The sequence below is a fragment of the Adiantum capillus-veneris genome, chromosome 13, assembly GCF_014529385.1.
Source record: "Adiantum capillus-veneris isolate H3 chromosome 13, ASM1452938v2, whole genome shotgun sequence".
Lineage (NCBI taxonomy): Eukaryota > Viridiplantae > Streptophyta > Polypodiopsida > Polypodiales > Pteridaceae > Adiantum > Adiantum capillus-veneris.
This window is the reverse complement of record NC_140943.1, coordinates 885,992-1,017,153: the sequence shown is the minus strand read 5'-3', so window position 1 is coordinate 1,017,153 and position 131,162 is coordinate 885,992. Positions and strand designations below refer to the sequence as shown.

Genomic DNA, 131,162 nt, shown 5'->3' with positions numbered 1-131,162 from the left:
GACAAGGGACCGGTGTGGAAGCATACATGATGATGTCCCCTTGCTCCATCACCACTGCGAATTTGCCATAGGAGACCTTGTTGAAGGAAACACAGAGTTCTCTTGAAGGCTGTATTTGTTCTCTAGCCAAAAGCCAACCAAGCACACAGCTGTTCCCACAGTACAAGGAGGTCACCTTCTACCACCTTAACACACATACATTAGAAAATTAAACACAAGGAGAGTTCTAGTCAAGGACTCGAGGGAAAGGCCTCGTTAATCTTCGTAGTGCTTTGGCCGTATATCAAATCCCTTTGAAGGCATATGGCACTGCCTTGGTTGACATGTATGTCTGAAATGTCGTCTCTTGAAATGCATCGATTGCGAGATATGCCCAACAAGGAATGGGCCACAAAGATCTGGCTCATTGGTTTTAGGATGCAAAGTGAGGGCACTTCTCGCACTACGTAGGAGTCCAATACGTCTATGATGTAGAAAATAAAGTTAGATCCGCTTCTCTTTAAGTTTAATCTATATCCTGTATCTTTTATATTTGTCTTAACGTTTCAATTGCACAAGCACGACTTCAACTCGTCAACACTACAAGGTTCGTTATCTGTATCTAGCTTCCCATGACTATGCGTTTGCTTGGCGCAACACATAAACGCTACGGGGCAGGGCACGGCTTCCGTTTCTTATAATTTTGGAGAGACCACAGTGCCAACTCTCCACCATACTTTTGTATGGCACCTCTGCATGACGTGCACTATATACTTTGCAATTTTAGTCTGTGACGTTTCATTGCAAGACGATATGTTTAACTATTCACATTGCTTTTTTGTAGCTCGACTCAAACATTGTTCGCCGGCTAGCACAATTGGATGACATTCGTACAGGATTATCAGGTCGGTAGTGTAGTTCATTTTTTATAGTCTATTAATTGACTATGCTTGATTGAGAATAAGATGGGTATCTCAAAGATGGTTCCACAATTTAGAGACTAAATGGTCAATATTACTAGGTTGAATGGTACAATCTACAAATAACTACCAAAGTAGGTTAAGTTGAAACCCTTTTGCTAGATTCAATTACCCTCTTTAGTAGCTCTTTGTCGTATGCGACAAAACTAGCTTCTTTCCAATGCTCATCAAGTCCCAAGTTAAGCTATTATTGGTGCCTATCAATAGGTTCTACTCATTTTCTCGTGTGACCACAACAAAACCCAAGGCGAAAACAATGACAACCAAGTAACCAGCTGCGCTCTAAGATCAAGCAAGACTAGTTTTCTTTTCGATCGCAGTAAGGTACCAAGGCTGCTTAGAGGACTCCCCCATAAATGGGCTTCCCATGTGGTAGCTTCGGTAGGCCACCCCCCACATAACCTTTTGACTGCCTCTACTAAGTGCCTTTAAATCAACATGTAAAAGTGCCTATAAGAGCTGCATAGCTACTGCAAGCTAGCGCAGCGTCAACTTGTTAATGAGAGGTTTATGGGGTGCGCAAAGTTATATAGCAGGTGCATCTTCCAGAATAGGACCCTCCATAGTGTAGGGCCTATGGGTTCTTACACAACGCGCCAATTTGAAATGTATACTCGCCCAAAATATGGTAGCCCATTTGAGAATGGGAGACGAGGGATCCTGGAGACAGTTCACACTTTGCCACTTCAAGGAAACGTAAAAGCAAACGATGTAGCAAGCTCCCATTGGTGGAGAAGAAAAGGCTTCCCTTCCACCAAATTTGGCCACCCTTAGCATCTGGTCCAAAACACTAGCGGATATAGTGTCGACCTAGCTACCAACAAAGATGTGGCATGCGAGTTAGTTTGGCAATGTGTAATACAAATCATTGCCCAATGCTAGAGTGGAGAAGCAGAATGGTGGGCAGTAAATTGATGTGTAACTAGCATAAATCCCACTAATTCATTAATGAAGCATGATATAGCCAACAGGATCTTACAAAATCCCTCACCATCTTTAATGAAGCGTGACTATGGGATCAATGGATGGCAATTGGGGCCTAATCTTTAGACACCTATGATCAGTAGGATAGGTCTATGTTTGCTTTCTTGGTGTGAGTTTAATTTTGCATGAGGAGCTTACTTTTAAAACTTATATATTATAATGGTAACTTTTTTTTAAAAGGAAATAGTGTGAAATATTCTCTCCAAAGGTTTCTAAGGTTTTAGCATAAGGGCAACAAAGATCGAGCAACATGTTAGGAGATATGACGTAGCTAAGTAGATAATTGAGTAGATTACTTAATGGAGAGAGATAATTTTCACACACAAAAGATTATAGAGTAGAGAGAAAGAGAGAGTACACACGATATACGTGGTTCACCCAATGTGGGCTACATCCACGGGAAAGCAGCCACTCAATGGCTTTAGTACTTCAAACAAGAAGTAGGTTACAAAGGGATTATACCCTTAATAGAGCTCTCGCCTTGCTTCACTCTCACCACCTCACACCCACCTTGTTGCATCAACTTCACACTATGTAATGTGTGAGAAATGGCCTCCTTTTATAGGCCAAAAGGGTTGCCCTCTCTCATGAGAGGCAGCCATGTGTAGCCGCCCTTGTGTAGATAAGTCCAAATCGGACCCTCCAATCCGCCCATGTGTGGCCGCCCTTGGGAAGACAAGTCCGCTTTTGAATTCGGCCACCGATCATTGACTTCCGAACAAACCGGCCATTGACTACCGGCCACCGACAAACCGGCCAACTGACCGACCACTTTCCGACCGCGCTGGCCATTGACCACCGACCAACCGACTGGTCGTTTTCCGACCACTTTCCGGCCACCATCCGGCGATAATATTCCAACGATTTTTGGTTTCTAGCGATAGATTTTTATTTCCGGCAAGTGATTTTTCTTCACGCACGATGGCTTCTCCTCATAATGGGGCCCTTACAAATGTGCGTTTTTACCACAAAAAATTACAAGGGCTAAATTAGGCTCCATACTTAACACAACACGGAGACGGAGGCCTAGGGCCTCACTAGAGGGGGAGGAAGAGAAGCATGGTGCAAGCACGAATGAAGAAGATGGAGGAGAAAAAGGCAACCCTGCCATCAACACATGATAGTAGAGGCGATAGCTTCATTTTGCATGCAAGATTTCCAAGCAAGGGAGGTTGCACACGTACTTCCAGCCTACAGCCACGCTTTCAATGCACCAACTTAGCCTCATCCATCGGCGCATGTCCCCACGATCCAATCTCAACTCGACGTCTCCTCTTTCCCTTTCTTTCCCCCACCGTTTAGACCCCTCCTCAATCTAGCCTCTTGTTATCCCATCGTGGATGCAACTTGTTGTTGGCCTTTCATGATGTGTGTGTGTGTGTGTGTGTGTGTGTATTCATGCAAAAAGAGATTTTCCAAACGACAAAGTGAAAGAGAGGTAACGGCCAACAACTACCTAGTGTGGACCATGCAGGCAAGCACACACACACACACGCACACACAGAGAGAACCTCGTTAGATTCTCGACTTTCAATAAATTTCACAATTGTGTATACATACTTATTGGCTTTAGGGACAAGAAACCCCACACGGGGATGTGGTTATAGCCTGCCAACTCATATGTCAACCTCCTTGACCTTTTGGTACCTCATAGGGTAGTTTCCTTGGGCTGAAGGCTAAGTTTCAAGGCTAACTAAAGCGTGTGTTGTGTTGGGTTCCATGCCCAACTTTGGTTCAGTGGTATCAGCCCGTGGGAACATCTCCAAAAGGCATGCAGTTAGCTAAGTTAGTTTGCATCGAAGGTTTACTCTATATATATATATATATATATATATGCAAATCTTATTTAATCAAGAATCAAGTGTGCTTTGTCTTCTCTCTCTCTCTCTCTCTCTCTCTCTCTCTCTCTCTCTGTCTCTCTCTCTCTGTCTCTCTCTCTCTCTTTGTGCTACAAACGGAGGCGCAGTGGCCCTGCAAAATACCAAAATAACATGTTGCAATCCATGAATAGTACAAATCTGCATACTTGGCACATCCCATAGCACATATGCAACGTCGTACGCGAGCAAAGAGAGATCGAGAGCGGGAGAGAGAGAAAGAAAGCATGCAAGCGCACCTCCTAGAGTGGAGTGCTACGCGGGCATGATGAGAGAGGAGAGAGGAGAGAGGAGAGGAGAGAAGAACAACGCAAACACTAGGTGCAATCTCCCCCCGTGCAAGAGTGACCATTTCCCTCTTGCACGTATTTGATTTATAGATTTCTTGAATGGTCAAAGTGAGTACTGGCCGGCCAGACATAAATAGCCAAAGCTCATAAAAGAGCACTTGAATAATCAAATATACCTAAAATATATATCCGTTCACATAGGCCTAGCTCAGTCAAGCCTTTTCCACTTGTGTGCTGTAGTAATTACCAATATATTAATTCCATTACATACCTCTCCGTTGGAAAGCAACTGTCCTCAGTTGCAAAGTATGAATCTGCAAACGATACTTGTCAAAAACAGTGATTAGTATCCTGTGTCAAAATATCACATAATAAAAGAAAAATTTATTGAACTAAACAACATTACTTATGCATGCCGTCATCCACATACTACCTATTCTAGTGTACCATACCACTATAATAAGCAGTATATGTCATACCCTTATGATATTGGTTACACTCATCATGCAAGAAATCGATTCTGATCAATCTGAAGTTCAAATCCATAAACATTGTCGCGATCATTGTATACCAATTTCAAATCCAAATCCAAATATAACTCCAAATCTAAATCACTTTTATTTTGTACCCGCATAACAAAATCATACGAGTTATAGTGCTGGCAAGCCACTACAACATGATTTTGTGATTGATGTGCCTAAATCGATGAATCTACACCAATAAGACGTGCTGCCTAAATCAACGAATCTGCACTAATGCTACCTAAACCGACATATCTACATTTAGTATTGTCTAAAATAGTGAATCTACAGTTTCTTGGTGTGCTGCCTAAATTAGCATACTTGGCACATCCCACAACACATATGCAACACCGTACACGAGCAAAGAGAGACCCAAAGGGGGAGAGAAAGAAAGAAAGCGTACAGACATACCTCCTAGAGCGGAGTGCTACGCGGATACGGCGAGAGAGGAGAGGAGAGGAGAGAAGAACAACGCAAACACTGGGTGCAATCTCCCCCCGTGCAAAAGTGACCAATTTCCTCTTGCACGTATTTGATTTATAGATTTCTTGAATGGTCAAAGTGAGTACAGAGTGGCCGGCCAGACATAAATGGCCAAAGCTCATAAAGAGCACTTGAATAATCAAATATACATAAAATATATATCCGTTCACATAGGCCTAGCTCGGGCTTTGATACCACTGCTACAAACATATCCATGAACAACACAAATCTACATGCTTGGCACATCCAATAGCACATATGGAACGCCGTACGCGAGCAGAGAGAGACAGAGAGTGGGAGAGAGAGAAAGTGTGCAGGTGCACCTCCTATAGCAAAGTGCTACGCGGGCAAGCGAGGAGAGAGGAGAGGAGAGAAGAACAACACAAACACTGGTTGCAATCTCCCCCCCATGCAAGAGTGACCATTTTCCTCTTACACGTATTTGATTTATAGATTTCTTGAATGGTCAACGTGAGTACAACTGGCCAGCTAGACATAAATGGCCAAAGCTCATAAAAGAGCACTTGAATAATCAAATATACATAAAATATATATCCGTTCACATAGGCCTAGCTCGGTCAAGCCTTTTCCACATGGCAGTTACAGTAATTACCAAAATATGAATTCCATTACTCTCTCTCTCTCTCTCTCGTTCAATCTTTGATGCTCGCTTCCTCTCTTGCCATGGCTCCTACGCACCTACACGACACCAACATGTTGCATTCAACATTTCTATATGGAAAGGCTTCCAAAGGCACCGCTTGTAGAGGGCCATCGTCAATTGGCTCAATGGTCTCCTTTTAACTTGAAGACTCTAACAAAATTGAGACTTGCAATTAATCTGATACATGTTGCCAACTCAAGAAATTTATTGACGATAATGATATTCAAGACAAGCAAAAAGAACATTTACACATAGTAGAGGGCCGGATTTCATGAGCCTGCCACCCCCCCTCCCTTAAAAGGACTTTCCATCATGAATAGAAAAATTAAAACCATGTGTAAAAATAAACCATGAATCTGTCGAGCTCTTGGGTAATTACCATGCTTCGAAAAGACTTAGAACTTCACAAAAAGCGAAATTAGAAGCTCTATTTTGCCCAATCTTTTCCTGAAATATATAGTAGCTATGGACTTTTTTGTGGGAGAGAGAGAGAGAGAGAGAAGAGTGAGCTTAATGAGAGGGAGAAGCCTTGCTTTGTAGGTTGCGGTTAGCATCCTATGCAATACTAATTTGCGCTTTTCGCCCTCTTTCGCTCCTCTGTCAAAAATTGTTCAGCATGGAAGTTATAGATCTCACCACTTTTAGTCCGCAATGCAGGTGTTTTTAGAGATGGGTTCTTTGTCGTGAGATCATTTGAAAATAGTATCACTAGGTTAGCATTTTTATGGTCTAGTAACTTGTGTGTAGCGGAAAATAACATAGAAATAGTGAGCATTTCATTAACACTAGGTCGGTAACCTAACAGGACATAAAAGTGTCCTTTCAGGGTTTTGAAAAAAACCTCCAAAACCATAGTAGATCCACTCATTTTGTAAAATCCTTTCATGAGGTTATAGTTCAAGGCCTACTAAACATGGAAAAAATAAGAAACTTGTAAAATTTCTCATCTTTTGGTCACACCAAGCCTCCAAAGTTGATGGACCAATGAATTTTCATCAAAACAGTCATTTCTTACGTTTTGTTGCATAAAAATAAGATTAGGGATTTTTGTAGGACTTGAGATAAATTCCCTAGTTAACTTCAATGGGTTGGTGATGAGAACATATGATTGCTTCTTACTCACTATTTTTTGTTTTTCCAAAATAAATAGGTACAAAAAAGTTGAATTTTTACCATTCTGCAAACCTATCATCAAAGTTTCTATAGCCACGTTCAATACAAATAATATATGCATGTTTTCTTAGTTCCCTATTGTCCTTTATGTTCATAAGGAGACATGGAGCATGTCAAAAGAATAATACATCTCTTACCAAGGGGAATCTTGGGGACAAAGATGAAGTGTTAAATACAGCAAACATGAAAAAACTGGGTTGAACATTATGAGTTGTAGAATCCCATAGAAACTATTCAATATCTAGCCAAATTTGATCCTTATGACTAGATATGGTTACTACCTACAAAATGCATGTAGTTGTCACAAGAAACTAACAATATTGAAAAAGCTCTACTTGATATACTAGAATGTTATTAGGTGCCCCAAAACTCAAGGAATGTTAGCTTTATGTTACGATATGCGACATAGAAAATCAAAAATGAATTTGGATATCATGAAATCCACCAAAAAAATCATAGAAGAGCTAAAATTGGCTAAAAAACAGGATTCGACAATTTTTGTAATTTGGTCATAACTTACAACTTTAATATTTATTTCTCCCTAGAAGCATTAGGACATGTTGAGGACTACTAAAGATAGTTCTCTAGCAGTATAGACCTCACAAACATGAATTCTAGAGTGGTATAGTTGCAAAAAGTTGAAAAAAGCCAAAAACAGGACCCGTTTTTTCACACAGTTTAGGTTGTGAAATGTTGTGCAAGGACAATGTTAAAGATGGAATTGATATTCCAAAAAAATGTCGAGTTTTTTTCGGCTCATGAGACAACTTTCTAGATAGATAGAAGCTCAAAATCCATTTTGAAACTCTTGACATAATTCAAGGAAAATGGTCACTTCACAGGACATAAAAGTGTCCCATTACCAACCTAGTGTTAAGGATAGATTCCTAATGAGCATAGCAAGAGTGCTTGGATGGAGAGAGCAACAAAATCATAACACCTAGTTAGATAGGCATGAACAATACTTCTAAAAGAGAGAGAAATTAAGCTATTGAAAACAGTTGAGGACCAGATTTACATGGAGCCGGTCCCCCCTCCAGAAGGCTTTGTATTATAGGTTTCCCCCATCAAGGGAGACATTTTACAATACAATACTTTGTGTTCCTTCAATTACTTACTACTGCAATGAAGATGGAAGCTTCAAGCACCGAGCTTACACTTGAAAACACAACATCAATTCCCTCACGGTCTCAGACCCAAGACCTCACACACCTTCGAAGATAGTGAGAGCTTGCAGGGTATGAGAGTAGATCTAGAGGAAGAAGGAGTATTCTTACGAGAAAGAAGTATGTCTCCTCACATAATTACTCATAAAAGCTTAGCATAGCTTAGTAATCAGCATGGTAGAGGAGATGAGCATGCATTGGAGCTTGGCTCATGGTTGGATTTGCATCACAAAGCCAAGAGTTGTTGGTGTAGGCCTCCCTTTTCACAAGCTTGGAGTAGATGATGAGATTTCCATTGAAGCTTGGAGAAGGGAATGGAGTTCTTAATCCACACATGAGTTGTGCGAGTGTGTGTCCAATTGTGTTAGGCAAAAGTGAGGCTTCTCTCTCTTCTTGGGCGACCCCTTCTCCAATTTACTCTTGCTAGCATCCTATTGGCCGTTGAAAAGCTTAGCCAATAGCATTTGAGAGGCCAAGTCAAGAGCCTTCTGACAAGTGTCCAACCCTTCCACTTTTGTAAAAGCTCAGATAATTAATTTACTTATCTAAATTATTATTGGACCTTTTAGTCTTCTACCAATAGGAATTAAGCAAATTCATAGACAGTTTAACTCTCATTGGATCTTTTGATTGTCCAATAGTCTTTTAGGGAGATTAATTCTCATTGCTTCTTTTATCAAGAATTTCTAAAATAAGAAATTGAATTTACACTAGCTCAATCCTCAATGGTCCACCTCTTTGTCCATCCAATAGGATTCAGGCAAAATTGGGGTTTTGTTGCATGCTTGACATGTGTCCTATTTGCTTTGAGGTGTAAAGGTAAGCTTGTGTGTGTGTGTGTGTGTTTTGTCTCATTTCAGCTCGCCCACTCCCTTGTCTTCTTGTTGTAGCCACTGTTGACTTGAACATTCAGCATTTTAGTCACTAAGAGCAGTTCCCATGGCCTAGAACTTTTCGAGTAAAAATTTGGAACTTTAGTCTTTGGAAGTCTTCAATGGAGTTAGACCCAAGGGTCTTTTAAACTCCACTGATGCACTTTGCTCTTAAGCATACCATCCCCATCTAGATCCATATTTCCCCTCCTTTGGATCCCCTGTTGAGACCGGTCTAGCAGCCTTTCCATATCTAGCCTTTGCTCCCCTTGGTATCTCCCCATATTAAATGATTAGTTTAATATGAGAAAATCGTTTGGGAAAGTAGATATTAGGTTTTTATGACATTACCTCTCTCTTGATTTCATAGTCGTCCTTGACTATGAGGTAGAGACGATAAAGCCTAGTCATTAGTATGTTTGCTAGCGGCTAGAGGATCCCTATTTTACCCTATGACATCGTCCCTGAATGGATGACTAGTCCATTTGGTCTTGAGAGCGTTAGCTGCCGCAAGCATGTCTGCGCATTAGTCCTATCAATCTTCCATAGTAGAGTGACAAGCTCTATGTGGTGTTTGGAAGACGTTGTCTCCACAAACTTGATCCTAAGCATGCATACTTCTTAACATTTGTGCACAATAAAGAAAAAGAGAGTCTTATAAGACAAAAACTTTATTCATTTAAACATTTTTTCATTTGATTAGTCTAGGGAATTATTGTAAGCATTGATAGTTTTTAGGTTATCCTTCAATTGTATGCCTTGCATCCATCTAGCATCTTCAAAAGGATAGTTCTTAAACTTAACAAGATACCGTCGGATAATCTTACTGCCTCTCAATACCTTTTCTTCATGTCAGAGAATGGTCTCGGGTTGCAGCACCTCTTCTTAGTCCTCGATCTCCGGTGGGTCTTCAATAGTTGATTCTTGAGGTGGCTCTCCTTTGTAAGGCTTTAGAAGGCTCACATGGAAAGCATTGTGTATGAGCCAATGACTGGGAAACTTGAGTTGATAGGCCATCTCATTGATTGGTTTAAGAATCTGGAAGGGACCATATTACCTTTTTGCTAACTTAGCATGGTGCTTTTGGTGTCCCATAGGATTCTGTCCTGTTGTGTGCCTTACTCGAGCCTTGGGAAATTTAAGGAAGATCCAATCATTTTGTTTAAAGGCTTGAGCCCTTCTGTGCTTATTAGCAGCAACTTTTTGCCTTTGCTGTGAGATAGAGGTAGCAGCCTTACTGTTTTGAAAAGATTCTTGTAGGTCTCAGCTATACTCATCTGCAGAGCAAAGATCTTCCCGTGTATCTTAAGTAGCAAGGGACCTTTTTATCTTCCCTCTATCACCTCAAAAGGTGTTTTTCTCATAGAAGTATGTACAATGTTATTGTAAGCATAGTCCACTAAGGATAAGTACTTCTCCCATTGGGACCTTTGATCCACTTCCGTTACATAGGCTTTAGTAGATCTAGAATTGTTAGGTTAGCTATTTCACTTTGGCCATCCGTTTGCGTTAATCGACAAGTCAGACAGTTGAGTCAATACTGGGCAAATAGGAGGCTTGGGGAGTGCCCAACGTTCCCTATCGCTTGGTGTTACCCTTGGTGTTAAAGTCATTACAAGAGGCAGTTGAGTCAATACTGGGCGAATAGGAGGCTTGCGGACTGCCCAACGCTCCCTATCGCTTGGTGCTAACCTTGGTGTCAAAGACATTACATGCGACAGTGAAGTCAACACCAAGCAAATAGGAGGCTTGGTAATTGCCCAACGCCCCCTATCGCTTGGTGTTGACCTTGGCAAATAGGCGTCGGCCCAGTAAACATCCACGGACATTACATTGTTTTGAGTCAGGGACCAGGCTTGTCGGTCCAATAGGAAAAGGGTAAGAGTGATCGCTGATGAGAGGTGCACTCTAACTGGAACATTCAAGGTTAGTTGGCTAAGCATGGGCGCCCAAGTTTGAATGGGCGAGCTCATATAAAAGTCACCTAAACCTAAAAATCACGAATTCTCTCATTTGTGCAATTAAAGAGTGCTCTTGTTCCATCTCCATCTTCTTCTTCATCTCCTTGTGTGTGTGTGTGTGTGTGTGTGTGTGTGTGTGTGTGTGTGAGGGAGAGAGAGAGAGATCGAGCATTGTGACGGCACGGCGGCGGCGAGGCGGTTGATCACGGTACGGCGATAGCTCCCTCTTCTTTGCAGTGAGGAATCCTCCACGTAGGCGAGCGTATGGCGGTGAGTGACAAACCCTTGCTCTCTTGAGCTTGCTAGATTAGTCTGGTTGTGTGCTTGCAACCATTTGTGGCTCGCACACAATGTACGAAAAGTCCCCTTGCTTTGACACGTGCGTTTGATGCGCACATTTTTAGCGCCGTTGCTGGGGAAATGCCCTGCACTAAGCTCGAATAACACTGTATGCTGGTTTGTGGTGCAATTTGAGAAGTAGGAAAGGTAGAGAAAAAAGGTATATGGTTGTTGAGAAGGATTTGTAAACTTTGTTCTTGCAGTGTACTTTTTTCTTAGTAAGGTGTTGAAAGGTATTGTTTTCTGTTGATAAGGTGTTAGAATTAAGGTAGTAGATCTATAATGTTAGCTCTATAAGGTACAATAAGTAGACATGTTAGTTAATTAGTTGTTGTAGTACTCTGTTAATGTGTAATAGTAGCTCTGTTAGTTGCAAGTAGGTAGGTTAGGTGTGTGTGTGTGCTCGTGCGCGCGGCACAGTTGGAGCGACCTTATCCCAATAAAATGAATAAATAAATAAAATTTAAAATATAATTTTTTTAAAGGTAGCACCGGGATTGGAACCATTCCTCGGGCCCAAGATCAAGCCCACGCTCAGGCTCAGGTCTCAATCACCCTTTAGAATTACTTATTTTAGCCTCACGCCTAAGTAAAAATCCACCCTTTTGAGGACCAATAGAGCTTCGGATAACCGAACGCTATGTTGTAAAGCACACCATGATCCCCTGAAGGATACGCTCGTTTTGAGCTATAGCACGCTCTAATCCAAAAACCGATCGTAAAAAGACATTAAAAAACATCAAAAAACAAGTGAAAACGGGATGCAAAATGTCCAAAAAATCAAACGGTTAACCTTCGAGGGTATTCACCGACGCCTGTAGGATGCCAAAGGCACATGCATCTGCGCTCTGGTCGTGTGCTAGAGGTTGAGCAACTAGCGAGGACTTTGACTTACGCGGGTTCTCAATATCCACCTACCTTAGGTTTCGGGCCCTCGGCGGGGACCCAAGGTAGTACAACCCAAGACCCAAACTTAGCGGCTAGTGACTCTTCCTTTGACTACGACGCCATGGAGGGTTACCCAATGCCTAATCTCGATAGCTCAAGCCAAGACATGCATGCCATGGGCCCACGGTCCGGGCCGAGCATGCTTAACTGCTTGAAGGAAACCTTTAGTAGAGCCACTCGCTCCGAACATGGAGCTAACGATGTAAATGAGGGGGTGGGGAAGTAAATTCGCCATTCATGACCAACGTAGACCCCATGCTCTTAGAGTGTGCACGTGAATACTCCATTCCCTGCAGCCCCTTGACTCTTCAGAGTTATTCCCCTCCGAGGTTATATTACATGATGGGAGAAGCCTTGCCGAAGTGCAAGAGGTTGAGCGATATATCATTGCGGCTAGGGAAAAGGAAATCGAGAGCCTACGCAAGGCGGAGCAACGAAGAGAGTTAAAAGCAAAAGCCCCTATGTCAGTATCCTTGCTAGGACAGCAATCGAGTGCTCTAGAATTAGCGACCACTAAGGGTCAACCCATAGAGAGACACATTGCATCTAGTTCAAAGGACGCCCCTAGCACCTCAATCCTACATGGAGCGTTCCTAAATGAGAACTAGGAGTACGAACTACAAAGGGAAACTCTAACCGACCTATACATAGGTCACACCTATCACGTGGGTTGGTTAGATGTCCTACAATCCACAACGGGTGCTACTAGTGTAAAGGATCAACAACAAAGAGTTTGTGAGGTCATCCATAGGGTTGTTGAGCTAGAGAGACAGAACAAGGGGATCCACATGCCTTCAACGGGTCTCATGAGATTCTTGGATATAGGGAAGGCTAAACAACCAACCGTATCGCAAATGGAGACTCCCTCTGTAAGTCCGATGGATACTCCATATCTTGTTTCGCCAAGGGTCTCAATGCAATCTGAGCCCACAAGTGATAGCTTTACCTTTTCGAGTCTAGCTCATCTTTCCCTTGATAACACCACGGCTATCATGCCTACCCCAATGAGCATGCCAAGAAATACACCATGGACCTCATTTGTTAGTAAAGCACCGCTACATGGTAGCTCAATGCCTGCAACAGTACCTACAAGTGTGTACCAATCGTATACACCTATAGGTCCCCGTACTCGTGTAGTTCCTACCCCTCCCATTGTTTCAACACCCTATGCTCCACAACCACAACACCCAAGCCCTTTTTTCAATGGGACCATACCGGCTAGCATTAGCATGTCACATCCGACGTTTGCTATTCCTAGGGCCACACATATGAACTTTGGGCCGCCACATGGCATAACACCATACCAAATGTGGAACCCAAGGGCTTCCTATGCGCCAAGTCCAATGCCAATACCTACTTCACATGTAGTCTTTAGAGCGCCTTTACCCACGGTGCCTACTCACTTAGGTGACTTAACAACATTTGCTCAAGCTATCGGTCGATCTATTGCTAAGAATATGCGTAACACGCCTGATAGAGAACCTAGAAGTAAGGCAATGCAAATAGCTAAGCTCACATGAAAATTTAGTGGAGATGGGGATGTGAGAAAGCATATCGAAGTGTTTGAACAAATATGCGATTCTCTAGGAGAACACAATGACTTACATAAGAGTAATGCTTTAAGCCTAACTTTAAGTGGGAAGGTTGGGGATTGGTATAGAATCCTAAGGGTGGAAGAAAAAACGGTTTACCCTACTCTTAGGAGACTATTCTTGAAAAAATACATACGAGAGGGAGTGCTTTGGGGTGTAGCCTCTCAGCTCCAGGAAGCCCAACGAGAGGAAGGAGAGTTGGTGAGAGACTTTATTAGTCGCTTGAAGCATTTGAATTCTTGTTGTAATCCAAATGAGCGCTTCAATAATAATCAATTGCTTGATAGATTCATTAGGGGATTACGACATGAGGATATCTACAATGGCCTAGACATTAGAGGTATCACCACTTGGGAAGTAGTCACCACCAATGCAATCTAATCGGAGGATAATTTAATGATTCAAGAAGAAAGAGTGTCTGTTGAGCCTAAATCTACTAGCTCACAATCATTGGGGCATCATCCAATGACCCTAAAGCCTATTGCTAAGGAGTCAAAGATATCTGAGATGACTTTAGCAGATCTCACCAAGGCCATTCAAGAGAGTCTTAGAGACAATCATACTCTGCAAAACAATCATATGTATCCAAGAAGGGAGAAACAATGGTGCTCAATATGCTATGGTCCACATAGTCCCAGTGAATGCCCTACTTTTAGAGTAAAATTCAATGGGAATTGCAATGCTTGTGGGAGGTATGGTCATCAAGCTAAAGATTGCATAGTATTTAAGCGCGATGGCCAATAGACCAACATTAGCATGGACACACACCTCGAGTGCCTACATTGATGCCGGCCCTACCTCTTTAACAAACGTCACAACACATGGTCCCTAGGGCCCAAAATGTTGTTCAAACAACACCCTTACCACCTCCAGTGCTACGACCACAACCACCACATTCGAGAATCACATCTGTGAATTAAGTGGATTGTGAGTCATCTATTGCTTGTTTGGAAGGCTGTGAGTAAGATATCGACCCTAATATTGCCTATGGGATTGATGCGCTTGAAGAAAATCCACAATACTACATGGAGGACTATTGGGGACAAGTCAAACCTGTCTATGAAGTAGCTGCTCTTGCTGCAAGAGGGCAAAATATCAATTACACTGCCAAGAGACCACCTCTTCAATGCTATGAGCGTGGAGGTCCACATCGTGTGACCGAGTGTCCTATTAGGCTACAAAAGAGCACAACACTAATGCAAACCAATCAAGCGAGCACGTCTACAATGCCGATACTCATGTGTAATCAATGTGGCATAGATCATTTGATTGCCCAATGTCCGAATAATCCAAATGCATCGAAGATCACGCCATTAAACTTGATTGAGGTTACCGAGGAGCCATCACAAAGTACACATGTGTTACCAATAAACATACTCATGCGATCGATGCTGAAAAAAAAAAAATCTTGAAGAAACAGACACGGCATCAATTGCCCAATCTCAAAAAAAGAAGAAACCACGAAGGAAGAGATCGCAAAAAGCAGCGAAGCTAAACCCCAGTTCAAAGACCAACATAGGGATTGGTGATGACCGCGTATATATGAACAACACTAAAGAGGATTCTGATTCAGGTGAAACCATGGAGACCAAAACGACCACTAAGAAAGAAACCAACAAGGAAGATTGTCATGAGCCACAATGGCCAGGATCCAAGAAGAAGATAGGAACTTATCCAAACCCTACAGAGGAGATCGAGCGAGTCAATCAATTAAGGAGTTTGGTAGAAGATACCCAAAGGGATCTAGAACCAGCACCTAGGCGATCCAGATTACAGACACATTGTTCCCTACACAACAATAACCTCACAAAGTCCATAGACCCCTATCCATACCTAGTGTTATCCAAGAAGAAAGTGACTTAAAGTCATGGGAAAGTGGGCGTACTCACTTCTTGTTGGAAAGAATGTTTACAGAGGGACTACCTGACCCTATCGAAGAAATGGAGATCCCATCTTCCCCACGTCAAGGGACTGAAGCCCAAAAGGTGCCGTTAAATATTGTCAAACTGATGGATTTCATGGCTTCAGAAGTCAGGACGACCATCATGTCCAAACTATATGGAAACCTTGAGCTATTCTTAGCTCTTCGAGCTTTCCTCAATGGAGAACTGAAGGGTGGGCTATCACAATTTGCACAGATGGATGGAGCTAGGGAGATGCCAATAGAGGAGGAACACTTAGATCCACAACCCAACCTAGATGAGAACCCTATTGTAGAAATACCTGTTAACAAGTTAGGACAATACTGAAGGGGATCGGGGAGCACCACAGACGGAGAGTGAGAGAGAGAGAAGGAGAGACACACACGATGTGGGTGGGGAGACTCAAAGAGTGAGAAAACCCCTATACACTTATGCTATGTATAAGGTATACAAGTCAGTGGGCGCCTAGACTCTGAGTGGCCGGGCAAGGCACACGCGCCTATACCCCAACAACCTCCCACGTAAAGGCGACTGTGCCTTTAAGCAAGAGAACCTAGTCTAAAGACTACAAAAGGCGAGAGAAAACCGCTCTCAACCGATGCCCAATGGCTGGCTATGATCGTGTGCATCGGGCTGTCCTGCTCTCGTGTAAGTCCATACACCACCAGACGTACCGCACACGTACTGCAAGTATGTACGCAATACGTGCATATCTCCCTCGTGCACTATGCCATCATCAGTCAACAAACGACTGACAACCCCAACTGCAAATGCTCCCACTGCAGTTGCGATATCCGGTCTCAAGATCAACATCTCATACATGAGACCACCGAATGCCGATGCAATGCTAGCGGGCCCTGCTAGCTCTACGGAGCATGCATCAACATATATAACCTTGGCAATAGGCATCTCTGACTGACAAGGCGTGTCAGCCACATGCATCTCCTGACTGTCCACAAAAGATGCATCAACCTGTCATGCAACCTCAGAGCAAACCAGCTGCTCTAGATGTCTGCTGGAAGACATATCCTGCACAACTATATCCCCATGCTCACTGTCGAGCATAGAAAGGAATGACTGCATAATTGCTGACATCTCAACCTCCTCTGCAATCATCCACTGCAAACATGACCACTCAATCTGTTGTGACTCACTAGAGCTCTCATGTTCTAACTCCATATGCATAGACTCTTGCACAACGTCCTCTTGTCGTGACTCACTAGAGCAAGACCGCTCTACCTGTCTATCCTACATAGAAGTATCTCGCACAACTGACTCTCTGCTTTGCTCAGTCACTAGCAAAGCATGCATGTTTGACTCTGTCACCTCTCTGTGTGACTGCTCAAGTCGTGCCCCAACTGTGTGCACAACGAGCTCACTAGTCTACACTCCATGCAAAGTACCTTGCAACCCATGAGCAAAAGAGACTCACCTGCTCTCTCGCTCTCTACCTGGCTGCGTGATCACAGAGACAACACCGTCTCTCCCGTGATCCACATGCAATGGGTAACCTGTACCACTCCTGACACCTCTCGCAATCACTAGCGAACCCAAATGCATCACAAAATCTCGCTCTCGTTGCGAAATCTGACATCCACTATCCCGTATCTGTCTGACTGAGATCAAATCCCGTCTCAGATCTGGCACATAACGCACATGACGCAGGGTAAATCTCATACCACTTGGCAAGGACAAACATACGTCTCTTGTACCCTCAATGTCATACACAACACCATCAGCCATGTGCACACAACCAAGTCTCCCACTAGAAAACGTGCTAAACCACTCATGATGCCACATGACATGGAAAGTAGCATCTGAATCTAGTAACCAATGTGAAGACAATGTGCAATCCGATATGCAATCCGTAGACATAAGATCGTCTGAAGGCAAGCTAGATGTAAATGTGACATCGCCGTCACAAGCATACTCAGTAACCACCGTACTGATCTCACTAGCATCTGTCATGCCCAAATCTGCATCACGCATCTGTCGCCTCCGTTGTCTCGAACGCCTGAAACATCGACGCCTAATCTGCCCTCTATGTCCACAATGCCAACATGTCAAGTCTCTATGCCGTTGAGACTTGCGTGTGGGACCAATCTCTCCCATGGACATAGAAGTGGGACTAGACTCCCCTGTAGACATGGATGTCGCGTACATAGCATGTAAACTCTGCCATAAAGCATGAGTTGTAGTCTCCCTCGATACCTGCCAGTCAACAGACTCAACCAGATGCAAATGAATCGTAGACATGGCTAACTCATCAAGATCCTGCCAATCATCATCACGCATAGACTTGGGCTTCGCCGATAAACCACGCAAGGGTTTATCCTGCCCCAAATCCGTCAATGCAACAAGCATATGCTCCTTCCAAGCAACAAAATCTGCACCATCAAACTGTGTCAGACCATAACGTTGGAAGTCAAATGAAAAATCAGCCATAATGCTCGCAAAAGAGCAACCAACAATGAGTAGCAAATGTCAACCAAATCAGCCCTAAACTGGCTCGAATCGCATCAACAAAAGTCTGCAAATATGGTTGTAAAATATGGCTGCAAATCAGCCCCAAAATTCAGCTCTTAAACAGCTGCATAAACAAGTCACAAACGTGTCCCAGATCAGCCATACATGGACACCTACAAAGAGGAAACAATGGCTGAAAATTCAGCGCCCAAATAAGACCTCAAACCTGCCTGTAAACTTGTAAACCTGTAGCTGAAACCTGTTGAAAAACCTCAAGCCATTAGTGCTCGAATCTGGCTACCTAGCTCGTAGCCACACAAGCATACATCACAATATTCACTCCTGTGAGTGTGCCAAGATAATTGTACGCCTGTCAAACCCGTGAGCTAATCACCAAGCCCACACTGTGCAGTATCGATGCATACACACGCAAAAATCTCCCACCTGCAGAGAACACCGCACGCAAATGCTGAGTGCAACCCACAATCTCTACCTAGATCGCATAAATGATACGCATAAAACTCATGGGAAAATTTCGCCAGAGTTTTGACGCACAATGGCTATTAACACAAAATAACCAGTGTCCTACAAGCTCAATACAATGAGCAATCAATGCGCATCAAACTACACTCCACATACATGCATAAGCTCTGCAAACCTGTGTCCAACAAATGCTCACAAAGAGTACCACAGGTGATCATACATGTCATCCATAACCAGCCTCTGCACTTGCTCACAAGATCTACTGCTCACCACATAAGCATGCATAGAGCATTACCCACTCAAACTCCATGTATGCAAGCCACAACACTGCAGAAGAACCACTCAACTGCAACTGGCAACACCTGTGGGAGTACTAGACTCAACCTGTACCTGGGAGTCAAACTCGATCTTGTAACACCTCATATGTGCCTGCTACTTGCACTCCGAATCAGAAAACAATTCCTTCTACAAAGTCGTAGAGTTCAAAGCTAGCTCCGTTTTGAACTAAAAAGTTTTGGAATCGGAGCTCTGTAGCTCAAGTTATGAGCAAAACAGTAGACTTTTTTCTAACCCGGAAACAACTGGGTCACTTTAGGGTTATGACTTCAGAAATGCCATTACTTTTTAGAGCCCATAGGACATAGCCCTTGTTTGTTTAAACTAATGATCTAAAGAAAATATATCTCTGGCGTGCCTAGCGTGATTACATTCCCTGTCTTCATTACACCATGAAGGTGGCCTCTCCTGTTTTGCTGCTGATCTCCCCACTCACGGGAATTTGCGTGCCGATTAGTGCTACCACACACACTCACACTCTTCAGGATGGCGGGCCGGCTCACTCATGGCTCCCGCTCTGAGGACTGGCAATCCCTGCTCCTTCCACTATTTAAACAGGTGAGGACGCATCTCTGCCCCTCACTTAGCCAGTATTGTTTTGTTGTGTTTTTTCTTAGAAGACTGACTGCTTGCTTCACAAAAGGAGCTATGGAGCTCACTACTTAGGTGTCTCACGTTTTTTTCTACCCTTGCTTGCCTCGTTATTGGATTGTGTTGAAATTTTCTTGCTGCTGTTCTACATTGAGCATTCAATTGTTAATTGGCATAGTAAGGTAAGTGGTTAATGTTTGTCGGAGCATAGCATGATGGAGGTGTATACCTTGCTTAAAATGCCTTGCCTCATGCGTATATTGCGTAAACATATTATGGCAGGATGGGTTTGTTTACGGCTGTCGTTTAAAGTGTCTTGGTTGTCACGCTATGCGCAACAGGAGTTTATATTACTCTTATGAATGATAGGTGGTCTTGGTATTACAGTGGTACCTTGGAATTTCTGTTGGCTTTTTTCGTTTGCAGACTATGTCAGTTCATGGTGTCACACTATGAGCAGCAAGTGTTAATACTACCCCTATGATGGATAGGTGGTCTTGGTATTACTATGGTACCTTGGAAATTCTTAGCTTCTGTAGGGTTTTTTCGGTTGCAGACCGTGTCGGTTCATACCGTCTTATTGGTTTTTGTAATAAAAGGGTGTAAAATGGGGGTGATCTTGGCAATTTTGACATTGAAAGCATCGGGAATATGGGCATCTGAGTCGGATCTATGGTTTTTTACTACTGTTGCCATGTGATTGGAAAATCCCACCGCTCTGGTGCACTATTTTGGAAGTTAAGTATACGGCCTTTTTTTGCTTGACATTTGTATAGTGAACGTCCGATCTGGGCTTAGAAAGAGAAACAACTCGAATGTGTATTATATCCTACAAATGGTACTGAAGTTGGCACGACTGTGTTTCTTACTGGTTGTCGCTTCTGCTATCTATTTAAAACCTCTATAAGTGCGGCATATGGAATTCTTTTGGGAAAAGAAACCTTATACCCTTTTTGACCATTGAACAAGGTAAGTTGGCTACTCTTTCTAAACATTGGCACGAATTTAGTTTCGTGGCATTCATAAGACCTGATATGTACTATGTTGGTCTTTTTTGAGACAAGGTAATACGATATTTGCATTCACTTACTACTTTTAGACGGGTTATGCCACTACCTTTTTGGCTAGCTATGAAATTGTGATGTTTTTTTTGGAAGTAGTGAACTCCATCTTTTGAAGAAACAAAAAAACAGTATCAGTTCTTTTCTTAGAACTTACTTGTTATAAATTACTTAGGCTTAGTTGCTGGTAAAACCTCATTAATCCAACAGAGTATGACTCAAGTATTTTGCTTCTTGAAGGGATATACCACTTGTGGTGTAAAAAGAGGGTGATCTAATACTTGGATTAGAAGAGATTTTGGTTCTCTCTTACTAGAAAACACTGTGATAATATATATAATTGATTTACTTTGGACTTAGCTTGTAAAAGGTAATTTTTTTTAAAGGATGGACATGGATAACAACTGGTATAGTCCATTAATACCTGTAAGACACATCCAAGCTAACTGGATTGTTGTCTTGTTTGGATGGATGCAAATAAGGACTCTATCTTATCTTGGAGTTATTTTGATTTTGGCAAGCTATTTCACTTTGGATGGGACACTCACTTATGACTTGGGAAGTTCCTTTACTATCTGCATACTGAAAGGGGATCTCTTTCCTACAAACATTGTACTTAAATGATTCTAATACTGAGTTGTTTTTGTACTTATCTATTCCTTTTTCCATTGTCAGCTGTCTTATGGATGTAAAAATTCAATTATGTCTTATTATCTAAGATTTAATAGCTACACACACACACACACACACACACACACACACACACACGATCGTAAGAGTTTGTTCGTGTAGAAGTGTGCATGTGTTCTCTACAAGGGATTCAAGTCTCGTGAGCTTCATGGCCAACAATTATAGCTCTCATAGCTCATTCCTTCACGAGCTTCATCGCCATCACTCTCACACATGTGCACTTGCATGCATTTCTTAACCATTGTCTTGATCTGTTTTGCCAAACAGCAATTCATTGTGGATACAGGTAACAAAGTTATTTTTCAGGCAATGGCAGTTTAAAGACCACATATGAGCCCATGTTCTTGTGTGAACACACATCCTCAGGACCATGTGAAGGTATAATGATGCTGCTTCTCCAATAATCAATTCATTTTGCATAGAGGAATCCTTTGAAGTTTGACCGCTTGGGCATGCTTCAACGTAAAGCTATTTCGATACAAAACAGCAGTGTTCCCGCCATTGCCCATTCTGTCGCGAAGATGCCCAACTACAGAGTTGCAGGTATCGATGTCGCGTTTCCTTTCTCCGCTTATGACTGTCAGCTGGTCTACATGGAACGCGTGATTCAAGCGCTGCAGCAGGTAAGCTCTGACACACACAGAGAGAGAGAGAGAGAGAGAGAGAGAGAGAGAGAGAGAGAGAGAGAGAGATCTTATTCGCGTCATAGGCGTGCGCTTGTGTATACACTCTCTCATGTTAAACTCCGTGGGTTTTCCTCTGTCTGAGGTTCCTACCGATACAGAATTTACTAAAAGGCGTCCGCTTTCTGTTGTCTTTGCTCATGTGGCCACGCTTATGGTATCGAGCAGGGTAAAAATGCTCTTCTGGAGAGTCCTACCGGTACAGGCAAGACCTTGTGCCTTCTATGTGCAACGTTAGCTTGGAGAGAGAGCTTGGAGCCTAGTTTACCCAAGGGAACTGAAGGTTCAAATCTATCTCAAGAAATACACAAGCGAAGGCTTCCCATCATACTCTACTCATCACGAACTCATAGCCAGCTTCAGCAAGTCATTCGGGAGTTGAAATCCACTGCTTACAGGTTTGTTTCTGAGCTTTTCTTTTCTGCTTTATGAAATATATTTATCCCAGATAAAATGGTGTTGGTTGTCAATCCTTCAAAAGTTAAACTTGCTTATTTATCATTTTATGTTTTTGCATGTTGCAGACCAAAAATGGTAGTTTTAGGGTCCAGGGAGCAAATGTGCATACATTCTGATGTCAAGCAGTTGCGTGGGCGCGGTCAAAATCAGGCTTGCAGAGCGTTGTGCAAGTCACGAGCTTGCCATCATCAAAATAGGGTTGCTGGTATGATTGAACTTGCGTAACAATCCAGTCTATTTTAAAATTAGCGAGGTAAATTGTATTGAAGAAGTTTGGAGGTCTTCATATCGAAGGATAAGATTATTGGTAGTAATCTTGCATTGAAATTTACATTTTGGTCTCATGGGATTGGGTCTTTGCAACTTTGAAGCAGTGGAAAACATCAGTATCTATGTAGATGTATGCTTATGGTTAGGTGTGTGAGTTTGGGGTGTGTTTATGGGACCTACGTAGATAGTCCTGCACCCAACAATGGGCTCTGATTGCATCTAGGTACTTGAATTATTCTTTGTAGCGATTACTGACATTCTATGATTAGGTGTGTGGGTTTGGGGTGTCTATATGTGACCAATGCAGATAGTCCTACACCCGTGACCCATCAATGGGCATCCATGGAGTTGTACCTTCTTTGTAGCCATTATTGGCATTCTTTGTGTGTATATTTTTATATTTAGTGCAACTTGTCTTAAAGTTGTGTCTTCCTTCTAAGATGAATTTGGGCATGTTAGATTTGTTTACATTTATACAATTAACTTCTCAATAGTAATGCAGGGTTCATATAGTAAAGATTTTATTTGAGTTGTGTGTCAAGGGGTTCACCTTATAATCCCTCTCTACGTTGGGTTTTAGGTTGCCGGATTACTTAGAGGATCTCTTTGTTAGTTACTTAGCTGTATTGATTTGGTCATTAAACCCCGAAGATTAAAGCATTCATTGGACACCACCAAAATAAAAGCACACTCTACCAAAGAAGGTGCAAGAAAGTAGCTTATCACTTGGCTCGTTAAGTGCGAAGAAGCTTTGTAAAATCAAAGATGAACTCATGTGTGAGAAAGTGCATGTAATGATTAAGGAAGCCTTATGAGGGAGGAGATTGAGAGAGATGCATGTGGAGATGGAAGCTCCCAAGAATGATGTGTGGGCACTCATGAGCAAGAACTTGCAAAAAGAAATGCTTGATGAATTTTGAGCGAGGTTGCTCTTGGATGAGGCTCAGCCTAAGGGCATGGCTCAGCAAAAGCCCTCCCCTCCCCCCCCCCCCCCCCCCCCCCCCCCCCCCCCCCCCCCCCCCAAAAAAAAAAAAAAAAACGTTGTCCAATGTGATACCCAAAAAGAATGCCTAGTGTTAGAAGAAAAAGCTACCCTTGGTTTTTATAAATCGCATGCCTTAGCTCGTTCATTAAAATGCATTGTTTTTAAAAAAATCAGCAGTGCGGGTATATCAAAACGTAGCATAGCGTTCACTAAAATTTTGGGTTGGATGAGTGCCACCGGCTGAGCGCCACGCAGGAATCAGGAGTGGGAGGAGTCACCAGGCTGATGTTATTGGGCTTTGACACTGTCACGTGCACATGGCTCTGTATGCCACATGGACAATCGATTTCCAGAGCCAATTTACACATCTTTTCCTCTCTCACTCTCTCTCTACAGGGAAAGTAAAATGTAAGGTGCAACGGATGTGAATGTTGAACTTTGCTCAAGATGAGTGCTCCTAACTGTGCTCAAGGGTTCCTTTTATTTATGGAAGGGAGAGCCTTCCGTTCCTTTAGTGAGAGAGTGCAAATGATCACAAACAAGTGGTAAACACTGTGAATGAAGGTGTTGAGACTGAGAGATAGAGAGAGAAGAATACGACACCAGAATGTTGTCAAACCCTCCTCCAAAGGCCCCACTCTCTATGGCGAGAGCGGTCTACTATTGATTGCACAAATCTCTACAATGCAATGGACTTGTCGACAATGTTGACGGCGACGAGACGGGCTGAAAATTGAGAACGCTAATGGTTTAAATCTACAAATCTTTTATTTGCTAAATTTTGACTCTATGTTGGTGACGACGGCGATGACGACGACACACTGAAAACGCAAATGCTGAAATCTGCGAATAGCGGGCTGAATTTGCAAATGTTGGCTGATCTGACCGTGCGGCGAGCATCTGTTGCGGGAAGGTGAGATCTGCGAGGTTTGGGGGTTGTGGTATGGAGACTAATTGCTGAAAATGCAAAACGTTGGTGCAATGATGCTGAATTGTCGCCGGAAATTGCAAATGCCAGGGCTGGTCTGTTGTTCCCAAAAACGCTAGGGCTGAAAATGTATCTGTTGTAGAAAACGCTAGGAGATCTGCTGTCGCCAGGCTGATCTGCAAGTTGCAAACGCTAGGGCTGATTTGCACTTGAAGAAGAACGCTAGTCCTTGGTGGCTGAAAACGCTAGGTTGCCTGCCGGGGGGTCTTGTTGAGAAGGTGCACTGTCAGACTTGTGGTCTCTGTTGCCTCTTCTGCCAGAAAGTGCTAGTGCTAGCTTTTTATATATAGATCCTTAGCCACATTGCCTTACCCAGTTTCCCAACAAAGTCACTTATTAATTATAAATGAAAAATGGCTAAACTAGGGAAAATAGGTTCTGTGCACTGTAAAATGCTCTTGATGGAATTTGATGGTAATGCTGATGATCATGCTGTGTGCAACCAGAGGATATGCATCAGTGCCTGGACATGCACGGTCTGCGAACAATCTCACCAAAGTGCCAGAACACTTCCTAAGCTTAGCTAACTGAACCCTTGTCATGAAGTAGCTTGTCCACATGCACATAGGGTTAGATGTGTACGTGACATAAAAGGAACCATCATTCAAGCTAAAAGCAATCACTAACGCAAGGAAAAGAAGTAAATGATTTGTGCTAGTGTAAAACCTAGATCTTCACCATTCCAATGCCACTGCATGTGATAGACACCATGTCAGATTGGAGAGAGAGAGAGAGAGAGAGAGAGAGAGAGAGAGAGAGAGAGAGAGAGAGAGAGAGAGTCACAAAGTGATGACGTGGCATGACCATCTGGAAGAGAAATGGCCGTGGACAAGAGAAATTGAACGGACTAACTTGAAGAACTTATGAAGCACCGGCCGTGGGGCTCGAAACTCTAAAAGACAGAAGCTTGAACTCTAGCGGCCACACGTGAAACGTGCTGACTGCTAACCTGGTAGGGTTGGACAGACAGTCGACGTGGCAGACTGTACAAAATTTTGAAAATCACGTTGTTGTGCTTACGTGGCAGGTTGTACCGATTTTCGTAAATTACGTTGGTAGTTTTTGCAGATTGTAGCGCTAGCTTTTTGGGTTTAGTTCTTTTGAACTGATTGCTTATGGGGCTTTGCTTTTGGGCATCCTTTGTAAGTTTAGAAGAGCCCTTGGGCCTCTCACTTTGCAGAGCATCTGGACGCAGAGTAAGAGAGCAGAGGACCCTCGGGAGTTGTACCTTGATGTGATCAATAATAAAGAAATACCGAAAGGGGTGTCAATCTTTGAGGCCAGTGCTTCTGGGCACGGAACTTTGCCGTGCCATACCGTGTTGACTCTCTCTCTCGCTATTAAAGTTCAGTGGTTTTGAAGTTTCTGTTCGTATGTTGCTATTGATTTGTCGCTTGGAGTGTCCAAGCCTCACACACACAAATAGAGAGAGAGAGAGAGAGAGAGAGAGAGAGAGAGAGAGAGAGAGAGAGAGAGTGAAATGAAATGTTATATTAAACGTCTTCAAAAGGCCAAATGACCTATGAGACCAAACTGATATAATCTTGGTGGATCTAATCCAATGTCTGGGTACAAAAATAAAAATGAAGTAAAGGTGAGACAAATCATCATCATCATCAATGCCCAAGGATGCCCAACATCGGGTGTTGTTCGAGAAAGTATTGCATTCGTCGCTGAAGAGCTTTGTCAATGTTTGCCTCTGTAAATAGTCGTACTGGGCGTCTCCCATGTCGTGCTAGAATAGTCGCGATCTTGTGCTGGAGCCTCCGTCGATGTCGTCGTCCTCGTAGACGTGGGCGTTCTAGCTCTCCCGAGCTCAATGGCTCTGTCGGTTGTAGGTTGGCCTCTCGGCCCTCCAAGTACAAGCCTGAATCGTCTGCAAACTCTGCATCTAGAAGCTCCTCTCCCCTTATGGGCAGTTGTAAGCCTCACAGTCTCACCTCCTGTGAAGTCAAAAATTTGCTCATCGCCTCAGTGTAGAAGAGAAACAGGAAGGGGGCAATAGGGCATCCCTATCTAACGGATCGCGTGATCAAAAAACGCTCCCCTCTTCCCCCTGTCAAAAGCACTTGACTGTGAGCCCGCCTGTAAAGAGTTGACACCCCTCGGATCCAAGCATCTGAGAACCCCCATCGAAGAAGAGTGCCGTTCAAGAAATCCCAATCCACTCTGACGTACGCCTTCTCAAAGGCGAGAAGCAATACACCAAGTCCTCTCCCCTGAGACGAGCAAGGCCGTCGCCTCCGAGAAAGTGAAGATGTGGTCAAGGATGCTACGCTCCTTGCAAAAACCTGTTTGCGTCCCATGTATGATGCTCTCTAGCAGTGGCTGAATTCTCAGACTCAGAGCCTTCGCTAAAATTTTGTAGGCTGAGTTGAGAATGGTAATGGGTTGCCACTTCCGAATCTTGCCGAGCGATCCTCCCTCCTTAGGGATAAGAAAGATCGATCCGTCGCTCAGACTGTTAGGCATCTCACCAATGTGAATGTACTGATAAGCGCTACATATATCTAGACCAAGCACCTCCCCGTACTCCAAGAAGAAACTCGGAGTCAAGCCTTCTCCCTTGGGCAATTGCCGCGTGGTAGTGCCCTAGAGCCTCGTGAATCTCCTTTGGCTGGAGGGGCAGCTCAAGCCTCTGGTGCATCTCCTTAGTGACCAAACAGAGCATCTATGCCCACATCTACTCTTTGCTATAGAGCAGACATGCTTGCAGCAGCTATGTCTCCCAAGCACCAAATGGAATAGTTATCCATCTTGGAAAGATGTTGTAGGGTAAAAAGGGATCCTCTACCCGCTAAGTAAAATTGACTAATGACTAAGGCTTTATCTCTTCTACCTCATAGTCGAGGATGACTATGATTTCAAGAGAGAGGTAATGTCATAAAATCTAATATCTAATATCTAACTAGCCCAAATGATTCTCATATTAAACCGATCACTTAATGTGGGAGAATAAACGGGAACAAGGGTTAAGATATAGACATGTACTTATAGATCTATCTCAACACGGGGCAAATGGTAAAGGGGCCCAAATGAGAGATGGTCTATCAAAGAGCAAGGCTAACCAATGGAGCATAAGACCTTAGGGTTAGCTTCATTGAAGACCTCCAATAATGTGTGTAAAAGTCCTTTGACCTTAGGTAAGCTAGGGCTGACCTTGAGGCGCGGGAACCCGACCCAACCCGAGGTGCTTGTCCTGCTTGATGACTAAGGTGCTTGAGATGCTTGAGGTGCTTAATTATTGAGATGCTTGAGGTGCTTGACATGTTTGAGATGCTAGGGTTGCACTTGATGTGCTTGACATGCTTGAGATGCTAGGGTTGCACTTGAGGTGAGAACCTAGCCCAAGCTTAAAGTGCTTAACGGCCAAGCTTGTGGTGGGAACTGGATCTATGTATGAGGGGCTTGAGGTGTCAAAAAGTCAAATACTCAATCCCTACAAGGAGGGGGTGAGCCCTACATGAGGGGGGATGAGAGAGAACACCCACACACACACAAGGCATGCATGGTACAAAGAAAGCAAAAGAGACACTCGTCAAGTTTCTCCTCATGTTGCCCTCATGGTGTGCCTGAAGCCTATTGGTTTGTTACCCAAGGGGTCCAATGATAATTTAGGATATTTAATTAGTGGATTTTGCATTTATCAAGTCCTCTCTCTCAAAGGGGAAAGGGGGACACTTGTCTCAAGGCTACCCTTGCTGCTTGTAATGTGTCCTGCTTGTGATTGGCTAGGCCTGGAGGGGTCCAATGAGCTTCAAGCATGAGCTACAAGGGGGGGTCGACCCAAGCAAGCTAGGGGGTTGCTTAGGGGGTATACTCACCCACACACACTCACAAACACTCTCATTGTGTGCTATGCAAAGTGCAAGAGCTCCCTCTCCTTCTCTAAGAAAGTAGAGGTTGAGAGCCTACACCAACACTCTTGGATATGGAGTGCAAATCCAACCAAGAGCCATGCTTCAATGCTTAAGCTTGCCATCTCCTTCTACTTCATTACTATGCTATTATGTATGCTAGCAACAAGAGTTATGATAAGTGAGGAACTAATTCTTTCTCCTACCAAATGTTTCTTCTTCCTCTTCCCTACCCTCATTCCCTGCTAGCTCTCTCCACCTTCGAAGGTGTTTGAGGTCTTGGGACTGAGGCTTGGGATAGTTAAAGCTTTCTTCAAGTTTGTGTTATGTTTGTGATGCATGAAGCTTTCCATCTTCATTGCATCACCTAGGTCACAAGGAACACAAAGATTGTATTGTAACAAGTCTCTCTTAATGGGAGAAATCATAATGCAAATGCCTATTGGAGGGGGGACCGGCTCCACATAAATCCGGTCCTCAACTGTTGTCATGTTCTCTAAATTATCTCTCTCTTGCAAAAGTATTGTTCATGCCAAGTTAACTAATTGCTATGATTATGTTGCTATCTTCAATTATGTTCACCCGCTATGCTCACAAAGGCATTTCTCAAAACTACTCATTAATTTCCGCTACTCTCAAATTAAATAGGCCAATTCTATTACACTGGTATCAAAGCATTTGGTTTCTCTTTTCTTGCTTAACAAGAGAGGTTCTTAAGTAGGCTATAAATGGTTGATGTTGTTAATTATATTAGGGTAAGTGGAACTGGGATCTATAATCGGTTTTGTGGAGCCCACTATGTGGGGGATGGTGCACACCTCGGGAGCTTTGGACTTAATAATGGAGTCTTTTTAGACTTGCCTACGGCTTTACCATTATTGAGCCATAAGAAGTCCGAAAGGAGCTAGCCCTTGGCAACTCTGCTATGTTAGACCTTCTCCTTTACTCTCTATAATTAACCACTTCGAGCCGTGGGTGTAGATACTTAAGAGTCGATTTTCAAAGGCTAAGAGGAGTGGCAAGTAAGGTTTTGAATTGCCAAAGTATACACTAAGTACATACATAAATTTTGTTAACATGGCTGACAATGTAGCGCGGATAATGTGTCGTGCTCTCTACAGTGTGGGTGCCTCTCAGTGCAGTGTGCGTGACAATCTCACTCAAACAAATGGAAACTCTCTCAAACAGAATGAAACACAGAAACAATGGATAACAACAGAGACACAACAGTGGACCAGAACATGTGGACTCGACTAGCTCAAAGAACTATGTACAGACTCTAGCGTGGTAGCACACTCAGCTCCAGCCCAGGACTCACAGGTACAAATGGGGTGTCGAGGCTCAGATGTGCAGGGATGGTGAAGCATTGCTCTGTGTAAGACTCCTCTCCTAGAGGATGACCCGACCATCTATAAAAGATGATGATAATGACCCAACGGCTACTACTCATAGATATAATCATAAAGAGCCACCAACGGCTCATAAATGTCAGCCAGCTAAGTGTGACCTGGCCACATGTCCACTAGGCCACCATCCGTATCCCTGCTACGTCACTGTCCAGTGTCCGTCCAATGTGAACAGACAAGACCAACTGTACTAACTGTAACTGTGTCCTGTGAAAGTGACATTGTAGCTTGCTACAGGTTGCCCACCACAAGACTGGTCACCGTCTCGGTGAGCGAAAACTGAATGAAACTGCAAAAGTAACTATATGTACAATGAAAGGTGGAGCAAGAGCACAGTCCTGTTACCCAAGGGAAAGTGTCGTCGCCACTGCTGCTCCAGAAGTATCCGGATCGGGAGGAGCCATCAGATCGGTTGTGTAACGATGCGGTTGCTGGACTGTGCTCTGCATAACCTGACTTCCTGTGGTTGTAGCAGCCATCTACTGCACAGCGGATGGAAGCACCTGCCTTGAAGTGAACTCCGGATGCCTAGTAACACAACCATGGCGGTGTGCACCAGCAACACCGTCACAGCAAGGAACACTCTGGCTTTGCATGTGTGGCATGTGGACCTGTGATCCCTGCTGAGTAAAGTACTTGAACTGGGGCTGTGGGTAGTGTCGCATGAACTATTGAGAGGGCTGAGAGGGACGTGCTGGGTAGTGTCCTATGAACTGTTGAGAGGGACCTGCTGGGTAGTGTCCTATGAACTGCTGAGAGGGACATGCTGGTGTTGCAAAGCCTGCTGGATTCTGGACTTGTATCCCTGGCCCAGTCCATCCATATCCCACAGGAGCCTGGGTAGGCCTGTTACCATACATAAGCATTTCTTGAAATCCCTGCACTTGTGCTTTTAGGTCATCAATAATCCTTGACTTTATCTTCAATGCTTGCTGTAGTGCAAAAATCGTTGCATCTCGATCTGCGATGGCACTCTCGGCAACTCGCAGAGATCCCTCCATAGCTGCGTATGTGGCAGAGTGATGCTGGTGGGTTGCAGCTAGCTGCTCCGCGCCTAGCTCGATGGTGGCAATAGCAGCTCTGGAGTCCTGAAGTAACTTCTTTGAAAGCTGAAACAGAGAAGTGGAGTCGGTCCTACCTGAAGATCCCTTAGATGCATCTGATGCTGGAGGGCGCACATGTGGCACAGCCGGCGAGCTAGAAGTAGGTACAGTTGGTGTAGTAGGTGCCTCGGAGATTGTTGTTGTAGGTGGAGCGAGAGATATGTTGACCGGTGTATGAGTGAAGATGGGAGAAGAAGGAAGAGGATCCTGTATGGGTGAAGTGACCATCCTGTCCTGAGGAGCGACAATAGACACTGGTGTCGGCACAGCAGAACTAGGGGTAGAAGTAGACGTGTGACGCTGAAGATGTACCCTAGTTTGCTGGCTCTCAAAAACTGGCAAGGAGAGTAGAGACTTCACTGTATCCTTCACCACTTTCGTCTTGATCTTCTTTTTCTTGGTGACTGTGGGGTCAACCTGCATGCTCACGGTTTTCCTTTTTCCTTTTGAGGTTCCCTGCTCCTCATCCACTTCATTTATGTTAATAGGTATGTTTATGACCCATGCTAAGAGAGGTGCCGCAAAACATTTAAAACTTAACTGCACAGACTGCACTTGGGTCCGAAATCTTTTAGCCCTAGTCTGCAAAGAGCTGAAGAGAATCTGGTGGAATCCACAAGGGATAGTGTAGATTAAACAGTATAGCCCGTCGCAGTGGGAGAATGTAGTGAGAAGATCAGTTTTTTTCCTTGTCTTCTTTGGCATCTCGAGCCAGAAAGTAATACCTGAAGATTGCAAGAAGCCGTCTGTTTCGCTCATAATCCGGGTGATCCGAACTCAATAGCTCTTGACATGCTTGAATTGTCGCATCCTTGGACAACAAAGAGAAAGTGCGAGTAGTAGACTTCACAGCTGGAAAGTTAAGTCTTTCAACAGTTGATGTATCAGCTCTGCTGGAACCGTATCAGGTAAATCTGCATCAGCCAATGCTGTGAGGCCCAGAGTCCGTAGCTGAGCAATCGAAAGTACCTCACTGAGAGATGGTCGAGGTTGGTGCATATGAAAATTTAATGAGAATGCTGTGTGATTTTTCGAAGAAGCAGGCCTCTTGATTTCATGAGTGATGATTGGCTGCTTTTCTTTCTTCTGAGCCACTTTTGAATGTTCCTCCTGATCACTGGAAGCGCCCGACTCGGAATTTACATCTGAATCATCAGATGCTGCTGAGTCTGCTTTGTAGCTCTCATCACTTGGGTCACTAGAGGTAAAGTCATCTATGCCATGGCTGCTGCTTGCAGATACTTCCTCTGCTTCGCTCTCTGATTCTGCAACCTGAGCTTTCCTCTTCTTCAACTCTACCTTTCTCTTGCTACTTCCTTCTGGTTGTTTCTCCTGTTGCTTGCTACCTCCTGCCATCGTGAGGTCGGGTGGATGACAAACAGTGAGCAGTTGAGTAGACCAAGTGATGGAAAAGCACCACGATCAGACAGATGCAGACCAAGGCGGAGTATAGAAACAATTTGGAATTTGGCTAGTCAGCCTCTGGACATAAGGGGAGCTGGTGCGATTTATTGTGGGGCTGGGCGAAGAAGTTAGGGCTGAGGCGAGTAAGTTAGGATAGGGGCGAAATTAATAAGCTTGGGCGAATTTGTGGCATGGCGAATGTTCTTGGGCTGGGGCGACTGCAGAGGAACTGGGTAGGGCGAATTCAAAGCTCTGGGTAGGGGCGAATCCAATAGGGCAGGGGCGAGAGTGGGTGGGTAGAGGGTAGGGGTGAGGGGTTGCTGAGAGGGTAGGGGCGAGAGTGGGAGGGTAGAAGGTAGGGGCGAGGGGAACTGGGTAGGGGCGAAAGTAGTGCAATTGGGTAGGGGGAATTGAATAGGGCTGGGGCGGATCCAAAATAAGCTGGGGCGAATTATGAAGGATGGGCGAATTTTACAAGGGGCCGAGGCGAATCCAATATAGGCAGGGGCGAATCCAGGCAGAGGAGGGCGAATTCTTGCAGCCGGTAGCTATGAAAAGGGACGAATTGGGAGGGAAGGGGATATTGGGAGGCAGAGGGCTAATTAGGAGGGTAGGACCTGAGGGCGAATTTGGGAGGCATAGGGGGCGAAATGGGCAGGGCCGAATTGGGATGGGAGAGGGACGAATTGGGAAATATGGGAGGGGTTCTAATTGGTAGGAGAAGGCAGGGGCGAATTTCTGGAAGGGGCTAATTCAGCCTGGGCGAATTTGGGAGGGAAGGGAGCTGGATTTGGAGAGAGCAGAGGAGGGCGAATTTAAGAGATAGGGGAGGGAGACTAATTGGACAAATGGGATGATTGGCAGCCAATGCAAAAGACTAAAATTTGAGCTGTGCCCCTCCGGTGAGGATACCATACATCACTTTACACACCTTGCAGAGAGGCATACAACAAGGAGTTTACCGTTGCTTGATACAAGCATGTCCTTGAATTTTGCCCATTGTGACCACAGTGGGAACAATGCTCAGCCATTTTCGAAGAAGGCCAAGCAAGGCCAAGGCTAAGAACTTACTTACCAAATCTTTACTGACAAGCTACTTATATGTGGCAGACCTTGAGAGGAGGTAGTAACCTTAAAGAAAAGATCACCAAAGAGACTAGGAGCTTAACTGGAAATACCTTAGTGCAAATGTCAGATAACACTGATGATAGAACAATTAGAGAAAGAGTGATTGAATTGTAAGAAGTTGAAGACAATGCCCAATTACCGAGACTGAGTGGGAAATGATACTTCAGACTGAAAGATGGAAACTTCTACAAACCTAGTAGAGATTGAGACATAACAGAACCTCCCGTTCTGGTGGTGGAAAGGTAGTTGGGATGAGAGAGATGGGATATTTGAACCAACATATGGCGAAATGTTGCAGATTGCTTACTCAGAGTAATAGCACTTGATTCTGGAGCCATTTACCAGAGGCAGTGGGACACCTTCTAGAGTGACTAATTGGACTGTCCCCTGTGGTAAAATCTCTTCCACCATGAAGGGCCCTTGCCAAGCTGGAACCAGCTTCTTTGCTTTTTTCAAATATTTTGCTTGATAGAGTAGCACCAGTGTGCCTTGCGTTATTTTTGGCTTTCTGAGGTGGCGATCATGCTACGCTTTGCGACGAAGTTTCTCCGCTTGTAGAGCATGAGAAGCTAAAAGGCGACTTTCATCCAATAAGGTAAGACGGGATATAGAAGCAGCTTCCATGCCCCAACTTGCACGCAGACTGCCCACCCTAGGGGATCTGGAGTTGAACTCAAATGGAGCTATGGCTTCCAAACCGAAAGCGAGTTGAAAAGGCGTGTGAATTGTTGTTGCTTTGAAAGATGTGCGGTATGCCCAAAGAGTACCGTGCACAGCCTGAGCCCACGATGCTGGATGGAGATGACATGCTTTCCGCTAGAGGGCGATGAGAACCTTGTTGGTGCTCTCGGCCTGCCCATTGGCCAGCAAAAGTGAGATCATGTCATTGACAAAATGACTGTCCCTATCACTGGTGATCTCTAAGGGACATCCAAATCTGCATAAAATATTTTCATATAAAAGTTTGGCTACTGTATTGCCTGTGCAATCTACTGTCGCTAGTACCTCCGCCCATTTTGTTGCATAGTCTGTAGCCACTAGCAAATATTTGCGATTACCTGGTTGAGCCGGGGGATATATTGGACCCACAAAGTCCAAGCCCCATCTCTCAAAAGGTAGCCATGCCATTGAGACCTGCAGAGGACGGTTGGATTGCTTACTTGGCTTCGGCCCACAGCGTTGGCACACATAACAAACCTTAGAATATGCTGTTGCATCCTTAAAAACGTAGGGCCACCATAGACCACTCTGTAGAATCTTTTGGGCGGTGATGTGACTAGGGTAATGGCCACTAGTGGGACCACTGTGGGCATCCTCGAGAATATGCTCCACCTCATGAGGCAAGACACAACGCTTCAGAACACCATCTGGTCCCGATTTGTAGAGCTGGCCCCCAATCAGAGTGAAAGGCCTGGACTTTAACAGCAATCTCCTCTTCTGCAGTGGAGATGCCTTCTCTGGGTACAACCCAGTAGATACAAAATGTAAGACCTCCCCGTACCATTCCGGTGTTGTATCGATTTTAAAAAGACTGCTATTTGGAAAGTCGTCCGCAATCCCGGTAGCTTCTTCACCTGTGTGAATGCGAGAGAGGTGGTTAGCCATGACATGATGCTTACCAAAACGGAGTACCACTTCAAAATCAAACTCTTGGAATAGGAGGAGCCATCGCCATACGCGACCTGCGACCTGTGGCTTATTAAGTAGATAGCGCAAGGCATGGTGATCATTAATAATTGTGAAGTGGACCCCTAGCAAATAGTGACGAAATTTTTGTAGAGCATACACTATAGCCAAACCTTCCCTCTCTGTGGTGCTATAGTTGCGCTCTGCTTTGGTGAGCAGGCGACTTGCATAATGTACAGGGCGATCCAAGTTGAACTCTTTGCTAGGTTGAGTCAACACAACACCCACCGCCAGCAGACTGGCATCTGTATGCACATGAAAAGGTAGGGCCCAATCCGGGGCAACTAGAATAGGCGCTTCAGTGAGGCGTTTTTTGAGGTATGCAAATGCTTCGGCCTCAGGTGTCGACCACTGGAAGGGAACAACAGCACTGGTGAGCCGGGTCAATGGTTGAGCCACCTGTGCATACATACGTATAAACCTGCGATGATAGCTGGTGTGGCCCACAAAGCTCTGAACACCTTTGGGATTTATGGGAGGAGGTAACTTCAAGATGGCCACTATCTTCTCTAGGTTAGGTGCTAAACCTTGAGCAGACACCACATGGCCCAACAGTGTGCCCTCTGTGACCAAAAAATGACACTTGTTCTGATTGAGCTTCAAACATGCCTCTCTGCACCTGAGGAAGAGTGCAGAGAGCTGAGCAAGATGCTCCTTTAAATTTTCTACTGGGGTCGAACATTGAGCACCCGAGAAGGTGGAAAAGTCGTCCATGAATATGCGAAGGTGATCAGTAAGCAGAGGACAAAAGATGAGATATACTATGCGATTGAAAGAAGGCGGTGCATTTTTAAGCCCAAAAGACGTTTTAGTGTAGATGAAAATACCCCAGGGAGTCACAAAAGCTGTTTTGGTTTGGTCGTCAGGATGTATTCCTAACTGATTGTAGCCGTTGAACCCGTCCATAAAACTATACAGTACATGGCCAGCGACATCTTCGAGGACTCTCTCAGTGAAAGGTGTCGGAAATCTTTATTCAGAGCCCGGTAGTTGACGCAAACTCGAATTTTGTTGGACTGCTTCTTTGGGGCAATAACCATAGGGGACAACCATTCTGAGTGCTCTACTGGTACAATAATACCTGCTTCTTGCATTTTAACAACTCGATTTTGACTGCTTCTGCATACTTGGAATTCGGTTTGTAAGCCAGTCCTCTGACCGGCTTAGCCCCCTCCACCAGAGGAATTGTGTGGACTGCTAGCTCTGTTGGGATTCCTTCCAAATCGTGGTAAGACCAGGCAAACACATCCTTGAAAGAGCGCACGAAAGAGATTACTAGGTCGAGTAGAGCGGGGTGTAACAAACTGCTGACGTGTCGACCTATTGAAAAACGGAGGTACCGGTCGAGGGGCCTAAACCCTAAAAGGAACAAGCAACAGAAGAAGTGTCACAAAGTGATGACGTGGTTGATCGAGAGCAGAAACCCTAGCCCTAATTTTTGCCAAAAACCCTAACTGCAAAAACCCTAACCCTAACCCTAACCCTAAGGACAGATTTCTACGTTTTGCGACGTGGCAGGCTGTACGGATTTCCATGATTTATGTTGGCAGCTTTTTGGCTTTGCTTTTGAACGAGAAGCTTTTGAGTTTTAAAGGCTTTTACTATAACTGCTTTTCGGGCCAAGGGCCTTTAAATATGAGGCTAGGGCTCATTCTCTGGCATGCTTCAGTACGAAGGTGCAGAGTCTGGAGTACCGGCTTGTACTGTGTTGATGCAATATAAAGAAATACCGAAAGGGGTGCCAAGGTTTGGGGCCAATACTCTCTGGGGTGGAATTCCGCCACTCAGTGTCGCGTGTCGTCTCTCGTTCCATTTCAGTTCAGTTGTTATTTGAAGTGCTTAAAGTTGTTCAGTCTGTTCTTTTCTATTGGCACGTGGTGCCCGCCTTGTGACAATGGTATCAGAGCATCAGGCGTGTGCTTTTCTAAAAGCATACTGGTCCCACAAAAGAGCAGACAGAGCTATTGAATTTGATTCGAGGTATCTTCGCCCTCCAACTCAGACCAATCAGCCACCCCCACCCTTACTTCATCGCGCATCGGGCGCGCTCCCGTCTTCACCGCAGTGTCTTAGAGGGCATAAGCCAATTCAGATCACTTGCAAGAGGAGGATCCAGATCTGTTTCAAGTCACTGTTTTTTCAGAAGCAGTGTCATGCAGATGTTGATGTTCACAGCTACCAAGCAGCATACTCCAAGTACTTGGCAAGCTTTCAAGAAATTTTTTGCCCGAAGTTATATGGTTTCTGACATCTTCCTTCGGAGTGCAACTTCTGGCAGAGTGGGGTATCTTGAAATGCTTGCCATGGAAACCCAAGCAGATTATAAATTGAAATTTCTCGACATCTCTCAGTAGATGTCTCTTCATGAGCAGATGACCTTGGAGGTTCAGTGTGATTGCTATCTCTTGGAACTACCATCGCCGCCAAAGAAACACTGTCTGTCCAAGAGCTGATGGACCATGTTGTGCTCGGCTACGACCTCATGGAAGGAACCTAACCCTAATTTTTGGTGCAGGTTTCAAGATGGAAAGTCAGTCGACTTTTCGAGCTCGATTGATGTCGAGATTGCTTTTTAAGTTTAAGTTCTGTTTGATCTTGTTTGGTGATCCTGTTTGGAATTTGTTTGAAATGGATGATATCTGTTTTGAACCTGTTTTGGTGCCGATTTGAATTGTTCGACTCTGGTTTGATATTGGTTTCAATGATTGGTGATTTTACTCCCGGGTGGAGAAGTGAGAAATACTGTTTTGGTATTGTTTGAACCTCGGAACGATGCAGGCCGATGCCTGGGGAGCGTTTTGTTGTATGTTTGAAAACCTCCGAACGACGCAGGCCAATGCCTGGGGAGCGTTTGGTTGTATGCTTGTAAAATAATTGTTGGTGTGACTCCCGGCCCGGACTTGGATGGTTATGCGGGAGGAGTATTAAGAAGTCTGAGTAGTGGTTACTCTCAGCACCTCCAAACGACGCAGGCTGCGGTCTAGGGGGCGTTTGGTTGTAAAAGGCCTCTATATCTCTCGGCCCGGACCTTTCTAGGTTATGCGGGAGGAGTGATGAGGGAGTCGTTGAATATCTCCCGGCCCGGACCTTGTTAGGTTATGCGGGAGGAGTGTTCATCGACGGCTTTATGTTTCTATGTCCTGTAACATGCATATGTGAGCATTTGTGTTGCATTGTGATGTGCCAACCACTGAATATTCCTAATTGGATGAGATTGCCTTGGTATGTAATTTTAGTGCATCAAGACACTCGAGGAAGATCAGTACGGTCTAGGTGTGATGGCTAATTTTACTACGTCGGAATATCAAGAGTTCCGATCTGGACGAAAGGAGAAGCTAACTCCTTGATCAAAACAGCCGATAGGAGCAGCTAACTCCTTGATCAAAAGAGCAGAAAGGAGAAGCTAACTCCTTAATAAAAAGAGCAAATTGATTGTCCCTCGGAATGACCCTCGAAAATTTTTGAACTAACTTGAGAAACCCTAACCCTAATTTTTGCCAAAATCCCTAATTGCAAAAACCCTAACCCTAACCCTAAGGACAGATTTCTGCGTTTTGCGACGTGGCAGGCTGTACGGATTTCCATGATTTACGCTGGCAGCTTTTTGGCTTTGCTTTTGAACCAGAAGCTTTTGAGTTTTAAAGGTTTTTTACTATAACTGCTTTTCAAGCCAAGGGCCTTTAAATATGAGGCTAGGGCTCATTCTCTGGCATGCTTCAGTACGAAGGTGCAGAGTCTGGAGTACCGGCTTGTACTGTGTTGATGCAATATAAAGAAATACCGAAAGGGGCGCCAAGGTTTGGGGCCAATACTCTCTGGGGTGGAATTTCGCCACTCCGTGTCGCGTGTCGTCTCTCTCTCCATTTCAGTTCAGTTGTTATTTGAAGTGCTTAAAGTTGTTCAGTCTGTTCTTTTCTATTGGCACGTGGTGCCCGCCTTGTGACACGGGGTGATCCCATAACCAAGTGGCTAACAAGATGGGCTGATGGTTGTCAGGGCCGCCTAGGTTGACCTCTCTGACTGGGTCAGGCGGTGCAGTGGGCGAGGTTGCGTGAGGGAGAGAAGACCATGCCACCTCTGTTAGCTTCTGGACATTATGAGGTGGCGTCTGATCAATGTTGAAATCAGCATACTCTTCCTGCAACCATCCTGATGGAAGCTCTGCAAATGGTAAATCCTCAGATACCTCAAAGTGCTCCGGCATGCGTGGAGAGTCAGATGGAGTAGAGGCTAAGGAAGGAGCTTGGGTGTTGGCTAACTCTTGCAAGGGAGACTTTTCCCCCTTCTATGGTGGGTTATAGGCTCACCCAGGCTGACGGTTTCCATCAAGGGACCCTCTGAAGGATGGGCACCAGAGACCGGTCCACTTGGTTCTGGCTCACTTGGCTGACTGGGATTACTGGCTTCAGGTGTAGCTTCAGGTGTAGGATCAGAGGGAGAGGGTGAATCTGTTGGCAAAGGTTGAAGAGAGACTACATAGCATCGCATCGAAGAGGTAGCTTCTAACCACTGCAGTAAGTCTTCATCGGACCCATTAGGAGGGACAGGCTCCTCCAAGTCAGGGTTGGACTCTACTGACAAAGAGCTATGCTAAACGACCGGATCCATACCTCCTTCGAGACGAATTTTTTGCATTGGAGAGCCAGGAGTATGTATCCACATGGCGTCGTTTCCCCAGTCGTGAAGTGCTTTCGTATGTCGCAACCATGGCCCACCAATCAGCAAGGGATAACCTCCCTCTACCTGGGGAAGATTAACTACCACAAAATCCAAGTTAAAAGTGAAATCTTGTACCTTCAGAGGCACCTTGTCGACTATGCCCACTGGGTAGATTGTTCTCTGATCGGCCAATGTAAGAGTGAAAGGAGCAAGTCGGGTAGGCTGTAGACCTAAGGCCATCATAGTGAATTCGGGCATCTAATTGATTCCAGATCCACCATCAACGATGACGTCGGATAGCTGGTGCCCAAGAATAGATACAGTGAGACGAGGACTTTTATAATTGGTTAGGGGAGCAGTTGGATAGGAAATCAAATAAGACTTTGAGGGCTGTACAGGGAGGTGCCCGCCACTAGGCACAGCCCCCGGGTACAGAGACTGAATGACTGACAGGGTGTCACTTCTGAGTGTTGCGTCGAGCCTTAGCATGTCGTATAGTGACACCTGTTGAAAAGTATTTTTCAAGATGGCTTCTGTTGTGGGCTTGGCGCCTTCGAATTGGGCTCCCTTTGGGACCTTAATCTGTTCCAAGTCAGCCACTGCTTCCAAGAAGGCTCCATCAATGTCAGATAACAGGGAAGTTGGTTTGCTCTGAGCAATTTTGAAGGACTCGTCCTCTGGGTGAGGTAGACCAGATTGAGGAAGTGGGAACTGGCGAGGTTGACCTATGAGCAGACTGAGACCAAGAACTGCTCTTTGAGCCCGAGTAAGGACACGAGCAGGCTTCTCCACTTGCAGTGGCTTAACCACATGAGTAGCAGGTGATGGTTGAGGCACGGTGTTCACAGTAATCAAGTTTATCTTCGGGAAGGTGAATTCTTGCTGGTTCTGAGTTGAGCTTGAAGACGTGGATGCCCTTTGCGTGGGACAATCCTTACTGTAGTGATACTTCGAATCAGGGCAATGACGACAAGGAGGGGACCCCTCAGGTAAAGGACACTTGCTCTGATAATGCCCATATTCTCCGCATTTGTAGCAGAGTACGGGCCGATTGGAAGGACGAAACGGGGGACGAGGTGGTTGCTGCATGGAGTTGGAGGCTGAAGTGTAGAAGCTTTGAGGGGTCGAGGTGGCATTAGCATTATAAAAACTTTGAGTCGGGAAAGTACTTGACATACCTTGGACAACAGGGGTATTGAGCAAAGGTGGCATGTAGTTGGGATGGCGGTAGTGGGAAACCATGTTGGATGCTGTTGCTAACCCCTGTTGGAGAGTAGGACCAAGACTTTGCTGTATTTTGTGCAATCCCTTTATATAGTAGCAATCTTTATCTTCATGACCCGATTTTTCGCAGAAGTGGCAATAAGAGCGAAGGGGACAGTCCCTTGGAGGGTGTCCTGGAGAGCGGCATGAACTACACCATACCATAGCCTTAGTTTCCGGCTGAGACCTGAGCTCTTCTAACTCTCTTTTAAGTTGATCATAAGCCTCTTGATGTGGAGGCTTCTCCTGTCTGAGAGAGAAGAATCTCTCTTCGTGAAGGGCCCGCTGTAACTTTAGGGCTTCTAGTTCCCTTCTCAAAGAAGTCAAGGGGTCTGATGGACTGTCCACGAGTACAGGGGCAGTATCTAACTGAGGAGAGTCAGTGACGTGCCTTCTTGCTCCCTCTATTTTAGTAGTAGTAGCAACAAAGTCCTCCAGACTGGCTTCAGGACGGAGACTTTCTCTGAGCTTTTATTGAGAAGTCTTAGGCAGAGCCTTCTCTATCCACTTCTTCACCATGAATTTCCCTGGTTGCTGAGACAGCTTGGCGACCAGGGACTTTGTTCTGGTCATGAGCTCTGCAAATGTCTCCTTGGGCTGGAGCAACAGGTTGGCCAACTCATCTAGAATCTTCTCTTGATAATCCCTTGGTCGGAAAGCTTCACAGAACTGCTGTCTTAACATGATCCAAGTAGTAAAGTGGTTTTCAGCAAACTGACTGTACCATTTATCTGCAAGACCATCCAAGGTGGACGGGAAGAGCACCAGGTATGCGTCTTCTCTGTTGAGGCCACGACCTCTGCAAAGAGAGACAAACCTCCAAGCATGGTCGTCTGCATCTTCTGCGGAGAGACCTTTAAAGGTAGGGAACTTGATGTTGACCTTTGCCAGAACACTTGTGAGCTCCTCCATGGCTTCTTGCTCTTGAGTTTGTTGCTCACTAGCTTGCTATAACAAAATGGGGGAGAGCCTTACTGGAGAAGGTGACCTGGAGGATGTAGAACCAGTCGAAGGAATGGAGGTAGCCGTATGAGTAGGTATGGGTGATGGGGATAATATGCTTCTACCGGGCACCAAGGGTTGACGCCGTCTGTGGTAGTATTTCAGAGGACTCAATAGTGCACTTTGACGCTCCAAAGACCTTGTATGTGTCATGCAGTAACCGCCAACCCCACCAAGCTTTGGGCATGAAGACCTTCACTTGGGCAAGACAACCTTCACTTGGCTGAGCATTGGTCTAGACTCTACTAGACCAGGGCGAGTGACTAGACCACCTGACCTGGACCAGGACGAGGAAGGACTAGACCAGGGACGAGAAGGACTAGACCAGGACGAGGACTGGGTGGACCGGGGCGAGAGAGGACCAGACCAACAAGGCGAGAGACTAGACCAGCTAGATTAAGTTGTCAAGGGTGAAACTGGACCAGACCAACAGGCTGCACAGGCGAAGCGAAGAAACCAGCCACTCAACAGAGTGAGACTTCAGTTGAGGTCCCACCGTGATCGCCAAAATGAGAGCACCTGTAGCGCGGATAATGTGTCGTGCTCTCTACAGTGTGGGTGCCTCTCAGTGCAGTGTGCGTGACAATCTCACTCAAACAAATGGAAACTCTCTCAAACGGAATGAAACACAAAAACAATGGATAACAACAGAGACACAACAGTGGACCAGAACATGTGGACTCGACTAGCTCAAAGAACCATGTACAGACTCTGGCGTGGCAGCACACTCAGCTCCAGCCCAGGACTCGCAGGCACAAATGGGGTGTCGAGGCTCAGATGTGCAGGGATGGTGAAGCAGTGCTCTGTGTAAGACTCCTCTCGTAGAGGATGACCTGACCATCTATAAAAGATGATGATAATGACCCAACGGCTACTACTCATAGATACAATCATAAAGAGCCACCAACGGCTCATAAATGTCAGCCAGCTAAGTGTGACCTGGCCACATGTCCACTAGGCCACCATCCGTATCCCTGCCACGTGTCACTGTCCAGAGTGTCTGTCCAGTGTGAACAGACCAGACCAACTCTACTAACTGTAACTGTGTCCTATGAAAGTGACACTGTAGCCTGCTACAAACAATACAAGTACGTAGACAAGTTTTGGGATTTACATCTCAAGGCTACTGTCTTTCAAAAGATAGACTTTGCCGAGCAAAGGCAGCAATTCTGGGTGGGATTACTTGAAGAGATGGCCGAATACATCAACTCTCAACGGCCTGGTACTATTAGCGAAGTAATCCATCACACCATGGTTGCTTCATGCATCAATTTCCATCAAGGGGCTAGACGTACTGTCAAGCCCATGGAAAACAAAGACAAAAATGATGCAAAAGGGAAAACCAATGTTCAAAATACTTCCCAAGTCACTTCCAACAACAACAACAATCGGTCCGAGGAGAAGGGAGTTTACAAAGGTAAAAACAAACTCTCTCTTGGAGAGCTTGAAGCTTTTTGCAAGGACCATAAGTGTTTCAAGTGTGGGGAGCAAGGACATGGCTATCGTTCTTGCTCCAAGAAGAATACTTGCAATGAGACTCCTAGGGCTTCCACCATCGAAGCTCCAAAAGAGGATGCTCATTGCAAAGGATCATCACTTTCCTATGCTTGGGGAAAGGTAAGAGAGCATGATGCCTTCATCTTGTTTGACCCTGGCTCTACTCTGAACTTCATATCAATGGAGTTGGCCACCAAGTTGGGCAGTCAAGCTTTTGAGATGGGAGATATGGTAATGGCTGATGCAACTTTCAAGGGACATCAAGCCTCCGTTACTCCCTTGATTGGGAAGTTGAGGGTTCATGTCCAAAGCTATGTCGACAAAGAAGACTTCTTCATCTCTCCTCTCCAACATGAGGATGCTATCCTAGGGGCGCCATGGTTTGATCGCATGGCTGTCAACATGAAGTTCCGTAAAAGGAGAATCTACATCACCTCTACAGGGGAAAAAACATGTATATAGATGCTAGTGAGCGTGGTCGCACTATTCCACTTGTAAATCCTCTTGCTTTTGATAAGTCAATGAAGAGCTTAGTTTTTGCGTACATGATTTTTATCAAAGAGTCTCTAAAAGATACTAAAAGATACTAATGTTTCATCAAATGTAAATGGTAGGAATCAAGAAGAGTTAGACTTGTCTAATTTTCTAAAAGGATTCCAAGATGTGTTCATCGATGATATCCCTATGGACTTACCTCCAAAACGAGGGGTTATGACCATCGCGTTGAGCTCCTTCGTGGAAGCTCACCACCTAACAAGCCTCCTTATCGAGTCTCACAAGCTCAACAAGAGGAGATCATGAGGCAAGTACAAGAGCTGGTAGACAAAGGGATGGTGAGGCCTAGTTCCTCTCCCTTTTGTTCTCCAGTCCTTTTAGTGCAAAAGAAAGATGGTACATACCGTATGTGTGTGGACTATTATCGAGCACTAAACCATATCACTATCAAAAACAGATTTCCCGTACCTCGGGTAGAAGATCTGTTTGATAAGCTACAAGGCTCTATCTACTTCAGTAGGATTGACCTTAAAAGTGGCTATGATCAAATAAGTATAGTGGATGAAGATATCCTAAAGACCGCGTTTCGCACAACATTTGGTCTTTATGAATATCTAGTCATGGCTTTTGGCTCGACTAATACACCAGCTACGTTCAATCGTCTGATGGAGAAAATTTTTAGACCTTATCGCAAATTCACTGGAGTGTTCTTTGATGATATCATCATCTACTCCAAGTCTTTGGAGGAACATAAGCAATATCTCCAAGTGATTTTTCAAGCATTGAGGGAGAACAAGCTTTTTCTCAACCAAAAGAAAAGCGAATTCTTCCTTCAAGAGATTCAGTACCTAGGTCATATTATCTCTAAAGATGGTATCCGTATGGATCCATCAAAGTTAGAGGTGATAAAAGTATGGCCTAACCCAAGAAATCTACATGAGCTAAGAAACTTTATTGGTATGTGCGCATACTATAGACACTTCATAGCAAAATTCTCTCAAGTAGCAGGACCACTACACGACTTAACTAAGAAGAACGTTAAGTTTGTACGGACTGCTAAGGAGCAAAATGCTTTTGAAAAGCTCAAAGAGAAGCTTACTTCCCAACCAGTCCTTGTGCTTCCGGATCTCTCAAAGCCATTTGATATCCAATGTGATGCTTGTGGTGATTGCCTTGGAGCAGTTTTGCTTCAAGAAGGGCATGCCATAGCATATGAGAGCCGAAGGCTCAATATTGATGAACGAGTCTTGGGCATTTATGAGAAAGAGCTTTTAGCTGTTCTACATGCCCTAGACACATGGAAGCACTACGTAATTGGGAACTCCATTTATCCTACGAACCGACCACCAAAGTCTCAAGTATTTCATAACGCAAACCAAGCTTTCCGACAAACAAATGAGGTGGGCAAATTTTCTTTCGCAATTTAATTTCCATATTGCTCACATAGCTGGTAAGCACAAGCAAGTGGCTGATGCACTTTCACGACGACCCAAAGTTAATGCGGTGTCTATAGCTACTCACAATGATCTATCCTCTATGATAGATGAGTATGCCACTGACCCTGACTTTAGAGACATAATGTCAGCCCTTGCTTTGGGGAAGAAAGAGGAACCATTCACCTTGCAGGATGGTTATCTTCTCCACGGCAATAGGCTATGTGTTACCCATTCCCTTCGTGAGAAAGTTATGTATGAATCCCATGCTCCTCCATATGCAGGGCATAGAGGTATTCAACCTACTCTCCGAGGAGGAGAGACGTACTTCTATTGGCCTACCATGAAAGTGGACATACAAGAGTATGTTTCAAAATGTGTAGTATTCCAAAAGACCAAGTATGATAGAGGGAAGCAACCTGGATTACTCCAGCCATTGCCTATCCCAAATTCATCATGGAAGAGTATATCCATGGATTTCATCTTTGGATTACCCAAGTCTATCCATGGGAATACATGAATATGGACAATAGTTGACAGGTTTAGCAAGCAAGCACATTTTATTCCTTTCAAAAGAGACTATTAAGGCACATCAAATGGCAACTCTCTTCATATCTCAGATTTTCAAGCACCATGGATTACCCACATCCATCGTGTCAGATAGAGATCCTAGAATGACCAGTAATTTCTGGAAAGGTCTCTTTGAAAATCTAAGAATAAGATTGAATTTCTCTTCGGCCTATTACCCACAAACGGATAGCCAAATTGAGATAGCCAATCTTACGATACTCGATCTACTCAAGGCTTATGTTACCGAAGTAGATCAACGCTCACAATGGGAAAAGTATTTACCTCTTGTAGAGTATGCCTACAATAATACTGTACATACTTCTACGGGAAAAGCACCTTTTGAGATCATTGAGGGAATACCTAAAAGTCTCTTGCTACTCAAAGTACATGGGAAGATCTTCGCCGCCGATGAGTATAGCCGTGACCTACAAGAATCTTTTCAAAAGATTAAGTAGGCTATATCCATCTCTCAACAAAGGCAAAAAGCTGCTGCTAACAAGCACAAAAGAGCCTTAATGTTCAAAGAAAATGATTGGGTCTTACTCAAGTTTCCTAAGGTTCGATTAAGGCAAACGACCAGCAAAAATCCTACGGGCCATCAAAAGTATTATGCTAAACTAGCAAAAAGATACTATGGTCCTTTCCAAATCTTGAAGCCCATCAATGAGACGGCTTATCAACTCAAGTTGCCCAACCATTGGCTCGTACACAATGTCTTTCATGTAAGCCTACTTAAGCCCTACCAAGGCGAGCCACCAAGTGAACCAATTATTGAAGACCCTCCCGAAGTTGAAGACCAAGAAGAGGTGCTACAACCCAAAGCTGTCCTTCAGCATGAAGACAAGGTACTACGACATGGTAAGATTATCCGACGGTATCTTATTAAGTTCAAAAATTATCCTTTTGAAGATGCTAGATGGATGCAAGGAATACAGCTTAAGGATAGTATGAACTTTGTCAATGCTTACAATGCTACATTAGAGTAAGCAAATGTACAAATTTCTTTTAAATGACTCATGTTTTTGTCTTATAAGACTAGTCCTCTTTTTAATTGTGCACAAATTTAACTACATGCATGCTTAGAATCATATTTGTGATGACGACGTCTCTCAAACACCAAGTAGAATTTGTCACTCTACTTTGGGAGAATGAAATGGACTAAAGAGTAGACATGCTTGCGGCAGCTATGTCTCCCAAGCACCAAATGGATTAGTCATCCATCTTGGAAAGATGTCGTAGGGTAAAAAGAGATCCTCTACCCGCTAAGTAAAATTGACTAATGACTAAGGCTTTATCACTTCTACCTCATAGTTGAGGATGACTATGATTTCAAGAGAGAGGTAATGTCATAAAATCTAATATCTAATATCTAACCAACCCAAATGATTCTCTCATATTAAAGTGGTCACTTAATGTGGGAGAATAAACGGGAACAAGGGTTAAAATATAGACATGTGCTTACAGATCTATTTCAACACGGGGGAAAATGGTAAAGGGGCCCAAATGGGAGATGGTCTATCAAAGAGCAAGGCTAACCAATGAGCATAAGACCTTAGGGTTAGCTTCATTGAAGACCTCCAATAATGTGTAAAAGTCCTTTGACCTTAGGTAAGCTAGGGCTGACCTTGAGGCGCGAGAACCCAACCCAGCTCGAGGTGCTTGTTCTGCTTGATGACTAAGGTGCTTGAGGTGCTTAATTATTGAGATGCTTGAGGTGCTTAACATGCTTGAGATGCTAGGGTTGCACTTGAGGTGAGAACCTAGCCCAAGCTTAAAGTGCTTAACGGCCAAGCTTGTGGTGGGAACTGGATCTATGTATGAGGGGCTTGAGGTGTCAAGAAGTCAAATATTCAATCCCTACAAAGAGGGGGCGAGCCCTACATGAGGGGGGATGAGAGAGAACACCCACACACTCACACAAGGCATGCATGGTACAAAGAAAGCAAAAGAGACCCTCGTCAAGTTTCTCCTCATGTTGTCCTCATGGTGTGCCTGAAGCCTATTGGTTTGTTACCCAAGGGGTCCAATGATAATTTAGGATATTTGTAACTAAGTCAGACTTTGTAAATAATTAATTTATTTACGAGAAAAGAATTATCTAATTAGTTGTGTGCACACCAGAATAGACCTAGCAGTTCTAAGGCCTCAGGTGAGCCTAAATGCGGGCCACAACACCTCAGAGGGACCTTAGCAGAAATTACCCTGAAGCCCTAGTGATTGGGAAATCGGGTCTTCAGAAAGGGGTAAGCAGTAGCCTCAGATTTTAGGCTCAGGAAAAATACGCGCATCAGTACAAGCACATGAATGAGATGGGGTCCTTAGAACAGTGACCCTAAGGCTAATAAAGCTAATAAAGCCTTAGGGTAAGTTTCGTTAAATTAAATTTAACGGTCCGTGCCTGGGCAGGCGCCCGGACAAGTGTGAACAGGTAAAGGCGGTGCAGTGCCAGTGCGGCATTGCGCCGGCAGTCCTTTGGTGTTCTCATAAAAGAATCAAGAGTAGCATTTGTTAGTTAGTTGCACATTTTTAATTAATGAGCTAGAAATTTTTAAAGTCAAAAGTTGAATGGTTTTTAAGTTTTTAAAGTAAGTATGTCAAGTGGCACACTTACCAATGCAAACTAACTCTCTCTCACTCTCACTCTCACCCTCTCTCTCTTCCTAGCGTCCCCTCTCCCTGATGGCTATTTAGGAGTCCCCCTCCCCCATTTTCAGGGCTAGCAGTGCACCTACCCCCCCTAATGTGAGCGTGCTCTACGCGGTGGAGCCCTTCATTGAAGCTTGAGAGCAGCCCCTTGCGACATATGTGGTAGCCTTGTGCTCCCATTGTCAAGAACAAGGGATCTCATAGTCACAGACACCTTCTGGTGAAGTTTCATCGCGAGAAGCTGCCGTAGACGCTCTTTTAGCAGAGTGCGGCTGCTGTAATTCTCTGTTTTCAGCCCCTAATCACCTCGATTAGGGTTGTTTTCAGCAGATCAGCCATAGGAATTCTCTTCTCTCTCCTTATCCTAAGTCTACATCAAGTTTGGCGCGATTCCATCGCGAAGAAGACCTCTGTTTCGGCGTAGAGGTGTGCACAGGTAAGAATTTCAGGTTATGTGCAGAAAATTACAGCAAGCATGTGCGTGTGCATTTTGCTTGTTTCTCTTTTGTGTTCGATGCATGAATGAATGAGCATGAAGGCAACACATAACGGAAGATGGACTCTCCTCTGTGAGAGCTTCCGATGAGCTGTTTCGGAAGATAGACTCTCTTTTCGAGAGCTTCCAACCAGTCTCGCAGAAGAGGGGAAATCCCCTAAGCAGTAAGAAAGTGGAAACATTTTCTCAGTCACTAGTCAGAACAGAACAGAAGAAAGAATAGAGGACGGGCGTATGCCCTGTTCCTGTGCTTGTAAAGATTCTCCCTTAGTAATAAAGATATTCTCTTTATGGGGGGGGACCAGCCCATCCTTTGGTCCCCAATGGAGTGTCAAGTTTTCTCTCTCCCTCTAATTCTCTTGAGTATTTGAAGTGCAATCAAACGTCAGTTTACGCTTCCGTATTTTTGTAATAATATTTAATTGATTTTGCATTTATCAAGTCCTCTCTCTCAAAGGGGAAAGGGGGACACTTGTCTCAAGGCTACCCTTGCTGCTTGTAATGTGTCCTGCTTGTGATTGGCTAGGCCTGGAGGGGTCCAATGAGCTTCAAGCATGAGCTACAAGGGGGGGTCGACCCAAGCAAGCTAGGGGGTTGCTTAGGGGGTATACTCACCCACACACACTCACAAACACTCTCATTGTGTGCTATGCAAAGTGCAAGAGCTCCCTCTCCTTCTCTAAGAAAGTAGAGGTTGAGAGCCTACACCAACACTCTTGGATATGGAGTGCAAATCCAACCAAGAGCCATGCTTCAATGCTTAAGCTTGCCATCTCCTTCTACTTCATTACTATGCTATTATGTATGCTAGCAACAAGAGTTATGATAAGTGAGGAACTAATTCTTTCTCCTACCAAATGTTTCTTCTTCCTCTTCCCTACCCTCATTCCCTGCTAGCTCTCTCCACCTCGAAGGTGTTTGAGGTCTTGGGACTGAGGCTTGGGATAGTTAAAGCTTTCTTCAAGTTTGTGTTATGTTTGTGATGCATGAAGCTTTCCATCTTCATTGCATCACCTAGGTCACAAGGAACACAAAGATTGTATTGTAACAAGTCTCTCTTAATGGGAGAAATCATAATGCAAATGCCTATTGGAGGGGGGACCGGCTCCACATAAATCCGGTCCTCAACTGTTGTCATGTTCTCTAAATTATCTCTCGCTTGCAAAAGTATTGTTCATGCCAAGTTAACTAATTGCTATGATTATGTTGCTTTCTTCAATTATGTTCACCTGCTATGCTCACAAAGTCATTTCGCAAAAGTACTCTCATTAATTTCCGCTACTCTCAAATTAAATAGGCCAATTCTATTACATCAACTTTGGTTTGCATCAGCCATTCAATCACTTCATAATTCCCTTCACTTTCATCGTCAATCTCAATTGCAAATGCAACTAAACCAGACTCATGGATTTCTTTGTCCGTCAGAAGAAATGCAACATCAACATCCTCATCATTGTTGTTGGTAGTACTATCACTGTCCTCGTCAGACACTGTGGAATAGTCTTCATCACTAGACTCATCCTCATCTTCATAAAGTTCCTCCAATCGTTTCCTTGTGTCCATATTATATAGGTTCTTCGCACCTGTCTTTCCATAGAGGCTAATCGTACCATGTCTCCAATCTTGAACATTTCTCGCTGCACGTAATCATGGTTTGCTCAGTATAATAGGATATGCTCCCAACCTCGTTGACATCCCAAGAAAATTAACCACTCGCTTTGTATCATACGCCTCCACTTTTAAGCTCTCTACAACACCCAAACATTTTACTTTTTGATGATTTGTCAATCTTATCTGAAAGCGTGATACCCTAGTCACTGTAAGATCCATCTTCTTAACGCATGAGTGTGTTATGACACATATTTGGGCTCCACCATCAACATAACCTTGTCCTGTATTTTTTCTTTTGTGCCACACATCCACTATTGGGCAAATGTGCGGTAGCTCATCCATCGTCAACACTTGTACGGAACCTCGCTTTGGTTCTTTCTCCATTGGGTTAACCATCCTCTTTCACTGTCGCTTTAGCTTAGGCACCATCTCTATAAGCTGCCCAAAAGTAACATTTGCTTTCTTGTCATAGCTTAATTGTCCATCCCTTAGTGGAAAATCTGAAACATAAAACTTGCGACGAGCCCTTCTTTTCTTTTTGTCCTTGACATCCTCGTTTTTATGGCTCTTTCTCTTCTTCTTACTAGGACTTGCGTCACTTCTTTCTTCCTTATCCTATGTGGTCCTCTTCCCAATAGGCATCACTAATGTATCCTCCAGCTTTGCTGCCTTCTCCAAGGTGACCACACTTATCACTTTTGTCTTTCCCTTTTTCTCTTGGGTTAATCCACTGGTTCTTTCTTCTCCCTTGTCACGTGACACATCCAACCCTATGTGTCCGTGAACAAGCTACAACATGATCAGGGTTTAGTTAGTTCAGTCAAAGTGATCTGGCACTTTGTGAGTCTATTCGTAGATCGTGCATGCCCAGTCACTTAGTGTAGATACACATCCTCTGGTTGCACACAACATGATCATCAGTAATCCCATAAGAATCCATTAGAATCAGTTAGGAGATTTTTTCAGTGATTTTAGCCTATTTTCTCTATTTTTGTCATTTTTCACTTATTAATTTAAGTGACTTTCCAACAAAAATAGGTAGGGCAATTTTGCTAAGTTTGTATATAAGCAAACTAGAGCTAGCACTATTTGGCAGAAGAGGCAACAGGAGCCAAGCTCAGCCGGCAACTTCTCAACAAGACCTTGGTGGATTCCCTCCAAGCCAGAAGAACCCTTGCCCCTAGCGTTTTTCTCATCAGCAGATCCTCGCCAGAAACAAGATCAGACATAGCGTTTTTGCATCAGCAGCATCGTCCACAAGTCCCAACAGATAGCGTATTTGCATCGGATCTCCTCGCAGCAGAAAACAGCTTCCCTAGCGTTTTCGCAGATCCAATCTCCCTAGCGTTTTTGGAAGACAACAGTCCAACGTTTTTGGAACACAACTTCAGCCCTTGCAGATCCAGCATATGCAGCGATTTGCAGCCCTAAAAGACCATCAAGATCAGCCCTAAAGAAGTAGCAGATTCAACCGGTAAGACCATCAGTTTTCAGCCTTGAAGGTCCTCAGTTTTCAACCCTAAACCTGCAGATTTTCAGTGTCAAAGAATCACAAAAACAGCCCCCAAATCAGCGTTTTTGGCTCAGTCGCAGATTTCAGCCCATAGCGTTTTTGGACAGCAGTAGAAAGATTGCAGATTTCAGCCATAGTGTCGGTGTCGTCATCCCCGTCGTCGTCGTCAACATAGCCTAGACTTGCATCATTCTCATGTATATAGATTGTGCAATCATAAGTAGACCACTCTCGTCGACGAGAGTGGGGTCTTCGGAGGAGGGTTTTACAACGTCTCTGGTGTCGTATCTCTCTTCTCTCTCTATTTTTCAGTCTCATACACTTGCACACACAGTGTCCATTCACTTTGTTTGTGATCATAGCATTCTCTCATTAAGAACGGAAGGCTCTTCCTTCCATAAGAACAAAAGGAACCTTGAGCACAGTTCGGAGCACTCATCTTGAGCAAAGCGTAAACATTCATTCCAATGCACCTAACATCCCTTAATCTCAATGCCATAATCATTTGACCTAGTTAGCACCTGTCTTGGCAATGGATACATGTCTCCTTCCATCCTTGGTGGTTTATCACATTGCGGGCTGATGTGACCCAACTCTCCGCAATTATAATACGTGGGCATCTGCCTCCAGACCCTACCATTGCTTTGTCCAACACCATTCTTGGATTTTTCTTCACCTCCTGGCTGATTTGCAAACCTCACACGACCTCGATTATTTCCCACATTACCTAGCATGTTTAGGCTGAGATTCTTCATTAAATCTACCTTTGGCCTCATGTCTTGCCTTAGCACATCATCTTGCACTGCTGTAGTGACCACTGTTGGCATAACCTGAGGAGTAACAGAAACCACTGGTTCATGATGAACCCCTGGAATGCGACGTTGCAAAGAATCCATAGGTTGAAACTCAGACCTCCTGGGCGAAGACTCTACTCCTAGCTGACTCATTTTTCTCAGCTTCCACTCTTTGTTCCTCGCTACCTCTAGTGCATCTACATATGTCCTAGGCTTCTTTAGCTCTACTCTCCAACGTATATTCTCCAAAACCCAACCAAGTACTTGTCCTTCTTCATCATGTCAGGTGGGGGTACCTATGGTGCTAAGGCCTTGCACATCGGCTCCTATGCCATTGAAAACTTACGTATGTACTCATCTACTGGCTCATCTTCCCTTTGCATCAAACCATGTACTTCTTGCCACGTTGTCAAGATCTTCTGTCTTCACAAACTCCACTTCCAATCCATGCCTTAGGTTGTCACAACTTAATCTCACTGGTGGATCAATTGCACGTAACTCCTCTTCAAATGCTTTGGATCAAACTCGTGCATCACTCTTCAAACAATCTGGAGAAGACGTAATATCTGTGTCGGATCATGAATCTGATTGCTAATGCAGGCAACTTCCATCTTTTCCAAAAAGTCTTTCACATCTTCATCACTTCTTCCATGAAATTCCGGATGAGAGAAAGCCATGGCTACCCAAGTTTCAATGCTTTGAGAATCCCTTCTAACGCAAGTGTAAGAACCCAAAACTTTTTACTGACTCAATCCATAGAAACTTCAATGGAGCTCAAGCTTTCAGAAAAGGATGAACACATGCATATCAAATGAGTTTTCATAGTTAATCATCGGAATAACAACAGGCAAAGGGGATTTCGGTATCTCTCTTAATCTTCTTAGCCCAAACATAAAGACTATGTGCTGTTGGTAAAAAATCTTCTTGTCACATGAATGTTTATACGGATTCTTTGTGAAAAATGAAAAGGAGGGAACTGAGGTCCGTCATGATTATCCATTAAAAGCTTACACAGCCAAAAAAAAAAAGGAAAATAGTGAGGAATTTGGCAAAATGGATAGCGCCATTGCGTCCGGAATGGCCAAAAACCCCAATCTAGAATATCAAAGTGTTTAAATTTGAGTTTGGATGAGCAGTTTATGGCCAAAACAGGCTCCAAAAACAGCAAAAACTAAGTTGCGGCTGTTCCTCCTCTTCTCTCCACGTTTTTTCTGGTTTTTTCTCTTAGGTTTTCAGTGTCCACACTTCACTTTATCCCTTGGGCACCTTTGGTCTTTCGATTGACCTCAAACGGATCCCGAACATACCAAAAAATGGCCATGCAGTGCGTTTTTGTTACCCTACTACATCCATCCGTACACCTGACACTCAACTTTTTCCAATAATGCATCCTGCAATCACGTGAAGTGGCCCCCAAATATAGTTCTCATGATGATCTTTTTGCATAATTCATCACAAGAAAACACTTCCGTTGTGTCCTCACTTATCCACGTATAAGTCTTGATCCCATTCGTCCTCTTGACGCCACTGGATGTCACTTGAAGCACCTGCTTACCTCATGGCGTGCGCCCGTTGATAGCTTCCTCGAGAAGTTTTACGCTCTACCAATCCCTCATTATTATAAAAAAATGCACTGATACTGGTGACGATGAAAATCGATGTACTATGTACACACTGTCCTATCTTTGTATCACTTCTTCTAAAAAATTCCTAACAACGCCAATTTTGGGGCCTACAGGTTGTCGGCGTCTGCTCGGAGCATTCTAGCTTCCGAGCCGTGTGTGTGCTTTTAGTGTTAATTCCCGTCGCAGGTTACCTTTGCAAAGTCCTCTCTGTGTGTGTGTCTAAAGTAAAGTAAAGAAGTTTGGGTGAAAGCCAAAGTTTACCGCTCTACGGGTCGGTTTCATGGTTCCGTTGCCGGGACCTAAATCACTTTTTCCTCAAGAAGTGAGCCTCGGTTGTTTTGGGTAAAGACACAGACTACAAGAACGCGGGATTACACTATGGCCGATAAATAGAAGGGCATTATGCACCCTCCGCAGGACAGACAGGAAATTACTGTGGTGTTTGAGGTTGGCGAGAGTTCACGGCCACGTCTGTCTGTACCTCCTATTGATGTGAATGTTCCTCGAGTACAGGGCAACTTGAGGATGATGCGTTCAGCATAGTCATAGGGGACACCCTTTTTCGGGCTTCCCGTCCCCACTTTTCCGTCCCCACTTGCCGTCCCGCCCTCTTTTTTACACTAAAAATCCATTTGAGCCCCGTCCCCCATCCCCCGTTTCCCGTTCCCCGATGAAGGTGTCTTCGCAATTGGTGCAGAACCCAAGGTTTATGGAGTTCTTGCAAGCGCCACCAGTGCCACAACAAAATAGGCAACCCACACTGCGAATAGAGCTTGTTGAGGCTCAAGCCCAAGTACTTCATGCGTCTTAGCAAGATAGGGAGCACTCGCATGTTGCGGAGTCGGGGGCTCCAAAACAGGTTCCTCCCATCCTTGAACAGGTGGTTAGGACGCCTATTTTACAGGCTTTGCTAGTTCAGCCCGCGACCTTTCATAGCCCGCATGCTGTTTTGAATGGATAGGGAACTAGTTACCAGGCAATGCATCTATGTTCTAGAATATGGTTGGTTATGCGCTTGGAAGCCAGCCGTACATGCTAGGAACAGTGTTTGGGGGTACTGTATGGTAGCATCGACATGCAGCAAGGTTTTCAGAGCAACCAAGGCCAGTTTGGGGTGCCATAGGGTAATTTTGGCATGGCTGGTTTTTCTGGACAACAGCCAGATATGGTCAGTACCTATGATTGTCAATGGCCAAGGTGCGCCGATGATTCCTACTACAGTGCCCATGTTGCAAACAATTCTTTATGACAATTTGGGGGCATTGAAAAAGCCGAAAGCTTACAAACAAGGTGGTGCAACTTGTAAGGTGCAGCGGAATGAATGTTGTATTTTCTCAAGATTAGTGATCTTTATTGCTGAAGGTTCCTTTTAGTTCTTATGGAAAGAGAGAGCTTTCCGTCTTATGGAGAGTGCTATGATCACGAACAAAGTGAGTGGATATTGTGCGTGCAAGTGAATGAGATTGAGAGAAGGCGAGAGAAGAGATACGACACCCGAGAGGTTGTAAAACCCTCCTCCGAAGGCCCCACTCTCGTCGGCGAGAGTGGTCTACTTTGATTGCACAAATGTGTACAATGCGTATGCAATGGACTGATGCAATGGGACTATGCCGATGACGACGACGGTGCTGACGACGGCGACTTGACTGCTGAAAACAGAGATCTTCTAATCACTGAATTTTAGGACTGTTTCGGTGGCTGAAAATGACTGTTTTGGCTGCGTTTTCTTTGGCTAAAGTTGGGGGGACTTCTGCAACCGACTGGGGGTTGATCTGCTACTGTGTCATAGGTTGAAAACTGCGAGAATCCAACTGCTGAATTCTGCGTTTTTGCTATTGTTGAGCTGGCGTTTTTGACAAGGCTGAAAAAACGCTGAATGTGCAAGTGATACTGGCATTTCTTTCAAGGCTGAAAAACGCTGGCTGGGATGTATCTGCTGAGGTTGGAAAACGCCAGGCAAGAGGACTTGTAGGCGATGGCTTGCTGGGAGGAAACTCCAAAGGGAAGGGGTGGATGGCGAGGGTCTATTGCTGAGGGGGGGTACTGTTGAGAAGTTGCCTGTTGAGCGAGAAGCTCCTGCTGCCTCTTTTGCCAGAAAGTGCTAACTTGGGTTTGCTTATATATTAACTTAGCAAAATTGCCCTACCTACTTTTGTTGGAAAGTCACTTAAAAATAATAAGTGAAAATACCAATAAATAGGAAAATAGGCTAAATGCACTGAAAAATTCTCCTAATTGATGCTAATGGATTCTTATGGGAATTCCGATGATCATGCTGTGTGCAACCGGAGGATATGCATCTATGCTAAGTGATTGGGCATGCACGGTCCGCGAATAGACTCACAAAAGTACCAGATCACTGCTAATCTAGACTTGATTGAACTGTCTGAACCTTGCTGTGGTGTAGCTTGTCCACGGACACATAGGGTTGGGATGTGTCACGTGACATCCCCTCCTTTTCAAAGTGAGGTACTGGTACCGAATTGTATGGCGTCGAGGGAGATCGCCAACAACATCCAGAATCCTGGAAGGGACTCTTCGCCGGCCCACTCTGATGTGTGGGTCGAGCGGTACTTGAACTTCATAAAGGTCTGCAACGCTTGCTTCTTTTGGCCGCGCCGAAAGCGACAAAGTCTTCTTAATCTTCTTTCTTGTGTCAACTTCGTCTAGGGTCCTGCTTCTTTCGTCTTCAAGAATCTCCATGGTGTAAAATTCCTGAAACCATCTCCAACACAAAACCATGAACATACCTATTCCATGTAAAGTGAAGGAAAAAAATCTTTTCTTCGCTAAAGACTGTGTATGCAATGTAGATGAACATAGAGACGGAGTGACAACCCGTTGATCAAACACATGCAAACAATGAGATCGAATCTTTTCTGTTTGATCAAAATCAATCAAATGTGGCAAATCACAATGGAAATGCCCATGCTTGGTGCTTATACACTCATGTGCTCTTCCGGAAACTGTGTCATGCCAAGGAAGAGACATGGAATGTGACTTCCTGACATACAAACTTTTCAGCTTTTCATGCACAATCCGCATACATTCGTGCTCATCCATGAGAGAAACGTGCTCAACATACAATATGTCATGCCTAGTAAAAGGGATCACATAACGATGTTGACTAAAATACAGGAAACCTTCACGAATGAAACACTCTAACAATGCGTGCGTATCAATCATGCGAACACAATACTTCCTGTGAGGATTCTTTGGACCAAGGCTCGAGAGCCAAGATCGCTTCTTCGGGATCTATCGAATCGTCTTGTGGGGGATCTGTGGAGCTCGACTCGAAAGCCAAGATCGATTCTTGGTGATTGATCGAATCTACAACGAGGTTAGCTTCACTAGAAAAAGCATCCACTAACACATCATCCTTGTGAACAATCACTTCATCTTCATGCAATTCATCATGCTTGTCTTTTCCATCCAAATCATCATGCAAATCATGGTCAATCAAATCATCATCATGCTTCACACAATCATGCAAATCCTGTGTGTCATGTTGTGGAGAAAGAGAGATTGAGAGAATCTCCTTATCCCGAATCCTTTCAATCTTGTCCTGCATATTAGCAATGAGAGATGGAGAAGGAACAATGTCCATTCCATGAATAACAGTAGGAGAATCACTTTTGGCACTGAGAGTTAAAGTGTTAGCCTCCCAATCAACGAGAGGGTTGAGTTCACGAAACCATTTCATGCCTAAAATCATATCACATCCTGAGAGAGCAGAAGCAACAAATCTTCTAGTGAAGGCAGTCTGTTGAATTGCAAATAACACATCAAGGCACTCCTTCGTGATGAGAGCGTCCATACCGGGACGAAAGCCAAAGACCTCGATAGGAGATCTCGGACTAACTTCGAGGCGGGCTCTCTCAAAAAGAGAGTGACTGATCACATCATGCATACTACCTGGGTCAAACAATATGACAAAACGGTGTCCCGACGTACGACCATAAAATTTAATGAGAGAATCATCAACGGGAGGGTCTTGAGAGACTTTGGGAACACCCGTGTTATCATTCATTGCATTGACAGATGTAGTGGGTGCTGTGGGTTCTTTAGCTTTATTCGATTCAAGCTTAGGACATGTTCTTTTTATGTGACCCTTAATGTGACAATGCAAACAACGACCTTCTTTAGAATAAGTGCTTTGTTCTTCCGATGTGATGTATCCTCCTACAATTCCTTGTGCTACCTTTTCATTTGGAGTAAGCTTAGGTTTAGCAATTGTGTTAGCCTTACCCTTAGATTCATTGGAAGAATTCTTTGATGAGATACTGTTGGTAGATTGGTTAGAAGAGTTATCATTCTTACCATTCTTACCGTTCTTACCGTTCTGAGGAGTCTGTGAGGTACTTGTGGAAGTCTTGTTCTCCTTAGGCTTTCCCTTGTTGTGCTTCATCTCCTGTGCGAGAGCAATCGCTACCGCCTTGTTGAGATCGATTGGATCGAGTACCTCGACATCGTACTCGATATACTCGTCCAATCCAAAGAGAAAAGTCTCTATGGGCTCATCATCCGACATGCGTAGTTGGGTACCTAGCTGCAAAACACGATTAGAAAAAGACATAACCAGCATACCATTTTGCTTGAGAGCTAATCGTCTTTCAATCGTGCGAGGTACTGAGGTGGCATAAACCGTGCCTTGAGCTTGTCTTGGAAATCAGCCCAACTAAAAGAGAGGGGCGTGAAATCGTCGGCTGCCTCTAGGTGCGCGGCTAGCTGTGCCTCTTGCCATGCGTGGTACCAATTAATGGCATCACGGGCAAGGTACATAGCGGCCGTCAAAACTTTGCTATTGCTTGTCTTCTTAGTTGTCGCAAAATAAGCATTCAATTGATGCAACCAAGAATGAATAACTGTAGCATCCATCTTACCGTCATACTTACTGAAAATCAACTTTTTTGTGACTGGATGGTTGGAATCCACGTCGTGGCTTGCGCCACCTGACGAACTCCCACGATCTTTGGGTGGTTCGGCCTTCGAGGCTAGGACCTGGGCAAGCAATTCATGAGTGCGTAGCTCTCGTCGAGCTTCGCGCTCGGCCTCCAAAGCCAATCTACGAGCTTCACGGTTGGTCTCCAAAGCCAATCTATGAGCGGCACGATCGGCCTCCAATGCTGCGTTTCGTGTTGCCGCTTCTTCCTTCCTTAGTTCTTTTCTTTCTTTTCTTACGTCGCGTTCGCGTTCTAAAGCAAGGCGCTTGTCTTCCTGTCTATCCATCATGGCCATCATCTGCTTCATCATTGGCTCCATAGGGTCTGGCGTAGATGGCGAAGGGGGAGGGTTGAAGAAATCATCTCCGGGTGGGGACGAGTCCTCGTCGCCTCTCTCATGCTCATCACTTGTATGCATGTCTTCCTCTACTCAAGTTGCATTGCATGTCCTAAGAGCCATTTCCCATGTCAAAACCTTCTCTTCAAGCATGAAATCTCTACGCTTAGGTCTTCATAACCACATAAAACATGCACTTACTCGATCTCCTTGCTTGTAATTGGCCTTCTTATCTGCTTTATCACCCATGTCTGCATCTGTAAACATACACATCACTGCCTGTGCGCTTTGCTAGGGTCGACACACTTTGGCTTACTTCGGCTACATGCAAGAGCTTGTTGGAGTACAATCGGAGGTTTTGTAAAGCGTTACTCTCAATGACCTCCTAAAGATTTGTGTCATTGACAGAGCAAATAGAGAAGTAATGTTGTGGGTGCCTAAAGGACTTCGAGATTATTGTACCAAAAACAGAGTGGCTACCCTCACCCAGCTCATGGAAGTTTCTAACACTGGTCTTGCGTTGTTGAAAGAAGAGGACAATGGGTTTCCGAGCAAAGAGAAAGAGGGTAGCAGAAGAAAAATTCAGCAAAGAGCCCTTTGTGAAAACGGCTCCTGAAGCGTCACATGTGTCAGAAAAGGCCAACAAGGATAAGGACTCAACCGGGACTTCAAGAGGGCAGGCAAAGAAACAAAAAAGGACGCCTTTTGTGCGTAAGTCGCTCGAGGAAAAGAAGGTCCTAATGGTTGAAAATAAATGCTTTATATGTGAGCAGCTTGGTCACTTTGCTACCAGTTGTTCACAAAGGAAAAGACCAGTTGACTCAAATGATAAAGAGGACTAGAAAGGCAAGAAGCCTAAACCCACGGCAGGTTTGGTGCCAGATATGGTGGGTGACAGGCCCAGTAGAAATGCCAGCGAGTTATGCAGAGCAGAGGTGAAGTTAGAGATCAGACGACACTCATCTTCTTTGATCTAGGTGCCAAAGAAAACTTTATCTCACCAGAGTTAGCTATGAAGCTGGGCATCAGAGCTGAAGAGATGGGGTACACCAGAGAGGCAAGATTGGCATGTCCTGGCGACTCAGAGTGTGTTACTCCCATTATTGGAAAGCTGTGTTTGGATATTCAGTCATATGTAGACACGTAAGAATTTTATATCATGGAATTGTAAGGGTGCAATGCGCTACTTGGAATTCCGTGGATGTTCAGAGTACATGGCGTGCTGGATGCCTTCGACAAGACGATCACCCTTCAGCATAGGGGCAAAATTCATGTTTTGGATCACCCTTCAACATAGGGGCAAAACTCATGTTCTGTCCCTATTGTATCTGCTTCGGCTATCACTTTTGTATTAAAGAATCATCTTTCTGTGTACTTGATTTTTGCACGTGATGTCTCAGATAATTGTCAATCAAATTTATCTGTGTTAGATAAAGAAAAGTCAGCATTTTTGTGAGAGTTTAGCGACTATTTTTCTGATTCTTTATCGTCGCAATTGCCGCCAGAAAGACCCGAGGACCATCGGATAGATTTGGTGTCAGGGTGTAGCCCACTAAATAGACCTCCCTACAAGGTTAGCGCGGCGCAGCAGAAAGAGATTATGGGCCAGGTTGAGGAGTTATTAGAGAAGGGACTGCCCCAGCCTAGTTCTTCACCCCTTTGCTCCCCAGTGCTCCTAGTACAGAAAAAGAATGGCTCATGGCGCATGTGTATTGATTACCGTGCGTTGAATAAGAATACCGTCAAGGATAGGTTTCCTATTCCAAGGATTGATGATATTCTTGATCGATTAGAGTATGCTGCAATTTTCAGTAGGATAGACCTTAAGAGTGCGTACGTACCATCAGATTCGTATAAGGCCAGAGGATGCGCACAAGACCGCGTTTAGAACGACATTTGGTCTTTATGAATTTCTAGTGATCTAACAAATGCTCTTGCCACGTTCAATAAGATGATGGACCGGATTTTCCGCTCCCACCAAAAGCTTATTGGGACATTCTTCGATGACATGGTAGTCTATTCGAAGAATGAAGAGGAGCACAAGCATCACTTGCCCATTGTGTTCGAAGAGCTGCACAGTCACAGGTTACTTATCAATCCTAAGAAAAGTGAATTCTTCTTGGAAGAGATCCGCTTTCTTGGCCACATAGTGTCAAAGGATGGTGTCAAAATGGATCCCACAAAGGTCGAAGCTATTAAGACATGGCCAGACTTGAAGACTGTGCACGATGTCAGAAACTTGTTGGGATTGTGTTCCTACTATAGAAGGTTTATCAGGAATTTTGTAGAGATAGCATCACCTCTTCACGCTTTGCAAAAGAAAGAGGTCACTTTCAATTGGACCCAAAAAGAGATTTCAGCTTTTACTCTCTTAAAGGAAAAGTTGACGTCAGATCCAGTGTAAGGTGGATTGGAATGAATGTTGAACTTTGCTCAAGATGAGTGCTCCGAATTGTGCTCAAGGGCTCCTTTTACTTATGGAAGGGAGAGCCTTCCGTTCCTTTAGTGAGAGAGTGCAATGGACACAAACAAAGTGAATGGACACTGTGAATGGAAGTGCATGAGATTGAGAGATAGAGAGAGAAGAGAATACGACCCAGAATGTTGTCAAACCCTCCTTCGAAGTCCCCACTCTCTATGGCGAGAGCAGTCTACTTATGATTGCACAAATCTCTACAATGCTTGGACTTGCCGACGATGAGGACGACGACGAGACGGACTGAAATCTGAAAATGCTAAGGGCTGAAATCTTCAAATCTTTATTTGCTGAATTCTGACTCATGTCGGTGACGATGACAATGGCGACGACGACGCGCTGAAAATGCAGATGCTGAAATCTGCGTTCTCCGGGCTGAAACTGCAAACTTCGATGGATCTGACTGTGCGGCGAGGATCTGCTGTGGGAAGGTGAGATCTGCGAGGTTTAGGGGTTCTACTGTGGAGTCTGACTGCTGAAAACTGAATACGTTGGTGCTATTGCTGCTTCTGTCGTGAAGATCTGCAAAAACGCTAGGTCTCTGGCTGATCCAAAAACGCTAGGCTGATTTGGGGTTCTGCAGTGGAAATCTGCTAACGCTAGGGCTGATCTGCTGTTGTGGGGGAATCTGCTAACGCTAGGGCTGATCTGCTGTCTACTGTCGCTGTGAATCTGCAAGTACAAAAACGTTGGCTGATCTGATGCAAAAACGCTAGGTCTTCTGCAATGTTGAAAACGCTAGAGTTGTTGCGGGGGTTGGTCTTGCTGAGAAGTTGCCTGTTGAGCAAGGTGCTCCTGCTGCCTCTTTTGCCAGAAAGTGCTAGCTTTGGTTTGCTGAAGCCTTATATGCAAACTTAGCAAAATTGCCCTACCTACTTTTTAACAAAAGTCACTTAAAAATAATAAGTGAACTGCTCTCGCCATAGGCCCATTTGTTCACTTAGCAAAATTGCCCTACCTACTTTTAAACAAAAGTCACTTAAAAATAGGCCTATGCACTGTAAAAATGCCACTGATGGGATTTGATTGGAATCTGATGGTCATGTTGTGTGCAACTAGAGGATATGCATATAATCTAAGTGTTTGGACATGCACGGTCTGCGAATAGACTCACAAAAGTGCCAGATCACTTCCTATTCTAGACTGACTTGATTGAACTGAACCTTGTTCATGCTGTAGCGTGTCCACGGACACATAGGGTTGGATGTGTCACGTGACATCCGCTCCTTTTCAAAGTGAGGTACTAGTACTGAACTGTATGGCGTCGAGGGAGATCGCCAATAACATTCGGAATCCTGTAAAGGACTCTTCGCCGGCCCACTTTGATGTGTGGGTCGTGCGATACTTGAACTTCATAAAGGTCTGCAACGCTTGCTTCTTTCGGCCGCGCCAAAAGCGACACAAAGTCCTTTGTGGCTCCTTCAATGCTTCAACTTTGTCTAGAGTCATGCGTCTACCTTCTTCAAGAATCTTCGAGGCTGAAAATTCTTGAAACCACCTCCAACACAAAAACATGAACATACCCATTCCATGTAAAATGACTGGAAAACTTCTTGGCTTCTCTAAAGACTGTGCATGCAATGTAGATGAACATAGAGAAGGAGTGCCAAACGGTTGACCACACACACACAAACAATGAGATCGAATCTTGTCTTTCTGATCTAAATCAATGAACTGTGGCAAATCACAATGGAAATATCTATGCTTGGTGCTCATACTTTCTTGTGCTCTTTCTACAACTGTGTCGTGCCAAGGAAGAGACATGGAATGTGACTTCCTTGAATGCATACTTTTCAGCTTTTCATGAATAATCCGTATACATCCGTGCTCATTCATGAGTGAAACGTGCTCAACGTACAATATGTCATGCCTAGGAAAAGGATCACATAAAGACGCTGACTAAAATACAGGAAACGATCACGAATGAAACTCTCAAACAATGCGTGCTGACTACTCATGCGAGCACATAGTACTTCCTGTGAGAGTTCTTTGGACCTAGACCCGAGAGCCAAGATCGGTTCTTCGTGTTTGATCGAATCTTCTTGTGGGGGTTCTGTGGACCTCGATCCGAAAGCCAAGATCGATTCTTCGTGATTGATCGAATCTGCAACGAGGTTAGCTTCACTAGAAAAAGCATCAACTAAACCATCATCCTTGTGAACAATCACATTATCTTCACACAAATCATCATGCTTGTGAGAAATCACATCTTGGTCATGCAAATCATCATGCTTATCATTATCGTTCAAATCATCATGCTTATCATTATCATTCAAGTCATCATGCTTATCATCATGCAAATCTTGTGTGTCATGCTCTGGAGAAGAAGAGACTAAGAGAGTCTCCTTTTCCCGAATCTCTTCAATCTTCGCTTGCACATTAGAAATGAGAGAGGAATAATGAACAACGTTCTTGCGATCCAATTCTGTTTTTCTTTCTGCGTACTTGCGATCAAATTCTTTGGCCTCCAAGCGTAATTGCTCTCTCTCACGCTCCATGGTTGCCATTCTTGCTTCGTGCCACGTTGTCATCGTGTCCATCATTGTCTTGCACCAAGCCTCCATAGGATCTGGTGCAATCCTTGGCGTAGATGGGGAAGAGGGAGGGTCGAAAAAACCTCTTGGTGGGGAAAATTCTTCTTCGCCTCTCTCATGCTCATCACCTCCAAGCGAAGTATCCATTCCGCTTCGAGTGATGACCATCCACTGAAGTCGAGGGTTCTTGTGGTCTTGGGTTCTTAAGTTCACGAGAAACTTGGGTTCTTGGAGTTCTTGAGGTTCTTGTGGGTCTTGAGGTTCTTCTTTCGCTTGCAATCTGTGTTAGAGAAGGATATTCTCTTCACCCGAGTTCTACTCTTTTCCGCGGGCGCACCCCTTGGCGGCCTTGCGCTCACACCAAGGTTGCTTTTTCCCACCTTACGTCGATTGGCCGGCCGCTAAGTGCACGGTCCGCTCTCAACGAGTGAAAAGAGGCACAAGGGGAGGTTGTACAAGCCCTTCTTTCTTGGGATTCTTGTCACTCTTCAAAACATGATTAGGAATCGACACGCCCAAGAAATCTTGGGTTACATGTGACCACAACAAGCAAAAAAAAAAATCTTTGGTTCTTTCCTTGAGTGATAAAGAACACTGCCAAAGCTGTGATACTACCAATTTAAGGTGCAGCGGAATGAATGTTGAACTTTGCTGAAGATGAGTGCTCCGAATTGTGCTCAAGGGTTCCTTTTACTTATGGAAGGGAGAGCCTTCCGTTCCTTTAGTGAGAGAGTGCAATGGACACAAACAAAGTGAATGGACACTGTGAATGGAAGTGCATGAGACTGAGAGATAGAGAGAGAAGAGTGAGAGATAGAGAGAGAAGAGAATACGACCCAGAATGTTGTCAAACCCTCCTTCGAAGGCCCCACTCTCTATGGCGAGAGCAGTCTACTTATGATTGCACAAATCTCTACAATGCTTGGACTTGCCGACGATGTCGAGGATGACGAGACGGACTGAAATCTGAAAATGCTAAAGATTGAAATTTGCAAATTTTTATTTGCTGAATTCTGACTCTTATGTCGGTGACGATGTCGATGGCGACGACGACGACGACGCATTGAAAACGCAGATGCTGAAATCTGCGTTCTCCGGGCTGAAACTGCAAATTTTGATGGATTTGACCGTGCGGCGAGGATCTGTTGCGGGAAGGTGAGATCTGCGAGGTTTAGGGGTTCTACTGTGGAGTCTGACTGCTGAAAACTGAAAACATTGGTGCTACTGTTGCTTCTGTCGCGAAGATCTGCAAAAACGTTAGGTCTCTGGCTGATCCAAAAACGCTAGGCTGATTTGGGGTTCTGCGGTGGAAATCTGCTAATGCTAGGGCTGATCTGCTGTTGTGGGGAAATCTGCTAACGCTAGGGTTGATATGTTGTTGTGGGGGAATCTGCTAACGCTAGGGCTGATCTGTCTTCTACTGTCGCCATGAATCTGCAAGTGCAAAAACGCTGGCTGATCTGATGCAAAAACGCTAGGCTTTCTGCAATTGTGAAAACGCTAGAGTTGTCGCGGGGGTGGGTCTTGCTGAGAAGTTGCCTGTTGAGCAAGGTACTCCTGCTGCCTCTTTTGCCAGAAAGTGCTAGCTCTGGTTTGCTTAAGCCTTATATACAAACCTAGCAAAATTGCCCTACCTACTTTTCAACAAAAGTCACTTAAAAATAATAAGTGAAAAATATCAAAAATAGGGAAAATAGACATATGCACTGTAAAGATGCCACTGATGGGATCTGACTGCAATCTGATGGTCATGCTGTGTGCAACCAGAGGATATGCATCTAATCTAAGTGTCGGGACATGCACGGTCTGCGAACAGACTCACAAAAGTGCCAGATCACTTCCTATTCTAGACTGACTTGACTGAACTGAACCCTGATCATGCTGTAGCGTGTCCACGGACACATAGGGTTGGATGTGTCACGTGACATCCAGTAATTGTTTTACCAGATCTCAAGAAGTCATTGGTGGTACAATGTGACGAGTGTGGCAGTAGCATCGGAGCATTGCTAATGCAAGATGGACGGGTAGTAGCTTATGAAAGCCGAATTTTGCAAGGGCCAGAGAAGACCATGCAAGTCTATGAGAAAGAGCTCTTGGCTGTTATTCTTGCACTTTCTAGTTGGAAGCACTACCTCTCATGCGCTTATTTTGTTGTCCAAACAGACCATCAAAGCTTGCGATACTTCTTGACACAGTCAAAGCTATCCGAAAAGCATATGCGATGGGCAACATTCTTTCTATGTTTCACTTCCAAATTATGCATGTGGAAGGTAAAAAAAATGTTGTGGCTGATGCGTTATCAAGGAAGCCACAAATTTCAGATGTGTCAATTCCTTATCATCATGAGCTGGATGACATGAAGGAACAATATACTATTGATGAAGATTTTGCAAGGTTCTTCGAACAATTACAAGAGGGGCAACATCATGAGCACTCTCTCCTCAAAGATGATTTTATGATGATGCATGGCAGACTTTGTGTCACCAGGCCATTGCGACATAAGGTCATGGTAGAAAGTCACGTCCCACCGTATGCAGGGCATTGTGGTATTGATGGGACAGTTAAAGTGGTAGAGACGTTCTTTTATTGGCCTACTTTGAGGAGAGATGTGGATGCCTTTGTGCAAGCATGCATGATTTGCCAAAAGGTCAAGTTTGACAGGCAAAAGGCACCAGGGTTGTTACAACCACTGTCGATTCCGGATAAGCCATGGGAAAGCATTGCTATGGACTTTATCTTTGATCTTCCAAGAATCCCAACAAAGAATGATGGTATATGGACCATTATCTGCAGGTTCAGTAAGCAGGCCCATTTTATCCCTATCAGGAAGAAGATAAAATCTGATCAGATGGCACGCTTGTTCATGTACAATGTGTTTAAGTACCACGGTATGCCACAATCGACTGTCAGTGATCGTGATCCTCGCATGACAAGTTTGTTTTGGAGAGGATTGTTTGAGAACATGGGCACTACGCTCGAGTTCTCGTCTTCGTTTCATCCACAAACTGATGGACAGTCAGAAGAGGCTAATTCTATTGTCTTAGATTTGCTCAAATGCTATGTGTCAGATAATAAGGGCAAGTGGGAACAATATTTGCTATGCTTGAGTATGCGTACAACAATACGGTGCATTCGTTGACTGGTAAGGCACCTTTTGAGATTGTTGAACGCGGCAAAAAAGTTCCTCCCATTTTGCATACAAAGGACAAGATCTTTGAGGCAGATCGATATGTTGAAAACATGGATGAAGTGTATAAGAAAATTAAAGTTGCCTTGGAGAAGACTCAGGCAAAGCAGAAAAAGGCTGTTGATCGTCATCATCGTGAATTGTTGTTATCACCTGGTGATTGGGTTCTGTTAAGGTTTGAGAAGGCAAGGTTAAAGAAGATCAAGGGCAAGGAATGGTTGTTTCCTAAGCTCAACATGCGTTACTATGGGCCTTTTCAAGTGCTAGCCAGAAGTTGAGGAACTTGATGAGATCTTGGTACTTGAGCAAGTTTTGGTACATAAGGACAGCAAAGTTAAAGGACAGGTTGCAAGACGCTACTTGGCGAAGTTCAAGAACTATCCACCTATGGATGCAAAGTGGATGGAAGAGCATGAACTCTGATAGTCACCAAATGTATTGCAGCTTTACCTTGAAGCCTTTGGGCTACAACCTACTTATGCCCCAACCCAACGTGTGCAAAGGAGGGGTAATGATAGATCTAGCACATCAAATGTACATATTAATTTAGTGTAATAGATGGAAATGACAAAAGTATGAAGATATTTGTATCTATGTGATACGACCTTTCTTGCAGATACATGCGATAAAAGAGTGCTAACAACACAAGATCATCAGTGGCGTGTATTTATGGTATGCAATCGAGGACGTTTGCGATTTCAAGAAGGGGGTATGTCACGAGGATGTGGCAACTGTTAACTATGTCACTAGGACGTGGCAATTGCTAACCTTAGTTGTTGGTTTCTTTCCAATGATTTTTGTTTATGGGACCCCCCGAGGGACAGATATGCTCGGCTTGCCTTGGAGTCATCTCTACAACTAGCGCTACAAGGCGATACAGCATGTTGATATGGACAGATGACAGCATGGTTTCAGTCACATGGTTTCAGCATGGATAGATTGCCTCCGTTTCAATACTCCCTAGATGCACCTCCCTGTCTCTCACACGGACAGAGATCACTAGACTCATACGCTAGGATCTGATTCAGCTAGATTCCAGGAGCACATGGATACAGCCGACACAGGAGTTGGGCATGAAGATGGCCTTCTACAGATAGCATCTTCTCCAACTCACGGAGGACGGTTTTGTGACTGGGCTTGCATACATGGATACACACTTATCTCATGGGTTACGATGCGCTATTGGGTAGATATGCACATCCTCACATCGGCCCCAGATCGAGACTAGCCGATTTCGGGGGGTATCAGCAGGGGCCAGGATATGTCACCTATGCCACTTAGAGCCAAAGACAGAGACAGAGCTGCACTACACATGTCATTGCTCGGCGTACTATGAGATACGCAACCGCTTCCATTGTCTGCTCAGAGAGGGTCTTGGACCATTTTCTAGAGTCATGAGATATGAGAATCAGAGATGTCTCGGATTGTTCTTGCTAGAGCTGCGCAGACTTGAGGAGTCTGGAGAGCTTGCTGAGGATATCAGGGGAGGGACAGTCTCAGAGACGAATCACAGATTTCTTTACACCAGCCAGGGGAGAGTTAGAGGAGCAGTCATCACAACAGATCTCAGAGCCCACCTACACTAGAGGTATGTTGATTGACTGAGCCATTGAGCTAGCCAGATCGAGATGCCCACGACCTCGAGGGGTCTCCCACCAGCGACGAAGGTTGCAACAGAAGATACAAATCACTCTCGCTTGACATGCACGACGCCCAACCAGAGTACTAACCATGGAGGAGGTTGATGAGATTCGATAGCGACAGATGAGAGATTTCATTTGAACCCACCAAACCCACCCACACCCCCCCACCCTCCTCCCCTCTATCCCGTTTCAATTCCGAATCAGCTTCAGATTCATCCCCTGAGTGATCTAGTGTTAGTTAGTTAGTCCTTTGTACTTTCTGTACTCAGACATGATATCAGATTCACCAATTGTAACTTTTTGGTCTCATAGGTCATTTTGGCCTTTTGAAGACGTTAATATAACATTTCATTTCATTTCATTTTTCTCTCTCACAAACTGAGTTTCTTTCTCTTTGCAAATAAAAAACTGGACCCCCAAAAACTTACGCAAATTAAAAGCTGGCCCAAACTTTTTTTAACGTAAGTTTTAACTTTTGAGTGGGTTCGTAAAAATAAGGAAGAGGGAATGCATGTTTTCGTCCGTTTCCTCGCCGGAAGTGATCACAACACCCTTGGGTTCTTTTTTATAGGCACGTGTCGAAAAGCAATCCGCAAAAGCAACTTAAAAAATCGCGGTTATTTTTGTAAATGCCAAAAAACACCACAATCAACTGCTCACAAAAATTGACACTCAAAAGCACTAAAGTCAACATTTTCCATAACTAGCGCCCCAACTGCCACGCCAACATCTGTGCGGCCTACCATATCAACAGCCGTACGGCCTGTGTTTCCATTGCATTTCATGTTGACTGCTCCATCAGTCGTCTCTTGCTGTCCTTTTCTGGTCCAGTTAGGTCATGCCATGTCTTCACTCTGTGACCACAATCAACTGCTCACAAAAATTGACACTCAAAAGCACTAAAGTCAACACTTTCCATAACTAGCGCCCCAACTGCCACGCCAACATCTGTGCGGCCTACCATATCAACAGCCGTACGGCCTGTGTTTCCATTGCATTTCATGTTGACTGCTCCATCAGTCGGCTCTTGCTGTCCTTTTCTGGTCCAGTTAGGTCATGCCATGTCTTCACTTTGTGACATTTTTCTAGCTCTCTTGGTTCATTTGAGGGTTCATTCTCATGTCTCACATTATAGAGTCTCCATAGCGCAAATTGCTCTAGTGTAGCAGTTATAAGAAAAACATCTTGCATTTAGCATACCGTATGTCCTAGTGCTCTCATACTTTTGTGTTGAGCTCCTTATTCAATTTTATGCATACGTAATGTCTGTGTTGCATAGGATAGCTTGTGTGTCCAAAGCTCAAACTGATCATAATGGACCTTGCAGGATACTTGCAATCTCATCCGGAAATGGGCGAGGAGCCTTTTGATATTGAAGATCTTGTCAATATTGGTAGGACACAAGGACCGTAAGTACAAAGCTTTGATTATTGTGTCCTGTGCATCGCCGCCAGCCTGAGAGTACAGGGGGATAACTTATGGATCTTTTTGGTTTTATTCCTGTTGCAGCTGTCCCTATTATCTATCACGTGAGCTTCATAATTCAGCAGAGATTTTATTTGCTCCTTACAATTATTTGATTGAGAAAGAGAATAGGAAGTCCTTAACAGGTATTAATTGGGAGAATACTGTGCTTATTTTTGATGAAGCTCACAATCTGGTGAGATTTCCGTCCTTAAGGCCGTGTGCTATTCATAATTTTTTATTTTTCCTCCATGAATATTTATTTATCATTGCCTCTAGGAAAGCATCTGTGCAGATGCAGCATCTTTTGATTTGCCTGCTTCTCTCCTATCGGCGTGCATAATGGAGGCAAAGCAATGCGTGGATCTTGCTTCAGTCTATAGGACCTCAAACAATTCAGCTGATTCTTCTGTAGACCCTGAAAATTTTGCCATACTCAAAGGTTCTCATTTGTTTTAATTGGCTTTATGTCATTCTTTTCTATGGTAGTCTAATGTTTGTGGTCAATCTTAACAGCACTCTTGCTCGAGCTAGATAAGAGAATCAGTGAAGTCCCTCTTTCTTCAGACATGGGGTTCACTAAACCAGGGCCACATATATTTGATTTTCTTGCGGATATTAAGATCAATCATGATACCATAACTATGCTACTTGATACTATCGATAATGCTACAAACCTACTTGAAGATGGTACCTTCTCAACTCCTTATAAGATTCGAATCAATCAAGAAAAAAGCTGGAATTTTCAAATTAACACTCTATCCCATAAACAACAGATGCAAATGCGGGGTCTGTCAAGCTTCACAAAAGGCCTGGTAGTTCTTCTCGATTGCAATTATTGCGAGATGCATTGCGGATTGTATTTCGTGGTAACGATCAATCACATGCAAGGTGCTACAGGGTTAGTATTACTACTGTTTTAAAAACGTGTTTCTGTTTGAATAAACATGTCAACTAACCTTACCCTGTTTTGCAGTTTCACATTCATGAACCATATGGGGTCGATGGGGATAAGGGATCACGCAAAGGTTTTTTGTTTTAAAGCACATGGGTTTTGATGTATGCCTACTTTGTTTACAGAAAAGGAATTGTAGTTATTAAAAAGAAGTGCCTGCAAAAATAGGTGGAAAGAGTGTTAATTTGCAGTACGTCCTCTCTAACTGAGACTAACATTCTGTGCAGGGTCAAAGGGTCGTACACTAAGCTGGTGGTGTTTCAATCCAGGACTTGCCATGGAGGAGTTTTCACAACTCGGTGTTCGTTCTGTCATCTTAACATCTGGAACTTTGTCCCCTCTTAATTCTTTTGCTTTGGAGCTTAAACTGTATGTTTGCTCGTTTGGAGGAGAAGTTCAAAATTGTTGAATTAAACAATGAAAGCACGCTCATTTGTCTCAACTTGTGAACAGGCCTTTTTTGGTGCGCTTAGAGAATCCTCATGTTATTGGATCGGACCAAGTCTGGGTTGGAGTTGTTTGCTCAGGGCCATCGGGACGCCCTTTAAATTCATCATACAGAACGCGGGATTCGCTAGAATACAAGATTGACCTTGGAAATACTATTGGTAAAGAGTTGAAAAGTGCTCTGTATTGGGTAATTTATTGTACTTCATACTGTTTTTGAGGGATGTTGATGCTACCTCTTATTTTGAACTGCAGTGAATTTTGCTCGAATTGTTCCAGACGGTCTTCTGGTTTTTTTCCCATCTTACTATCTTCTGAATCAGTGCATGGAAGCGTGGCAGATGCCAGTATGGATCTAAGTTTACATTTGGTTGCGAGTGTTCATTAACTTCTTTCATGCTTTTTTAGCCTGCTTTGCTCTTTGGCTTGACGTCTAAATCTGGACTGTGGTGGTTTGAATTTTTAAATTTTGAAGTTGATTTTCATTGTGACTTGTTTAAATATCAGAATGCAGCAGCACCACAGTCAAACACAGTGTGGGAGAGAATTTGCAAGCACAAGCAACCTGTCATCGAGCCAAAGGATTCAGCTCTCTTTAACCATGCCAATGAGGTCCCTCCACTTCAGAATATTTATTCTTCAAGAGCAGTTTTAATAAACAAAGTCTCAAACCTCACTCTTAGCCACTCTTTCAGGACTTCATTGCTAAGCTGAATGATGTGACTTCTTCTGGTGCTGTTTTCTTTGCAGTCTGCAGGGGAAAGGTAATTGTGCATGTCTAGTTCTACAGATTCCCAAATCAATTAAAAACTTTTTTTTCTCAGGAAAGTGTGATCTTTGCTGACTAAGCAGGGCTTAAGTTTCTTTCAGGTTAGCGAAGGCTTGGATTTTGCTGACAAAGCAGGGCGTGCTGTTATAATAACTGGGATACCCTTTGCAATGAAAACTGATCCCAAGGTGCTAAATTGTAGACAGAACATTTTTGACAGTTTTTGAGAGAATGGAAGAAGATAGTTTGGTAACTTGCAGGTCAAACTCAAGCGCGAATACCTAGATGAACAGGCGCGACTTGAATCTGACAAGAAAAGGGTACCTGAAACCCTCGAATAAGTTTGTTGTGCTCTGAATAGCAATTGGTTGGGTTCGATACGGGATTCAATCAACAATGGCAGGTTTTGACAGGGGAGGAGTGGTATGTGCAACAAGCATCCAGGGCTGTTAATCAGGCTGTCGGACGCGTTATACGGCATAAAGATGATTACGGGGCAATCATTCTCTGCGATGAACGGTAGGAAATAACTCTTCTAAGATACATTATGAAAACTTTTCTTTCCGTTTCTCGTAACCCCTTGAATCCTCGTAGATGTTTGCCTGAAGGTTTTAGAACCACTTGTTACATCAGGGCCAAGGCAGGTTTGGAGACAAGGCTAATCTCTGTCCGAGTAAATTCACTTGTATCTAATGCTTGTTTGATGTCAGCAAAAAAGGAAGCATACTTTTCGATGAAGTTTTACCGGAGCATGCTAATGTGTTTCTGCGAGGTGCCTAGAAGACACACCTTTCACTGTTTGTCAGAACTATTCTATGCTAAATTCTAATGTGTTTCTGCGAGGTGCCTAGAAGACACACCTTTCACTGTTTGTCAAAACTATTCTATGCTAGCTTTTTAAAAATCTTAAAATGTAAGTCATAATGCCGTGCTGACTTAAGACATGTAAGGAAAGGAGCTGCAGGGACCAAATTATGTGCATTGATTGGCCATTCTGATTTAACCTCTGTATATTTTGTAAACAGCTTTCGATTAACACCATGGTGATACAGGTTTGCTCAAGGAAGTGCCCAAAATCAGATGTCACTGTGGCTCAGACCTCATGTAAAGGTACTGAAGAGTTGAAGTTGGAGCTTACACAATTGCTTGTGCTTGTCTATCTCAATTACTATCAGTAATGCAAAGGGTGTGGCTATGATGTAAACGTGCTTCATCTAGTGTAAAGTTAACATGCTTCATCTGATTTCTTTTCATTGATCAGAAACAAGATTTTGAGAATCGTTTCTAACAGGAAAACCTAAATGGGTTTATTTACATATCATTACATGTGTCTAGCTCCATAAATCTAGTACCATCTATTGTGCGGAGGCTATATCGGACAAGGTTCTTCTCAAGTACTTCAACAACCTTCCGCTCCATTGATTGATTGTGAGAGTACACTGAACCAGCACTGTAGTAACAACGAGTTTACATTGTCTTCCAATATGAGACAGGGACAGAGAAGAGAGTTTGATCGTTCTACAATTTCAGGAAATTGAGAAGACCCTCCATGGCATATCTTTGGATGGTATGTGTGTTGCAATGATAAGGTTTATGATGCTATGGATATAGAGCAACATAAAAAGCCAGAGTCGGACATTGAGATTAATGACCTTTGTATGTCTAGGTTGGACTCCTATGCCATTATGCTCATGGGTGTGTGTGCGTGGTGTGTGTTGTGTTGGGGAGCATATGTTAGTACCTAGTTCTACACCCACTATTGGGCATTGACGATGGGGATGTCGTGGTATTTAGGCAATACTATACTGATGGAGCTGATGGTTGTATTGTCTTGTGGGTGACTACCATGGGTCTATACCTTGCACTTTCCTTCAAGGGTGAATCTGGCCTTATCCTGGATTCATCTAGGTATATTTTTTAGCCGTATAGTGGACATGCAGACTTCACATTGTGAAGTTTTCGTCCGAGTTACGACCAGTTGATATTGTGCTAATTCTTTCTATCTTTTGTGGTGCGTATGCCCTATCAACTACCTCATTTTGGTGCTAATTTTTTCGTCATTATGGCTGAGTCTGCCCTTGATATCCGGAGTCATGACAGAAACTCAGTACGTTGAACTTTGTGTTAATGTATACTCATGGGTGTGTGCGTGTGGTGTGTGTTGTGTTGGGGAGTATTGGGCACTTTGGGGAATATTGGGCATTGGCGATGTTAGTGGGGATGTCGTGGTATTTAGTCAATACTATGCATGATGGAGCTGATGGTTATATTGTCTTGTGGGTGACTACCAGGGGTCTATACGTTGCACTTTCCTTCAAGGGTGAATCTGGGCTTATCTTGGATTCATCTAGGTCTATTAATATTGAGTTTCAAGATGCTGGTCGAGCGATAGAAACGAAGGTGATGCTATCATTCTATGACGTGCATGGACCCTTCATGATGGATTTTGAGTTTCAAATTGCAGGTCAAGCGGTAGACACAGAGTTACCATATGTAACCATCGAATGCAAAATGTCACATGCACGTTGGCTTGATGTGTCATGTGGGTATGCTACTATGACCCAAAGTTCATCCTTAGACAAGGAAAGCTTGAAGGATTTTCTACCCGCACCAACATATGTGTTCGGATAGATCCATTAGACTAGATAGGATCCTTGCATACCACTCTTTGCATGATTCATTGTACGAGAGGTTTTTGGCCGAATTATGTAGCGCGGATAGTGTGTCGTGCTCTCTACAGTGGGTGCTCCTCAGTGCAATGTGCGTGACATCTCACTCAAAACAGAATGAAAACAAAGAAACAATAGATAACAGCTGATCAACACAGAGACACAGCAACAGACAAGGACATATGGACTCGACTATCTCAAAGAACCGATACAGACTCTGGCGTGGCAGCACACTCAGCTCCAGCCCAGAACTCACGTGTACAATGGAGGTGTCGAGGCTCAGCTGTGCAGGGAGGGTGCAGACGTTGTAACAGACTTGGACACTCCAAGTCAAGAATCTACCGCGACAACACCAAATAACCACTTCAAAATAGTTCACAGTTCACAATTGATTTACATTGGCCCGGCGGAGTTCCGTGCCTAGAGATATTAGCCCCAAAGACTGGTGCCCCTTTCGGTATTTCTTTTTGTATTAATCTGAATTCAAAGTACAAGAGTGCGGTTGGGTCTCACTCTCAGACTCTACGTCCGGATGCTCTGAGAAGTGAGGCCCTGCCCACTATTTTAAAGATACAAGGGATGCCCAAAAGCAGAGCCCCAAAAACAGTAAGTGAAAAGCTTCTCCAATTAAAGCAATTTATCCCAAAAGCTGTCCCAAAAACAGTCATCGTAATTTTAGGGATTCCGTACGCTGCCACGTCATCAGCAAGCTACGCAAAAAGCGAGTTTCCGTACACTTTGCCACGTCAGCTAGTCAACGGGTTTTGCGCCGGAAAATCCGGGCTGCCACGTGTCTGCTGTCAGCGCATTTACCGAGTCCGTACTCTGCTGCCCGACTCTGTGAGTGTGTCCAAGAGCATGCCATGTCACCCATTTGTGACATACTCCCCTGCATTGTTATCGCCCTCAATTACGCCTGCAAAACAGGCAGAGGCCATAAACAGTCTTAGCAGACACTGACTGTTAGCACCTACGTACTAGGAACACACATCTAGTACATGTACCAATCGACACACATCACACGACATCACAGGACATCACTAGACATCACAGGACATCACATGACATTCAACATTCATTTGGATCTTAGACCATGATTTATCGGCAATGTAGCTAGCAATCGCATCTAGATCCAGTCGGGACCTCATCGATGTCCGATTGACTAACCCCTATTGCAACCATGTCTATTCGAGATCAATTACACCAAAATGTTGCAATCATTTCGTCTATCAGTTCCTGCACTTAAAAACAAATCAAGAACAAATCAGTTTCATATTCTGGAATTCCATTTCATAAAGTCATACAGCAAAATATTGTCAGCTCTCAGTAAACTTGAAGCTCAAAGAGACATCAATGACTCTAATATCAAAATCGAGGCATCTGTTGACAAGGGAGCGGAGTAACTCCCCTCTTGTGCATCCCACTGCACCAGATCTCCTACCAAGCTGAATTCTGGGTTCCATTTGGAGTAGACTATGCTAAACCAAAAGCTTCGAGGTAAAGTTTCACAATCTGAGGAGTATTTGCTAGGTCCTTCCTCCTCCATCCCCTTCGCATCCAATGCAGGATAGTTCTTGAACTTAACCAAGAACCGCCTTCGGACTTTACCTTTATTCTTTGTGTCCTTATGTGCCAAAATCTGTTCAAGAACAAGGATCTCCTCGTTTCTTCCACTTCGGGTTGCTCATCAGGCTCTCCATCATCAGGCACATCACCTTTAAAAGGTTTCAAGAGACTCACATGGAATGCATTGTGAATCCTCCAAGTGTCAGGCAGTTTCAGTTGCAAGGAGACATCATTGATCTTTTCAGAGATTTGGAAAGGTCCGTAGTATCACATACTAAGCTTTGGAAAAAGCCTCTCCTTTCCTTTCTTCTTTTGCAAGCGTGCCTTCTCAAAACGTAAGAGCACCCAATCATCCTCCTTCAATTTCAAATCGCGACGATGGCGATCCGTTGCCTTTTTCTGTCGTTCTTGAGATTTCTGCAAAGCCTCGTGGACCTTAGCAAAAGCCGTGTCTAAGTCGCGCATATAGTCATCCGCTTAAAAAATCTTATCTTTCATGCTTAGGAAGGGTGGAACCTTCGCAGCACCTTCAAGAATCTCAAATGGTGCCTTCCCCGTCGAAGGGTGTATCGTGTTATTGTAGGCAAATTCCACCAAAGGTAGATACTTTCTCCATTGAGTCTTTTGATCTGAGATATAAGACTTCAATAAATCTAAAACCACTAGATTGGCAATCTCGGATTGCCCGTCAGTCTGCGGGTGGAACGATGACGAGAACTGCAACGGCGTGCCAATGTTCTCCCAAATTGCCTTTCAAAACAAACTCGTAAATCTGGGGTCCTGCGTCGGAGACAATCTCAGGCATGCCATGTAATCTGAAGATCTGGGCCACAAACAGTTTCGCTAAGTGATCCGGCTTGACTGTTTTCTTCACTGGAATGAAATGAGTCTGTTTGCTAAATCTGTCAATAACAGTCCAGATACCATCGTGATCACTCTGTGTTCTCGGGAGATAAAAAATGACATCCATTGCAATACTTTCCCAGGGGCGGATAGGTATAGGGCGGATGGGTATGGGCAAAGGTTGTAACTATCCCTGTGCTTTAGCCTTTATGCCTGTCAAACTTGACCTTCTGGCATACCAAGCAACTGCGCACAAACTCCTCCACATCCTTCTTGAGTCTTGGCCAAAAGAAGTATCTCTCTACCCCTTTCATGGTGGTAGCGATGCCGCGGTGACACGTAAAAGGTGGACAGTGGCATTCAGTCATAACCTTTTCCCTCAACGGCTGTGTAATGCACAACATGGTTTTTCTCATCAAGTAGCCATCCCGAATTGAATATCCCGCTACTGTGTCCCCATCTCGTATCCGTGTGAAAACATTTGCAAAATCGGTATCTGTGGCATACTAGTTTACCATATTGTTGAAGCTCCTATGATGTATCGCAGAAATAGCCAAATCAACGGCTTCCGAGACAAAGCATCTGCTACCACATTCTTCTGTCCCTGAACATGGACAACCTGGAAGTGAAACTGTGACAAGATGTTCGCCCACCGCATCTGCTTTTTCGATAGCTGCTTCTGTGACAAGAAGTAGCGCAAACCTTGATGGTCTGTAAAGACATTAAAATCCGCTCCGAGTAGGTAATGCCGCCATTGAGTAAGAGCATGGATAACCGCCAAAAGCTCTTTCTCATAAATGTGTGCTGTCATTTCCGGCCTTGAGAACAATCGGCTCTCGTAAGCAATGACATGGCCTTCTTGCATTAAGACCGCACCCAGACTACGACCACAAGCATCACAATATACTTCAAAAGACTTCTGCAAGTCCGGCAGAGTCAAAACTGGTCCCGTAGTCAATTTCTCTTTCAATGTCTGAAAGGCAGTCACCTTTGTGGGTCCCCACGAGAAAGGGACTCCTGTCTGTGTCAAGATATGCAAAGGGGAAGCAACCTCTACAAACTTTCGAATGAACCGCCTGTAGTACGAACACAGTCCCAAGAAGCTTCTAACTTCATGGACATTCTTCAAATTGGGCCAATCACGGATAGTCTCTATCTTGGCTGGATCCATTTGCTCTCCTGTTGCTAACACAATGTGTCTCAAAAAGTGTATCTCTGGTAGGAAAAATTCACTTTTCTTTGCATTAATCACTAACTTGTGATCTTGTAGTGCCTGAAAGCCCTGAAGCAGATGATTTCTATGTTTTGCCTTATTCTTGGAGAAAACAATGATATCGTCAAAGAAAGTGCCAAAAAATAATGTCCATTATTCGGTTAAATGTCGTAGGAGCATTGGTTAGGCCAAAAGGCATCACTAAAAACTCAAATAACCCAAAAGTCGTCCGAAAAGTTGTCTTGTAGACGTCTCTCGACGTGATTCTAATCTGATGATATCCACTCTTCAAAACAATCCTGCTAAAACACGAGGATCCTTGTAATCTGTCGAGTATATCATTGATCCTAGGAATCGGAAATCTGTTCTTGATGGTGATTTTGTTGAGAGCTCTATAATCGATGCACATTCTCCAAGATCCGTCTTTCTTCAAAACCAACAACACTGCAGAGCAATTCGGTGAAGTACTAGGTTGGACAAGACCCTTTTCCAAGAGGTCTTTCACTTGGTTCATAATCTCTTTGTTCTGTGCTCGGCTCACACGTTAAGGTGGCCGGTTCGTTGGTGTGCTTCCAGGTATCAGATCAATGGTATGATCTTCAGGACGAGCAGGTGGTAACTCGCCTTGTAGCCCCTCTGAGAAGCAATCGGCGTGAGAGTGGAGAAAATCTTGGCGTTCTTTATCAAGTTTAGACATTTGTCCTATCCTCATCACTCAATTCTTTCATAAAGATCGAGTAAACAAATAGACTAGATTTTATTAATTTAGAAATGGCCGAAGCCGATACAATTAGGACAGACTCGTCCTTTAGTTTAATGTCAAGTACAATGGTTTTGCCCTTCTCTGTAGTCAATGTCGCTTTCCCCGGCCGATAATCGACCACGGCGTTGTGGCATTATGTAAACGTCCTTATGCCCCAAATACCCTTGACAATGCAACCGGAGTTTGTCAATGACAGGTGTAATGGCTACGTCCCTACCGAGTGCCGCTAGAACTGCCTCCGCAAGTGGTCCCATCCGATTAGGAGTGATCTCAAGCCGCGCCACCAATTTCGGTGAAATGAAGTTGGCCTTGACTCCTCCATCAAAGAAGATCAGGGCCTCTTGGTCTTTCACTTTGCCCCAAGCTCGGCAAAGTTCTGTACTCTCGTCCATTGTGTTGGGATTGGTACCCACACAATGTGGAACCAATCTTGTTTTCATCTTGCCTTTTCTTCCACGTTCCTCAGTTGCTCTCGAACTCTCAGGCCTTTCGTCGTCCTTGTCATTCTGTTCTTTCTGTGCCTATTAATGGCACTTCGTGGAGATATGTCCATGTTCCCCGCATCCAAAGCACTTTCCCTCCCTGATGAAGCGAGCTCTCTCTTGAGGAGTAAGCTTGGGTCGTGCATCCTTCTTTTTTGGGTTGCTCTTTCTCTTTCTACTTTCATTTGCTGAAGTCTGTTCGGCTCGTTGTGTCATGACCTCATCGGTGAGGTAGGTCAGAGTGCCAGAGTGAATGGCAAAACCCCGTTTCGCATGACTCATCAACTCTTGAATAGAAGTTGACTTCTGTTCCAAGCAGTGATCTCGGATCTCTGTAGGTAGACCCAAGGTAAACCGCTCAAATCTGTTCTCTGAACGAGCTCTTCTTGAATGAAGAGGCGGGTAGAAAAGAGCTCCAGAATCTCTCGCAATAAGCGTCCACTGTATCTTTCTTGGTCATCCGAAGATGGTTCCAAGCAACTCGTATATCGCATTCATACTCTTGAGTCAGCCAAGAAGAAATAAAAAGCTTCTTAATTTTCAGCCATTTAACTGGCGCAGTCTTGTTTAAAAGAAGCGTGGACCACCAAGTTCGAGCATTCCCCTTAAAGTAAGAGGCAGCTCTCCAAATCTTAGAGTGTTCTGAGTAGCGTCCTCTTGCGAAAGCGATGTCAAACTGTTGTACAAAAGACAAAGCCTTCGAAGCATCTCTATATCCCGAAAACGTGTCAAATTTAATTGACTGTCCACCTTCCTTAAACTCTCGGATCTTCTTGCTTTTATCTTCCAAAAAGTCATATTGGTTGGCTTTATAAAAATTCTTCTTCTTTACATAGAAGTTGTCGTCGTCGGAGTCTGAGCTGTCTGTAGACGAGTCCTCTGTAGAACTGTCACTCACTGGGCGAGATTTAGACTTTTTTGCCTTTTTCTTACCCTTTCCGAAGCGTTGTTTCTTGCTTTGCTTTTTGCCTTTTCGGTCTTCTTCGCTCGAGTCAGATGAGCTAGAAAAACTGTCAGAAGAAGAAGAAGAGGAAGAACTGGGTACTTCTTCAAATTGAAGACGCTTCTTCTGTTTCTTTGCCTTTTCAAATGTCGATTGACGACCCAAATAACCCGGGAAATCAGTGCCTTTCTTCTGCTTTTTGCCGTGCTTTTTAGCTTTGTTTTGCGCGTCAAAAAGCTGAGCAATCCGTGCATCAACCACCTCTTCTAATTCCTTCTCTGAGTATTTCTTGTGAGGAGAAGGTTTCTTGAGAGCGGGTGTTGGGGGTGGTGTTGTGGTTTTCTGCCATTGCGTGTGCACCTCCTTCAAAGAGGTCTTGCTCATATATTTTAGCATTTTCGAGTCCTTGGCAAAATTAAGCATCATCTTTGTTGCGTCGCTGATGAATTGTTGACGCTCCATCTCTAGACTCTCCGCCGAAGTAGGCTGAGGCAGGCCATACTCCTTACCGTAATCTTTGTTGTGATCCCTTCCCGCATCTCCGGATGCCGGGGGAGTTGACAGATCCTTGCATGAAGCCATAGGTGCCGCGAAAAAAAATTTGGGATCGGATTTCCCGTAGAAGAGAAATTGGCCGTGCTCTGATACCACTGTAACAGACTTGGACACTCCAAGTCAAGAATCTACCGCGACAGCACCAAATAACCACTTCAAAACAATTCACAGTTCACAATTGATTCGCATTGGCTCGGCGGAGTTCCGTGCCTAGAGATATTGGCCCCAAAGACTGGCGCCCCTTTCAGTATTTCTTTTTGTATTAATCTGAGTTCAAAGTACAAGAGTGCAGTTGGGTCTCACTCTCATTAGCGTTCGAGCATTCAGCCGTAGTCTTGCAGTACAAGCATCTCTACCAAGTATCGTCGTCGTCATCGTGGTACCAAGCATCTCCAGCAGCACCCATTAGCACCTCAGTAGTACCATCAATACTAAGTGCCTTTAGTACCCAACAATACCTGCAATACCAAGTACCCACAATACCCAACACTTAGCCTCTCAAGTACCAAGTATCCTTCATAGTACCCCTCAATATCTACTGCAGTACCCTTCAATATCTCAACAGTACCAAGCATGTGCATCAAGTACCCATTAGCATCTCAACATCACAGCATTTAGTGTAACAGACTTGGACACTCCAAGTCAAGAATCAACCGCGACAGCACCAAATAACCACTTCAAAACAATTCACAGATCACAATAGATTTGCACTGGCCCGGCGGAGTTCCGTGCCTAGAGATATTGGCCCCAAAGACTGGCGCCCCTTTCGGTATTTCTTTTTATATTAATCAATCATGAAAGTACAAGAGAGCGGTTAGGGTTTCACTCTCAGACTCTGCGTCCAGATGCTCTGAGAAGTGAGGCCCTCACCACTAATTTAAAGGTTACAAGGGATGCCCAAAAGCAAAGCCCCAAAAGCTTCAAAGCAAAAGCAGACTCTCTCTCTCTCAATGAGAGTCAGTAAAAAGCAAGTTCTCTTTTTCTCTTTCTTTCTCCCAAATCAAAGCGAAAAGCTGAGATTTGCGTCGCTCAAAATTTCCCAAATTTTTTTAAAAATAAAAAATAACAAAAATAAAATTCTGCCTCCGCGATTTCCGGAAATTAGGGTTTTTGGTAGAAATTAGGGTTTGCAGGAATTTTAGGGTTTCTGGCAGAAATTAGGGTTTCTGCTATCTGCCACGTCATCACTTTGTGACATACCCCCCTCTTGAAAGCATTGTAATCGACCGCGATTACGCCTGCAAAACCGACAAAAGCCATAAACCGTCTTAGCAGACAATGACTGTTAGTACCTACGTACTAGGAACACACATCTAGCACATGTACAAAATCGACAGTCACATCACACGACATCACAGGACATCACCAGACATCACAGGACATCACATGACATTCAACATTCATTCGGATCTTAGACCATGATTTATCGGCAATGTAGCTAGCAATCACATCTAGGTCCAATCGGGACCTCATCGATGTCTGATTGACTAACCCCTATTGCAACCATGTCTATTCGAGATCAAGTAGACCAAAATGCTGCAGTCATTTCGTCTATTAGTTCCTGGACTCACAAGAAGTCAAGAACAAATCAGTATCATAATCAGGAATTCCATTTCATAAAGTCATCCAGCAGAATACTGTCAGCTCTCAGTATCCCTGAAGCTCAAAGAGATATTAGTGACTTTAGAATCAAAATCGAGGCATCTGTTGACAAGGGAGCGGAGTGACTCCCCTCTTGTGCATCCCACTGCACTAGATCTCCGGCCAAGCTGAATTCTGGGTTCCGTTTTGAGTAGACTATGCTAAACCAAAACATCGAGGTAAAGTTTCACAATCGGAGGAGTATCTGCTAGGTCCTCCTCCTCCATCCACTTCGCATCAAATGCAGGAAAGTTCTTGAACTTAACCAAGAACCCGCCTGTAGTACGAACACAGTCCTAAGAAGCTTCTAGCTTCATGGACATTCCTCAAATCAGGCCAATCACGGATAGGCTCTATCTTGGCCGGGTCCATTTGCACTCCTGCTGCTGACACAATGTGTCCCAAAAAGTGTATCTCTAGTAGGAAAAATTTACTTTACTTTGCATTAATCACTAGCGTGTGATCTCGTAATGCGTGAAAGACTTGAAGTAGATGATCTCTGTGCTATGCCTCATTCTTCGAGAAAACAATGATGTCATCAAAGAAAGTGCCAACAAATAGCGTGTACTCTCGAAAAATCCTGTCCATCATCCGGTTAAATGTCGCAGGAGCATTGGTTAAGCCAAAAGGCATCACCAAAAACTCAAATAACCCAAAAGTCGTCCGAAAAGCTGTCTTGTAGACATCTCCTGGCGCTATCTTGATCTGATGATATCCACTCTTCAAGTCAATCTTGCTAAAGCACGAGGATCCCTGTAACTTGTCGAGTATATCATCGATCCTAGGAATCGGAAATCTGTTCTTGATGGTGATTTCGTTGAGAGTGCTATAATCGCTGCACATTCTCCAAGGTCCGTCTTTCTTCAAAAACCAACAACACTGGAGAGCAATACGGTGAAGTACTAGGCTGGACAAGAGCCTTTTCCAAGAGGTCTTTCACTAGGTTCATAATCTTTTCATTCTGTACTCGCCTCACACGATAAGGTGGCCGATTCGGTGGCGTGCTTCCAGATATCAGATCAATGGTATGATCTTCAGGTCCTCTCAAAAGCAATCGGCATGAGCGTGGAGAAAAAATCTTGGCGTTCTTTTCTTCAGGTCAAAACATATTCAACCTTTATCCATTGTTCAGTTCTCCCAAAAGAATGACTAAGAAAACTGAAGTTCATCAAGTACAATCTCTAAGCCCTTCATTTATCAAAGTCGCTTTCTTGGCCCGGTAGTCAACCACGGCGTAGTTCTTGTGGTACCAAGGGATCCCGAGTAGAACGTCACTCGCGTGCCCTGAACACCCCTATCATTGCAAACAAAGTTTGCCAATGCTCGGTGTAATGGCAACATCCCATCCGGGTGCCAGTTGAACTACCTCCGCCTGTTGCGTCAGTCTGTCGGGCGTAGTTCCAAATCGAGCCGCCAATTCCAAGTGAAAAGAAGTTGGCCTTGGCTCCTTCAAAAGAGCTTCCTGATCCTTCACGTTGCCCCGAAATCGGCAAAGTTTGTACTTTCATTCATTAGATTCGGTGCAGGTTCCACGCCATGTGGTACCAGTTCTTCTTTTCTATCTGCCTTTTCTGCCACATTCCTAAGCTGCTCTCGAACTCTCAGGCCTGTCGTCGTCTTTATCATTCTGTTCTTTCTGTGCCTTTTTAGGACACTTCGCGGAGATATGTCCATGTTCCCCTCATCCAAAGCACTTCCCCTCTCTGAAGAAGCGAGCTCTCTCCCCAGGAGTAAGCTTGGGTCGTGCATCCGTTTTCTCTGGGTTGCTCTTTATCTTTCTACTTTCATTCCCAGAAGTCTGTTCGGCTCGTTGTGTCATGGCCTTATCTGTGGGGTAGGTCAGATTGCCAGACTGAATGGCAAAGCCCCGCTTTGCATGACTCATTAACTCCTGAATAGAAGCTCACTTTTGTTCCAAGCAGTGATCTCGGATCTCTGTAGGTAGACCAAGGTAAACCGCTCAATCTGTTCTCTGAACGAGATCTTCTTGAATGAAGAGGCGGGTAGAAAAGAGTTCCAGAATCTTTCACAATAAGCATTGATTGTATCTTTCTTGGTCATTCGAAGATGGTTCCAAGCAGCTCGTACATCTCGTTCATATTCTTGCGTCAACCAAGAAGAAATAAAAAGCTTCTTAAATTTCAGCCATTTAACTGGCGCACTGTTGTTAAAAGAAGCGTGGACCACCAAGTACGAGCATTCCCCTTAAGGTAAGAGGTAGCTCTCTGAATCTTGGAGTGCTCTGAATAGCGTCCTTCCGCGAAAGCGATGTCAAACTGTTGAATAAAAGACACAGCCTTCGAAGCATCTGAGTATCCTGAAAAGTATCAAACTTGATCGAGTGGCCAGCTTCCTTAAACTCTCGGACTTTCTTGCTTTTTTGCTTCTTCGAGAAAGTCATACTGGTTGGCTTTGTAAAAATTCTTCTTGTTCGCATAAAACTTTCCGTTATCGGAATCTGAGCTGTCTGTAGATGAGTCCTCAGAAGAACTGTCAGTCTCTGGGCGAGATGTAGCCTTCTTCTTGCCCTTTCCGAAGCTTTGTTTCTTGCTTCGCTTTTTACCTTTTCTGTCTTCTTCGCTCGAATCTGAAGAGCTAGAAGAACTGTCAGAAGAAGAAGAAGAAGAAGAAGAAGAAGAAGAAGAAGAAGAACTGGGTACTCCTTCAAATCGAACACGCTTCTTTTGTTTCTTTGCCTTGTCAAATGTCGATCGACGACCCAAATATCCCGGGAAGTCAGTACCTTTCTTCTGCTTTTTGCCGTCCTTTTTGCCTTTCTTTTGCACGTCGAAAAGCTGAGCAATCCGTGCATCAACCACGTTCTCCAGTTCCTTCTCCGTATATTTTCTTGGAGGCAGAAGGTTTCTTGAGAGCGGGTTTCGGGAGTGGTGTTGTGGTTCTCTGCCACTCCATCTATACCTCTTCCAAAGAGGTCTGGTTCATATATTTTGCCATCTTCGGGTCCTTGGCAAAATTGAGCATCATCTTTGTTGCATCGCCGATCAACTGGCGACAATCCATCTCTCGCCGTTCCGCCTAAGTAGGCCAAGGCGGGCCGTACTCTCTGCCGGAATCTTCCTTGTGATCCCTGCCCGCATCTCCAAATACAGAGGGAGTCGACTGATCATTGCCTGAAGCCATAGGTGCCGCGGAAAAAAATTTTCGGGGATCGGATTTTCCGTAGAAGAGAAATCGGCCGTGCTCTGATACCACTGTAATAAACTTGGACACTCCAAGTGAAGAATCAACCGTGACAACACCAAATAACCACTTCAAAACAATTCACAGATCACAATAGATTTGCACTGGCCTGACGGAGTTCCGTGCCTAGAGATATTGGCCCCAAAGACTGGCGCCCCTTTCGGTATTTCTTTTTATATTAATCATCAAAGCACAAGAGAGCGGTTAGGGTTTCACTCTCAGACTCTGCGGCCAGATGCTCTGAGAAGTGAGGCCCTCACCACTAATTTAAATTTAATATTCCGTCTCCACGATTTCCAGAAATTAGGGTTTTTGGCAGAAATTAGGGTTTCTGCTATCCGCCACGTCATCACTTTATGACATTTAGCGTCATTGTATCAACATTGTGCAAGAAATAGAGAAAGTACTTGAGGGCAAGGGGGCCCTTGAGGGTGGTTGGGACCTAACTTGCAGAAAAATGGATCGAAGGTGCAAAGAAAGGGAAGGCCCGGATGCCAGAAGCCGCACAAACTTCTACCATCATCAATATGACCATTGAGGAGGAACAGAAGAGGAGGACTAGAGCCCTCCATGTGCGTATTACTGGTATCAAAGACACAGAAAATGTAGAAGACGAAGTGAAGAAACTGTTGCAACGCATGGGCATCCCGGAACCTATGCACACAGGTACTTGGAGAGTAGGAAAGAAGGGAGTGGATGAGAAGGGAAACGTCAAAGAGAAAGCACTTATTTTGCGTTTCCTGACTTTGGAAACAAGGAATTCCTGAAGAAGAGACCAGCACTTAAGAAAACTGGAATATTTATGGGGGATGACCTTACTTTAGCACAAATAGCACATATGCAAGAGTTGATGCCAGAGATCAAGGCAGCAAGGGAGCAGGGAAAAATTGCCTTTTACAGAGGAGGGAAAGTAGTGGTTTTGGAAAAACGCACAGCATGACGGTGCAAGACATATGGGACCACACTCCGGATGGCGGCATGGAATTGTAATGGATCATATAGGCTGGATGTGGGCGCCTTTGAAGATAGCTTCAGAGATAGAGACATTGTCTTTTACTCGGAGACACATCAAAAATCTGGACAGTTGATGCCAAGTGTGACTGGCTATTTATGGGAGACAGCTTGTCGGCCAGATGCTAGATCCCAACATGGAAGTCGAGGTTCAGGAGGGATAGCAGTCTTATTCAAGGAAGAGTTGCAGCCGCTATTACAGATTGTCCAGAGAGATGACCAGGGGAGATACATGTGGGTGAGATTGAGAGCTGACACAGGCAGATTCTTATACATTGCTATATGTTACTTTCCCCCTAGCACATCAGTCTATACCTCACCTAGAGGGCAATCCCCTTTCTCTATACTTGATGATGACATATGGGAGTTCTCTAGAGATGGAGATATCATTCTCTTGGGAGACTTTAATGCCAGGACGGCCAACTCCCAAACGGTATTTTATGATACCTCGGAGGAGATGCTTAGAGAGATGGATATATCGGAGATGGGACTTGACAGACACTCACAGGATAAAGAGCACACAAGAGTATGGGAGATATCTCATGGAGATGACAACTACGCATGGTCTGGCCATACTTAATGGTCTAGAGATTTTTCCTTCTGGGGGATTCACATGCTTTCCACACAGACATGGGGCCAGTACAGTGGACTATGTCATGACTTCACCGAGCTTCATCTCTCATATTCAAGATCTCAGTGTGGGCCCTAGGCTTGTTGGAGTAGCAGTGGACCATGCTCTCCTGACTTTTTCAGTCTCTTTCCAGTATAGTGTCTCTCAGACACCACGGAGGATTGCACACACACGGAGGACAGGGAGCCAGAGACAGAGCTACACTACATATGCCACTGCACTGTGTATTATGAGATACGAGGGCGCTTGCATTGCTTATTCAAGGAGGGTTTTGGACCCCTAGATAGAGTCATGAGGTATCAGGACCAGAGATTCCTTGGCTTATATCTACTTGAGCTGCACCGACATAGAGACAGTCTGTTGGGGAGACATGGAGTACGACAGTCGCAAAGACAGATCACAGATTTCTTTGGATCGAGGGAGCCAAGAGACCAACCACCAGCACAGGGTTGTACCCGCATTCATACCAGAGGCACCCTCATTGACACGGCGATTGAGCTCGGGAGATCGAGACGACCACGACCGAGACACAGGAGCACACTACATCGACGGAGACTCCAACAGAGGATCAGAGGCATTCTAGCACGACACCCAGATTGTCATTGAGGGCCTATTCTACATTTTCACATTTCACATTTCACACTTCATTTCAGTTTTCATTTTTACTTTCAGTACTTTTGTTAGTTGTACTTCAGACATTGTATTAGATTCACCACTTTGTATCTGATGGTTTCATAGGTCATTTTGGCCTTTTGAAGACGTTAATATATCATTTCATTTCATTTCATTTCTCTCTCTCTCTCTCTCTCTCTCTCTCTCTCTCTTTCTTTGCGTCTGTCTCCTTCATTGTCTTCAGTTCAGTTTCTCTTTTCAAGTGAAGTTAAGTAACCTTGTGTTTGTGGAATACTAGATCCGAGCTAAATCCTTAAACACTTCTATAAAAGAACACCCGCATGACCCCAAATCAACACTCAAAACCATCAAAATGTAAACAAGGAAAGCCCTTTAGGAGTGCATGCCCTACTTGGCAGTTGTATGGTTGCCAATCCACAACCAAGGGCCTACATGAGCAAAATGAGAAAATAAATGTGTGATCTTAACAGCTACTTGTCAACTGAAGGATTTTTACTTTTGAAACAAAGAATCATTGACTTTGAGCTCTATACTTGAAAATTCTTCAGTTTATGTACTTACGTTAATATTCGCTCATTACATGACTGTACCTTAGACTAAAGCTCAGTTTGAAAACAAGTGGAGAGTTTTGAAATTTGGGTGTAGAGGACCTCTTATGGGCTATCATCTTATCATTGCTCGATAAAAAGTGGAATGGAAGAGGTAAAGGACTGGACTTATATGATTTATTTACTGTTCTGGACAGTGCTACACAAGGTTTGGTGATGCAACATTCGCTTTGACAAGGTTTTTCAGAGATAAAGCCTGGGACAGTTCTGTTGCTATGAAACTCAATGAGCAAAGCAATGGTGAGTGCCAACTTTTGATGATGAGTTATTTTGACCTTATGTCACAATTGTGATTAGCTGAGTTTGTAGTGTTTCTATCATGAACCCCAATGTGTTGTACACACAGTTTTCTGCCGTGGGTCAGTCAGTGAAGCAGATTGTTTTGCTTCTTGTTTGAGTTCTTCTTTTCTGCTTACAAAAGACACTAATTGAAGTTGGAAGATGAGTTCATAACGTGATTGCTTATTTTTGTTATTGCATATCTGTGCATAGACTTTAGTTATTAATGTGGCCATCAATAATTAGTGACTGTTTGATGGTTAGGTTGCTTTTTTGCAGTAATTTGTGAAACTATCTATTAGTTTGGGAACACAATTGTAACTTGCAAGCTTAATGCTTGCAGGTTTCAATTTGCACTTTTTTATTGACAGGTGTTCTGCCATGAACCTTTTGCAGGAAGTATACAGTCTTCCTCTGCATGCTCTGTTTTGGGCAAAGCAGCTGCAGTACACTATGAAAAGAGTTTAAGAAATGTGTATATGAGCATTCAAGGCAAGTGCTCGCTATTTTCCCTCGTTTTTTTTCCATTATTTGACTTGCAACAGGGTATTTTACCGGTAAACTTTCTGCATCATCTGCATCTCCTTATATAGCCGTTTTAGAGCTTAAAGCCTTGTATAGCCAAGTTATCATCCAATTTTTAATGAACTTGAGTGGTGCGGCATTGCCATTGATGCCCACAAGGTGGAACAACACCGGTCTGCACCTCATAAAATCATTTATGCTAACAGGGTCTTCCATGGGTGCAAGACTAATCAAATGGATCTTTTTGGGCATGTAGGTCTTGCAAACAGTCTCACAAGGGTGCTCAACTAAGATTTCGTAGGCTTTTTTAGACTTATAATGGCTTTAGGGTATTGGTGGCATATCCTCATAGCACATAGAGCCATTGTGCGTGCGTATAGGACAAAATATGCTGCAGTCAAGGTGAAATAAAGGGGCGTTTGCATTAGATGCATGATATCAACATATTGTTTCAATGGATGCCCACATTAGGTGCAAAGAACCAATGCATTTGTCAAGGTGGATAGTCAAATTATCTTCTTTAATAGAGCTGTATCATGTCTCAAAACAATCCAAGTCAATGTTTTTCATCTCAAATATTAAGAATGATCAAGCTCTTTCTATTTAAGGCATGTTTCATGCAGATAGTACATTGCATTAACCAGAAAAAGATTGAATGTGCAAAAATTCACTCATTTTTTGTTGCCTTGCTTTTATGATGTTAATGCACATGTGACCTCCGTTTATCTAGGAAATAGTAAGTTGTGAAAGCACCCACATGAACTCAACATGAGCTCTCAATTCTGTACTTGAATGTGCAAATGTGCTTTTGAGATAGGAGGGAAGGTACTTCTCCCTTTTTTGGGTATCATTGTCTGTCTGCTTTGTTGTTTAGACGATAGCACTGCTTTGGGAATAGGGTTTAACTGCTTGCTTCATTCAGCTTATCGAAGTAAACAGCTCTTATTGGAAGTGCACCCAAGAGTTTCCTGCAGGGCAAGGCTTACAGTTGGCAGTGAATTTTTTCTTTTTCTGCTGCAGAGCATGGGATGGTGGCTGCCACAGACATGGATAAGAGTGCAACTAAATGTGCGATATTGGGGCAGAGATTGACCGAACCATCTGTGAGTCCAAGAATCTATCAATATTATTAATGCTCCTGTAATTGTCTCTAGCTCAAATCATTCTTTCAAGAACTTACGTAGTTCTAGCAGTGTCAATTGAAAACTCAATTTGAAACTGGGTGTCAGCAAGCAGCTGTATCGTTCCAACTTAAGCCCTAAAAGCTTTAATTGGGGGAAACCAACTCTGAGCCGTTGGGAACACTTGCTTTATGCAAGTATTGAATCTCTTGCTTGGACAGTTGTGCTGTATGCTGGGTACAGCTTGTGACTGTTTCGTGTTGGTGGTTCATTTTAGGGTCTGCAATGTGATTCGGTGTCTGCTGCAACTTCCCTTGGCCAGCAAAAGTCTCTGTCTGCAATCCTTACAAATGCCCGTGAGAAATCAGCAGGAAAAAAACTCCCTGTAAATGAAATCGTTCCAGCAAATCGCTCTACCGGGAGTGCATTTGGATCTGTTGGCTTAATAAAAAATAGGAGTATGCCAAGTATAGGTGTGTTGGATTCCCATGAAGCTACAGATTCTGATGCGATTGACCTTGCATCTCCATCTCCATCTCCATCAAGAAAGCAAGGAGTTGTGCGACAGTTTACAGATGACAAATTGGTTGAGTGGCCCCCTGGAAGGAGAAGAAGTGAAAGCCAACAGAGTCTTTGTTCTGAAGCCAGTTCCTGTAGAAATGGAGAAAGGAATGAACAGAAGGACCGAGTCTTGAAAGCTGAGAGTAGTTGCAAACAAAGTAAACCTTCCAGCGATCACAAAAGCAAGAATGCGGCGGATTTCCTGAAAGAGGTTCAAAACCTTTCCTCATTATAAGAGTAATAAAGTTTGTCAGCCGCATCCTAACTTCTTGCACTTGTCAGGTAAAAGCCCGTCTAAGTGCTCCAGAGTACAAACGTTTTGTAGAGTGCATAAAGGGCCTGAAGCAGCAAGTAATCAACATTAAGACAGTCCTCGATGCGGTAGCCAATTTGTTTTCAGCTCCTGAGCGCATCTTTCTGCTCCAAAGGCAAGGCAGCTTGATAGGAAATTCTAATTCCTGATAAACATGCCTAGCAACTAAGCTAGCGGAATTATGGTACGCAGGTTTGGCGAGTTTGTTCCTGCCCAACATCGGGAGCTCTATGAAACTTTCTTGTCTGCCAAAAGAGCAGCTATAGAGCAATTTGCAGGTCAAGCACTTAAAGTAAAAGAGGTAATGTGTCGACTCAAGCATGGTTTTTGATGGGTAATTCATTGCTGTGCAGGTAGATGTTTTGATGGGGATGAGGTTCCGGCAACAGCCACAGAGTTGGATAAACCAACAGGGCTTATTGGATTGCCGAGGAGAAGTCGCAAAAGACCTGCCGATTCAACTAGCTGACATTACAGCCTTTGTAGAATCCGGCTTGATAGCTTTAGTGCAGCTGAAAAGATCAGCTTGCCTTGTATCATAGAATTATTAACATGAAGAAAGAGCCATCCAACGCCCAGCAGCTGTCAACAATAAGCAGTGGTAGCGATGGATACACGAATTCCTGTCGCCATTGGGTATTGTATAACAAAAAAACAGACTAGGCAATTTTGCAGATTGTATTCATAAAAATGAATTACATATGTGAATAGTATAGTATAGTATACTATACTTGGTCAAAATGAAGGCCGCTTGTATGTTTTTGAACTGAAATTGTACCCATTCAGAAACGAAGCGAAACATGGTTCGTTTGTTCTCTTTTCATTTGACCCATCACCTAGAGACACTAAAAGACCATGCATGCCTTGTTTCTTCGTTGTCAAGTCATTTGTTTGCATGGTGCGCCGGCCAATTGAATAATGTCTCTATATTGCACGAGTACCCCTCTTTGGAAGATTACACCACAAGAGGTTTGAGCCCTTTCAAAGGCCTATCCTAAAAAATTGACTAGAGATTGCAAGATTGAAATTAATGTGACATGGGCAACATATTGAGACACGCAGCAAGATGCTGATAAAGAGGTCATCATAGTTCAGGACGTGCATTCCTCAAGACTAAGTAACACCTGGATTTTAATGAAGGGGGTCGGGATCGGTGGCTTGTAAGTCAGTGGTCATGGGTGTCATGTCAAATATAAACCTCGATACGAATTAAACCCCCAAAATCCGGGTAGCATGTGTTACCTCATGAGGAAGAGTAACGTGCTACCTCATGGGGAAGAGTACACGATGTGCGCACGGATGAGGTGGTTAGCCCATGTGGGGCATGAGGTTGTGGGGTCAAATCTAGGTCGCGGGGGATGTCAAAGTCTCTGCACTACCTTGATTTTTATGCCATCCAAGTTTAGTTTGCCTCCAGATGTTGCGCGTGAACCTTGACCATTGATCCCCTCACCACCCCTCATTAAATGCATTAGTGTACTTAGTATGAGGGATATGCATTAGCGAAAATGTGCGCTTCTTGAATGACCTTGACATGCAAAGTGAGAATTGCACATTTTCTTAGAGGCGTTTGCGTCTTTGATTATTTTGTTGTTAATTGCAACCTATCTTATGGTGGGCACATGCACATGCATTGCACCCATATGGCTACTTCAATGGTACTAAAAGAGAGCTGGGACCACAACGGTTGTCTTGGTTTGCACCAAGAGGAACGACTACAACGTAATGAATTCTCCCTTAGCTTCTCTAGCTGATACGAATATAATCCTATGCGGAATGCTCAACCAATAGCATTATGGCACAAGGGAAGTTAGCTTGTTAGACTAAGTGCAAGTATTGCAGAGAGCAAACTCACAACGGCTCTTTTGTGTGTTGAGCTGGGGTGATGAAGAGAGCTTGTGTCTTGACGCCCCCCTACAGGGCTGTCCTCCCCCCCCCCAAAGGGGAGGCAGTGAGTGTGTGAGGCTTAGGGTGAGAGAGATAGATAGATTAGATAGATGGATTTTATTATCGTCCTCGGAGGTCAAATATGACCTATGGGACCAAAGTTACATGTGATGTAGTATGTGTATGGTTGATGAGTGACTCTCGATGCTCCAAAATTGTAGTGATGAGAGTCACAATGGAGAGTCCACACTTTGGTTGGGAGAGGAAAGTGTGTAGGTCTAAGTTATGGCTGAAAATGTGAGAGAAGCAAGTTCGGATGTGATCAAAAGTTGAGCACTCTAGTAGTGTGTGGTACTCAGACTCTCGAACTTGCAGTGAGCATAATGTGCACAATCGATTTGACTCTTCTCCATTGCCCCAACGCCCTATCTCGCATCGAAGGAAATGGGAGCTAAGCCGAATTGCTGCGATAGTGCGTATCGCGGACAAGGGAATAAGCTCAAGCATGTAAGTGTGAGTACGGTTTCCTCTCTCATCGAAGAACATGGTTTTGTAGTTGGGGGCAATATAGGTGGTGTAATGTATGAAGCGTGACCCACCGGATTTCTCCCAAGCCGTAATACATTGGCGTTGTAGAAAAGCTTCATTCACTTGAGAGTCAATTGAAGCATCATGTAGCAAGTGTAATGCATCCCATCTCCCAAACCACTTCTTTATGTCTTGCATCCATCCCGTGCTCAAGATCTTGCTTTTATGCGTCTTTTGAACTTTTTTGCTTGCTTCCCATGCAATTGTAGGAAGTCGATGTGAGGGGTTTTGACGCATCTTTATCATGTACTCCACAACCCTTTCCATGCCCATAACCTCAATTGGAAGAGATCCCGACTCAAGAAGTAGGAGCACATATGGTGTTTCTGTCTTAACTTGGAGAAAGTTTGTAAGAAAACGCTTTTGGACATTCTCAAACTCTTTCCAAGTAGACTGTGAGATGCTCCCGCCCCACACTTCAACTCCATAAAGAAGAACCGGTGTCACCAATGCATAAAAAAGATACTTCTTGAGAACCCAACACTTGATGTTTCCCGCATTACACATGTTCTCAAATGCATAATATGCTCTCTTTCCCGCTTCCAAACGACGCATAGCACATTCATGCCACTTGTGATTGGATGGAACCTCAAGGCCAAGGTACTTAAAGCTCTCAACAACTTCAAGCGTCTCGTTGTTGTACACAATGCATGGCTTCTCCTTATGGTTGGTTTTCACAAGCATAACCTTTGTTTTGGATTCATTTACAATCAGCCCACTATGCAAGCAAAAGTTCTCAAGGACAACCATAAGCTTTTGTGCATCTTCTAAAGTGTGTGCTAGAAGCACTACATCATCCGCATACAACAAAAGCATGATTACCGCATTGTAAATAGTGACCTCTTCAATGCCTTCTTCTTGCATAAAGTCAAGTACCATTTGTTCCAATTGATCGATGCATAGACCAAAGAGAGTTGGTGACAATGGACATCCTTGTTTAACTCCAATAGTGCTTACAAATTTTTTTGAAATTTCTCTTCCCATGCGCAATTGACAAATCACGTTCTCATAGATTCGAGAAACTGCAAGCATAAACTCACTTGACACTTGGAGTTCTTCCATCCTTCTCCACAAATTGTTACGTGGAATCATATCAAAGGCTTTCTTAAAGTCCACAAAACAACAATACAATCGCTTGCCTTTCAACCGACTTTCCTCCATGAGAACACGAAGAGTGACAAGATGATCAATGGTGCTATGGCATCGACGAAAACCCGCTTGTCCCTTTGCACGCTTGTCATTCTCTTCAGCCCAATCACTCAATTTCATCTCCATTATGCACCCAAACAACTTTGCCATAAGAGACCCAATCATTATAGTCCGGTAGTTGCTTACATTCTTTACATCCCCTCCTTTATGCAAAGGCTTAACCCAATTAGTACTCCAATCATAAGGCATACCATGTTGAAGTGCAAGGTTGAACATATCACACATCCACTCATGGGTAAAATCTCCCGTCCATTTGATCATCTCCGGCTTGATACCTTGAAGATCTCCCGCTTTGCGAGTGGCGAACTTTTCAAGCCCACCGCATACATCCTCAATAGTAAAAAAAGACGGCATACATGGGAGTGAACCATAAAATGGCATTTTTTCAGTATTTTCTTGCTCATATAATTGCTTACAATGTGTGTACATATCCATTAGACTCAAGTTACCAAAATTCTCAACCCGCTTGCCTCTCAAGAAATCTTCCACATGCATGTGCCTTTTCTTGGACTTGAAATTCTTGTTGCTTTACTTCCCATCTTCTTCTCGTCTTTTGAATCAATGCCTTGTATGTATGCAAATGACTTTGATAGTTGTCTTTGTCCATAGTTGCATCAAGATTTATCAAGGACTCTCGAGCATCTTGACATTCTTTATCAAACCACCTTTTGCGTGATCTTTGTTGATACCATGGAGATACTTTATGGCAAAGCATTCTTCCGCACAAGAACAAATAGCTTTCTTGAAAGCTTCCCATTTAGTTTCCAATGGTGCATCACATTGAAGCTTTGTCATCCATAATTTTTGCTCAACCATTTCAATGTACATTGGTGCCCGTTTGAAATCCATACATAGTGATAACTTCTCTTTCCTTTGGCTGAGATTATCATGCTTAGTTGCTTCTCCATATGAAAAGTCAATACATAAGGTGCGATGGTCGGATTCCGGGGTCCATTGACCAAACATAAAACTCTTTATGCGATACATGATGGCTTCAGAGAGTAGCATATAGTCAATCACACTATCCCCATTATGTCTCCTACATGTAAATCCATTGGTTCCACTTCACAAAGATACACCATTGGCAATGAGCATACCCGTGCTATTACACATGTGTAAAAGTGACTTTCCATAGTGATCCGGCTCTTTCTTATCCATTGAAGTACGATCATACAAGTGAACTTTCTCCAACTCCCTTGAAATGTATGGCATATCAAATTGTTGAGTATCATGTTGCAATGTTTTTGTGCGAGCATTCATATCCCCAAATACAATAACATCACCTTCACCTTTGAAATAAGCAATGTCCTCTTCCAAATCAGAAAATGGTTGATCTCTATCCATGCAAGCATAAAAGGGAGAATCATGATGAGGAATGTAACAACCGGCTACAAAAATGGGTGCTCTTTTTGGTGTCATAATTTTCAGCCATACATAATGTTTGTACTTGTCATCTTTCACAATTGATACAAAATCTTTCAATCCTTTCTTAACCATACATGCTAACCCTCCTTGTCCTCTTCGCTGCTTGAGATTCTTTGACCACATCAATGAATGTACATTGTAATCCTCCAAAACGTTAATCCTTTGTGTATCATGCTCCCAAGTTTCAACAAGAAGTACAACATCGGCTTTGCTTGTTAGTTCATCAATGCCAACCCCCGCATTCCATGGGTATCCATTACAATTCCAAAAGCATATTTTCAATTGTAACTCGGTCTCATAGAGAGAGAGAGAGAGAGAGAGAGAGAGAGAGAGAGAGGATATTAATATTCGACGAAGTGCATGCTTGTTTGTTTGTGTGTGTGTGTGTGAGAGAGAGAGAGCACTCAAGAGTAAGAAGAAAAGCTTTAAATGTAGGAACATCCCAAGCGACATCATTAATGATGCTTAAGGGGAAGAGAGAAGAGTTATAGAAAAAATTCAGAACTTTGTAGAAAAATTCCAATACAGCATTAATGCATCCGACTAGGCCATTTTGAGAGAGAGAGAGAGAGAGAGAGAGAGAGAGAGAGAGAGAGAGAGAGAGAGAGAGAAACGAAACGAAACGAAACGAAATGTAATATTAACGTCTTCAAAAGGCCAAAATGACCTATGAGATCAACGGTTACATGTGGTGAATCTAATACTAGCTCTGGGTGCAAAAAATACAAATAACTAAATAGAAAATAGTGGGTATGGGTGGGGTGAGGGTTGATACAAAGGGAAGACAAAGGATGAGTTGATACAATGGAGCTCTCTGACAAAGGGTGAGCTGATACAATGGAGCTCTCTGACAATCGAGGCATCATATACATATACATCAGTATCCGGGACGGCTCCTATGTTGCGCCAATATGATATGGATCCTTTGTCGCAGTCTGAGAGAGAGAGAGAGAGAGAGGAGAGAGAGAGAGAGTGTTCTATTATCGTCCTGGGAGGTCAAATATGACCTATGGGACCAAATGAACATGTCACATGGTGTGAGTGGAGTTCATAAGTGACTCTCGATGCTAAAAAATGGCTGAAATGAGCGTCGCAATAGAGAGTCCACATCGTGGTTGGGAGAGGAAGGTATGTAGGGAGAGATCATGGCTGAATATACGGGGAAAAGAGGACCTAATGTGGTCAAAAGCTGAGCACTCAAGTAGTGTGTGGCACTCACTTTGTCGCACTTGACGAGGGCATAAGGTGCAAAGTCGATGACACTCCTCGCCAGTGCCCCAACGTCCTGTCTCGCAGCGTAGAGAACGGGAGCTAAGACGAATGGAGGCAATGGTGCGGATCGCACTCAACGCGATGGGCTCAAGGATGTAGGAATGGGTTCGGTTACTTTGTTCCGAGAAGAAGAGAGATTTGTAGTTTGGGGCAACGTGTGTGGTGTAATGGATGAAGCGAGAACCTCCGGATTTCTCCCAAGCCGTGATACATTGGCGTTGTAAGAAGGCCTCATTAACTTGGGAGTCGATCGACGCATCCTTGACCAAGTGACATGCATCCCATCTTCCAAACCATTTCTTGATATCAAGCATAGAGAGAGAGAGAGAGAGAGAGAGAGAGAGAGAGAGAGAGAGAGAGAGAGAGATATTATTATCGTCCTCGGAGGTCAAATATGACCTATGGGACCAAAGTTACATGTGATGTAGTATGTGTATGGCTGATGAGTGACTCTCGATGCTCCAAAATTGTAGTGATGAGAGTCGCAATGGAGAGCCCACACTTTGGCTGGGAGAGGAAAGTGTGTAGGTCTAAGTTATGGCTGAAAATGTGAGAGAAGCAAGTTCGGATGTGATCAAAAGCTGAGCAGTCTAGTAGTGTGTGGTACTCAGACTCTCGAACTTGCAGTGAGCATAATGTGCACAATCGATTTGACTCTTCTCCATTGCCCCAACGCCCTATCTCGCATCGAAGGAAATGGGAGCTAAGCCGAATTGCTGCGATAGTGCGTATCGCGGACAAGGGAATAGGCTCAAGCATGTAAGTGTGAGTACGGTTCCCTCTCTCAGCGAAGAACATGGTTTTGTAGTTGAGAGAGAGAGAGAGAGAGAGAGAGAGAGAGAGAGAGAGAGAGAAATGAAATGAAGAAATGTTATATTAACGTCTTCAAAAGGCCAAAATGACCTATGAGACCAAAAAGTTACAATTGGTGAATCTGATACCATGTCTGAGTACGGAAATTACAAAGTTACAAAGTTACAGAGAACTAACACTAAAACACTAAGGAGAAAGGAAAGGAAATAAGGGGGAGGGGGGGTTTGTGGGTTCAGATGAAATCTCTCATCGGTCGCTGTCGGATCTCATCGACCTCTTCCATGGTCAAAACTCTGGTTGGGCGTCTTGCATGTCGAGCTAGAGTGATCTGTATCTTTTGTTGCAACCTTCGTGGGTAGTGGGAGACCCCCCGAGGTCGTGGATGTCTGGATCTGCCAAGTTCAGTGGGTCTGTCAAGCAATGTACCTCTAGTATGAGTAGGCTGTAATGACTGCTCCGTTTGCTCTCCTCTGTCTGGTGTAAAGAACTCCTTGATTCGTCTCTGAGACTGTCTTTCCCCTGATGTCCTCAGCAAGCTCTCCCTAAGTCTGCGCAGCTCTAGCAGGAACAATCCGAGACACTTCTGATCCTTATATCTCATGACTCTAGAAAAAGGTCCGAACCCTTCTCTGAACAGGCAGTGGAAGCGTCCGCGTATCTCATAGTATGCTAGGCAGTGGCATGTGTAGTGCATCTCTGTCTCTGGCTCTAAGTTACATAGGGGACATATCCTGGCTCCTGCCGGCACCCCTCGAAATCGGCCAGTCTCGATTTGGAGCTGATGTGAGGATGTGCGTATCTGTCCAATAGCGCGTCTTATCCCATGAGATAAGTGTGTATCCATGTATGCTGGCCTAGTCACAAAGCCGTCCTCTGTGAGTTGGAGAAGATGCTCTCTGTAGAAGGCCATCTTCGTGTCCAACTCCTGTGTCGGCTGTATCCATGTGCTCCTGGTATTTAGCTGAATCAGATCCTGACGTACGAGCCTGGTGATCTCTATCCGTGTGAGGGACACGGAGGGTGCATCCAAGGAGTATTGAAGCGGAGGTAATCTGTCCATGTTGAGACCATGCGACTGGAACCATGATGCCATCTGTCCATACCAACATGCTGTATCGCCTTGTAGAGCTAGTTGTTGAGATGACTCCAGGGCAAGCCGAGAGTATTTGTCTCTAGGGAGATCCCATAGACCGTGCATAAAGGAAACTGATCTTGTCAGTGCCTCCACCACGGGGGGGGGGGGGGGGGGGGGGGTGTGGCTAGCTCGGCTCGGATAATCTCATGTGGTACTGAGGCCTTAGCCCGAATCATCCAAGCGATCATAGAGACCAAAGGCCTCTCCATACATCTCCATCCATCTGTGTTGCCAGATCTCCCATGGTGGTCTACTGAGGGTCCCCATACCTGAACTCCATAGAGCATAGCTGGAGTCACTAGAGTGTCAAAGAGCCAAAGCTTTGTTTGCGGTTCCTGAAACTGAACCTGCGAACACATCCTCTCCAGTCCTCCCAAAGCTACATATGCTCTCGTTAGTCTAGTCTCTGATGCTCTCCTTAGTGAAAATACCGATCCACCGAATACTACCCCAAGATAGGTATATGCATCTGTGTACTCCACAGTCTCCTGGCCATACATAAATGTGGGTGCCGACCTCCTGACCCACTATGGTGTGGTGTTGAACACCATAACCTTGGTTTTCCCCAGATTGACCGACAATCCACTGTCACGAGCAAATGTATGCAGAGCATCCAAATGACGCTGCATCCCCTCTGGGGAGTCTGAAATCAACACAATATCATCAACATGTAGTTACAACGGAATCCATGTCCTTGCTAGCTGAGCCCCCCTGTCCCCCTGCCGCTCTACATAGTCTACAAACTCATCCACATACATCCCAAAAAGAGTCGGGGATAGTGGGCATCCCTGCTTTACTCCAATAGTGGAGTGGACCATGTCAGACATTCCCTCAGTGGTACGTACCCACCCCATCACTATTCTGTATAGAGCCATAATACCCCATATCAGCTCTGTAGGCACACCCATGTCCTGTAGTCTGTGTATAAGTCTGGCTCTCGGCACTGTGTCAAAAGCTTTGCGGAAATCCACAAAGCTACAATAGATTCTCTTGCCATGGTGTCTACCCTCCTCAATAATAGCTGTGAGTGTCAGAATCTAGTCAAGAGTGGAGAAACCTCTCCTGAAACCTGCTTGTCCTGGTGCTCTTATTCCCTCTCGCTCTGCCCATCTACGTCTCAGCTCCTGCTCAAGAACGGATGCATACAACCTAGTTAATGTGTGGCCAACCATGATGGTGCGATAATTCGCGAGAATCATGGGATCTCGTGACTTGAAAATAGGCACAATCGTAGACATACACCAGGTCTCCGGGAAGCCTTCATACATGGCTTGATTAAACATCATAGCCAAGAGCTCTGCAAGCATATCCTTGGCATGGATGAAGTGCTCTGCTACCAGACCATCATGATCATGCGCTCTCCTCGTCTTCATCCTGTCAATGGCTTTCCTTACCCTCTCGACAGTAAAGAAAGAACATGTCTCTGGGCATGTCTCTAGTGGGTCCGGCAAAGGTGGTTGCCTTGATGTTGTGTAGAGAGATGTGGCATATTCCCCCCATGTCTTAGTGGAGGTGACCGCGGGCGGTGGTGAATGCTCGTGGAACAACCTCCATGCTTCGCCTGAGTCCTGACTTATAAATAGCTGATATAGATCCCGCTCTAGCTGAGATAGATAGGCCCTTTTCTTTCGTCGCACTAGGCGGCGAAAGATAATCCGTGATTGTCTATGTGTGGTAATACCCGTGAGCACTTCCCTCTGTAGTTTGATTCTCGTCTCTCTGCACTCCTCATCATACCAACTGTTCTGGGGCATGCTCCCAGATCGTCTCCGTGTGGGCTTGTTGTGGGGGTATGCCTCTAATGCTGCATCATGGAGCGTCTCTGTCAATATTTGAGTGAGTTCATCTAGTGGCTGTCCCGGCTCCTGGGTGCATAGCTGCATGTATATCTCATCCATATACACAGAATCCGTCTCCCTCATGAAGGTATAGCGAGTGTGTGTGGGGACCTCTCCTAATGGAGCTGTCCTGAACTGAAAGGTCAGGGTGAAAGACACGATAGCATGATCAACTCCTACTCCAACTGGCCTAGTTCCCACCATGAAATCTTGAAAGAATGGAATGAGACCTGCTGGCTGGGCCATAACATAATCCACTGTGCTGGCACCATGTCGGTGTGGAAAGCAAGTAAAACCTCAAGCTGTCGAAAATCTTTGTAGGCCATTCACAATGGCCAATCTGTATGCGGTTCCCATATCTATCAAGTATCTGCCATATTCAGTGTATTCCTCATCTTATGATAGTCTGGATAGACTCATCTCTGTGACGTCCAACTCCCTGAGCATCTCTTCGGAAGTATCATAAAATATTGTTTGGTGGTGGGCAATCCTAGCATTGAAATCCCTAGTATGATAATGTCGCCATCCTTGGAAAACTCCCATATGTCATTATCCAAAATAGCAAAGGGGGATTGTCCTCTAGGTGATGTATATACTGACGTACTAGGAGGAAAGTAACAAATAGCAATGTAGAGGTATCTACCCGTCTCTGCCCTGAGCCTCACCCACATGTACCTAGCCTGTTCATCCTTGCGTGCTATATTTATCATTGGCTGGAGTTCCTCCCTGAACAGAACTGCCACTCCCCCTGAGCCCCGTCCTCGATGCTCCGATCTGGTCTCCTGTCTGCAGGCTGTCTCCCATCTATATCCGCTCACCTGTGGCATGGATTGTCCCGGTGCTTGATGCGTCTCAGAGTAGAAAATGATGTCTCTCCCCGTGAAGCTATCCTCAAAGGCCCCTACATCAAGACGGAGTGACCCGTTACAATTCCAGGTTGCCATCTTTAGTGTGGTCCCATAGGTCTCGCACCGTCATGCGGAGTGTCGTTCCAATATCACCACCTTTCCATCCCTGTAAAAAGCAATCTTCCCCTTTTCCCTTGCTGCTCTTATTTCCGACATTACTTCTTGCGTATGAGCAATCTGCGAGAGGGTGAGGTCATCTCCAAGAAAGATGCCCGTCTTCTTTAGAGTCGCTCTCTTCTTCAAGAAGTCTTTCTTCGCTTCCATGGAGGGGAAGCGGAGAGTGAGTGCCCTTTCCTTCGAGGTTTCTCTGTTGCTCCCACTTTTCTTAGTGCCCACTCTCCAAGCCCTCGTATGCGTTTTCTCGCTGGCCCCCACCAAGGTCATGAGTTCTTTCACCTCTTTGTCTACATTATCTTGGTCTTTGAGGCCACATATCCTTCCATGTAGGGCCTGCACACGTCTCCTTTGCTCCTCTTCTAGTGTCAAGTTGATGATGGTTGGTGTGGGGGTGGGAGTTATTTCCTTGCCTTTCCCTTTCTTAACAATCTCGATCCATTTTTCAGCCTTTTCTGCTTTTTGCTGGGTCTTTGTGATGACATCTACCCACGAGGTTGTCATTTCTTTTTGTTGCTCCCCACCTCCTTTGATGGCCCGTACTTGTTCCTTAATCGTGTTAAGCTCTTCAATGACAGAGGGTTGAAGTTTTTCCTCTTCAAGGACATTCTGTGATCACACCTCTGCAAGCTCTTTCTTAAGTAGTGCGATTTCCTCATCTTGGGCCTTCACGCGGTCTTCGAGTGTACGTATTGTGCTTTCTTGTGCTGCCACGCGTGCGTCGAGGCCATTAATAGTACCTAAGAGGTGGCGATTGATCTTGCTGATGGAGTCACTCAGTTCTTCTTTGCATTTTTGGATGGCATCCTCCACCGGGTCATCCTTGCTATTCGGCTTTCTCATGATTGAGAGGTCGCGACATAAAAAAGGGGAAGGGGGGGGTGATAGGGGGTACCGGAGAGAGGGAGACTTTTTTCCCCCCCCCCCCTCTCTCTCTCTACGCGGACAAAGATCGGTTTTCTCTCTCTATGCCACCTGGTTTTTTTTCCCTTCTCTCTACACGAACAGAGATCGGTTTTCTCTCTCTACGTCCTCCTCTTTTCTCTCTCTCTCTCTCTCTCTCTCTCTACGCCCCTTTTTTTAACCCCCCCCCCCCCTCTCTCTCTCTCTCTCTCTCTCTCTCTCTCTCTCTCTCTCCCTGTGTGTGTGTGTGTGTGTGTGTGTGTGTGTGTGTGTGTGTGTGTGTGTGTGTGTGTGTGTGTGTGTGTGTGTGTGTGGACGAGGGCGAGGACAAGGACGACCTGCTGTGGACGAGGGATGAGGGCGACCTGCTGTGGCGAGGGCGAGGGAGACCTCTGCTGTGCACAAGGACGAGGACGACCTGCTGTGGTGAGGGCGACCTTTGCTGTGGACGAGGGACAAGGGCGACCTGCTGTGGCGAGGGACGAGGGCGACTTGCTGTGGATGAGGGACGAGCAAGCTGAGGCGAGGGCAACTTACTGGTCGAGGGACGAGCTGGCTGAGGCGAGAGCGAGCAGGCTCAGGGTGAGGGTGAGGGTGAGGGCGAGCAGGCTCTTGGCGAGGATCGCGGGCGAAGGCGAGCTAGCTGAGGCGAGGGCGAGCAGTTGCGTTGCCAACTTGCTGGATGAGGGACGAGGGGGCGAGCTCTCTCTCTGCTGGATGAGGGTCCGCTGAAGCTGATCAAGGGCGACCTGCTGGTCCTGTGTCAGGAGGGCGGGACGAGACCAGCCTGCCAGGGCTAGGGGAGAGGAGTCAGCGAGGACGAGGGCGAGTACCTGGTGACTAGGGCGAGGCCAACCAGGGCGGAGGCGAGACCTCCGCTGATGGACCAACTAGTCGAGGATGGTGATGCAAGTGGCTTCACCACCCCACAAAAAATGAAAGCGACTTTCAAGCGGAGGAACAGAGATAGTATACTCTCGCCAAGCTCACTGCGAGCAGGGAAAACCGTCAGAGTCCAATATGATTTAATGATGGAAAGGGTTCAAGTGATGATTAAATCTGAGCTCAGCTTTATGAGAGATGACATCAGGAAAGAGATGTACGCAAACACAGATAGTTATAAGAATTCTATGTATGCAGATATGAGGAAAGAATTAGATAAAGCGATGCTTGGTAGGCATGATGAGATGTATTTATCTGTGAAAGGGGAGATGCAAGCTCTAATGCGTGCAGAAGTGAATGTAATGGAATGTATTATGCAGAAAAAGTTGGATGAGGCAATTACAAGCTTTGAATCTTGGAAAACCAATATGGAAAAATGCATGAAGGAAAAAGATGCAGTGATTGCAGAGCTTAAAGGGGAACTTGTAGCTTGCAAAATTATGCCCAAAACGGAAGGGGGAAATCAGCCCTCGATGTTAAAGGAGCTTGAAGATATTAAGGAGCAGGTGAAAACTTTGCGCAAAGGAGAAGAACAAAACTCGAAAGAGGCTTCCTCATGGACGGAGCGCCTTGTTAAAACACAGGAGAAAGTTGATGAAGCAGAAAAATGCATCGAAGGTGCAAAGAAAGGGAAGGCCGGATGCCAGAAGCCGCACAGACTTCTACCATCATCAATATGACCATTGAGGAGGAATAGAAGAGGAGGACTAGAGCCCTCCATGTGCGTATTACTGGTATCAAAGACACAGAAAATGTAGAAGACGAAGTGAAGGAACTCTTGCAGCGCATGGGCATCCCGCAACCTATGCACACAAGTGCTTGGAGAGTAGGAAAGAAGGGAGTGGATGAGAAGGGAAACGTCAAAGAGAAAGCACTTATTTTGCGTTTCCCGACTTTGGAAACAAGGAAGGAATTCCTGAAGAAGAGACCAGCACTTAAGAAAACTGGAATATTTATGGGGGATGACCTTACTTTAGCACAAATAGCACATATGCAAGAGTTGATGCCAGAGATCAAGGCAGCAAGGGAGAAGGGAAAAATTGCCTTTTATAGAGGAGGGAAAGTAGTGGTTTTGGAAAAATGCACAGCATGACGGTCCGAGACATATGGGACCCCACTCCGGATGGCGGCATGGAATTGTAATGGATCATATAGGCTGGATGTGGGTGCCTTTGAAGATAGCTTCAGAGATAGAGACATTGTCTTTTACGCGGAGACACATCAAAAATCTGGACAGTTGATGCCAAGTGTGACTGGCTATTTATGGGAGACAGCTTGTCGGCCAGACGCTAGATCCCAACATGGAAGTCGAGGTTCACGAGGGGTAGCAGTCTTATTCAAGGAAGAGTTGCAGCCGCTATTACAGATTGTCCGGAGAGATGACCAGGCGAGATACATGTGGGTGAGACTGAAAGCTGAGACAGGCAGATTCTTATACATTGCTATATGTTACTTCCCCCCTAGCACATCAGTCTATACCTCACCTAGAGAGAAATCCCCTTTCTCTATACTTGATGATGACATATGGGAGTTCTCTAGGGATGGAGATATCATTCTCTTGGGAGACTTTAATGCCAGGACGGCCAACTCCCAAACGGTATTTTATGATACCTCGGAGGAGATGCTTAGAGAGATGGATATATCGGAGATGGGACTTGACAGACACTCACATGATAAAGAGCACACAGAGTATGGGAGATATCTCATGGAGATGACAACTACGCATGGTCTGGCCATACTTAATGGTCTAGAGATTTTTCCTTCGTCTGGGGGATTCACATGCTTTCCACACAGACATGGGGCTAGTACAATGGACTATGTCATGACTTCACCGAGCTTCATCTCTCATATTCAAGATCTCAGTGTGGGCCCTAGGCCTGTTGGAGTAGCAGTGGACCATGCTCTCCTAACTTTTTCAGTCTCTTTCCAGTATAGTGTCTCTCAGACACCACGGAGGATTGCACACACGGTATACTTTTACACCAGAGACGGATTCAGTTTATGTGGAAGAGATTTACAGACGGATGGGGGCAGCCGAGCCTGTATATACAGTGGAGGAGATCACCACTTTATTGACGGAGATCTTGCATGGGGCAGCAGCAGAGGCATACCCACACACTCAACCAGATTAGAGAAGACGTTCTGGGAACATGCCTCAGAATAGTTGGTATGATGAGGAGTGCAGAGAGATGAGAGTTTAGATTCAGAGCGAGCTTATACTTGGAGTCATTACATATAGACAGTCTCGGATTGCCCTTCCACGTTTAGTGCAACGGAAGAAGCGGGCCTTTTTAGCCCAGATGGAACATGATTTGTATCAGCTCTTTTTGAGCCGAGATTCAGGTGAGGCCTGGCGTCTCTTCCATGAGCACTCACCTCCTCCAGTGATTACCTCTCCCGAGATTTGGGGTCAATATGCAGCATCATTATATACAGTACCTAGGCAACCACCATTACCAGGCCCTCTAGAGCCATGTCCAGCCACTAGTACCTTCTTTACCACTGAGATGGTGAAGAACGCCATTGACAGGATGAGGACTAGGAGAGCATATGATCATGATGTTTTGGTGGCAGAGCACTTGATACATGCTAGAGATTTACTGTCAGAGGTTCTTGCGCGGTTGTTTAACCGTGTCATGTGTGAGGGACTACCCGAGTCCTGGAGATTATCTACTATTGTACCTCTTTTCAAGGCAGGGGACCCCACGGTACCAGGGAACTACCATACTATTATGATAGGGCACACATTGGCACGGTTGTATGCATCCATTCTTGAACAGACACTGAGTAAATGGGCAGAAAATGAGGGCATACGAGCAGCAGGTCAGGTTGGATTCAGGAGGGGTTTCTCCACTTTGGACCATATTCTTACAGCCGAGCCATTATTGAGGAGGGTCGGGCACATGGGAGACGGATGTATTGTTGCTTTGTGGACTTCCGCAAGGCATTTGACACAGTGCCGAGGGCCAGATTGATGCACAGGCTACTGAAGTTGGGAGTACCCACAGAGATCATATGGGGGATCATGGCTTTATACGGCTCAGTGACTAGCCAGGTACGCACTCCTGAGGGGATTTTTGACATTGTTCATTCCACTATTGGAGTGAAATAGGGGTGTCCTTTGTCCCCTACACTTTTTGGTATGTATGTAGATGAGGTCTCTGACTACATTGACAGAGAGGGTGACAGAGGCGCTTAGCTGGCAGGGACATGGATCCCTTTATTATTATATGCTGATGATATTGTGTTAATGTCAGAGTCGCCAGAGGGCATGCAAAGACATTTGGATGCATTGCACAACTTTGCAGAGGATAGTGGACTGTCTGTGAGCCTTGGTAAAACCAAGGTTATGGTGTTTAACACCACACCCAGTGGGTCAAGAGATCGGCACCTACACTCGTATATGGCCAAGACAATGAAGTACACAGATGAATATACATATCTGGGGGTGGTATTCAGGGGACCGAGGTTTACCCTGAGGAGAGCAGCAGAGACTAGACTATCCAGAGCCTATGCGGCATTAGGAGGGCTAGAGAGGATGTGTTCGCAGGTTCAGTTTCAAGAACCACGAACAAAACTATGGCTCTTTGATACTTTGGTTGCTTCAGCTATGCTTTATGGGGTCCAAGTGTCGGGACCATTTGTGAATCATGACAGTTGGAGGAACATGGAGAGACCCTTGGTATTTATGATATCCCGGATGATTAGAGCCAAGGCCTCTGTACCACATGCGATTATTTGAGCGGAGGTAGCCGCCCCTCCTATAGAGATTGAGGCTCTTACCAGATCAGTGTCCTTTATGCACAGTCTATGGGATACACATAGAGGCAGATATACTAGACTGGCTCTTGAGTCCTCTAGACAGTTAGCGATGCAGGGAGATGCATCATGTTGGTATGCACATATGATCTGATGGTTTCAGAGGCATGGTCTCAGCATGGATAGATTGCCTCCCTTTCAGTATTCCCTGGATGCACCCTCCCTGCCAGTCACACGGACGGAGATCACTAGACTCATTCGTCAGGATCTTATACAGTTGGACACCAGGAGGACATGGGTAGAGCCGATACATGAGTTGAGCACGAAGATGGCTTTCTACAAAGAGCACCTTCTCCAACTTTCAGGGGATGGGTTTGTGACTCGTCCGAACTACATGGACACTCATTTATCTCATGGTCTGCGATGTGCTATTGGTCAGATTCTCACATCCTCACACCAGCTGGAGATTGAGACCGGTAGATTCAAAGGGATACCACCGGAGTCTAGGATATGTCAACTATGCGGTAGAGAGCCAGAGACAGAGCTACACTACATATGCCACTGCAATGTGTATTATGAGATACGAGGGCGCTTCCATTGCTTATTGAGGGAGGGTTTTGGATCCCTAGATAGAGTCATGAGGTATCAGGACCAGAGATGCCTTGGCTTATATCTACTTGAGCTACACCGACATAGAGACAGTCTGTTGGGGAGACATGGAGTACGACAGTCGCAGAGACAGATCACAGACTTCTTTGGATCGAGGGAGCCAAGAGACCAACCACTAGCACAGGGTTGTACCCGCATTCATACCAGAGGGACCCTCATTGACAGGGCGATTGAGCTCGGGAGATCGAGACGACCACGACCGAGACACAGGAGCACACTGCATCGACGGAGACTCCAGCAGAGGATCAAAGGCACACGACACCCAGATTGTCATTGAGGGCTTATTCTACATTTTCACATTTCACATTTCACACTTCATTTCAGTTTTCATTTAACTTTCAGTACTTTTTGTACTTGTACTTCATACATTGTATTAGATTCACCACTTTGTATCTGATGGTCTCATAGGTCATTTTGGCCTTTTGAAGACGTTAATGTATCATTTCATTTCATTTCATTTCTCTCTCTCTATGCCGACAGGGGGCTTACGGTTGGGGGGGTGGGTGTTTAGGGTTCAAAGAGGGCGGCGGGCGGGTTGCAAAGAGGAGGGGGGCAGGAGGCAGGGGGGCATGGTGCAGAGAGAGCGGGGCAGCGCGAGGGGGGGGGCAGGGGCAGCGGGTGCGAGAGCAGCGCTGGGCAGAGAGAGAGAGAGAGAGAGAGAGAGAGAGAGAGAGAGAGAGAGAGAGAGAGCAGCAGCAGCAGCATGCGCGTGGTTGCGGGAGTAGAGCAGGGCAGGACGCACGAGCAGGTGCGAGGGGCAGGGCAGGGCAGCGCGCAGCAAGCAGCGCGAAGAGAGAGAGGAGAGAGAGAGAAGAGAGAGAGAGAGAGAAGAGAGAGAGAGAGAGAGAGAAAGAGAGAGAGAGAGAGAGAGAGAGTAGATAGTAGATAGTTCTATTATCGTCCTGGGAGGTCAAATATGACCTATGGGACCAAATGAACATGTCACGTGGTGTGAGTGGAGTTCATAAGTGACTCTCGATGCTCAAAAATGGCTGAAATGAGCGTCGTAATAGAGAGTCCACATCGTGGTTGGGAGAGGAAGGTATGTAGGGAGAGATCATGGCTGAATATATGGGGAAAAGAGGACCTAATGTGGTCAAAAGCTGAGCACTCAAGTAGTGTGTGGTACTCACTCTCTCGCACTTGACGAGGGCATAAGGTGCAAAGTCGATGACACTCCTCGCCAGTGCCCCAACGTCCTGTCTCGCAGCGTAGAGAATGGGAGCTAAGACGAATGGAGGCAATGGTGCGGATCGCACTCAACGGGATGGGCTCAAGGATGTAGGAATGGGTTCGGTTACCTCGTTCCAAGAAGAAGAGAGATTTGTAGTTTGGGGCAACGTGTGTGGTGTAATGGTTGAAGCGAGAACCTCCAGATTTCTCCCAAGCCGTGATACATTGGCGTTGTAAGAAGGCCTCATTAACTTGGGAGTCGATCGACGCATCCTTGACCAAGTGACATGTATCCCATCTTCCAAACCATTTCTTGATATCAAGCATCCACCCCGAACTTAGTATTTTGCTCTTGCATGTCTTTTGAACCATTTGACTTGCTTCATATGCGATTCTAGGAAGTCGATGCAAAGGGCTACGTTGTGTCTTACGTATGTACTCCACAACCCTTTGCATGCCCAAGATCTCAATGGGAAGCAATCCGGACTCAAGAAGTAAGAGCATGTAAGGTGTTTGTGTCTTGACTTGGAGAAAGTTGGTGAGAAAACGCTTTTGGACATTCTCAAACTCTTTCCAAGTAGACTTCCCGATGCTTCCACCCCACACCTCCACTCCATAAAGAAGCACCGGTGTCACCAATGTGTCAAAGAGGTACTTTTTGAGAGTCCAACACTTGATCTCTCCTGCATTGCACATGTTCTCAAATGCATAATAGGCCCTCTTTCCGGCGTCCAAGCGACGCATTGCACAATCCTTCCATTTATGATTGGATGGAACCTCAAGGCCAAGGTACTTGAAGTGATCTACCACTTCAAGTTTCTCATTGTTATATACAATGCATGGATTTTCATCATTGAGGGTCTTTACAAGCATAACGTTGGTTTTGGATCCATTCACGATCAGCCTGCTATGTAGGCAAAAGCGTTCCAAGACACTCATAAGCTTTTGTGCATCTTCTAAGGTATGTGCCAAGAGCACTACATCATCGGCATAAAGCAAAAGCATGATCACCGCATTTCCAATCTTAATCTCTTCTATGCCTTCTTGCTGCATAAAGTCATGAACCATGTATTCCAATTCATCAATGAGTAGCCCAAAGAGGGTTGGGGAAAGTGGGCATCCTTGTTTGACACCAATAGTGCTTGCAAAAAATTCTGAAATTTCATCTCCCATACGTAATCGACATATCACTTTTTGGTAGATGCGAAAGACTGCATGCATAAATTCTCTCGGCACTTGAAGGCTTTGCATACGTCTCCAAAGATTTCCTCGCGGTACCATGTCAAAAGCTTTCTTGAAATCCACAAAGCAACAATACAACTTTTTTCCTTTCAATCGAGACGCTTCCATAAGAACTCGAAGAGTGACAAGGTGATCAATAGTGCTATGATGCTTTCAAAAACCTGCTTGGCCAAGTGCACGTTTGCCATTCTTTTCAGCCCATTCACTTATCTTCATCTCCATGATACATCCAAATAACTTTGCCATTAAAGAACCCACCATTATAGTGCGATAGTTGTTCACATTGTTTACATCTCCTCCTTTGTGCAAAGGTTTGGTTCAATTTGCACTCCAATCATGAGGCATGCCATACTGAAGTGCAAGGTTAAACATATCGCATATCCAATATCGTGTTTTCTTGCTTGTCCATTTAATCATTTCAGCCTTGACACCTTGAAGGTCACCTGTCTTACGAGTAGCAAGTTTCTCAAGCGCGCGGCATACATCTTCAATGGTAAAGAAGGGAGACATAAACGGAAGGGAGCTACAACACTCCATCTTATCAACATTGGGTTGCTCATAGAGATTCTTACAATGCATATACATATCCTCAAGAGTCAAGTCACCAAAGCTCTCAACGCGCTTGCCTTTTAGATTTTGCCAAAACTTGCCACATACATGTGCTTTCTCTTGTGCTAAAAGAAGTTGTTTTTCGACTTCCCACCTTCTCCTCTTCTTTTGAACAAGTTCTTTGTATGTGTGTGAACATTCCAAGTAAACTTCCTTGTCTTTGATTGCATCCAATCTTAGCAAGTGTTTTCGGGCTTGACTACATTCCATGTCAAACCATTTCTTCTTGGTGCTACCCTTCTTAGACCTTTTGCAAGACATGTGTTTCACCGAAAAGCATTCCTTCGCACAAGAGAAAATTACTTTTTTGAAAACTTTCCACTTGCATTCTAATGTTGGGCTCTCTTGATGCTCTATCATGCTTAACATTTGGTCCACCATATCAGCATATATAAGTGCTCGTTTGAAGTTTAGACGTAGGTACAAATGATTCACATCATGATTGGAGGCTACATGCTCGGGTCGTTTACCACACTTGAGGTCAATACATAACATCCTATGATCCGATTCCAGATTCCATTCACCAAGTGTAAAGCTTTGTATGCATTCTAGAGTGGCTTCCGAGAACAACATATAGTCAATCACGCTAGCACCGTTGTGCTTTCTACATGTAAAGTCATTGGTGCCTTGCCATAGAGATACACCATTTGCAATGAGCATTCCGGTACTATTGCACATATGTAGAGTGACTTTCCATAGTGATCCACTTCTTTTGCATCATTAGAACTTCGATTATACATGTATGAGTCATCCATTCTTCTTGAGACATGCGGCATGTCTACTTGTTGTGTGTCGTGTTGTAGCATATTTGTGCGAGCATTCATGTCTCCAAAAACAATGACTTCACCTTGATCCTTGTAATGAGCAATGTCTTCCTCTAGTTCAACAAAGGGCTGATCTCTATCCATATTCAAGCAAGCATAAAAGTTGGAGTCATAGTGAGGAATGTAGCAACCGGCCACAAACATGACTTGACCATTTGGTGGGATGATTTTCAGCCATAAGTAGCGTTTATACTTATCTTCTTTGACAATGGAAACATCTTTCAAACCCTTTTTGGTCATACATGCTACGTCTCCTTGGCCTCTTCGTTGCTTTGCATTTTTGGCCCACATTAAAGAATGCACATCGTATTTGTCAAATCCAAGAATTCGTTGCGCATCATGTTCCCATGTTTCGACAAGAAGTATCACATCGGAGTCATTGGTAAGCTCATCAATGCCAATTCCCACATTCCATGGATACCCTTTACAATTCCAAAAGCTTATTCGCAAGCGTGAGTTGGTCTCATAGATCATGTGTCCCTATTTGTTGGGTGGACTTGCATCCTCCTTAAGTGGCTTTTCTTCTTGAGGTGATACCTTAACCTTCTTGCTTCTTTCCTCATATGCTTTGCGACGTACATTTTGTTGCATAATAGTGCGATCCTCATATACATTACAACCTGTTCCTTTGAGGTAGATCCAACCATTGTCAAGGATGATCTTTCTCTTTACCTCATCAGCCATGGTACATACAATAGGTCTTTCTCCCGAGCGAGGGACTCCTTGTTTTCCAACTCGATGTGCACCATAAGCCATGATTCCTGACATGCCAAAGTGTGTAGCAAAAAACTCTTCAATAGCAACTGCAAGAGATTGGGGTGTTTCCATGCTTTCCTCCTTGATTCCACGAATGACGATGTTCTTTGAGCATTTTTGTCGTTCGTGCAATTCTTGAGTGTCCACATTCTCTACATTCTTTGCTTGGACAACGGCTTGCGTGATAGGAGATGTAGAAACCACATTATCCTTACATATATCAGCCCATGATTTGGATGCATTTCTCATCTCACATACATCATGTCGTATTGTATCTATTGTTTCCTCTTTCAATACATGATCACTCTCAACTTTGCTCAAGTGCTCTTTCAATACATTCATGTTAACAAGAGAGCGTTTACATTCTTGAACTTCATTCTCAAGATGCATCAAGCGTGTTGTTTGCATTTCAAGAACCTTCTTGAGGTGCTCATTCTCCACAACGAGAACTCTTAAAGTACCATTCTCCATTGCAAGTGCGCGCAACTCTTCACCTTGTTTGTTGACGGTTTCTTGTAACGAGATTAAGTAAGCCATGATCATTGCTTCCGTTGTTGTAGATGATGTGGTTGGATTAGCATCCAAATTCTTTGGAGATTTTGCATCATTCTCCATGGCGAGTGTGGCTTTTCCACCCTTGCGAGTTTTGTCTGACATTACCTTCAAGTCGTCAACAAAAACGCAAAGTTTTGACAGTTTTTTCAGTTCTGAGATGCTGTTACAGCAAAGCCTTCCATTACACAGAAAAATTCTGTCTTTACATCAATGCGTAGAGGGCTTCGTGCTCTTCGATTGAGGCTATAGATCACCTAAATCGGAGTTCGGATGAGCAAGTTATGGTCAAAAGAGTGAACTGCTGTCTACTAGGTCAAAAAACGGCTAGAGAGAGAGATTTTAACATCATCCTCGAATATGACATATGGGACGTAATGTACTATGTATGGGGTTGATAACTGATTCTTGATGCTCCAAGATTGTGGTGATAAGAGTCGTAACTGAGAGCTCACGTTGTGGTTGGGAGAGGAAACTATGTAGGTCTAAGGCATGGCTGATAATTTGAAGGAAGCAAGTTCGGATATGAACAACAATTGAGCGGTCAGTAGTGTGTGGTAATCAGGCTCTCAAACTTGCAATGAGCATAATGTGGAGTCAATTTGACTCTTCTCCATTGTTGCAACGGCTTGTCTTGCATTGAAGGGAGTGGGAGCTAAGTCGAATGGCTACGATAGTGCGTATCACCGACAAGGGGATAGATTAAAGCACATAAGGGTGATTATGGTTTCCTCTGTCAATGAAGAACATGGTTATGTAGTTGGAGGCAATATGGGTGGTGTAAAGTATGAAGCACGTCCCATTGGATTCCTACCAAGCCGTAATACATTGGCGTTGTAGAAAAGCTTTTCTTGAGAATCCAACATTTGACATCCCATGCATTGGTTTTAAATGCATAGTATGCTCTCTTCCTAGCTTCCAAATGATGCATAGCACATTCATTCATTCATTCATTCATGAGAGAGAGAGAGAGAGAGAGAGTGGGAGAGCGAGCTTTTACATGTTTGAAATCTCAGTATGTTTAATTTGTGTCATGGCAATATGGGTTGGTTATGTAGGTGACCAAGTGTGATATTTTGTCACTTGCTTTATGAGTCTTTTCAAAAGTATGGTATGGGTTGGCACATGATTATATGATTTAGCTGAGCATCTTATCTTTTGTGACCGTCATATGTATTAGCTTGGCAAATCCTTAGATGGTTTGGCTAGAGGTAACAAACCATTCTCTCATAGATTCCCAAAATTTTTCTCACAGATTTTTCCAACCAACTATAGATGTAGAGTTGTCAACATGTTGCTCTAACTCATTTATATATGGACTTGGTAGACTCTATTGAACCTTGCCTATGGGCCTTACAAAACCGTATTTTGATGTGTATGGTTGGATTAGGTGATGAACCATCCTTTTTCACCTCTTTCTCTAAGATAGGTTTATGTTAGATTTTAGTTAATATAATGCTATGTGCTACTAGCTTACTTAGGATTTGGTTGGATATAATCAGTTTGTTACTTGTGAGTTATTGAGATGGCATCGGAGCAAAAGAAGGTGACTCAATAGTTGCTCTTTGGTATCCTTTCAATGGCACAAATCATCATTGGATGCATCGAGAAAGGAGCGCCGTGTAGATGCTTCAAAACTCAAGACATGGGATCAGGCTTGGCAGGCAATGCGAGAGAAGAGCGAGCACACAAAACATAGTATGTCTTATTGAAGGAGTTACGAGTAGAACATGCGAATCGCGTTGTTTCGGAGTGGGCACCATTGGTGAGTGCCGCAAGATAGAAATCAAAGGTGTATCCTTCTTTACTTTGTTAGCGTAGCAGCCTGTTTTGGATTCTCGCTCTCTCAATCATCCACGTAGCCTCGTTCAAAATAGCGGCTTTACCTATAAACTCTCTCTCTCTCTCTCTCTCTCTCTCTCTCTCTCTCTCTCTCTCTCCCCCCCCCCCCAATAGCAGTCTCCCACGCACGCCCACTCTGGTCTATTAATTTGCCTCTTATGATGCATGCCACTACGACTGCAATCTACTACAATAATTTTTGTGAGACACACCTCCCCTCTCCTAGTCTTTTCTCAAATTTTGAGGGTTGATGAATATCTTGTAAATAGCACCAATTTACAGAGCGGCAACAAATCCATTGACACATCTCAGGAACAATCGATATGTATGCCAAATGTGGTACACAATGGCGTCGTTTGGAACGCACTGATTGCACAATATACTCGACAAGGTTGATATATATGCCAAATGTGGTACGGGACGTCATCTTTTGCAATGCACTAATTGCACAATATGCCCGACGAGGACAGGTTAGCAAGCTTTCAGATGTTTTTAGCAGGTGCTTGAGGAGCTTACAGTTTGGAACATCGTCCATTGATTGCGGGATACACACAACAAGATTAGGGACAAAAAGATTAGCAGCCTGCTTTGGATTCTCGCTCTCTCAATCATCCACGTAGCCTCGTTCAAAATAGTGGCTTTACCTATAAACTCTCTCTCTCTCTCTCTCTCTCTCTCCCCCCCCCCCCCCCCCCCCCCCCCCCCCCCCCCAATAGCAGTCTGCCACGCACGCCCACTCTGGTCTATTAATTTGCCTCTTATGATGCAGGCCACTACGACTGCAATCTACTACAATAATTTTTGTGAGACACACCTCCCCTCTCCTAGTCTTTTCTCAAATTTTGAGGGTTGATGAATATCTTGTAAATAGCACCAATTTGCAGAGCGGCAACAAATCCATTGACACATCTCAGGAACAGTCGATATGTATGCCAAATGTGGTACACGATGTCGTCGTTTAGAACGCACTGATTGCACAATATGCCCGACAAGGTCGATATGTATGCCAAATGTGGTACACGATGTCGTCATTTGGAACGCACTGATTGCACAATATGCCTGACAAGGTCGATATATATGCCAAATGTGGTACGGGACGTCCTCTTTTGCAATGCACTAATTGCACAATATACCCGACAAGGACATGTTAGCAAGCTTTCAGATGTTTTTAGCAGGTGCTTGAGGAGCTTACAGTTTGGAATAGCGTCAATTGATTGCGGGATACACACAACAAGATTAGGGAGAAAAAGATTAGCAGCCTGTTTTGGATTCTCGCTCTCTCAATCATCCACGTAGCCTCGTTCAAAATAGTGGCTTTACCTATAAACTCTCTCTCTCTCTCTCTCTCTCTCTCTCTCTCTCTCTCTCTCTCTCTCTCTCTCTCTCTCTCTCTCTCTCTCTCCCCAATAGCAATCAAAATAGTGGCTTTACCTATAAACTCTCTCTCTCTCTCTCTCTCTCTCTCTCTCTCTCTCTCTCTCTCCCCTCCCAATAGCAATCTGCTACGCACGCCCACTCTGGTCTATTAATTTGCCTCTTATGATGCAGGCCACTACAACTGCAATCTACTACAATAATTTTTGTGACACACCTCCCCTCTCCTAGTCTTTTCTCAAATTTTGAGGGTTGATGAATATCTTGTAAATAGCACCAATTTATAGAGCGGCAACAAATCCATTGACACATCTCAGGAACAGTCGATATGTATGCCAAATGTGGTACACGATGTCGTTGTTTGGAACACACTGATTGCACGATATGCCCGACAAGGTCGATATGTATGCCAAATGTGGTACAAGATGTCGTCGTTTGGAACGCACTGATTGCACAATATGCCCGACAAGGTCGATATATATGCCAAATGTGGTACGGGACGTCCTCTTTTGCAATGCACTAATTGCACAATATGCCCGACAAGGACCAGTTAGTAGGCTTTCAGATGTTTTTAGCAGGTGCTTGAGGAGCTTACAGTTTGGAACAACGTCAATTGATTGCGGGATACACACAACAAGATTAGGGACAAAAAGATTCGCAGCCTTTTTTGGATTCTCGCTCTCTCAATCATCCACGTAGCCTCGTTCAAAATAGCGGCTTTACCTATAAAGTCTCTCTCTCTCTCTCTCTCTCTCTCTCTCTCTCCCCCCCCCCCCCCCCCCCCCCCCCCCCAATAGCAGTTTGCCACGCACGCCCACTCTGGTCTATTAATTTGCCTCTTATGATGCAGGCCACTAGGACTGCAATCTACTACAATAATTTTTGTGAGACACACCTCCCCTCTCCTAGTCTTTTCTCAAATTTTGAGGGTTGATGAATATCTTGTAAATAGCACCAATTTACAGAGCGGCAACAAATCCATTGACACATCTCAGGAACAGTCAATATGTATGCCAAATGTGGTACACAATGTCGTCATTTGGAACGCACTGATTGCACGATATGCCCGACAAGGTCGATATATATGCCAAATGTGGTATTGGACGTCCTCTTTTGCAATGCACTAATTGCACAATATGCCCGACAAGGACAGGTTAGCAAGCTTTCATATGTTTTTAGCAGGTGCTTGAGGAGCTTACAGTTTGGAACAGTGTCAATTGATTGCGGGATACACACAACAAGATTAGAGACAAAAAGATTAGGGTTGTTCTCAAGTGAGGGACTCTGTCCAGATGCAATCACCTACGTGTGCATCTTGAACGCATGTGGCTCTACGCAAGATGCTGATATGAGGTTAAAAATTCACTCTGATATTGTTAGTCAAGGGTTGTTGCAAAAAATTATCGTGCTTGGCAATGCAGTGATTACACAATATGCCTGACAAGGTCGATATGTATGCCAAATGTGGTACGGGATGTCGTCTTTTGGAATGCACTGATTGCACAATATGCCCGACAAGGATAGGTTAGCAAGCTTTCAGATGTTTTTAGCAGGTGCTTGAGGAGCTTACAGTTTGGAACAACGCCAATTGATTGCGGGATACGCACAACAAGATTAGGGACAAAAAGATCAGGGTTGTTCTCAAGTGAGGGACTCTGTCCAGATGCAATCACCTACACGTGCATCTTGAAGGCATGTGGCTCTACGCAAGATGCTGATATGAGGTTAAAAATTCACTCTGATATTGTTAGTCAAGGGTTGTTGCAAAAAATTGTCGTGCTTGGCAATGCCTTGGTTGATATGTATGCCAAATGTGGTGCACTTTAGAAAGCACAAAACGTGCCTGAGGAGCTTCCTGTCCCGAATCCCTTTTCTTGGGATGCATTGATTGCGGGACATGCGCAACAGGAGAAGCTCTCGACTTTTTTTAGTGGATGCAAAGCGAGGGCCTCTCTCTAGATGCAATGACATACCCGTGCATCTTGAAGGCATGTGTCCATACGCAATATGTCGATATGGGCTTAAAAATTCACTCTGATGTTGTTAGTAAGGGGCTGTTGCAAAAAACTACCGTGCTTGGCAATGCCTTGGTCGATATGTTTACCAAATGTGGTGCTCCTATGTGGGATGTCATATGTTGGAACACACTGATTGCAAGGTATGCCTGGAAGCTCTGGGCTGTTTTGAGCAGGAGTGAAGTGACGACCTTTCTCCAGACGCTATCACCTACGTTTGCATCTTGCAAGCATGTGGCTCTATGCAAGATGCTCGTGAAAAGAGATAGCGTGCTTGGCATTGCCTTGGTCGATATGTATGCCAAATGTGGGATACTTCAGCAACCACAAAATGTGCTTGAGGAGCTTATTGTTCGGAGCGATGTCAGAGCTGAATGCGGGGTACGCACAACAAGAGTAGGAACAAAAAGCTCTAGGCTGTTTTCAGCGGATGCAAAGTGAGGGCTTGTGTCCGGATGCAATCACCTACACATGCATCTTGAAGGCATGCGGATCTATGCAAGGTGCTGATAGTAGCTTTAAAATTTACTCTGATATTGTTAGTCAAGGGTTGTTGCAAAAATTGTCGTGCTTAGCAATGCCTTGGTTGATATGTATGCCAAATGTGGTGCACTTCAGAAAGTGCAAAACGTGCCTGAGGATCTTCCTGTCTCGGATGCCTTCTCTTGGAGTGCATTGATTGTGGGACATGCGCAGCAGGAGCACGACCAAAAATCTCTCGACTATTTTTAGCGGATGCAAAGCGAGGGCCTCTCTCCAGATGCAATGACATACGCATGCATCTTGAAGGCATGTGTCCATGCCCAAGATGCCAATATGGGCTTAAAAATTCACACTGATGTAGTTAGTCAGGGGCTGTTGCAAAAAATTACCGTGCTTGACAATTCCTTGGTCGATATGTATGCCGAATATGGTGCTCCTATGCAGAATGTCATATTTTGAAACACACTGATTGCAAGGTATGCTTGACAAGGGCTGGGCCAGGAAGCTCTGGGCTGTTTTGAGCAGGAGTGAAGCAAGGGCCTTTCTCCACCCTTGTCTGTATCTTGCTGGCATGTGGCTCTATGCAAGATGCTCTTGAAAAGAGATGTGTGCTTGGTATTGCCTTGGTCGATATGTATGCCAAATGTGGGATAATCCAGCAAGCACAAAATGTGCTTGAGGAGCTTACTGTTCGGAACAACATCAGCTTATTGTGGGATACACACAACAGGAGTAGGAACAGAAAGCTCTGGGTTGTTTTCAGTGGATGCAAAGTGTGGGCCTCTGTCCAGATGCAATCACCTACACATGCATCTTGAAGGCATGTGGCTCTATGCAAGACGCTGATATGAGCTTTAAAGTTCACCATGATATTGTTAGTCAAGGGCTGTTACAAAAATTATCATGGTTGGAAATGCCTTGGTCGATATGTATGACAAATGTGGTGCACTTCAGAAAGCACAAATCGTGCCTGAGGAACTTCCTGTCTTGAATGCCCTCTCTTGGAGTGCATTGATTGCGGAATAGGAATAGGCCAGAAGGCTCTTATCTGTTTTCAACAGATGCAAAGCAAGGGCCTCTCTCCAGATGCAATCACATACTCGTGCATCTTGAAGGCATGTGGCTGTACGCAAGATGCTGATATGGGCTTAAAAATTCACTCTGATATTGTTAGTCAGGGGTTGCTGCTTGGTCAATATGTATGCCAAATGTAGTGCTCTTTTGTGGGATGTCATCTTTTGGAATGCGCTAATTGTAGGATATGCCCAAAAAGGGCATATGCTAGGAAGCTCTAGGCTGTTTTCAACAGGTGCAAGGCGAGGGCCTTTCTCCAAGCGCTATCATCCTTGCATGGGGGAGTTTGCACAGTCCTCCCCAATTTTTATAATACGAGGGAACGTACCATTCCCACAGCAGCGTGCAATTTCCAGTGTGTTTGTTTCATTGTGTTCTCAATAATGAGTAAAGAAAAGAGAGTATTTACATACCTTCTGTTTCGACATTTATTTGTCGATTGTTCTAATCAACACGATAATGTCAACTAAAGCTTCCTTTCCAAAGGGTTTGCTTGTCTTTGTTGCTTTCACCATGGATCACGATATCTGTCTAATTATTTGCCTCTAATGATGCAAGCGACTACGAATGTGCAGTCTACTACAATAATTTTTGTGAGACACACCTCTCCTCTGCTAACCCTCCGTGCACATCCACTCCTGGTCATTTCTCAAATTTTGAGGGTTGATGAATCTCTTGTAAATAGCACCAATTTTGTGTCTACAAAGCGCCAACAAATCCATTGACACATCTAAAGAACAAGCAATATTTGCTACACAAATATACACTAGAATTTGGAAGACCATGATGAGGAGTAACAAGCGAAAAAAAATATCAACAGACCTCCAAGATGTCGATATTGGCTTGAAAATTCATTTTCATATTGTTAGTCAGGGGTTGTTGCAAATAATTGTCGCGCTTGGCAATGCCTTGGTCGATATGTATTCCAAATGTGGTGCGGGATGTCGTCTTTTGGAACGCGTCGATTGCACAATATGCCCACCAACAAGCGCCGGGTTAGCAAGCTTTCAGATGTTTTTAGCAGGTGCTTGAGGAGCTTACAGTTTGGAACAACGTAATCTTGTCGTGTGTATCCCGTAGTCAGTTTGACGACGTTGTTTCGAATAGTAAGCTCCTCGAGCACATTTTGTGCTTGTTGAACTCTCCCACATTTGGCATACATATCGACTAAGGGAATGCCAAGCATGCCACCTCTTTTCAAGGGCATCGTGTTTTCTTTTTCTTCAAAATGTAAAAAGGGGACAACATCTAAAGTGAACATATTTTAAACTATCCGTATCACTAAATATAAAATCTAACCCTTCTTTCAGTTCTTTTGAGAGGTACACGGCTTAAAACTGGTGCATCACAATCGTAACACACTTGAGATAGTACCAATTAAGAAACAACAAAACTTGCTTAGATTAAAGGTAACAAGCACTCTCTCTCTCTCTCTCTTGCTTGCTCTCTCTCTCTCTCTCTCTCTCTCTCTCTCTCTCTCTCTCTCTCTCTATATATATATATATATATATATATATATATATATATATATATATATATATATATATATATATATATATATATACACTTGTTGAATCTTCGAATGACGTAACCAAACTTACACAAATAACAAGAATGCACAAATTAAAGCAAGATTAAATCAAAAAATTAATACAAATGAAAAGCTAAGGAAATATTTAGACACATCAAAATCGGGACACCAGCATCGTGGCGTTGTAAATACAGGACCATGTCATCTTGAGGTTATTAATAGGATTTGTGGAAAACAAAGCACAAGCTCTCTCTCTCTCTCTCTCTCTCTCTCTCTCTCTCTCTCTCAAGCTTTTCTCTTCTAGGTTCTTATTTTCTCTTACCCTCGGACTCACTTCGATTCAATACAAATGCAACTAACAAAGCACTCTAGTTTTTCCAAGTGGAGTCTCTTTTTTGCAGCCAAACGATACAAAGGTCTTCTAATTGAAAGACTCAAATCTTTTGAGAAAGAGATTGCCTTTAATATGATGCACAAATGTATTGTTCAAAGTAATGGCGTGATAGTCCTTATGTGATAATCTTTCCATATTTCAATGGAGGTAGCATTGGAGCATTGATGTAGTATCTCTCCTCAAACAACGGTACATTTTGTTGACAAGTGCCGAGGCATATCATTGATGTGCCAAGCAGAGAGAGAATGGAGAAAGACGTATAGATTTATTCAGCACAAATTACTTGAACCAAAAGTGTTAGTGATAATGTGCTTAATATTGTTCATTCAATTGTACAGTCAATGCTATCTGCTTATGATAAGGAGATAGTTCGTTGTGACTTGTATCCTTTTAACGTAATGTTGGACTTCACCAAGAACTCATCTCCTCAAGTTGGGTTAATAGATTGGGGTCTTGCTCTATGGTTGAGACTAGAGAAAGAAAAATCTTCAAAATGGTTGGCTAACTCCCATGAGTGGCACCTTTGATCGCCCTTGTCAACACAAGGGCGGCTACAAATTGAACCCTCCAATTCGTCCATGTGTATCTGCCCTTGAGAAGACAAATACGCCTTTGAAATTGGCCGTCGGCCATTGAATTCGACCACCAACCACCGGTCATTGACTTTCGACCACGGGCCACCGGCCATTGACTACCGACCACCGGCCCTTTTTTGACCACTTTTCGATCGTTGTTTGGTCATAATATACCGACGAAGCCAATCTTAAGATTGGCCGTGAAAATTTTGGCTTCCAGAGAGTGATTTTTTTTAACGCACGATTGGTTCTCCTCATAATGGGGGCCTTACAGATGTGCGTTTTTAATACATAAAATTATAAGGGGTAAATAAGGCTCCATACCTAACAAATTGTTTATGTAGATGGTCCCATTTTGCAGAGAATTTTTTATAGAGTACAAAATAAAGTGGGCAACATCACTTGCAACAAACCAAGCCAATCACATTCGATATTTTATCAAGGATACAAATAGAAGGATTTTGAAGGAGCACTTGGAGCCCTATAAGTGTCTACAACCTCTTGTAGAGATGATGGCCGCTTGCTATTCATAAGTTTGTCTTTTGATATTTTATCAAGGATACAAATAGAAGGATTTTGAAGGAGCAATTGGAGCCCTATAGGTGTCTACAACCTCTTGTAGAGATGATGGCCGCTTGCTATTCATAAGTTTATCTTTTGTCTTTGTTTGCCAAACATCTTGGAAACAATGCTATCATCAAAAACATGGTTAGAAATCCTTTATTGCAAAAGAATTCTCTCTTTGATTCATCTTGTTATGTATGGTCACTTGATTTTAAATCTTATATAATAAGTCAAGGGTATAATATTGTTTAGAAATAAAAGCATATAAGCATAAATAGAGGGGTCATATTTACGTTATATAAGTTGTAGAAAGGGGTTTTTCCAAACCATCCAATCGCAAGTGGCCTCCCTTTTTGGCCTGCAGAAGGGCATAGGGTTTTAGCTGCAAGTTTGTTGCAAACTGTAGGCCGTCCGATGGTTTCTTGGATGGTTGCCACGTGTCGCAAGGCCTTTAGGGTTGTTTTATCAAGGGTCATTTGACCCATGTGGAATTCCTTTTCGTGTTGCTCCTGGTGGGCCTCGGTCCTTTCTGCTCTGCTCCTGCCAACGGATGTGGCGCGCGTGCAGCGGGTGCTGTCCATGCGAGAAGACAGCGCACAGTAGGTATTGTCCTACCACAGGACCTAGTTGTTCCATACGCAGCTTTGTTGTTTAATGGCGGGGGTTTTTCAAGGCTCTGGAAGGTGACTGCATTGAAGGGGAGAGATTGCTACCCTGCAACATTCACACCGATGCATCTGTCCTCAAAGAACTCCACAGGTTGAGAACAGAAGCAGCTTATTCCCCCATCCAGAAGCAGCTGCATCTCCACCAAGATACACATTACATTGTGCAATCACTAAACGTCGTCTCCCTTGGAAAGCATGCAAACGATATCATCCACGACAAAATCCTAATGGCCTCCGACATCCTCTGCCTACAAGAGACTCGACAACATACGACAACCATTCCAGGCTTCCACAGCATATCCTCAACACAACTACACGACATCTCCATTCTCCATAAACACAACCTAATACCTACACAAATACGCATTTGCATAAATCAAACACTTGAAACGATCCATGCAACTTTCCACTGCACCAACAAGTGCGTAGCGACAGTCATTTCACTCTATAGGGCACCGACATCATCGCTCCCACGCTTCCTGCATAGCATCTCCAATCTTCTTGACTCAGCCCGCACCATGCGACCACTAATCATAATGGGAGATTTCAACATTGACGCACTTCAGGAAACCAACACATATAGAACCCTTTCCAACCTCGTTCACCAGCACAGTCTCCACCAATTGATACACCATCCAACCACAATACACAACTCCATACTAGACCATGTATGGGTTAGCAATGACCTACCACAAACCACATCTAGCACTAACTATAACTAATGGTCCGACCACTCCACTACATACCTCCTCATCGCCAAAAACTAACCTTCCCTTCCTTTCTGCAAGCCATTGTGAGTCCTCACCTTGTTTAAATAAAGAGAATCCCTCAAGAACAACACATGCTTCTTTGATGTTGAGAAAGGTTACGCCACCATTGCAAGAGAGGTATGAGGGATGGTCTACTCACTGGACAAGTTCTTTCATTATTTGTTGGGAAATGACGTCATTTTTTTTATGGATTATCAAGCACTGTGGTTCCTTATTAACAAAGTTCAAATTCAAGGAACACTACTGAGATGGATGCTCTTGCTTTAGGACTTTGATTTCTAGATCACGCACAAGCCCAAGAATAAGCACTTTGGCGCGTACTTTTTTAAAGGAAAATTCCCTTGAAAAATGTGGATCTTCAAGACATTCAAGATCATTTCCCTAATGCGAGTTTGTTTAGTATAAGTCAAAGCTCATGGGACAACATAATCTATTTCTTGTAAATGTCCTACAGGATGGACTTTAGAAAAAACAAAGGTCTTACTGTTTCAATTTTAAATTTTTCCTAGATACTCAAAAGATGAAGTTGTCAAATGATGTCTATCTGAAGCTCAAAATAGAGATAGGAACAATACATGAGGGTGATTCAAGGGGGCATTATTGAGAAAAAACCATTGATTTGTAAATTTTGCGCGTGGGATTGTGGTGAGACTCACTATCCAAAGATGCAAGGAATGTGGCTAAGTGTTTGATGCCTGTTAGAGATTGGAGGACCATTGCTAAGGATATGATGCCACTTCATCCAATAGCACCAGTGGAACCCTTCATGAAATGGGTAATTCCAGTAAGTGTTGTGTCCTTACCACATGAAAACACACGCACGGCTTGGAAAATGGAATAGGTGTACACTTTTTTTGTGGGAGATGAAGGATGAGCTAGCGGCAAGAGAGAAGGCTGCTTAAGGCATACCAATTACTAGTTTGAAGGAATACAAATATATGGCGTCTTTTGTGGCCCAAGCCATTGCTCGCAAAAAGGAGAATAAACGCATCTCAAAGCATTAATTGATGAAATGGCCATGCTTATCGATGGCAATCAATAGCATGTAGCCAAGATAGTAAGTGACACTCTCAACAATCAACTCAAGGGCCAAAAGTTCTACAATACTAGGCATATTTTTTTCAGATTTTATATTGCAAGGTGCTAGTGTGGCAAGAAGGCCAGTTATGCAAAAGAAAAGTTTGGGATCACCGCTAAGAACCCACTAAACCCGAAAACAACCCATCAAAACAACCAAACAAGAGCAGAAGTTTGGGCCCTCAAGCATTATCGAGAAAACAGATGTAGCAGAAGCCTTGAAGAACATCAAAACAATAGGAGAAGCTCCATCTCATAGTATAATCTAGCTATTGAATATGCTCAAATCACACACACTAAAGCCTTAACAAAGATGCATAATTTAGTTCATGGAATCCCAATTAGGGCACGTCAAGGGAACTAACAAAGAAAGAGCTAGAGCTAGAGGCCATAAGGGAAACTCACAATATATGTTGATTGACTAGGCTCAAACACTACCAACAATAGGTAGATGGATAAAGCAGCTTGAGTCTTGCAAGGCACTAGCGGTGGAGCCCCTTCCCCTAGCTCTTGGATATTCCCATGACAAAGTGCCATTTTCTAAGGTACCTATGATATAAAACGACTACCTAGGCTAAACATCCATACCAATGATTGGAGTTTCAAACACGATAAAAAATAATCGATTTGAACACACTGTCGCATAGCTTGAAAGACATTTTAAAGATAAATTTAAGGCGGATAATTATGAATAGTATTTATAATCATAATTAGTAACAAACTTGATTAATGTCTAATGGAGAGACGATGCCAAAAGCATATAGAAAAGATGCAAATAGATGAGATTCATGGATTGTGTAAAGTGCACAGTGCTTATGGAGCACTATGGGATATGGGTGGCATGTGTAGCATCAAGCCACATGTTATTTATGTGGCAAAAATAGGTAGAGGATGTAGGTGGCACATAGATAGGATGCAAGGTATAGAGGGGCTTCACGTAGGTGGAGGTAGGGTTAGACCTAACAATTGACTCTTTAAGCATAACTCCATTATAGATAAGCCTAAGATACATCATGTCTAGATCTCAATGGATTTAATAGGTCATGGTTCATACAAGGCATTCTAAATAATGCACAGGTTTACATTTGGACGACATCCTAGCATGGTTCAAATGGATACATCATGATATGGTTCACACTTGGATGCATCATGCAATGGCCTAGAGGGTAGATCTTGAAACAACAATGACAAAGGGAGCTTGTGGTGCTTCCTCTTCATCATGTTCATAATTGTTGGTGAGGTTGATGTTGCCTTCATCCCTTGTTTAGAGCCTTCTTCAAACACCTTGAGAGTGTATGTTCAAGTTTTCACATAAGGTGCATGTTTTGACCTTGAAACAATCACTCTTGTGATTACACTTTTTACAATTCTTGTACTTTGCTTTTTGCATAACAAAAGCCCCATTTGATATAGAGCTATCCTCTTGGAAAACTTTTTCAGCTCATCTTGGCGTGAGTTGACAACATCTTCATCCTTTATGTACCATTACAAAGTTGATCATATACAATTGGAAGTGCCTTGAGCAAGACAACAATATAATCTTTATCATCTACTCTAGCATCAAGGAATGCTAATTGAGTGCAAATGGATTGAAGCTTGTTAATGAGAGTTGCCATGTTTTCATGTGACTCCATCAGAAGCCCATGAAGCATTTTTAGGCTAATTTTAGAATTCTTAGCCTTTGCCCCAAGCATCTATGACCACTTCTCCAATGCTTGTAGTGAAGTGGTACATTCATTTATATAGTGTACATAATTGTCATGTAATGCGGTAATTATTATGCCTAGGGATTTCTCATCTCTAGATGCTAATAGTGTTTGTGCTCCTCACATCGCGCTACTTTCTGCTTCCCCAATTAGTTTGATGATTGCCTTGAATTTAACTTGCCATTGGTAGAAGTTATGTCCATTAAATTATCTAAATTCTTGGTGCTCATGGTGTAAGGTTGCAGACCATATTGGTCAGACGCCGTGCGTCGCCTATCTATACACTAAATTTATTCTTTAATAACTAAAGCAATAAGGAGCAGTGGTTAACTATCCACTCTGTTCCACCCCAAACCCAAAAATACTATCTCCTGCACAGCACAATGCACTCTTGCACTCGCACAGGCACATCCACTTGCCTCACAAGTGGTATCAGAGCAAGGCAAAAATCGCGGGTCTGATAGCACGTGCATGAGCCTCGTTTTCAGCTAAGGTTCAGTACCTTAAAACAGGTAGGAGATTTACACAGTCATGGAGGAATTGTTGATGCTCTATAGGAAAGTGTTTTTTCTTTGGAGCTCTTGAAGGCAAGAAAAAAAGTAGCAAAAGGTAGCGCTGCATGTATCAAGAGAGAGCTCCAACTCTGGCAAACAGCAAAGCAATAAGCAAAAGCATTAATTTTTGAATGCTAAGGACCTTGGCAATGCAACACAACTCAAAAGCTTCAGGAATATAACACAACAAGAAACTAGTCTTGCTTGGTGGGCCTTTGCCGCACATAATCTGATAGATTCTGGAGCACATCTGGTTACTTAGTTAGTTGGTTGTGATTGATGTCGCCTTTGATTTTATTGTGGGGACATGAGAAAATGAGTAGAACCAATTGATAGGCACCAATAATAGCTTAGCTTGGGACTCGATGAGCATTGGGAAGAAGCAAGTTGTGTCTCATAGTGCTCCATATACAACAAAAGGCTACTAAAGAGGATAATTGAATGGACTAAAAGGGTTACAACTTAATCTACTTTGGTAGATGTTTGTAGATTGCACCATTCAACCTAGTGATATCGATCATTTAGTCTCTAAACGGTGGAGCCATCTTTGAGACACCCATCTTATTCTCAATCAAGCATAGTTAATTTTCCTTTATTTCAATATACAGGTTGAATTTCCAAACTGTGAGAAAAGAAAGGCATGTCTATTTGAT

At 44.1% G+C, this 131,162-nt stretch overlaps 1 protein-coding gene across 1 annotated transcript; it reads left to right on the top strand.

Moving 5' to 3' along the window:
* The first annotated feature begins 21,813 nt into the window (after positions 1-21,813).
* Positions 21,814-94,102, top strand: LOC147443497 (RAD3-like DNA-binding helicase protein). Its single transcript, XM_086526308.1, has 25 exons — positions 21,814-22,001; positions 22,230-22,459; positions 22,586-22,725; positions 71,399-71,480; positions 71,581-71,731; positions 71,815-71,977; positions 72,052-72,225; positions 72,312-72,436; positions 72,512-72,563; positions 72,718-72,859; positions 72,944-73,098; positions 73,193-73,284; positions 73,445-73,549; positions 73,633-73,701; positions 73,808-73,894; positions 73,967-74,026; positions 74,110-74,225; positions 74,759-74,816; positions 90,603-90,705; positions 91,141-91,236; positions 92,290-92,372; positions 92,668-93,162; positions 93,234-93,379; positions 93,457-93,542; positions 93,618-94,102. The coding sequence occupies exons 1-25, from the start codon at positions 21,831-21,833 to the stop codon at positions 93,731-93,733; spliced, it is 3,297 nt and encodes a 1,098-aa protein (XP_086382434.1). The 5' UTR covers positions 21,814-21,830; the 3' UTR covers positions 93,734-94,102.
* The last annotated feature ends 37,060 nt before the right edge of the window (positions 94,103-131,162 follow it).

Coding starts and splice junctions, on each gene's coding strand:
- LOC147443497 (XM_086526308.1), top strand. CDS start 21,831: ATGCTTCAACGTAAAGCTATTTCGATACAAAACAGCAGTGTTCCCGCC. Junction 74,817..90,602: donor GGCTCAGACCTCATGTAAAG/GTACTGAAGAGT, acceptor TGTTCTGGACAG/TGCTACACAAGGTTTGGTGA. Junction 90,706..91,140: donor ACTCAATGAGCAAAGCAATG/GTGAGTGCCAAC, acceptor AACCTTTTGCAG/GAAGTATACAGTCTTCCTCT.